Source organism: Jaculus jaculus, chromosome 19, assembly GCF_020740685.1.
Source record: "Jaculus jaculus isolate mJacJac1 chromosome 19, mJacJac1.mat.Y.cur, whole genome shotgun sequence".
In the NCBI taxonomy this organism is placed as follows: Eukaryota; Metazoa; Chordata; class Mammalia; order Rodentia; family Dipodidae; genus Jaculus; species Jaculus jaculus.
In genome coordinates this window covers 53,535,379-53,674,577 of record NC_059120.1, presented here as the reverse complement: position 1 = coordinate 53,674,577, position 139,199 = coordinate 53,535,379, and the positions used below count along the sequence as shown (strand labels likewise).

Below are 139,199 nucleotides of genomic sequence, written 5' to 3'. Positions count from 1 at the left end.
AGAGTTTGCTGGGAGCGTCCTTGCCTCCCGCTTCTCTCGAGCTTAACTCAGCCCGAGTCATGGTGATGTTCAAGAAGATCAAGTCCTTCGAGGTGGTCTTCAACGACCCCGAAAAGGTGTATGGCAGTGGGGAGAAGGTGGCCGGCCGAGTGGTGGTGGAGGTGTGTGAAGTCACCCGGGTCAAAGCCGTCAGGATCCTGGCTTGCGGAGTGGCCAAGGTGCTGTGGATGCAAGGATCCCAGCAGTGCAAGCAGACCTTGGACTACCTGCGCCACGAGGACACGCTGCTCCTGGAAGACCAGCCGGCAGGTACTTGACTCAGTGGTTCATGGCTGCAGCTGCGAGCTGACCGGAGGCTTGAATCAGTGGGACCTCTGTTAGACGTTCTGAGTGGTTGCATCTGAGTGGTGTGAACTCTTAGGTTATAGCTCTTTGTTTTAATTTGCAAACACTTCCCTGCAACCCGCGAAGGGTGACATACACATAATTAAATGGGTGCCAAATCCTAAAAGTGATCTTGGGGCATGTTTAAAGGCTTCTGCATGTGTAAGTTGCTTAGTCTTCACCTGGTTTCTAGGGTCACTACTGGGTGAGCCTTTCCAGTATTACGGGTCTGTGCAACTTTCTGCCTAAGAAAATACAACCGAATCTTTAGTTCAAGAACATAAGTGATGAAAACGGGAGGGCTAAATATCCGTGCATGCTGCCCGAGCATTCCTGTCACACCGATGGGTCTTAAGTGTTACGAGAAACCTAAGGGTTTCTAAGCAGGGCGTGGTGGCCGCTTGCCTTTAATCCCAGCACTCCCGAGTCAGAGGCAGGAGCATAGCTATGAGTTTGAGGCCACCCTGAGACTACAAAGCTCAGGTCACCCTGAGCTAAAAGCCAAAAATTAAAATTAAAATTAAAAAAAATTAAAAAAACAACTAATGGTTTCTTTCCCTTCTTTCTCCCTTTCAGGTGAGAATGACTTGGTGATCATGAGACCTGGGAACAAGTACGAATACAAATTCGGTTTCGAGCTCCCTGAAGGGTGGGTATCAACAACATGCACTTCTAGATTCTTCTCAAAACGTTCTCCACGCTTTCATCACTTACTGTTCTTTGAGAACGCTTTAAAAAAAATCTTTTTTCCCCCATTGTTTTGACACAGGCCTTTGGGAACATCTTTCAAAGGAAAATATGGTTGTGTTGACTACTATGTGAAAGCTTTTCTTGATCGCCCCAGCCAGCCAACTCAAGAGACAAAGAAAAACTTTGAAGTGATGGATCTAGTGGATGTCAATACCCCTGACCTAATGGTGAGGTTCATTTTAACATCCTACTTACTCTTCCTTGGACACAAGAAAGATAAATTTAAAATGTCTTGGGCATAAGGCTAAAGGATCTCAAAACACTGTTTCCTTCTGTAGGCACCAGTGTCTGCGAAAAAGGAAAAGAAAGTTTCCTGCATGTTCATTCCCGATGGGCGGGTGTCTGTCTCTGCTCGAATTGACCGGAAAGGATTCTGTGAAGGTGAGAACTAGTGTTTTTAAAATACTAGACCTGTGTGTAGGTTTGCGGGGAGGGTCATGGGATAGAGGCAAGAGTAGAAGTCGTTAACTGTACAAGACATCAGCTCACATCTTTTTTTTTTTTTTAAATCTTCCTCACCCTAGGTGATGACATTTCCATCCACGCTGACTTTGAGAACACCTGCTCCCGCATTGTGGTCCCCAAAGCAGCCATCGTGGCCCGGCACACTTACCTTGCCAATGGCCAAACCAAGGTGCTCACTCAGAAGCTGTCCTCAGTCAGAGGCAATCACATCATCTCCGGGACGTGTGCGTCATGGCGGGGCAAGAGTCTCCGGGTGCAGAAGATCAGGCCGTCTATCCTGGGCTGCAACATCCTTCGGGTTGAATATTCTTTGCTGGTGAGTGGGTGTGGGTGTGGGTGTGGGTGTGGCTGGGGGGGGCAGAAGGGAGTTGGGCTTCAGGAGAAAAACTATTCATCTGTTAAAAACAGTGGTTTATTTTTTTGTAAGCCACTCAGCTGACGACAAATCGATTATGTTCCTTTCTAGATCTATGTTAGCGTCCCTGGCTCCAAGAAAGTCATCCTTGACCTGCCCCTGGTAATCGGCAGCAGGTCAGGTCTGAGCAGCCGGACGTCCAGCATGGCCAGCCGAACCAGCTCCGAAATGAGCTGGATAGATCTAAACATCCCCGATACCCCGGAAGGTGAGCCAGGCCTTGATGTCTCTTGATCCCTGGGGTGGGGGAGCTGCTTGGGCTTGTGACATGTTGACTTAAGTTGGGCATTTCTTAGCTAGGCTTCTTACAGGGGACCCCACAATTTCTCGTTGCAGCCCCTCCATGCTACATGGATATCATTCCTGAAGATCACCGGCTGGAGAGCCCCACCACTCCTCTGCTCGATGAGGTGGACGGCCCTCAAGACAGCCCGATCTTCATGTACGCTCCCGAGTTCAAGTTCATGCCACCGCCCACTTACACTGAGGTAAGAACTGCTTTTGTTTTTGGTTAAATGTTACTGTTCGTCCTGGGTCTTCTGTAGGTTCTGGGAGGGGGGATCAGTGGTGGTTCTCCACCTCACCCACACTAACCTGGTGGCTTGTTCCCTCTCCTCCCTCGCAGGTGGATCCTTGCGTCCTTAACAACAACGTGCAGTGAGCCAGCGGCCCCCCAAGAAAGGAAGCGGCTGTCTTGACTCGTTTCTTTCTGCCTCTCTTCCTGGACTCTCACATTTTAGAGACTCAGTCGTCTCTGGGGGGAGGGGGGCTACAGGTCCACTCCAGCCTTGGGCTCCCCAGTGTGAGTGGTGATCAGCAGGCACTTGCTGGGCCTCAGATGGTGCCAGTTCGTCCTTAGCCAGTGACAACACTGTGGTATAGGAGTGTTTGTTGGGGGGGAAGGGTTTAAAAATACCCCAGAAAAATTCAGAACTGTTCCATTTTTCCCAGATCTTAGAAATCATGACCGTTGTAGTAGTCTTGAGTTGAGATAGTAATGACCTTCCGGCATGGTCTTTACAAGGTTTTTGTTGTTGTTGTTGAAGGGAATATTGTTATATAATGATACCACCCCTTGAACTGCTGTGCCATGTGGAACAGAGCTGATGAACATACTAGGAAAAGAAAACTCATGGCCAAAAAATCTGGAAAAGGAGGTTCTTTTTTCTTTTCTTCGTTTTTTTGATCGCCATATATGTACACTTAGAAAAGAAAGAAAAACCTCCCAAGGCCGATGTGGTTTGTACTGTGGCGAGCACGTCCCTGGGAGTTCTGGGAAAGCTGCTTTAAGGTCTCTGCTTAGAATGTCCTTTACCCCAGCGCAGATAGAGCACCGGTAACTGCGCCCCACCAAAGGTCTTAAAAGCCATGTTACAGCCTTTTGCACTGTGTTCTCCTATTGCAAATTCACTCACACGGGAGAATCTGCCTTTCTCCTCACGTGACTCCTTGGAGTTGATTCCAAGGTGATGTTCTTAGCACTTTAGTTCCTGTCAAAAAAAATTTTTTTTTTTTTGTAAGTTTCCTTCTGTCCATTACAAATGTAAGCTACTATGGATGTCTCTAGGGGTAAGTCCAATGACCAAAATAAAACTTCATTTTGAGGCTTTGTCCCAGTGTACAGAATTACCTAATTCTGACACTGACACTAATTCTATGAAGGATCTACCCTTAGCTTTGCACCCTGTGACTTCTCGAAACCCCAGAAGGGACTTGGGATTCAGATGTATCGACTCGTCTCCCAGGCTTCCTTCCTGTGCAGTGTTAGCAGAGGGGTAGTGGTGCCTCCCTGGCATCGCCCGCACCTTGGGCAGCCACTCCCAGCCATAGCACTTTGTTCCTGTCCGGGGTCAGCACTGAACTCCACCCTTCCCTAAAAACCATCACAGCCCGAAAGTACGTGGGCTGAAGTTTGTTTCGTTTTTGTTTTTGTTTTTGTTTTTTTGTATTTTAACTGTGTAACATTTTGTATGATACAAAACTATATTTTGTACTTAACCAAATATATTTTCACCCCAAAACGGGGGTACTCTTTGTAAAAAAAAAATGAATAAAGTTTTTATAATGACAAAAAATCTTTTTCTTATCTGTGAAGATGGCATTGGAGAAATGATTAGAATGTGGGTGTGCGTAGTTTTCCCTTCACACTTCATATTCCTGAAATCCCTGTGAAGAGTGTGGGTCTAGGGGAAAGAGAGCAGCGAACTCCTGAAGAGGTCAGGTGGGAGCTGGTGGGTGGAGCTGTCTCCCATCATAACTAGCCTTTACTGAATTCATTCTTGTGGGGTGTGGTAGTGCACACTTTTAGTCCCAGCACTCAGAGGCAGAGAGGAAGAAGGGCTGTGATTTCGAGGCCAACCTGAGACTACATAGTGACTTCCAGGTCAGGCTGCCCTAGAGCAACACTACCTTGAAAGAAAATCCAACAAGATTAATTTTTTAAAAAATCCTTAAAAGCCAGCCGTGGTGGCACACACCTTTAATCCCAGCATTCAGGAGGCAGAGGTAGGAGGGTTCCTTCAGTTTTAAAACTTCATGAGTTCTTTGTAGAATTTTTTTTTTTTTTTTTTTTTTGAGGTAGGGTCTTGCCAAGGCTAACTTGAAATTCACTGTGTAGTAGTCTCAGGGTGACCTCCTCAGACTCACAGCAATCCTATCCTCTGCCTCCCCACTGCTGGGATTAAAGGTGTGTCCCACCATGCCTGGCTAAAATTTTCTTTTTGAGTCTGACTAACCCAGGCTGACCTGGGATTCACTATGTAGTCTCAGGGTGGCCTCAAACTTAATGGCGATCCTCCCACCTTTGCCTCCTGACTGCTGAGATTAAAGGCATGCGCCACCACGCCCGGCTCAAATTTTCATTTTTGAGACAATCTTCTATATGCTAGGCTAACTAGGAACTCCCTGTGTAGTTGAGGGTGAGCTACGTGAGTTTGTGAACCTGCCTCCGTCTTTGGAGAGTTTAGCATTACAGATTTGAATTATCAGGCAGTTTTAGGAGTTTTTATTTTTATTTTATAATCTTTTTTTTTTTTGGTTATTTTGAGGTAGGGTCTCACCCTAGCCCAGGCTGACCTCGAACTCACGGTGATCCTCCCACCTCTGCCTCCCGAGTGCTGGGATTAAAGGTGTGTGCCACCACGCCTGGCTTAAATTTATATATTATTTGAAAGCAGGGAGACAGGTTGGGAGAGCGAGAGAGAATGGACACTCCAGGACCTCTTGCCACCGTAAACAAACTCCAGAGTCTGCACCACTTTTGTGTATGTGGCTACACATGGATACTCGGGGATTCAAACATGGGCCATCAGGCTTGCAAGCAAGTGTCTTAACAACTATCTTCATATCTTCAGGTCAGGAGTTCTTTTTATTTCATTTACTTATTTGCAAACAGAGACAGAAGAGAGACAAAATGGGCACACCAGCCACTGCCAATAGACTCCAGATGCATGTGCCACTTTGTGCATCTGGCTTTTATGTGAGCACTGGGGAATCGAACTCAGGTTGTTAGGCTTCACAGGCAAGCTATCTCTCCAGCCCTAGGAGTTCTTGAATAAAGGAAGGAACACAATTTTGTAAGATTTTTTTTTTCCTCTTTGAAACAGGGTCTCATGTAGCTCAGGCTAGCCTTGAATTTGGTACATAGCGAAGGGTGACCTTACTGATCCTCCTGCCTACACCTCCCAAGTGCTGAGATTACAGGTGTACCCCACCATACCTGGCTGATACTCCCTTTTGTATGGTTTGTTTTTTGTTATAGGAATTCTTCCCACCATAAGCTTTGTTTACATTTTCAGACTTTAGAGTTTTAAAGTATTTGGAGGTAGTGACCTTGCTTTTTTTTTTTTTTTTTTTTTTTGAGGTAGGGTCCCACTCTAGCTCAGGCTGACCTGGAATTCACTATGTAGTCTCAAGTCTGGCCTCAAACTCAGAGAGAGGGAGAGAATGGGTGCACCAGAGCCTCTAGCCAATGCAAATGGAACTCCAGATGCATATGCCATTTTATGCATCTGGCTTACCTGGGTACTGGGGAATCGAACCTGGGGCCTTAGGCTTTGCAGGCAAGAGGCCACTAAGCCATCTATCCAGCCCTAACATTGCTTTTTTGAAATTTTTGTTTATTTTTATTTATTTAGTGACAGAGAGAGAAAGAGGCAGAGAGAGAGAGAGCGAGAGAGAGAGAATGGGCACACCAGGGCCTCCAGCCACTGCAAACAAACTCCAGATGCATGCACCACCTTGTGCATCTGGCTTATGTGGGTACTGGGGAATCTAGCCTCGAACTGCAGTCCTTAGGCTTCACAAGAAAGCGCTTGACTGCTAAGCCATCTCTCAGCTCTTAGCACGCAATCAGAGCACAGCAAATGTTCCCCTGTATAGTAAGTCCACTCTTGTCCCCTAGGGTGTTACCTACAGAATATTGATGATTGACTGATAAACCATCTCACAACTAATTGGAATACTTTTTCAAAATTTATTTTATTTACTTGAAAAAAAGAGAGAGAGAGAATGGGCGCTCCAGGGCTTTCAGCCACTGCAAATGAACTCCAGATGCATGTGCCACCTTGTTCATCTGTCCTATGTGGTCCTGGGGAATCGAACCTGTGTCCTTTGGCTTTGCAGGGAAATGCCTTAACTGCTAAGCCATCCCTCCAGGCCTTCTTTTCCCCCCCCATCCCTCCCCCCACCTTTTTTTTTTTTTTTTTTTTTTTTTTGGTTTTTCAAGGTAGGGTCTCACTCTAGCCAAGGCTGATCTGGAATTCACTACGTAGTCTCAGGGTGGCTTTGAACTCACAGAGATCCTTCTACCTCTACCTCCTGAGTGCTGACATTAAAGGCATGCACCACCATGCCCAGCGTTAATTGGAATAATTTTATTTTTAAACAAGTCACATGAGAAGCCGAGATGGCAGAGGTTAATGCGCAGTCCTTTCTTATTTCCAGTTCATTTAAATTATTGAAGATAGGTCTATTTCTGCCTCTTACTTGGATGGGCTTTCTTTGGATCTCCAGAAGTTCTTTGTATCAGTGTGACGTTGTGCAGTTGTACAACCTGTAATCCCAGCACTTGAGTGGCAGATGCAGGAGAATTGCAGGAGTTCAGGGGCAGCCTGGGCTGTATTAGTAAGTGCCTGGTCTACATAGCAAGATCCTGTCTCAAAAGATCCAAATAAATAAGTACATAAATAAATAAATAAAATAAGCCGGGCATGGCGGTGCACACCTTTAATCCTAGCACTCAGGAGGCTGAAGTAGGAGGATCACTGTATGAGACCAGCCTGGGCTACAGAGTGAGTTCCAGATCAGCCTAGGTGAAATTAAGATTCTTCTTTAGCTTTTTTTTTTTTTTTTAACATTTGTTTTTACTACCTCAACAACAATTTGTTCTTCTTGTTTGTTAATTTTTATTTATTTGAAAGTGACAGACGGAGAGAAAAAGAGGCAGAGAGAGAGAGAGAGAGAGAGAGAGAATGGGCGCACCAGGGCCTCCAGCCTCTGCAAACGAACTCCCTTGTGCATCTGGCTAAAGTGGGTCCTGGAGAATCGAGCCTCAAACCGGGGTACTTAGGCTTCACAGGCAAGTGCTAAACCGCTAAGCCATCTCTCCATCCCAAGATTCTTCTTTAAAAGAATAATAAATAGGGGCTGAAGAGATGGCTTAGCAGATAAGGCACATGCCTGAAAAGCTTAAGGCCCCTTAGTTTCTATTCCCCAGGTCCCACAGGTTCCACTTCAGCCAGATGCACATGGTGGTGCATACATCTGCACTTCATTTGCAGTGGCTAGTGGCCCTGGCGCACCCATTCTCTCTCACTAATAAAAAAAAAAAATGTCTAAAAAAAAAAAAAGCATCCTAGGCCAATACTCTACCAACTGTGCCATGTTCCCAGCTCCTCCTGTTCCCTCTGCGTGTGTCTTGCCCATGTGCCAGTCTCTAGCTCACCTATGGACAATAGAGACTCACCTGAAACACTCTCTTATCACCTGTTCAAAATTGTAGCGGCCCCTCCCCTTTATAGTTATGAGCAATGAAGTAGGTCAGAGGGGTTGAGAAAAAAAAATTTTTTTTTTTTTTTCTGCAGCATGTTTTCCAGGGGCTGGAGGGGTGGAGCAGGAATAAGAGCAGGCCAGAGGGCAGCACGATGGGGCAGAGAGACGGGGAGGCCTGAGCCTGGGCGTTTGTGTACACAGTCTGGCTGCTCAAACAACGCAAGAGAAATGGGCAGCATGGACAGGACAGATAACCACATCGGAGATCTCTTAGAGATTTGATCTTGGAAAGGCCAGAGTATAAATGTTCATCTATTACCCTATCCCTCTAGCCCAGCGCTGTCCAAAAGAACGTTCTCTCTCCTTACTACCACCGTGCTTTTATTTTTTTCAAAATGTTTTTTTATTAACAACTTCCATGATTATAAAAAACATCCCATGGTAATACCTTCCCTCCCCCACCACGTTCCCCTTTGAAACCCCATCCTCCATGATATCCTTTCCCATCTCAATCAGTCCCTCTTTTATTTTGATGTCATGATCTCTTCCTCCTCTTTTGATGGTCTTGTGTAGGTAGTGTCAGGCGCTGTGAGGTCATGGATATCCAGGCCATTTTGTGTCTGGAGGAACACGTTGTAAGGAGTCCTACCCTTCCTTTGGCTCTTTCATTCTTTCCGCCACCTCTTCCACATTAGACCCCGTGCCTTGGAAGGTGTGATCGAGATATTGCAGTGCTGAGCACTCCCATTGAATTGCATGTAGAATGGCTTCTTCCTGCTTTCTGTCAGCTGGTCTACAGGCAGGAGGTTATCAGCTCAGTTCCAGCAGGATTTCTCAGTGGCCTTGCAGCCCAAGTATGTGGAGTCTTCAGCAATAGGGTCTTACCATCTATTCCTGGTGGGAAACCAAGGGTCTCAGCAATGTTGTTTTTTGTTTAAAAAAAAAAAAAAAGGTTTTATTTATTTATTTGAGAGAGGATGGGCGCGCCAGGGCCTCTAGCCACTGCAAAGGAGCTCCAGACGTGTATTCTACCTTGTGCATTTGGCTTATGTGGGTACTGGGGAATTGAACCTGGATCCTTAGGCTTTGCAGGCAAGCGCTTTAAGCACTAAGCCATCTCTCCAGCTCCCCTTTCTTTTTCTTCTTCTTTTTCTCCCCCCACCCCCACAAGGTAGGGTCTCACTGTAGCTCAGGCTGAACTGGAATTCACTCTGTAGTGTCAGGGTGGCCTTGAACTCACAGCGATCCTCCTACCTGTGCTTCCCTAGGGCTGGGATTAAAGGTGTGCGCCACCATGCCAGGCGCGTTTGTTGTTGTTGTTGTTTGTTTGTTATTTATTGAGACTCACATTCACTCTGTGGCCTAGTCTCTGGCCCAGGCTGGCCTGGAACTCAACACGAATTTTGCCTTAGCCTGACTGCTTGGATTACAAGAGTGAGCCATCACACCCAGCCAAAAGAACTTTCTACACTGGTGGGAAGCTTCCGCCCCTGGGCTGTCGAGGACGGTCGCTGCGAGCCACACACAGCTAGCGAACTCTGGATGTGGTAAATGTGACTGCAGCATTGTTCTTCAGTTTTTCAATTTAACTCCTTTTGAAATGGCATCATGGGACTTGTTTCTGACATACTGTGCAGCAGAGCTGATTTTGAGGAAGGAAGTAGCTATCGCTGTTCCCCCAAAGGAAGCCCATCCCTCTATAGGGCACAAAAGGCTCCACTTTACTTCCTTTGGCCTCTCGCACACAGTTTCTGCACAGACGCATTAAACACACGTCCCCCGCTGTGCGCCGGCCCAACTGTGCACCCACTAACTGGGTGGATATTTTGGGGTTTCTTTACCCATGCCTTTCTCACATGCCTTTTAATTTTTAAAGAGCTGTAACCTACATGCACAGACCTGAGAAGTGATCTAGTTCTGAGGATTACTTATTCATTATGTCCAACCTAGTACTGCAAGGTCTGAAAAAGCCAGAAAAAGGAAACTAAAGAGGCCGGGCGTGGTGCGCACGCCTCTAATCCCAGCCCTTGGGAGGCGGAGGCCGTGAGTTCGAGGCCACTCTGACACTACATAGCAAATTCCAGGTCAGCCTGGGCTAGAGTGAAACCCTGCCTTGAAAAACAAACAAAAGAGAGAGAGAGAGCCGGGCGTAGTAGCACACGTCTTTAATCCCAGCACTCAGGAGGCAGAGGTAAGAGGATCACTGTGAGTTCGAGGCCACCCTGAGACTCCATAGTGAATTCCAGGTCAGCCTGTGCTAGAGCGAGACCCTACCTCGAAAAACCAAAAAAGAGAGAGAGAGAGATAAAAGTTAAGGAAAGGGGCAGGGAGGGAATTACCATGGGACATTGTTTACAATTATGGAAGTTGTCAATGAAAACAAATAAGGGCTGGAGAGATGGCTTAGAGGTTAAGTCACTTGCCTGCAAAGCCAAAGGATCTCGGTTCGAAACCCCAGAACCCACGTAAGCCAGATGCACAGGGTGGCGCATGCATCTGGAGTTTGTTGGCAGTGGCTGGAGACTATGCTCTCTCCCCCTATGTCTTTCTGTCTCAAATAAATAAATAAAAATAAAAATATTTTAAAATATAATAAAAACAGGGCTGGAGAGATGGCTTAGTGGTTAAGCGCTTGCCTGTGAAGCCTAAGGATCCCGGTTCGAGGCTCGGTTCCCCAGGTCCCACGTTAGCCGGATGCACAAGGGGGCACACGCATCTGGAGTTCATTTGCAGAGGCTGGAAGCCCTGGCGCGCCCATTCTCTCTCTCCCTCTATCTGTCTTTCTCTCTGTGTCTGTTGCTCTCAAATAAATAAATAAATAATATAATAATAATAATAAAAACAATTAAAAAAAGAAAATGTCAAAAGTGGTAGCAGGCACCTGATATTCGTGTGCAGCAGCAAGAGGCCCTGGCATGCCCCCCACCCACAGTGCAAATAAATAAATATAAAAGAATTTTAAAAAACTAAACCAGAAAAGCTAAGGAAAAGAGACTGTCTAAACAGGCAGGGTAGCACACGCCATTACACACTTGGAAAGCTGGAGAGATGGCTTAGCGGTTAAGGCGCTTGCAAGCCAGATGCACATGGTGGAGCAGGCCCCTGGCCTTTGTTAACAGCAGCTGAAGACCTCGGTGCTCCCATTCTCTCTCTCATTCTCTCCTTGCAAATAAAATATTTAAAAGATCCTCTGCTAAAGAAGAGAAAGTAAGGCTGGAGAGATGGCTTAGTGGTTAAGCACTTGCCTGTGAAGCCTAAGGACCCAAGTTCAAGGTTCAAGTCCCCAGGACCTATGTTAGCCAGGGGTGCACGCGTCTGGAGTTTGTTTGCAGTGGCTGGAGGCCCTGGCATGGCCATTCTCTCTCCCTCTCTATCTGCCTCTTTCTCTCTCTATCTGTAGCTCAAATAAATAAATGAATGAAAACAAAAAAAGAAGATAAAGGGCTGGAGAGATGGCTTAGCGGTTAAGCGCTTACCTGTGAAACCTAAGGACCCCAGTTCAAGGCTCGATTCCCCAGGACCCACGTTAGCCAGATGCACAAGGGGGCGCACGCATCTGGAGTTCGTTTGCAGTGGCTGGAAGCCCTGGCACGCCCATTCTCTCTCCCTCTCTCTCTCCCTCTTTCTCTCTCTGTCACTCTCAAATAAATAAATAAAAATAATTTAAAAAAAAAAGAAGATAAAGTAACCCTATTATCCTTTGATTTCCATGAGTATTGTGACATGTGCACCCCCCCCCACATTGCTCAGTCAATACCCTTCATTAAATAAACTGGGCCTGGTGGCACACACACCTGGAACTCCAGCAGTTGAGAAGTAGCAGCAGGAGGAGCTGAAGCAGCTACATAAGAATCCGGAGGCCAGCGTAAGGACCCAGGTTCAATTCCCCAGTACCCACTTAACCCAGATGCCCATGGTGGCACATGTGTCTATAGTTTGTTCACAGTGGCTGTAGGCCTTGGCACGCCCATTCTCTCTCTCCCTAATAAATAGTTAAACCAAATAAACAGGACTGGAGGATACCTTAGTGATTAAGGTGCTTGCCTGTGAAGCCTAAGGACCCAGGTTCGATTTCCCAATACCCATGTAAGCCAGATGCACAAGGTGGCACATGCGTCTGGAGTTTGTTTGCAGTTTGTTTGCAGTGGCTAGAGGTTCTGGTGTGTCCGTTCTCTATTTACCCCCCAACTCGCTATTTCAAATACAGAAATAAATAAAAATATTTTTTAAAAAACAATCAACCAAGCTGGGCGTGGTGGCGCACGCCTTTAATCCCAGCACTCGGGAGGCAGAGGTAGGAGGATTGCTGTGAGTTCGAGGCCAGCCTGAGGCTACATAGTGAATTCCAGGTCAGCCTGGACTAGACTGAGATCTTATCTTGGGAAAAAAAAAAAAAAGGAAACACCAGCCACCACTTTTTTTTTTTTTTTTTTTTTTTTGGCAGTTACTTCAAAAACCAGGGCCCTAGGCTACATTTAATATCTCTGAATATAGGGGAAATGCAGGGATCCAACTTGATTTGGGACACTGAGAGAAAAAAGTCTAGAGAGGATGTGACCAGGCGTCTAGGCATATGGTCAGCAAAAAGCATAAAGATTTGTGACTAATTTTTTCAATTATCTACATCCTGCTGAAAGAGTTCTTTCTTTGTATCACTTCGGGTGATAGAATGCATAAAATAGATAAGAAAATATATAACCAACCCTACTGTTTTAAGTACCCTGGCTGGATAAAATATTTTATTTTAGATTTTTGAGGTAGGATTCTGCTCTAGCCCAGGCTGACCTGAAATTCAATGTGTAGTCTTAGGCTGGCCTCGAACTCACAATGATCCTCCTACCTCTGTCTCCAGAGTGCTGGGAGTAATGGTGTGCACTGCCAAACCCAACTTTTTTTTGTTTTTTGTTTTGTCGAGGTAGAGTCTCACTCTAGCCCAAGCTGACCTGGAATTCACTATGTAGTCTCACGGTGACCTTGAACTCACAGCGATCCTTCTACCTCTGCCTCTTGAATGATGGGATTAAAGACATATACTACCATGCCCAGCAACCCCCAAGCCCAACCCTTATTTTTTTAATTGACAATTGCCATAATTATAAACAATAACCCATGGTAATTCCCTCCCTCCCCCCACTTTCCACTTTGAAACTCCATTCTCCATTATATCCCCTGCCCCTCTTAATAAGTCTCTCTTTTATTTTGATGTCATGATCTTTTCCTATTATGCTGGTCTTGTGTAGGTAGAGTCAGGCACTTTGAGGTCATGGATAGCAAGGCCATTTTGTGTCCGGAGGAGCACGTTGTAAGGAGCCCTACCCTTCCTTTGACTGTTACATTCTTTCCACCACCTCTTCCGCAATGGACCCTGAGCCTTGGAAGGTGTGATAGAGATGTTTCAGTGCTGAGCACTCCTCTGTCACTTCTCCCCAGTACCATGATGCCTTCTGAGTCATCCCAAGGCCACTGCCATCTGGAAAGAGAAGCTTCTCTACCAAAAGTGAGAGTAGCATTAATATATGGGTATGAACATTAAGAGAAGTGCTTACTGGGAAGTTTGGTGAGCATAGCATATACATTTAGCCAGACAGCTGCAGATGTTACACCCCTAGGGCACATGACCAACTTTTTTGTTTGTTTGTTTGTTTACAAATGCATGACCAACTTTTTAAGGTAGATTTTGTCTCTCCTCTGTTCTGACCTTCTGTTCACATCCATTTTCTAAGAAGAAAACTCGCTTTCAGAGGATACGCTCAGGGCAAGCCTGGGGCGCTGTGCGCTGTGCTGGGCCCATGGCGGACGAGTTTCCCTCGATGCCCGATGCCCGGGAGCTCCTAGGGAAGCCTGGAGCGCGCTGGGCAGCGGGGCATCACCGCCAGGGACATCCAGCCCAGCAGCCTGGCAGGGCTCAGCCAGAAGCTGAACTTCAGAGCTGAGGGCTTGCAGGATATCGCTAAATGCAGAAAGCAGCTTGGCGACATCACCGTGCCTCTGGAAGCTTTTGAAGATATAGGTCAAGGTTGGAGCCTCCAGCTCTACAAAAGAGTGCCTGGAGAGGGCTCTAGCCCAAAATAAGCAAGTCAAGTGTAAGACTGACACAATGAAGAAAAATTTTTAAAAATATATATTTACTTTTGGGCTGGATTAGCGATTAAAGCACTTGCCTGCAAAGCCAAGCTCAACTTCCCAGGACTCTCTTTCTCCTTTTTTTTTTTTTTTTTTGGTTTGTTCGTTTTTTGAGGTAGGGTTTCACTCTAGCCCAGGCTGACCTGGAATTCACTATGTAGTCTCAGGGTGGCCTCAAACTTGCAACGATCCTCCTACCTCTGCCTCCTGAGTGCTGGGATTAAAGGCGTGCGCCACCACACCCGGCTTCTCTCTTTCTCCCTCCCTACCTCTGTTTCTTAAATAAATAAATATAAATATATATATATATAACCTTTACTTATTTATTTATTTGACAGAGAGAAAGAGGAGAGAGCGAGAGAGAGAGTGTGTGTGTGCCAGGGCCTCCAGCCTCTGCAAACTCCAGACATGTATGTGGGCCCTGGGAAATAGAACCTGGGTCCTTTGGCTTTGCAGGCAAGTGCCTTAACCGCTAAGCCATCCCTCCAGCCCACAACGAAGGAAAATTAAAAACCTGTTGATTCAAGTGAGCGAAGAACCCCTTTTCCTGTGTGAACCCCTTTTCCTGTGTGAACCCCTTTTCCTGTGTGAACCCCTTTTCCTGTGTGAACCCCTTTTCCTGTGTGAACCCCTTTTCCTGTGTGAACAGTGGTGACTGGAACAGCAGGAAGCTGTGTGTGGGTGCCAATGCTGCCTTCCAGCAGAGACGCACTGGCCCTGTCCTCTACCTTGTGTCCCCATCGTTTGACCTCAAGGGACTCTGGGGCTGGAGGGTCCAGCTGTGTCCCTTGTGTGCCGTTAGCCCCCTGGTCCCACATCCCTCATGTGTTTTCCTTCTCCTTTGGGAGCTGGGGCAGGAAGACAGTCTTGGAAATACTGAATGTGGAAGACTTTGTGTGTGTGCGTGTGTGCATGTGTGTGTGTGTGCGTGTGTGTGTGTGTCCGAGGTAGGAAGAGTCTTTAGCTCAGGCTGACCTAGAACTCACTCTGTAGTCCCAGGCTGGCCTTGATCACAGTGATCCTCCTACCTCTGCCTCCCAATGTGCTGGGATTGAAAGTGTACACCTGGTCTTTCTCCTTTTCATATAGTCCAGGATCCCCAGCCTATCGACTGGTGGTTCTACATTTAGGGTGGTATTTATTTATTTGCCGAGAGAGAGGGAGAGAGAGAGAGGGAGAGAACGGGCACACCAGGACCTCTAGCCACTGCAAACAAACTCCAGATGCATGCACCACTTGGTTTTACATGGCTTTACATGGGTACTGGGGAATTAGACTCGGGTTGTTAGGTTTTGCAGGCAAATGCCTTAACCATTGAACCATCTCTCCAGTCCTAGGGATCTTCACACCTCTATTAACCTAATCTAGAAAATCTAATGGTTTGTTTCCATGTTGACTCTAGATCCTTTTAATTTGACAACCAGAGATTAATCATGACCTGTCCTATACTATTAAGGAGAAATAGTAGTTAAGCATTTGGATCCTAACTAAAGTCAATACTATATTGTAGATATTATTTATTAATTTTTTCCAGTCTCACTATGTAGCTTCAAACTCACTTTGATTTCTCTTGTCTCTGCTTCTTTTTTAAATATCTTATTTATTTCCAAGGAGAGAAAGAGAGAGAATATGGGCACACCAGAGCCTCCAGTGCGGCAAATGAACTCCAGATGCATGCACCACTTTGTGCATCTGTTCTTTATGAGGGTAGTGGGGAATCAAACCCAGGTCATAAGGCTTTGCAGGCAAGTGCCTTAACCACTGAGCCATCTCTCCAGTCCACCTCAGTTTTTTTTCTTTTTATAAAAAATATTTTCTTTCTTTTTTTAAATTTTTATTTATTTATTTGAGAGTGACAGACAGAGAGAAAGAGGCAGATTGAGAGAGAGAGAGAGAGAATGGGTACCCCAGGCCCTCCAATCACTGCAAACAAACTCCAGACACATGTGTCCCCTTGTGCATCTGGCTAACGTAGGCCCCAGGGAATCGAGCCTTGAACTGGGGTCCTTAGGCTTCACAGGCAAGTGCTTAATTGCTAAGCCATCTTTCCAGCCTCGTGGTGTTTTTTTGTTTTGTTTTGTTTTGTTTTGTTTTGTTTTTTGGCTTTTCAAGATACGGTCTCACTCTGGCCCAGGCTGACCTGGAATTCAATTCACTATGTAGTCTCAGGATGGCCTCAAACTCATGGCGATCTTCCTATCTATGCCTTCTGTGTGCTAAGACTAAAGGTGTGCACCCCCACGCCTGGGTCACTTCAGTTTTTTAAGTATAGTGATTGCAGGTGTGAGATACAGGCCCAGCCAGGGTCTCTCGTGATGCACATGCCACCTTGTACATGTGGCTTACATGGGTACTGGGGAACAGAACCTGGGTCTTTAGGCTTGACAGGCAAGCACCTTAACCACTGAGCCACCCCAGTTAGGTTTATTTGGATTGTTCCTATCCTGCCTTGCCCTTTCCTGGGGCTTGACTCTTCCCTACTCTTTGCTGGGTCTGTTATGTAAGGAGAAAAGAATGAACAGGCTCGGAACCCTGGAATCCTTCTGTGTGATTTTTCCAGCGGACTGGCCATCTCTAAGCAACACAATCATGGCAGAGGGAAGAAGACAGAGAGAACCTGTGGGCAGGACTGTGAATTCCACATGACCTGCGTTGTTGGATGTCAAACAAGGTCCATTCTCAGTCTGTTTTGGGTGATGGAGCTGCTGACTAGATCTTTCCAAGGTATTTGAGTGGTCAGTAAACAGGTTCTTGGAAAATGCCTCGCTAGGTGCTCAGCAGAGATATTTTTAACTTCCTGGACAGATGGAGAGAGGAGGGATTTCAGTTGTTGTTGGGAGAACGGGAAGATGGGGGGGGGCTTGAGAACTGTGCTTCCGTCATATCGCTCTATGAATGAAGACCCCTGCACCTCTACTTCACCTAACTTCCTTTGTCATCCATGCACATTCAAGTCTGATCATTTGTTTACTGTCCTCTTTATCTGTCTGTCTGTCTGTCTGTCTGTCTGTCTGTGGTCTTCCAAGCTTGCTTCACCTTCCAGCTACAGAAACTTTGCTTTCTGTTGCAGTCTGTGATTTTTTTTTTTTTTTTTTTTCAGTGTAGGGTCTCACTCTAGCCCAGGCTGACCTGGAATTGACTATGTAGTCTCAGAGTGGCCTCAAACTCATGGTGATCCTCCTAGCTCTGAATGCTGGGCTTAATGGCATGTGCTACCATGTCTGGCCTTTTATCATTTTTTAAAAATATGTTATTTATTTATTTGAGAGAGAAAGAGGCAGAGAGAGAAAGAGAAAGAGAGAGAATATGGGTGTGCCAGGGCCTCTAGCCTCTTCAAATGACCTCCAGAGGTATGGAATCGAACCTGGGTCCTTATGTTTTGCAGGCAAGCACCTTAACCTCTAAGACATCTCTCCAGCCCTCTCATTTTATTTATTTTTGCTTGTTTGTTTGTTTTTGTTTTTCAAGGTAGGGTCTCACTCTAGCTCAGGCTGACCTGGAATTCTCTATGTAGTCTCAGGGTGACCTTGAACTCATGGCAATCCTCCTGCCTCTACCTCTCCAGTGCTGGGATTAAAGGCATGTGCCACCTCGCCCAGTTTAGCCCCCTCATTTTAATAAAAAAATTTTAAATTTATATGAGAAAGAGAGAAAGAGGCAGATAGAGAGGGAGGGCACAGCAGGGCCTCCAGCCACTGCAAAGGAACTCCAGATACATGTATCACCTTCTGCATCTGGCTTTACATGGTACTGGGAAATTGAACCTGGTCCTTTGGCTTTACCAGAAAGTGACTTAACCATTAGGCAATTTCTTTAGCTCTCCCCCACCCCGCCTGTTTTTATTAACAACTTCCATGATTGTAAACAATATCCCATGGTAATGCCCTCCCTGCCCCCACTTTCCCCTTTGAAACTCTATTCTCCATCATATCTCCTCCCCATCTCACTCAGTCTTTCTTTTATTTTGATGTCATGATCTTTTCCTCCTATTATTATGGTCTTGTGTAGGTAGTATCAGGCACTGTGAGGTCATGGATATCCAGGCCATTTTGTGTCTGGGGGAGCACTTTGTAAGGAGTCCTACTCTTCCTTTGGCTCTTAAATTCTTGCCTCCAGCTCTTCCGCAATAGACCCTGAGCCTTGGAAGGTGTGATAGAGATATTGCAGTACTGAGCACTCCTGTCACTTATTTCCAGCACTATAATGCCTTCTGAGTCATCCCAAGGTCACTGGCATCTGAAAAGAGAAGGTTCTCTACCAAAAGTGAGAATAGCATTGATATAAGGGTATGAACATTAAGAGACGTGCTTACTGGGCAGTTTGATAAGCATAGTATATACATTTAGCCAGACAACAGCAGACGTTACACCCCTAGGGCTCATGACTACCCCTGTTTTAAGTTTTCAGTATTGGGATGTATTCCCTCCCATGGAGCGGGCCTCCAGTCCAATTAGAGGTTTCCACCATGACAGACATGCCACCATTGCACCCATTTGGTCTGGTTGGCAAAATTTAAGGCTTGCAGTGTCCACTGTTGAGTATCTTCACTGGTAATTTCTCTCTCTCCCATTGAACTGCATGCAGCATGGCTTCTTCCAGCTTCCTGTCAGCTGGTCTACATGGAGGAGGTTTTCAGCTCAGTTCCAGCAGGATTTCTCAGTGACCTTGCAGCCCAAGTATGTGGAGTCTTCAGCAATAGGGTCTTATCATCTATTCCTGGTGGGAAACCAAGGGCCTCGGCAATGGCCTGTAATGTTTTGGGGGCATCAGGGACCTCCCTGGCCAGCAACTCAGTGGAAGGTATCCCATCCCTGGCACTGAAAATTTTCTAGCAACAATCTACGGCTCCTGAGTGTTCCATTGTCAAAAAAAAAATAGGTTTCCATATGATTTATTTATATCTTCTTAGATTTTGATTAGCCCTCCCTCCACCTTTCCTTTACTCAATCTCTTCCCCTCACTTCACTTGTCCAGCCCTTTTTTAATTTGAAAAAAAAAAAAATTTATTTTTTGTTTAAGTCAGTCACGGTGACGCACGCCTTTAATGCAGCACTTGAGAGGCAGAGGTAGGAGGATTTTTGTGAGTTCAAGGCCACCCTAAGACTATATAGTGAATTCTAGGTCAGCCTGGGTACAGCGAGACCCAACTTAAAAAACCAAAATATATATGTTTACTTATCTGTTTATTTGAGAGAGTGTGTATGAACATGCAAGGCCTCTTGCTACTGCAAATAAACTCCAGACACATGCGTCACTTTGCACATCTGGTTTTACAGATATTGGGCTCCAGGCTTGCAGACTTTTCAAGCAAGAGCCTTTAACCACTGAGCAGGGTTTTTTTGTTTGTTTGCTTGTTTGTTTTGTTTTTTTTGGCTTTTCAAGGTAGGGTTTCGCTCTAATCCAGGCTGACCTGGAATTCACTACGTAGTCTCAGGGTGGTCTTGAACTCATGGGTGATCCACCAACCTCTGCCTTCCCAAGTGCTGGGATTAAAGGCATGTGCCACCAGGCCCAGCTGAGTTTTTTTTTTTTTTTAATAAATTTAAAAAATACATTTTATTTATTTGAGTGAGAAAGAGGTAGAGAGAGAGAATGGGCATGCCAGTGCCTTTGGCCACTGTGAATGAAGTCCAGACATGTGCGCCCCTTATTTGTATGTCAACATTGTTCACTTGTATGTCACTGTGCGTCTGGTTTATGTGGGACCTGGAGAGTCAAACATGAGTCCTTAGCCTTCACCAGCAAGCACCTTAACCACTAAGCCATCTCTCCAGCCCCTGAGTTCTTTTTTTTTTTTTTTTTAAACCTCTGAACTTTCATGGATCAGTGAAAGTGTGATGAGGCAGACAGTAATAGAGGCAGGTGGACCCCTCCCAGTGGGACTCTGGCTTCTCTGCAGCCCAACCCCCCAAGCTGATCTGCTCCAAATTCTCCCATGACCTCATGCACCCTGATGTCCCTAGCTCTTAGGGACAGAATTCGAGGCTTTGAAAACCCAAGTTTGGGCTTCATATACCTTTGAAAAGTAGAAGAGATGTTTGTGGCAGTCAGAGAGATGATAAATGGTGACGGGGCTGGAAATATGGCTTAATGGTTAAATGGCTTAATGGTTAAGGCACTTACCTGCAAAGCCAAAGGATCCAGGTTCAATTCCCAGGACCCCCCATAAGTCAGATGCACAATGTGGCACATGTGTCTGGAGTTTGTTTTCAGCAGCTGGAGGCTCCGGCATGCCCATTCTCTCTCCCTCTATCTGCCTCTTTCTCCCTCTCTCTCTCTCTCAAATAAATAAGAAATAAAATAGGAGGCATAGGTAGGAGGCTCACCATGAGTTCAAGGCTACCCTGAAACTACATAGTGAATTCCAGGTCAGCCTGAGCTACAGTGAAACCCTACCTTGAAAAACCTAAATAAATAAATAAAATAAAAATAAAAACTCTTTTAAAAATGGTGACAAGGGATGGAGAGATGGCTTAGTGGTTAAGGTGTTTGCCTGCAAAGCCAAAGGTCCCCAGTTCAATTCCCCAGGACCCACGTAAGCCAGATGCACAAGGAGGCACATGCACCTGGAATTCCTTTGCAGTGGCTGGAGGCCCTGGTGCTCCCATTCTCTCACTTACTCTCTTTCTCAAGTAAATGAATAATTTTAAAAAATGGTGACAATCTGGTTGAGGTGGCACACACCTTTAATCCCAGCATTTGGGAGGCAGAGGTAGGAGGATCACCATGAGTTCTAGACCTTCCTGAGACTACATAGGCTACATAGTGAATTCCAGTTCAGTCTTGGCTAGAATGAGAGCTTACCTTGCAAAACCAAAACAACATCAACAACAACAAGAAAAAAAAAAGTGACAAAGTCTGACATGGCAAGAATTGATATGCTGATTTTAGAAGAATAAACCACTGGGAATGGGAGGAGCTAGGAGAGAGGTGAAGATCCTTTTGGCTGGGGGTATAGGGGGAGTCTGGACATTAGGGATGGAGGTGAAAAAAAAAAGAGAAACGAGGGCTGGAGAGATGGCTTAGTGGTTAAGCGCTTGCCTGTGAAGCCTAAGGACCCTGGTTCGAGGCTCGGTTCCCCAGGTCCCACATTAGCCAGATGCACAAGGGGGCACAAGTTCGTTTGCAGAGGCTGGAAGCCCTGGCGCGCCCATTCCTCTATCTCCCTCTATCTGTTCTCTCTGTGTCTGTCGCTCTCAAATAAATAAATAAAAATTAAAAAAAAAAAAAAGAGAAATGAAAGGCTGGGTGTGGTGGTGCTTGCCTGAGACTATGTAGTGAATTCCAGGACAGCCTGCGCTATGGCAAGACCCTACTTCAAACAACAACAGCAACAAACAGGGCTGGAGAGATTGCTCAGTGGTTAAAGTGCTTGCCTGCAAAGCCTAAAGACCTTGGTTTGAATCCCCAGTACCCAGATGCAGAGAGTGGCTCATGCCTCTGTAGTTCGTTTGCAGGGGTGGGGGGGGGTTCCTGGTGCACCCATTTTCTCTGTCTGTATCTCTTCTATCTCTCTCAGCTTGTAAACAATTTTTTTTTTCTTTTTATTTATTTGAGAGCGACAGACACAGAGAGAAAGACAGATAGAGGGAGAGAGAGAGAATGGGCGCGCCAGGGCTTCCAGCCTCTGCAAACGAACTCCAGACGCGTGCGCCCCCTTGTGCATCTGGCTAACGTGGGACCTGGGGAACCGAGCCTCGAACCGGGGTCCTTAGGCTTCACAGGCAAGCGCTTAACCGCTAACAATTTTTTTTTAAGAGGTAGATTTCTGGAGCTAGAAATAGTGCTCAGTGGTAGAGCATTCACCTAGCATCATTAAACTCCTCCCAAGGGGAACGAAAACAAGAGTAAGGAAAAAGAAAGGCTGAGCATGGTGTCATATGCCTGTCACCCCAAGCGCTTAAGAGGCTGAGACAAGAAGATCATGAGTTCAAAGACAGACTCAGCCATAAAGCCAGGGGTAGGCCAGCCTGGGCTACACAAGACCCTGTCTGTCTCCAAACAACAACAATTAAAAAAAAAAAAAAACAACTAAAACTAGCTGGGTGTGGTGGCACATGCCTTTAATCCCAGCACTTGGGAGGCAGAGGTAGGAGAATTGCCGTGAGTTCGAGGCCACCCTGAGACTCCATAGTGAAAATAAAAACAAAAAAAAACAAAACAAAGAGGAAACCAGCTGGGCGTGGGGCACAAGCCTTTAATATCAGCACTGGGGAGGCAGAAGTAGGAGGATCGCCATGTGTTTGAGGCCACCCTGAAACTGCATAGTGAATTCCAGGTCAGCCTGGGCTAAAGGAAGACCCTACTTAGAAAAAAAAAAAAAAAACAACACGAAAACAACAACAACATAAAAGAGGAACCCAATCGGAGGGGCCACAAGAATAAGTCGGAGCAGTCCATCCATCCCCTGAGAAGTCTGCAGCCATCCCTCACTCTCCGGGCAGGTGTGAGGTGCTGGCTTGGAGCAGGGAGCAAGACGGGTGCAGGAGTCGGGCCAAGTAAGGGAAGGGTGAGGCGCTGCCCGCAGCCAGAGCCAAGTATGGTCAAGCGGGAGGATGATGTGGGTGTCGAGGAGGGCTGGGGGCAGGAAGTGAGAACTTGGAGCCAGGGCTGGTCAGCATTCGCCCTTCCTCTCACGGATCTCATCTTTGTTTTGCTTCCTTTCTGCCACAATGCCTGGTTAGAGCGTTAATTGACAGGAGGGGCTTTCCTCTGAGGATGGCTTCAGTTGTGGCCACAGCAGAGACAAAGGGGGACCCCCCCACCCCCGTCCTTTTCCCAGCAACGGGACCACCCCAGGCCTCTCCATAATAAAGACTTCCAATTTAGGTGACCTTCTTCCCATTGCTACTCCTTTTCTCTTTTTCTCTCTTTCTGTCTTTTGTTTTACTTTTTTTTTTTTCCTTTAAATTTATTTGACCAGGCGTGGTGGTGCACGCGTTTAACCCCAGCACTCCGGAGGCAGAGGTAGGAGGAACTCCATGAGTTCGAGGCCACCTCGAGACTTCACTGTGAATTCCAGGTCAGCCTGGGCTAGAGTGAGACCCTACCTCAAAAAACCAAAAAAAAAAAAATAAAAATTATTTATTTGAGAGAGAGAGACAGAGAGAATGGGGAGTGCCTGGGCCTCTAGCCACTGCAAAAGAACTCCAGATACACGTGCCACCTTGTGCATCTGGATCACGTGGGTACTGGGGAACCGAACCTGGGTTCTTAGCTTCATAGGCAAGTGCCTTAGCTACTAAGCTATCTCTCCCACCCCTCCCTCCCTCTCCTTCTTTCTTTCTTTTCTTTTCTTTTTCTTTTTTTGTTTTTTGTTTGTTTTTCACACTCTAGCTCAGGCTGACCTGGAATTCACTACATACTCTGTGGGTAGCCTTGAACTCACAGCAATCCACCTACCTCTGCCTCCCTAGCACTATGATTAAAGGCGTGTGCCACCACGTCCTGCCTTTTTCTTTTCTTTCTTTTCTTTCTGTCTTCCTTTTTCTCCTTCCTTCCCTCCCTCCCTTTTTCTTTCTTCTCTCTCTCTTTTTCTTTCTTCTCTCTCTCTTTTTCTTTCTTCTCTCTGGCAAGGCCTCATATAGTCCAGGCTAACCACTAACTCACTAGATAGCATAGGAACTGCCCTCTTGCTAAGATAAAGGTAGATGTTATTGACTGGTTTTGGAGGCACAAGCCTGTTATATTAATCCCGTCACTGGAGAGGCAGGAGGGTCTCAAATTTAAGGACTGTATAAAGAGACCCTTTCTCAAACACATGCCACCTAAACAAGAGACGGTAGGTTTAAACTAGGTGTACTGGCTTACACCTGTAATCTCAACACTTGGAGGTTGAAGCAGGAGAATTACTGCAAGTCTGAGGCCAGCCTGGGCTCTCTAGTGAGTTCGAGGCCAGCCTGGGTTACTTAAGACCCTGTCTCAAACAAAATGGAACACCAAAACTAACCAAATAAAACAATCCCCCCCCCCGAAAAAGATAGGTGTAACTAGCCCCTTTCTATCCTAATCCTGGTAGTTCTGCTGTCAGAGTACAAAAATGCTAGAAGCAGTGATCTCACAGCTTCCCCTTTCGACGGGAGTCACAGGATGGGGCTAGCGAAGGAGGGGCAGGGAGCCAAGCTCCAAGGAGCACAGCCCGCAGTTTGCTCATCCAGGGAGGAAGAGAGGTTTGAGAATGGAATCTGAGCCCAGACTCCGACACCGTGGGGACCTTGCTCTTAGGTTTGAGAAATCCCTGGATTCCTCCCCTTCCCTTTTGGGTTCCCAACAATACAGATAGCATTGAACCCCCGCAAGTAGGGTTCGATCGATGTCTGTCAACTGACATCCCAGCAACACCCGTTACACCAAGGCAAGTGTAGACCTGTTTTGTAAGGCAGGGCTTTCTCTGTGATAGCGGGACATTAGAATTCCACGCTGAACTATCGACTTTTCCAGATTGATGATTCAGAATGACCTTGGGGGAAATGTGGACCTCAGTAGGGGAAAAGTCAGTGGAGAAAAGGCCATGACTAGCCTGGCTAGGTTACCTAACTGAGCTATTCCTGTACCACTCAGTTTATCTCCGTCTGTCTCCTGGCCAGACATACTCAAGGCGAGAGAGATTTTGAGAGGGCCTGCCCCACCAGCCGCTTTTTCAGTCAGGAATCTTTAGGGATCTGCTTGATGTGAGTCTTGACTTTGCAGGTTGTGACCTTGAACTCAGCTGTAGTTTTGTTTTGGTTTTTTTTCTCAGCTGCAGTTTTATCCTTTCTTGCTATTGATGGAATTGGTGATCGTCCAGCTACTCTGGCTAAAAAGGTTCTTGGAAAGGACAGGCCTGGCTACAAGCCTGCAGTATCTTTAGCCTGCCTGGGCTGAAAATAAGGTGAGGAAAAAAATCTAGCGGATGGAATGAGTTCAGCAGATCCGGACACATCTTACCTTTACTCTCAGAGCCATCTGGACCCTTCCAGGTGGATCATGAGCCCTACTGTGGGAGAGTGAGTATCCACAAGACAGACTCCCATGTCAGGCATGAAGAAATACAGGAACAGAGATGACATGATTTTCCCAAGGACACAAGACTATGGAGCAGTGAAACAAAAGACAATAAGAACAGTGCTTTTGGGGGGCTGGGGAGATGGCTTAGCAGTTAAGTGCTTGCCTATAAAGCTCAAGGACCCCGGTTCAAGGCTCGATTCCCCAGGACCCACGTTAGCCAGATGCACAAGGGGGCGCATGCGTCTGGAGTTCATTTGTAGTGGCTGGATGCCCTGGCGCACCCATTCTGTCTCTCTCTCTCTCTCTCTCTAACTGCCTCTTTCTCTCTCTGTCACTCTCAAATAAATAAATAAAAATAAACAAAAAAAATAAAAAAAAAAGAATAGTGATTTTAGCTGGGATGGGGCCACCCTTGAGAGTACATAGTGAATTCCAGATCAGCCTGGGCTAGAGTGAGACCCTACCTTGAAAAATAAATAAATAAATAAAATATATATTAAAAAATAACAGTGTTTTGCCTGTCTGAAATGGCAAAGTCCTTCCTTTTGACTTAGTTTTTAAAATTTATATTCTATTATATTAATTATATTATAATATTATATTAATGTGGTGTACCACAGCACACATGTGGAGGTCTGAGGATAATCTTGGAGTGTTGGTCCTGTCTTTCCACCTTATCTGAGACAGGATCTCTCTTGTTGTTTTGCCACTGGGAAGGCCGGACTAGCTGGCTCACAAGCGGAGGGATTCTCCTAACTCTCTCTCCCATTGCCATAGGTGTGTTGGGATTACACACGTGCGTGCATCACTGCGTGTTACAGACAGCCTTGTGTCGCCAGGATGAACATCCAAACCAGGCACAGTAATGGAAGAAGGGATTTACTTCACACTTACAGATCCACAGGATGATCCATAGTTGGCAGAAGAGGCTGCTTCTACACATCCAGGCAGAGAGCAAGACCACCAGCAGCCAGCCAACACCAGAACCGCGGCAAGCACGACCCCCCGGAGCTCAAACTTCCCCGCTTACTAGGGGCTGCAATCCAGATCTGCCCCCATGTACACCTTTGCGCTGAACCCCAGAATCTGCCTCCAGGGAGACGTCCTCCAGTCAGGTGGCTGGAGTCCAACGTTACAAGCTTTGATAAAACATCTGAGTTGGGGCTGGAGAGATGGCTTAGTGGTTAAGCACTTGCCTGTGAAGTCTAAGGACCCCAGTTCGAGGCTCGGTTCCCCAGGACCCACGTTAGCCAGATGCACAAGGGGGCGCCCGTGTCTAGAGTTTGTTGGCAGTGGCTGGAGGCCCTGGTGCGCTCATTCTCTCATTGTCTCTCTATCTGCCTCTCTCTCTCGCTCTCTGTCACTCTCAAATAAATGAAAATGAACAAAAAATTAAAAAATAATCTGAGACTATGGGGGACACACATTCAAGCTGCTGCACTGTGCCTCTAGCTTTATGGGCAGTGCTAGGGAGCTCAACTCTGGTTGGCAGGTGTTGCAGTCAGCTGGTACAAATGTCTAACCAGACACAACTTATGGGAAGAAGAAGTTTATTTCAAGCTTGAAATAAATAAAAGATTTGGGGGCTGGAGATATGACTTAGCAGTTAAGGCACTTGCCTGCAAAGCCAAAGGACCCAGTTTCAATTCCCCAGCACTCATGTAAGCCAGATGCACATGGTGGATCATGGTCGGGAGTTCATTCACAGTGGCTAGAGGACCCGGTGAGCTCATTCTCATTCTTTCTGAATATCTGTCTCATTCTCTCTCAAGTAAATAAAAATAAGATACTTTTTAAAAGTCCAGGGGCAGGTAGAGAGATGGCTCAGCAGTTAAGGCGCTTGTCTGAGAAGCCTAAGGACTCATGTTCAACTCTCCAGATCCCACATAAACCAGATGCGCAAAGGTGAGGAAGTGCAAGTCCACACATGCCCACTAGGTGGCACAGTGTCTGGGTTTTTCAGTGGCTGAGGCCCTGGGGCCCCAATTCTCTCTCTCTCTCTCTCTTTCTGTCTCTCTCTAAAAATAAGGTCAAATAAAATAAATAGATCTTTAACCAATGAGCCATCTCTCCAGCTCCTGTTTTTAGTTTTTGAGGCAAGATTTTACTTTAGCCCAGGCTGACCTGGAACTTTCTCTGTAGCCCACATGGGCCTTGAACTTACATCAGTTCTCCTATTCCAATCTCGTTAGTGCTGAGAGTAAAGGCACGTGCCACCACATGTAGTCCGATTCTCTTTTTCCTTCCTCCTTCCCTGCCTCCCTCCCTTCTTTCTTTCTTCCTTCCTTTCTATAAAGAATGGGTGCACTAGGGCCTCCAGCCACTGCACACGAACTCCAGATGCATGTGCCACCCTGTGCATCTGGCTTTCACAGGCAAACACCTTAACCATTAAGCCATCTCTACAACCCTAGTCTGATTTTTTTTTTGCGACAGTCTCTCATAGCCTAGGAACTATGTAGCTGAGGATGACAAGATGGTCCTGAACTCTGATCCTCCTGCCTCTACCTCCTGAGTACCAGGATTAGAGATGCGCATCACCATATCCAGGTTATACAATCCCGGGGCTCGAGCCCAGGATTCACATATGCTAGACAAGTACTTTACCAACGGAGCTGTATCCCAAGCCTCCCACCCCAAAACCCTTAGTTCCTAAACTATCCACGCCTACAAGCTGCCCTTTCTGAGTTGCAAAGTCCAAACAGCCATAAAAGTGGATCATAGAAACCAACTTACCATTCCACATGTGCCCAATCACTCCATCCACCTGACTTGTGACTCTCCAATTTTGTTGTTTTGAGGTAGGGTCTCACTCTAGCCCAGGCTGACCTGGAATTCACTATGTAGTCTCAGGGTGGCCTCAAACTCACTGTGATCCTCCTACCTCTGCCGCCTGAGTGCTGGGATTAAAAGTGTGGATGAGCATGCCCGGCCTCCAGTTTTCTTTGGTCTTTACTCTTTGCCCCGTCTAGATCTCCCAGTCAGGTCTTGCTCTAACCACTTGAATCCCTGATCCAATGCATAGACTCCTTTCAAGCTGTCTGTCCAAAGTCAGACAGGTCCAGAGGTCTATGGGTGCAACATGTGTCTGAAAAGCCAAAGGACCCAGGTTTGGTTCCCTAGGACCCACGTAAGCCAGATGCACGAGGTGGCACATGTGTCTGGAGTCCATTTGCGGTGGCTGGAGTCCTTGGCGCTCCCATTCTACTTGCCTTGCTCGCTCTCAAATAATAAATTTTATATATATATACAACATACATACATACACATATATACATATGAATGATAAGCAGGCGTGATGTATAGACATGGCGAGCTCTGCACGGGCCTCCATGTTTATAAATATCTATAAGGAGAGCCTCAACCTCTAAGGTGACTCCCCCAAAAAGGAAGAATAGCCTTGACTCTGTCAACTGGGCCTGAGGCTCCAGCCTCTGCCTGCCTCAGAGTACTTAGGGTAAGTCGGGGAAAGGTCAATGGAAATAACTTAGCTCATGCCTGGAACTGCTTCGAAATCTGGGGAAGCTGCTGGGTCTCGTGTCGCCGACTTTGTCCAGCAAGGTCACCTGCCAGGAAGGGCAGGAGGCCAGGCAGGGCGACATCCAAGAATGGCCTGATCTTTATGACACTTTGTCTTTGAGGTAGTACAACCGATCCCAAGTGGCCATTCCAACCTTTGTCCTCCTTTCTCCCGTGTATGGGAAAAAGATGTGGGTGTGGAGACAGGGCGGTGGGGATGTGGTTCCCGCTCTCTTTTATTGCCTCTTGTCCATAATCCTTGTTCCCACTTTCTATTTATTTATTTATTTATTTATTTTGGTTTTTCAAGGCAGGGTTTCACTCTAGCTCAGGCTGACCTGGAATTCACTATGTAGTCTCAGGGTGGTCTCGAACTCACGGTGATCCTCCCACCGACTGCTGGGATTCAAGGTGTGCTCCATCACAGCCGGCAACCCACTTTTTTGTTTTGTTTTTCGAGGGAGGGGGTGTTTCTCACTTTAGCCCAGGCTGACCCAGAATTCACTATGTAGTCTCGGGGTGGCCTCGAACTCATGGTGATGATCCTCCTACCTCTACCTTCCAAGTGCTGGGATCAAAGGTGTGGGCTACCACGCCTGGCTTGTTCCCGCTCAAGAAGTTTCTAGGCTAACACTAGGTGGGCTTTCGGGGGAGGCTTTACTGCCAACATGGCCACAGGACACAGATATAATTGGTAACTGACCAGGTTAAGTCAGGTTAAGTCTCTTTCTCTCTCTCTCTTCTCATTGGTGGGGGTGGGGACAGTGGTTTAAAGGAGAAAGGCAAAAGGGAAATTTTTCAGGATCTTTCACCTTTGTTTTTGGCTGATCTCTCCCTAGCTACAACCACAGGCTGAAGTTCAGCTGTGGGAAACCCGGGTGGCAAGGCCGCTGGCCCCTTCACCCACAAAGCCCAGATGTCTAGGGAAGGAAACACATCAATCATATGCCCAGTTGCTCAATGACTCTGGCATGCTGTTCTATTCCTGTCCGCCTCTCTGCTTTCCTGGCCGCGTCCATCTCAGCACAACCACATTTAAACTAGGCTTGCTTTTTAAAGGTGGTTTTCCCTCGGGAGAGTCACAGCCGCTGCTTCGCCCTTTGACAGTGGGGTCAGAGGTATCTGGCCTTGGAACCAGACTCAGTCACTTGGTGGGTGCTGCTGCCCAAGCGAAATTGAGACATTTCTTGAAGGTTCTCCATCAAATGCTCATCAGACTCCCTTGCTATCTATCGCCAGCTATCTATCTATCTATGCCTGTCTCCTTACTCAATTCCTATTCTGGACATGCAGTTTTACCCTTGGCACTTGCATATCAACAGGCTACAACCAATCAGCTCTTCCATGGCTTTCTCAGAAGCCAATCAGAGTCAGTCAAGGAAGTGATCTCACCCAAGGGCGAGCTGGGGTGGCAAGGAAGAGAGCTCTCTCACAGCTGTGAGTGTCCCTAAGTCCGCCCTTCCTGTCCACCCCCCCCTTACTTCCTATAACACGACACCTCCTACCCTCTCCCCAAAGTTAGGATGAGAGAGGCTAATTAAATTCCACAGAGGGGGAGAACCAAAAGAGAAACTGTGAACTACACACTGACTCCGCAAGTGGAGAATAAAGTTATTTAGGGAGTTCCTTTAAATATGCCTTTCAAGAGTGAGGACTCCAGGACCCAGGAGAGAACTGCCTATGCTGAATAACACCCAGCACCTCCTCCCTCCTGGTCTCTTGCCTTATTGACTCTCCCTATAAAAATAGCTGCAATCATTCTTTGTAAACAAGGACACGATCAAGGTCAAGTGTGAGAAAGCAGGGACCCGTGCCCTTGTGAATATGTGTGAACATAGCTGATCATGTCCCTGTGGCTTGAGGCCAGAGCGTGGGGTGTCAGCCGTTGAGTGGGAAACATGGGCTGTTTTCCTCTGCCTTCGCTCAGACAGCCCAGCAGACAACTCCTGACTTTGCAGTCCCTGGTGGACAAGCTCACAGGTCCATGTCCCACTACAGGGGTCAGAGGAAAGGGTCAAAGATAAGAAGGCCACAGCCTCAAGTGCATCATCACACTAGACCAGAAAAGGTGAGGCCTTCATAGGCTTGTAACCCTAGCTACTTGGGAGGTTGAGGCAGGAGGATGGACAGTTCAACACTTGCCAGAGCTACAGTGTGAGTTCAAGGGCTAGCCTGGGCAATTTAATGAGACCACGCCTCAAAATAAATTTCAAAAGTAAGAGAAAGAGAGCCGGGCATGGTGGCGCACGCTTTAATCCCAGCACTCGGGAGGCAGAGGTAGGAGGATCATCGTGAGTTCAAGGCCACCCTGAGACTACATAGTGAATTCCACTATGCTAGAGTGAGACCCTACCTCGAAATAAAATAAATAAATAAATAAAAACAGAGAAAGAGAGCCGGGCGTGGTGATGCACACCTTTAATCCCAGCACTCAGGAAGCAGAGGTAGGAGAATCGCAGTGAGTTCGAGGCCACCCTGGGACTACATCGTGAATTCCAGGTCAGCCTGTGCTAGAGTGAGGCCCTACCTTGAAAAACAAACAAACAAAAATAACCCCCCCCCAAAATACAGAAAGAGTTTGGGATATTACTCAGTGGCATGTGTAAGGCCTTAAATTCAATCTCTAGTAACAAAGAAAAAGAAAAAAAATAGGAAAGGAAACTGAAAGTGGCTCATCTACTTCAGCCTTCTACAAGGCGACCTCACCCTGGTCATAGAGAGAAAAACACTTTATTTTCTGGGCGTGGTGGCTCACGCCTTTAATCCCAGCACTTGGGAAGCAGAGCTACGCAGATCACTGTTAGTTCGAGGCCACCTTGAGACTACATAGTGAATTCCAAGTCAGCATGGGCTAGGGCAAGACACTACCCCGAACCCCTCCACACCCCCAAAAGAAAAAGAATCCACTTTGTATATAAAACATGGGCTTGGAGAGATAGCTCAGCAGTTAAAGGCACTTGCTTATAAAACCTGATGGCCAGTAGCCACCTAAAGTCAGATGCACAAAGTAGTGCATTTGTCTGGACTTTGTTTGCAGTAGCAGAAGGCCCTGGCATGCCCATACTGTCTTTTTCTGCCTGCCTCTCTCTCTCTCTCTCAATATCTCACAATTAAATACATATATTTATTTTTTATTTTTATTTTTTCAAAATTTATTTTTTCTTTTTTTTTTTTTTTTAATTTGAGAGCAACAGACAGAGAGACAAAGAGGCAGAGAGAGAGAGAATGGGCGCGCCAGGGCCTCCAACCACTGCAAATGCACTGCAGACACGTGCGCCCCCTTGCGAACCTGGCTAACATGGGTCCTGGAGAACTAAGTCTCGAACCGGGTTCCTTAGGCTTCACAGGCATCTCTCCAGCCCATTATTATTATTTATCAGAGAGAGACAGACAGGAGAATGGGCATGCTAGGGCCTCTAGCCACTGCAAAGGAACTCCAGACATATGTACCATCTTGTGCATCTGGCTTTACGTGGATACTGGGGAATCAAACCTAGGTCCTTAGGTTTTGCAGGCAAGTGCCTTCACCACTAAAGTTCTTTCTCTACCCCGAGATACATACATACATAAATACATGCACACATACACTTACTACTCCTAACTGTTCCCACCTCAAATTACCTTCACAAAAGCTTGGCAAAATCATGTTGGGGGCGTAAGTGCTGCTGTCTCAGTTCGAATCCGGCTGTGCTTTCAATGCTTCTCCCTTCTTTCATCCTTGCCTCTTCCCCCAACATACCAGAGGTGCTACTGAGTAAGGCGGGAAGGGGAATGAGTAGAAAATAAAGCAGGGTCATCACTCTCCACTCCTAGCCCCGTGGACCAAACAGGTTATCTAGACTCTGACCAAACGGCTTTATTTTATTTTGTCACAAAACTAAGTTACAGGAAGCCAGGTGTGGCACATGCCTGTTGTGGTCCCAGCATACTTGGGAGCTGAAGGCAGGTGGACTAGCAGTTCAAGGCCAGCGTGGGCTCCATGAAAACTTGTTTAAAAAAAACAAACAAACACGATAAGAACAGACCCTGAATAATAGGGACAATTACTCTCTCTATCCCAAATCAGGAAAGATGATGGCCCAGGAAGTTCCTGAGCTCTTCAGTATATAGCTTCATCCATATTGTCATCACTGTCACCTCCAAAGTCCTCTCCGTTGTCAAAATACGACATGATGTAGTCAGTTTCCTGGAATAGAGAAAGTAAAACTAAGGCATGCGCCTTCCCTCCCAACATACTGGGTCCAGGCCTGGGATATCTCTCTATGGTTTTTTTTTCTTTTGTTTTGTTTTTTTGACTGGAGACATGGCTTAGTGGTTAAGGTGCTTGCCTGCGAAGCCTAAGGACCCAGATTCAATTCCCCAGTACCCACCTAAGCCAGAGGTACAGGGTGGCGCATGTGTCTGAAGTTCGTTTACAGTGGCTAGAGGCCCTGGCTCATTCTATCTACCTCTCTCTCTCTCTCTCTCTCAAATAAATAAATATAATAGTTTTTTTTTTTAATGGACCCTGTTGTTTATTAATAAAGAAGCACGGAGCATCCTTGCATTTCACTGATCAGCTGTACTGGAGCTATTTCACAGGACTCACAGGAGGTGGATAATTTGCCCTCAGCCAAGCTCTCCCACCCTCAGTTGGGGGGGGGGGTGCCTCAGCCAATGAACACTTGGTTCCTGGTAACTGGATGACAGCAGAGGACAGGAGGAGGGCGCTGCTGCTTAGGAGGGTGGTCCACACCCTTGCTTTCCCCCAACTAAGGGAATATTGCTCAACCAGGTATTTGTATTACGAATGATACCAGTGAATACAGAACCTGGCTTAAATAGCGGCCTGTCATGGTGGTGCGCGCCTAGAATCCCAGCGCCCAGGAGAGGGACACAGGAGAATGAAGGCTTCAAGGCCACCCGTGGCTACGAGCTGAGTTCAAGGGTAGCCTGGGATGCGACACCCTGTCACTTTTTCAGAATGCTGGGCATCGCTGATTCCTCATCCTACTACCTCTTTCCCGAGACTCTAGTTTCTTAATTCATTGATTGACTTTATTTTATTTTACTTTTGGTGGTGGGGAGGAGAGACAGGATCTTGTGTAGCCCAGGCTGATCCAAATCTAGCCAAAGATGACCCTGAACTTCTGGTCCTTTTACCCTCAACTCCCGAGTGCTGGGATTATAGGTGTGTGCACCAAACCTGGCGTATGTGGTCCTGGGTTGGAACCCAAGGCTTCATGCATGCTGGCAAGCACTTGGCCAACGAGCTAGATTCCTAGGCCCCTGATTCTGGTTTGTGAGAGCCGCCCGTGGGCAGACGTGGAAGGAGGTCCCTGCCCTTTGGTGGCACTATGTCTTTAACCCTGCAACCCTGTGAGGAGAACCTTGCCCATGCAGAGCTGAGAGCCCAGAGCTCACGAGGGGAAAGGGCCCCTTCACCTCCTCATGTTCTTCTTCATCGTACTCCTCCTCTTCCTCCTCCTCCTTTTCTTCTTCTTCCTCTTTCTCCTCGTCTTCCTCTGAAGTGACTTCCTCCTCCTTCTTCTCCAGAGTCTTACGTGAATAAGGAACAGGACGAGAAACACAAAGGGGGAAATTGAGGCAAAGTGGGCCAAGGGTTAGGGACTGAATCCCGAGTTCTTCACCATACCTCCTCACCTCCAGTTTCTGTATTGTTTCCTCCTTATCTTCCGTGGTCTTAGGAGGCCTCTTGGGGAGTAGAATGGTCGTCCCTGTATGGGAGCCATGAAAATGAAAAAGTGAACTATCAAGAACTATCTTGGCTGGGCGTGGTGGTGCGCCCCTTTAATCCCAGCACTCAGGAGTCAGAGATGGTCAGCCTGGGCCAAAGTGAGACCCTGCCTCAAAAAAACAAAACAAAGCCGGGTGTGGTGGCGCACGCCATTAATCCCAGCACTCGGGAGGCGGAGGTAGGAGGATCGCCGTGAGTTCAAGGCCACCCTGAGAGTGCATAGTGAATTCCAGGTCAGCCTGGGCTAGAGTGAGACCCTACCTCAAAAAACAAAAACAAAAAACAAAAAAAAGAGAGAGTATTATCTCCTGGACTGCAGAAATGGCTCAGTGGTTAAAGGCCCTTGCTTGGAAACCTGGGTTCCATTCCCCAGTACCTTAGAAAGCCAGATGCACAAAGTGGTGCATGCACCTTGAGTTCGTTTACAGTGGCAGGGGCCTTGGAGCGCTCATACTCACTCTTTCTCTGTCTGCCTCTCTCTCTCTCTCTCTATCAAATAAGTAAATAAGTTAAAAAAAAATTTTTTTTTTTTCAGATGGGCATGGTGGCGCATGCTTTTAATCCCAGCACTGGGGAGGCAGAGGTAGGATTGCCGTGAGTTTGAGGCCCCCCTTAGACTGCATAGTGAATTCGAGGTCAGCCTGAGCTAGAGTGAGACCCTACCACCAAACACCAGGAAAAAAAAAAAGGGGGGGGGTGCTGGAGAGACGGCTAAAGTGTTAAGGCATTTGCCTGCAAAGCCAAAGGACCCAGGTTCAATTCCCCAGTACCCACGTGAAGCCAGAAGCACAGGTTGGCACATGCATGTGGACTTTGTATGCAGTGGCTGGAGGCCCTGATGCACCCATTCCCTCTCTCTCCCTCTCTCTCTCTGCTTTTCTTTTTCTCAAATAAATAAATACATCTTTTTAAAATAGGTATTATCTCCTCACTGGCTTTCTACCCCACCCACCCGAGGCAAACGTGCCACTCTGCTGCCCTCACGTGGCCACTGAGGCACCCAGCACCAGTTCTGGGAAGTGGCAGAGGGAGGGAGGGAGGCCCGTGGGCACACGCACTTACGCTCTTTCTGCAGCTTCCGCACCCGGATCTTCAGCTCGCGGGGGAGCCGCCGCCAATCTGGGAACAGCGAGAGTGTCAGAGAGGCCCTGCCTGGCGTCTCCCTTAGCTGGTGCCTGGCACTGCAGGGGAGGCGAGGGATTTAAACACGCGGGAGGGGGCTGGAGCGTTTCAGGTAGACCCGTGGGGTGCTCTGGACCATCCCAGGCCTCTAGTTTCCAGACGCTACACAGAGGAAGGCAGGGCGCAGCTACTGGAGGAGGAAGAGGTGGTGTTGGAAGGATGTTCAGTGAAAAGGCCATTTACCTACCAGGGTTCCAATCGATGGCATTGTCAATAGGCCCCGACATCTGATATTTGTCTGAGTAACGTTCTACATCTGAGGGATCAGAGGCCAAGGGTCAGAGTTTGGTCCCTAGAACGAAGATACTTCTGAGGGTCCACCTCCGTTAATTCTAAAGAAATATGTGAACCCCACACACACACCAGGAAATGGCTCAGGGGTTAGACATACTTGAACAAGCCTGCTAGCCTGGGTTCAGTTCTCCGGCCACTCACATAAAACTGGACAGGAATTTATTTGTGGTGGCAAGAGACCCTGGTACCCCCCCCCACACACACACATGCACATACACACACGTGTAAATAATATTTTAAAAGGTAAGTATCTGGGCTGGAGAGATGGCTTAGTGGTTAAGCGCTTGCCTACGAAGCCTAAGGACCCCGGTTCAAGGCTTGATTCCCCAGGACCCACTTTAGCCAGATGCACCAGGGGGCGCACGCATCTGGAGTTCGTTTGCAGTGGCTGGAGGCCCTGGTGTGCCCATTCTCTCTCTCTCTCTCTCTATCTGCCTTTCTCTCTCTGTCTGTCACTCTCAAATAAATAAATAAAAATGAACAAAAATTAAAAAAAAAATACGGTAAGTATCTGTGCCCTTCGGCCACTCCAGATTATAACAGTTTTTCTTTCTCCCTTAGCTCAAAGGATTTGCTATACTGAGAAGCGTGTTGTACTGAAAAGGACAGGAGGAAGGACAAGAAACCACCACGGTTTCAGCCCGGTCTTTGCACCTTCCTGATGGCCCTAACTTGGTAGGTCTTTTGCCCCTCTGAACTCTCTCAGCTCCCAGGACTTCAGAGACCCAGCTGTCAATACACTGAAATACTGCACTCCTGCACCAGCTGCCAGGTTGGCACTAACCCACGCCTCTCAGGAGCCTCTCCTTCTCTAGTCCCTCCAGGTGTCCCTGACAGGGGTGAATTTTCTTGTTCGTTTTTCCAGGTAGAGCCTCACTCTAGCCCAGGCTGACCTGGACTTCGCTATGTAATCTCAGGGTGGTCTTGAACTCACAGCGATCCTCCTGCCTCAGCCTTCTGAGTGCTGGGATTAAAAATGTGCACCACCGGGCTGGAGAGATGGCTTAGTGGTTAAGCGCTTGCCTGTGAAGCCTAAGGACCCGGGTTCAAGGCTCAGTTCCCCAGGTCCCACGTTAGACAGATGCACAAGGGGGCGCACGCATCTGGAGTTCGTTTGCAGAGGCTGGAAGCCCTGGCGCGCCCATTCTCTCTCTCCCTCTATCTGTCTTTCTCTCTGTGTCTGTCGCTCTCAAATAAATAAATAAAAAAAATAAAAAAAAAAAAAGTGCACCACCATGCCCATGCCCAGCTTTTTTTTTTTTTTTTAAGAGAGAGAATTGGTATGCCTTAGCCACTGCAACTGAACACCAGGCACCTGCGCCACCTAGTGGGCATGTGCGTTTGCCTTGCCTTTGTGCATCTGGCTTATTTTGGATCTGAAGAGTTGAACATGGGTCCTTAGGCGTCACAGGCAAGCACCTTAACTGCTAAGCCATTTCTCCAGCCCATGCCCGACTTGTAAAAATATTTTTTTTATTTCGTGCGAGACAGGGAGAGAATGGGAACGTCAGGGCCTTCAGCTGCTGCAACTGAGCTCCAGACACATGGGCCCTCTTGTGGCACACGCATGACATTGCGTGTTTGCGTCACTGCATCTGGCTACCAAACATGAGTTCTTAGGCTTCCTAGGCCAGCACCTTAACCGCTAAGGCATCTCTCCAGCCCTGTTTATGTTATTTGCAAGCAGAGAAAAATACACAGAGAGAACAGGCACACCAGACCTCCAGCTGCTGCAGACGAGCTTCAGATGCATGTGCCACTTTGCGCATCCGGTTTTACGTGAGTACTGGGGAATCAAACTTGGGCCATTAGGTTTTGCAAGCAAGCACCTGAACTGCTAAGCCATCTCTCCATCTCCAAGTTGATATGTTACTGAGGTAGCTCACTCAGAGACCCAGCACCAGCACTTCTGATTGGTTAGAGCCTGCACAATTGTGGTAAACATCTTAAGACATCCTCTTATTTGTACATGTGAAACATGACATTGAAACTTAAACTTCCACTATCCCAGAATGATTGCACAACTCAAATCACCAATACTACAAAGCACTTCAGGTACATTACGATGTTTCCCCCTCATAGTTCTGTGCCTTTCCAGCCCCCAAGGGGGCTGAGCACGGGCAGGGCCTATGGAAGGCATTTGTTCCTGACCTGGTGTCGGCATTCTGACTGACCTCGCTTGGGGACAGCCGGCCGGATGAAGTAGGGGAGCTGTCTCATGGCCCCACGCAGCTCCTGTTTCAAGGCCAGAACATATTCCCCCTCTTCTCCTGAGGGCAAAGGCACGGGGCGGAACTCCAAGGGCTGAGGGAGGTAGGAGAATGGTCAGCTCAGTAGAAGCCCGAGGGCCTTTCCCCTCAAGTTAACTCAATGTCCCCAGTGGCCAGAGATGGAGGGAATGTGGGAGCGAAATAGTATTTTGAGAACTGGGTAGTTGGAAGGATGAGAAGCAAGGACACGCATTGCTTTTCTGGAAAATGACCCGGCAGGTTGGGGGCACAGAGTCTGAGAGGCTGCTCGATGCAGATGGCTTCATGAGGGCCCAGAATGGAGATGTGATCATACATTCAGTGAGGGGGACGTGGGAGTCTTGGGAAAAGAGGGGAGGCACTCACAGGGAAGAGTGGAGAAGGCTGTAGGGTGGGTGGCGGCAAAGCGTCACCCTTCCCAATGCCCACGGCCTCCATGTTGAAGGTCAACTGGCCCCGGCCACGACCCCGGCCACCACCCCGGCTGGCCATGGTGGAGAGGGCCGGGATATTCGGAGATCCTGAGAGATAAAGCTGAGGAAGACAGAAATCGATGAAGCTGTAAAACAGACAGGCAGGAAGCCGAGAAGACCCACGACCCCCAACCTTCTCCCTGTGATAATTTGATTATTTGTTCCTCGGTGCTAGGGATCAAAGTCAGGGCCTCACTCATGCTAGATGGGCACTCTGTTGTGAGTTATATCCCCAGACTTCTTCAAAACACTTGAAAACTCCTATGCCATTTCCACTGATAGGGCAGTCGGGATATTTGGATGCCAGGCAGCCTGGGTTCCATTTCCCAGCACTCATGTAGAGGCCGACACAAGAAGTGTCTTTAGCAACATGGTCTCAATGGGACAGACTGTAATATATCCTAACTGCAGCACATACAAGAAAGTGACTAGACCCTTGGATACAATATTCCTACATTAGGGCTGGAGGGATGGCTTAGCGGCTAAAGCATTTGCTTGCAAAGCCAAAGGACCCAGGTTTGATTCCCCAGGACCCACATTAGTCACATGCACAGGGGGTGCACGTGTCTGGAGTTCATTTGCAGTGGCTGGAGGCCCTGGCGTGCCCATTCTCTCTCCCTCTTTCTCTGCCAAATAAGTACATAAATATTCCTAAATTATTTTCTCTCTTTCTTTTTCAGGGTCTCACTCTAGCCAAGCTGACCTGGAACTCACTCTGTAGTCCAGGTTTGGCCTTGAACTCATTGATCCTCCTACCTCAGCCTCCCGAGTGCTGGTATTGAAGGCATGCGCCACCATGGCGGGTTCACAGTCCTAAATGATTAAGACAATTTGATGTTTATAACTATCTGTATTTATAATTATCTGCGTGTGTGTGTGTGGTGTATATATATGATGTTCATATCAATGTGTGTGTAACTTTCCAGAGGTGGAAATTGGATACCTTCCTCAACCACTCTCCACCCTCTTCTTTCTTAAAAAATATTAATAAATATTTTATTTATTTATTTTGAGAGAGAGAAAAGAAGCAGAGAGAGAGAGAGGGAAAGAATGGGTATGTCAGGGCCTCTAGCCACTGCAAACAAACTCCAGACACATGCACCACCATATATATAAATATGTATCTGGCTAACTTTCTTAAATTTTTTTTTTTCTGTTTGGTTTCATTTTTTATTTATTTATTTAATTTTTATTAACATTTTCCATTATTATAAAAAATATCCTATGGTAATACCCTCCCTCCCCCCTTAAAAATATTTTTATTGGGGCTGGGCGTGGTGGCACATGCCTTTAATACCAGCACTCGGGAGGCAGAGGCAGGAGGATCGCCGTGAGTTCGAGGGCACTCTGAGACTACATGGTGAAGTCCAGGTCAGACTGAGCTAGAGTGAGACCCTACCTTGGAAAACCAAAGAGAGAAAGAAAGAAAAATATTTTTATTGGGCTGGAGAGATTGCTTAGTGGTTAAGCACTTGCCTGTGAAGCCTAAAGATCCCAGTTCAAGGCTCGATTCCCCAGATCCCACGTAAGCCAGATGCACAAGGAGCACATGCAGTGACTAGAGGCCCTGGCGTGCCCATTCTCTATCTATCTGCCTTTTTCTCTGTCTGTCGCTCTCAAATAAATACAAATAAACAAAAGAAATTTTTAAGAAGCAAAAAGTTTTTAAAATATTTTTATTTATCTGTGTGTATGTGTGTGAATTTTTGCTATGTGTATGTGTGTGCCCAGGTTCCTTGCCTGCAAACAAATGCTTAACATATAGAGTACTTTTTGTGTCTGGCTTTACATGTGTGCTGGGAAAATGAACCCAGGTTGGCAGGCAAGCAAATGTCTTTAACTGCTAATCCACCTCCCCTCCTAGCTCTCGCTCTCTTTTTTGGTCTTTTGAGTGTGAGTTTGAGGCCAGCCTGACACTACACAGTGAATTCCAGGTCAGCCTGGGCTAGAATGAGACCCTACCTTGAAAAGCCAAAAAATGAAATGTAATATAAAAGCTTGTGATGTCTCATGGTTATAATCTTAGCACTCGGGAGACAGAGATAGGAGTATCATTGTGAGTTCAAGGCCAGCCTGGGCTACAAAGAGTTCCAGGTCAGCCTGGACTCTGTTTAAAAACAAACAAACCAACAAAGAGAATGAAACATAAAAAAAGGACACCCGGAGAGATGGCTCAGTGGCGAAGGCACTTGCCTCCAGAGCCTAAGGACCGAGGTTCAATTCTCCAGACCCATGTAAAGCCAGATGCACACCATTTGCAGTGGCTAGTGTCCCTGGTGTGCCCATTCTCTCTCACCTGCCTCTTTCTCTCCCTCTCTCTCATAAATAAATAAATGTATAAATTAATTAATTTTAGCCAGGCATGGCAGCTCACGCCTTTAATCCCAGTACTTGGGAGGCAGAAGTATAAGGATCATCATGAGTTCAAGGCCATCCTAAGACTACATAGTAAATTCCAGGTCAGCCTGGACTAGAGCAAGACCCTACCTCAGAAAAACAAACCAACAACAAAAATCCATTAAGAAGGTAATATGGCCAGGCTTGGTGATGATGCCTTTGACCCCAGCACTTGGGAGGCAAAGGTAGGAGGCTCGCTGTGAGTTTGAGGCCACCCTGAGACTACATAGTGAATTCCTGATCAGCCTGGGCTAGAAGTGAAACCATACCTTGAAAAAAAAAAAAAAAAAAAGTAATATGCCAGGCACTGTGGGGGCATAAGGATGACTGGCCAATCACACTGCCAGCTGAGGAAAAAGGGCATTACACTCAAACTGATCTTTTCCTGGATCACCTAAGCACTGGAAGGATGCCCCTTGGTCATCGAATCTACTTTCTCTCCCAGTGCAGGATTTCACTGTACAAATCGTCGTTCACGTTCTGGTGGCATTTTCCTCACGAAACTCTCCCCCAAAGCAGCCCCTTACCACTGTGGTTCACTCCGGTGAGTCAGAAATATCTTCAAGTGATTTCAGCTCTTGGCTTGTCATCAACCCTGAGGAGCCAGTTAGAGGTAGAATAAAATCATCAAATGAAAATAAAGCATGAGGGCTAGAGGGATGGCTTAGGGGCTAAGGCCTTTTCCTACAAAGCCAGAGGACCGAGGTTTGATTCCCCAGGACCCACATAAGCCAGGTGCACAAAGGGGTGCATGTATCTGGAGTTGGTTTGTAGCAGCTGAAGGTCCTGGCATACCCATTCTCTCTTTCCCTCTCAAATAAAATAAAATTAAATTAATAAGAAATGTTGTCCAGTATGGTTCTGTAAAATAGGAAGGTATGGGTGACTTTAGTTTCCTGGGTGGGATCCAGATACACAAAAAGAGTGCTATGGGGCTAGAGATGTAGCTCAGTGGCTAAGGCATTTGCCTCTAAAACCTAATGACCCAAGTTTGATTCCCCAGTACCCATGTAAAGTCAGATGCACAGTGACATATGCATCTGGAGTTCATTTGCAGTGGTTGGAGGCCCTAGCACCCCCATTCTCTCTTTCTCTTCTATTTCTCTCTCCTTGCAAATAAATAAATACAACTATTTTTTTTTTTAAAGAGTGTTATAGCCGGGCATGGTGGCACATGCCTTTAATCCCAGCACTCGGGAGGCAGAGGCAGGAAGGTTGCCATGAGTTTGAGGCCACCCTGAGACTACACAGTGAATTCCAGGTCAGCCTGGGCTAGAGTGAAACCCTACCTCAAAAAACAAAACCAAAAAAAAGTGTTATATCTGAATGAAGTATGAACCTTGGTCAATAATAATTTATCAGTATTTCATTAGTTGTGACAAATGAATTATACTAATATAATGCATTAATAATAGGGACACTATGTATCAGAGACAGATGGGAACTCTAGGGTAAATCTGATTTTTATTTTATTCATTCATTCCTTTATTTGAAAAGGAGAGAGAGCGAGAATGGGCACATTAGAGCCTCTACCCACTGCAAACAAACTCCAGACACATGCACAATCTTTGTGCATCTGACTTATGTGGGTCCTGAAGAATTAAACCTGGGTCCCTAGGGTTCACAAGCAAGCGCCTTAACCACTAAGCCATCTCTCCAGCCCTGATTTTTTACTTTTCATTTTAGATGGCCTTTAAAAAAATTTTTTTATTTGGGCTGGGCATGGTGGCGCACATCTTTAATTCCAGCCAGCACTCAGGAGGCAGAGGTAGGAGGATCACCATGAGTTTGAGGCCACCCTGAGACTACATAGTGAATTACAGGGCTGCCTGGGCCAGAGCGAGTCTACCTCAAAACACCCCCCCCCCCAAAATTATTCATTTATTTATGAGAGACAAAAGCAGGTAGAGAGAAAGAGAGAATGGGCGTGCTAGGACCTCTGGCCACTCCAAACACACTCCAGAGATAGGCAACACCTCATGCATCTGGCTTATGTGGATACTGGGGATTCAAACCTGGGTCCTTAGGCTTCCCAGGCAAGCCTTAACCACTAAGCCATTTCTCCAGCCCCAGATGGTCGTTGCCTTCTTCTCCTTCTCCTTCAACTTCTTCTTTTTTCAGGCTAGCCTAAATTTTACTATGTAGTTTTAGGGTATCCTTGAACTCATGGTGAGCCTCCTACTTCTACCTCCCAAATACTGGGATTAAAGGTGTGCACCACCATGCCCCACTGGCTTTTTTTTTTTAATTTAGAAAGATTTTATTAATAAGTATTATAGAGTTAAAGAGAAGAAAAGAAAACAGAGTTCCAGAGCAGGTAACCCCTGTATGTGGTCTTGGTAAATTGTCCAAGCTGACCTTGAATTTACTCTGTAGCTCAGGCAGGCCTTGAACTTTTCACACTTCTACCTCAGACTTCTAAGGAGCTGTATTACAGGCCTGTCATGTAACTAATTGTCCTAAATATGTATATATATAAAATCAATTCATTTAAAAAAAAAAAAACCACTGGGAGTGGTGGAGCAAGCCTTTCATCCCAGCACTCGGGAGGCAGAGGTAGGAGGATCACCATGAGTTCGAGGTCATCCTGGGATACAGAGTGAATTCTAGGTCAGCCTGGGCTAGAGTGAGACTCTACCTCAAAAAACCAAATAAGATTATAAAAAGGAAAAACAATAAGATAGAGGTGGAGAGGTTGCTCAGTGGTTATGGATCTTGCCTATGAAGCCTAAGGACCCAGGTTCAATTCCCCAGTACCCATGTAAAAGCACACAAGGTGGTACAAGCATCTGAAGTTCATTTGCAGTGGCTGGGAGGCCCTGGTGTGACCATTTTCTCTCTACCTGCCTCCCTCTCTCTCAAATAATTTTTTTTTTTTAATAAGGTATAGAGCTGGAGGGATGACTTAGCAGTTAAGGTGTTTGTGCAAAGCCAGAGGACCCAGGTGAGACCTTACCTCAAAAAACCAAAAAAAAAAAAAAAAAAAAAAGAAAAAGAAAAAGAAAGAAAGAAAACAGTAGCAAGAGAGTGAGCCTACCTCTGGCAAGGGGGAGCTGCCTATAACATCGCAAAGCCCACTCCAGCAACACACCTCCTCCAGCAAGCCTCCACCTCCCAAACTGCTACCAGCTGGGGACCAAGCATTCAGAAAACACAAGTTAATAACGCTAAGAGACATTTGATTCAAACCACTCTATTCTGCCACGTGGCCCACAAAGACTCAAGGCCATTTCAAGATGTAAAAATACATTCAGTCCACCACTGAAAAGTCTCCAGCACTGCTCAAATAGCCCCATAATCCAAAGTCTGTTACCTGTGAGCCAATAAAACCACAGCACAAGTTAAATACACAAATACACATAATGGCACAGACTATATACTTGTATTGTAAAAGATGACAGCAAGCAAAGGTGGAACCAAGGTAAGATCTAAAACAATCGGGGCAAATGCCAAATCCTAGGGCTCCATATGCTACATCTATGAGCAGTGATGAAGTCTCCAAGGTCCAATTCTGCTCCACCAGCTAGGCTATCCACAGCCCAGGGAAAACCCCGTCCCCAGCCTGCAGCTCTTCTTGTTCTATAATTCTGGCATCTCCAAAATCCCGGAGTCTCCACTGCAACCTACGGGTTTCATGTCACAGCCTTCCAGGGCCTCCACGCAGGCTCTTCAACAATCCTGCCTAACACTGCCCACTGGCTATTTCCAAAAAAAAAAACCCATGTTACGAATCCACTGACCTTTTCTTTCCTGCATTTGCTATACTCCCATAGTACCAGATGGCCTATCAAATTTGTTAATCTAGGGGGGAATAAAGCCAACCCTGAAGAAGAGGAAAACTCCTTCAGCACTCTGTCTCCTGTCCCAAGGCAGAACAGCTGGCCCAGTCTCTAAATGGTCGCCATCTCTCAAACAGCTGAGCTGAAGCAGGCTGCAGTCTCTGCCTGAGACTTTCATTTCTTTCGATGCCATATCCTTCTTCTCACACCCGTCCATTTCTTCTAACTGAACCCTGCTAAGATTCTTAGGACACAAGAACAACACAGTCAGCTCTTCATACAAACTATCTCTGGCCCCAGTGGCAATACAGCTTGCTTTTCCCCATCATATGTTAAGCCTTCAGTCTACAGTTCTTTCTGCATCTAGGTCTTTCAACTCTCACCAGAATGTTCTATCAAACTCTACTTACAGCATTGCAAGGTATATTTTAGTACAAGATTGCAAATCCTTCCATACTCTTCCCTCAAGTAAGTTCCAGAATATCAAAAGACACACAACCAGGCTATAGCAATAACGACCTCACTCCTCTGGTGCCAATTTTCTTTCTTTTTTGTTTGTTTATTTACTTATTTGTGTTTTTTAAATGTTTTTGGTTTTCTGAGGTAGGGTTTCACTCTAGCCCAGGCTGACCTGGAATGAATTCCTACCTCAGAAAAAAAAACAAATAAACAACTATGTAGTCTCAGGATGACCTCGAAATCACAACAATCCTCCTACCTCTGCCTCCCAAGTGCTGGGATTAAAGGTATGTGGCACCACACCCGGCTATATTTTGCTTTTCAGCATGTGAAAACTAGGTCTTCCTCTTTTACACTGGATGCTTCCTATTCAGAGTATTTGTTGGACATTAATTGAAGAATGGATAGCAAAAATTAGAATGACCTGAAAAGAGAGATAGGGAATTTTCTTATATCTGTGTTAACAGAGGGTAGGTATAATTCAGTGGTGGAGTAGCCTTTATGAGGCCTTGAGTTCAGCCTCACAAAACCTGAAAAGTTTATTTTGGATTTGTTGGTGTAAGCCTGTCATCCCAGGCAGTTGGAAAGCTGTCAGCTAGGGCTACATAGCAAGACTTAGAAAAAAAAAAATATATACATACATAGGAGAACAAAAACTTATTAAACAGGGCTTATCAGGGAAGGATGCTGCACAACCAATATAGTCACTGTAAGCCTCAGTGTCTAATACTGTGTCTGGCATAATAGGTGCTCAATAAATATACATTGAGGGCTGGAGAGATGGCTTAGTGGTTAAGGCACTTCCCTCGAAGCCCAAGGACCCATGTTTGAGTCTTCAGATAACACATAAGCCAGACTCAAAAGGTGACATAAGCATGCAAAGTTGTACATGTGCACAAGGTGGCGCACACATCTGGAATTCGATTACAGTGGCTGGAGGCCCTGGCATGCCAATTCTCTCTCTCTCTCTCTCTCTCTCTCTCTCTTTTTCTCTCTCTCTCTCTCGGTTGCTCATTCTCTCACGTTAAAAAAAAAAAAAAAGGCGGGCTGGAGAGATGGCTTAGCAGTTAAGCGCTTGCCTGTGAAGCCTAAGGACCCCAGTTCGAGGCTCGGTTCCCCAGGTCCCACGTTAGTCAGATGCACAAGGGGGCGCACGAGTCTGGAGTTCCTTTGCAGAGGCTGGAAGCCCTGGCGCGCCCATTCTCTCTCTCTCCCTCTATCTATCTTTCTCTCTGTGTCTGTCGCCCTCAAATAAATAAATAATTTTTTAAAAAAAGGCCAGTCTGTTGGGCTTGCCTAAAAAAAAAAAATGTTGAATGAATACACGATTTCTGTGGGCATTCCACACTTAAGACTTCCTCTTGCCCTCCAGTTCTCATTGCTTTTTCTTTCTCTGCACTGAGAGTAAATATGAGACACTAGTATTACAAACCACTAATTTAAGAGCCCTTCATTGTATACTATATTCTCTTTTATTAGTCCCTAATTATATTAGGTGTTTAAAATCCTAACAAGAGCGCTGATTTCCAGAAATCATATTCAGTTAGCACTTACTGGGCCCTACATATTAAATACCACAACCGATCCCACAAAAACCTTACATTTTAACATCAGAAACATTCAAATATATATATTGAAAATATATATATATATAGAATACATATATATATATATTCAAAACATATCATCCCAGCACTGGGAAGGCAGGCAAGTCCATCGGTCCTGGCATACGTAAAGTGCATCAGACTGGGGGATAAATCTTAAAAGAAAAAATAAAAAAGGCAGTCCAGGCAAGCTACAGGTAGGAGGTAATATTTCATGGGAACCTTGATCCAGGGGTTTGTCGGGCTCTTTGGGGCAGTGTGTGTGGGGGGGGAATGCTGTTAAGAGACTGGGCACAGCAGAGTCGGAGGCACCCGAGTAAGCTAGCATTCTCTGGTCTAGAACCAAACACAGCGCTGGGCGCCCAGGGGTGGGAAGGTCTGGGTCCAGGCAGGGGAGGGGAAGGGGGGGGCTGCTCCAACAGGCTGCCAGAAAGCGTGGTCGGTCCTGGGGTCCGCCCAAGGGGTGGGGGTGGGCCTGGCCCGGGAAGTGTGGGACCGGCCGAGGTCACAGTCGCCAGGTCGCGGTCTTACCTGCCGTCCCTCCCCTCGCGGGGCCCAGCCAGCCGCCAACTTGGGCTTTTGCTCTCTTCCTCCAGCGGGGCGCTCTAGGCCCGCCTCCCCGAGCTCGCCATTGGTGGGTTCTCCTGGCCAATCGGGGAGGACGCCCCGCCCACTGGCAGCAATGAGGAGGCGGGGCTGCCAGGCCCCCCGGAACTGAGGCTGGGAAGAGGGGCCCGGAGACCCCGCCGCACAATCTCCAGCCGGCAGGTTGTTTCTGACCTCCACCGTCTGGAAGAGTCGCCGAATGGCGAGCGTCCTCGCTGAGATGATCTGACACCCAAGAGGTCATCCAGGGACTTGGGTGAGGGGCCAAAAGAAGAGACCACTGATGAGAAATGCACCCCTAAGCAAGCTACTGAGGACCAGTTTCTTGGGGACCCTGGCTCCCGATGTGGCCTTTCCTCCATTATTCCAACTGTCCTCTCAATCCTACACCGTCTGGCTTAACTAGCCAAGCTGGCCTCGAACTCACCTCCTGAACGCTAGCCGTGTGTCACTAAGTTCAGTTGCGACCCCCAAAAGTTTTTTTTTTTTTTTCAGTGTGTTGCCGTTGTGTCTGAGAGAGGGGAAGAAGATTGGGGGATCAGAGAAGCAGAGGTGGGGAGGCCAGGGGCAGAAGCTCTGTGTTTCCGTGCATTCCCTTCCCCACTGCCCTCCAGCTCCTCCGAGCCCCTTGGTAAGGGACTGGAAGGAGGGGACCATACAGTCACAGAACAGAAATTGGGGGGAATTCTGCATGGAGGTAAACCCTGGGTGTGTCATTCAACAGGAACGCAGACGTTACAGAAAATGCCCTCTAGACTTACAGGCTGTATGTGGGTGATGTGGCAAGTGCCCACCTTTTTGGAATAGCTGTGAAACTGGAGAACTTACTTAATCTTATTATCATATTTACAAGACGATAGCTCCTATCTTATAGAGGTGTGAGGATTGGAGATAATGTATGCAAAGCGCTTGGCATGGGTAACTAGTAAAAACGTGCAGTTTCTCTGCAAATATTCTCCCACGCTCCCCAATAACACGATGTTAGTATCTTTTGTCTCGTGGCCTCCAGCCTCTGATTTATCTAAATTATCCAGGATCCTCGGTGAGCTTTCGAAACCCTCAGTATTCTTCCTGCACCCCCCCCCACTTCCGCTGGTGCCTTCCAGCTGGACACAAGCTCGTTCCTAAAATATGCAGATGGAAGCTGTGGTAACCATGGAGACAGGGCAGGTGGCACGGTGAGGCTGAGACAGTGAGAGAGACCCACAGCGACAGATCTAGAGGAGATAAGGAGCGACTCGGTCAGGGGACCTTGAAGTAAGAGAGGATGAGAGCGAAGAGATGCTATATAGAGGGTGTTACAAGGTTCACTCGTCTTCCTGTCCCTTCCTTATCTCCTGTCAACCCCGCCCCCCGCTCCAAATATGGGAAAGAGGAATCGGGGCATGTTCCCTGCCCTAAAAATGCCCCCGGGATGTCCAACTTCCTCACCCCGAAGAGAGCAGCTCAGTAAGGGAGCTGAGGTCTTGGTGGCGTGGGTTCCGTCTGGGGAGCGGGGCACTGGGTGGGGGGGGGGCTGTCTAGCTCCCAGGCTGGGCTCCCCGGTCCCTGAAACTTAAAGGACAAGAAGGCAGTCACATCTCTTGCCTCTTCCCTGCACATGGACGCCGATGCAGATCCCAGTCGCCTCCTCACACCCCTCTCTGCACAATGTTGCCACACGCCGCGTGCGGCAGTCAGGTCTGGCGCACAGGCGCGCATCCACACAGGCGCGGAGAATGGAGAGAGGGTTGAAGCTCAGCAAAGAACCTGGATGCCCCCCTGAATGGGTCTCGGAAGAGCCCCCTGAGGAACGCTTAGGTTTGTTGGGGCTGAGGGGAGGTCGGAAAGTCCGGATCGGAGCCTCTAGGATTTTGCCCCTCTTTGGGTTTATGTGTGTCTGTGCATGGGTGGGAGCTGCTTAGTGCCCAACGCCCCCACCCGCAGAGACTGGGCTATAAATAGCACAGCAGAGCTCCACCCCCCCTTCTCTCCTCCGGAGCCGGCGCTGTGCCCGAGGCGCACCGGGAGGAGGGACCAAGATCCAGCGCCCAAGCGCAGATACTGACACTAAGGGAATCCGGGTGCCCCCCCACACACGCCAAGTGGGCCCCCGGGCTCCTCCACCCAGGATGCTCCCATGGCCCCAGCTTCAATCCTGGCCATGCAGAGATTCTATGGACATTCAGGTATCTATTTGGGTGCATGGTCTGGGAGGGGAAAGACCAAAGAGTGATGGGGGAACATTGCGGGGGGGGGGCAAAAGAAACCCTCCAAATTATTTCTTCATCCTTTTTGGGTTCCCAAAAATGCTAGCTACTTCCTTCCCCTACTCAATTTTTTGGGGGCTGTGGCAATTTAAAAAAGGATAGGAATAGATGTGTGTGTGTGTCTGTACGGGTGCATGCGTGAGGGTGGGTGGCGCTCAGTACCCTAGAGAGGGGGATTCCAAGTGTGGTTAAGAAAAGGGGGGATGTTGGAAAGGTCTGATAAGCCGTTGGGTGAGAATGGGGGTGCGAATATCCCTGCGCGTGCATGTACGTATTTGCAAGCGCGCTCAGCCTCCAGTGCGGGTGCACCCTTCCCACCTCCTCAGACATGCGCTTGGGGGAGGGGGGTGGGGAAGGGGCGGCTTAAAGACAGGAGTTAAGGGGAAGATCGGAGCTCCCCCTCCCAATCACATGGCGGGTCCTCTATCCGTGCCTCAGTTTCCCTGCTGAGTCCGCCAATAAGCTCTCCCTCTCTCTCTCTCTTTTCTCACAGGGCTAGGCTTCACCGCCGAGATCTCGGCCTCTGCCAGCCACCACCCCCACACCCCTAAGTCCATCTTTGGCAGGCCCCAGTGCCAGTGCTGTCGCCCCAGCCGCAGCTATGCTGCACACCGAGGGCCACGCTCTTCTTCGCGCCGTGGGTCAGGGTAAGCTGCGCTTGGCCCGTTTGCTTCTGGAGGGAGGAGCCTACGTGAATGAGGGTGATGCCCAGGGGGAGACTGCGCTAATGGCGGCCTGCAGGGCCCGCTACGACGACCCCCAGAACAAGGCGCGCATGGTACGCTACCTCCTGGAGCAAGGCGCGGACCCCAACATCGCAGACCGCTTAGGGCGCACGGCCCTCATGCACGCTTGCGCCGGCGGTGGCGGAGCCGCAGTGGCCTCGCTGCTCCTGGCGCACGGCGCGGACCCCTCGGTCCGAGATCACGCGGGCGCCTCGGCGCTCGTCCACGCCCTGGACCGCGGGGACCGCGAGACCCTCGCCACGCTGCTGGATGCCTGCAAGGCCAAGGGTACGGAGGTCATCATCATCACCACCGACACGTCACCCTCGGGCACCAAGAAGACCAGGCAGTATCTCAATTCTCCACCGTCCCCAGGGGTGGAGGAGCCCGCCCCCGTCCCTCCGAGCCCGGGGGTGTGCACGTCGCCATCGGAAATCCAACTGCAGGCCGCAGGAGGAACCGGACGGGCGTTGTTGTCCCCTCGAGCCCAGGAAGAAGAGGAGAAGAGGGACATTTTTGAATTCCCTCTTCCCAAGCCCCCCGATGACCCGTCCCCTTCCGAGCCACTGTCCAAACCTCCTCGACATCCCCCAAAGCCACTCAAAAGGCTCAACTCCGAGCCTTGGGGCCTAGTGGCTCCTCCCCAACCAGTCCCTCCTGCAGAAGGGAGGCCGGGGTTGGAACGCTTGACCGGCGACTTCAACGGCATGACCCTGACCGGTCGACCCCGTCTGTCCCGGCGTCACAGCACCGAAGGCCCCGAGGATCCGCCCCCGTGGGCGGAGAAAGTGACGGGCGGGGGTCCTCTCTCGCGCCGCAACACCGCGCCCGAGGCTCAGGAGTTCGGTCCCCCTGCCGGGCTGAGACAGAAACTGAGCCGCATGGAGCCGGTGGAGCTCGACACCCCGGGACATTTCTGCCCGGACTCTCCCGAGTCCAGCCGCCCTGGAGCCCTGGAGCGTCGGCGGTACAGCGCCTCCCCGCTGACCCTCCCTCTAGCGGGCTCTGCGCCCTCGCCTCGCCAGTCCCAGGAAAGCCTGCCCGGGGCCGTGTCTCCGCTGAGCGGACGCAGGCGGAGCCCGGGGCTGCTGGAGCGGAGAGGCTCGGGGACTTTGCTCCTGGACCACATCTCGCAGACACGGCCGGGGTTCCTGCCCCCGCTTAACGTCAGCCCCCATCCTCCCATCCCAGACATCCGCCCCCAGCCCGGAGGGCGGGCGCCTTCACTGCCGGCCCCTCCTCCCGCCGGGCCTCCAGGCTCTCCTAGGACCAAGCGCAAGTTGGTGAGACGTCACTCCATGCAGACCGAACAGATCCGTCTGCTAGGGGGTTTTCAGAGTCTGGGCGGGCCAGGGGAACCGGGACGCTGAGAGAAATGAGGGGGAGCTCCCCTCCCTTCTCCTAAGCCTCCCAGACCCCTTGATGAGACAGGCGGGAGAACCGTGCACACAGGGATGGATCTCTTGCATGTGCTCACGGCGCTGTGCACGCACGCACACCGGTAAGCATGTGTCCACAAGCACCGCAGACTTGCCAGTAAGGTGAGGGCACAACGCTGTCTTTACTCGGTGGACGCATGCATCCGTGACCCGGGTCATTTTATAGGAATGTGGGATTACTCGGGTACTCACGGGGACAGCATACCCATAAACGCACAGGATCACTTGTGCAAGGGTCCCAGATGCATCTGCATTTGTTCAGAAGTGGGACGCCCCCCCCCTTACTTCTGGGTGGTCTCCGGCAGAAGCTGTCCACGGATGCCCTGCAACACAGCCAGCCTGCCATGATTTTGCACACTCTATTCTCTCTTCACGAATATCTCACTCCATCCTGCAAGTCTTGCTTCTTCTCTCCGTGCCTGGCTCCTAGTTCACACCCTGCTTCCATCCCATCCACTTTTCAGGACGTCTTCTTCACTTTCCTTGGGGTTCCTACAACTCCCAGACGCCGTTCTGCTCTCAACGTCACTTCTCAACTTTCTGCATTTGATTCCCACTCTGCCCTCCCCCAAAAACAAAAACAAAAACAAACAAAAACACAACACAGGTTGTCTTATTTTCCTAAGAGGTGGGTCATGGGCTCTAAGCTGCTCTTTTGTCTGTCTGAGCTTATGAACCCCCCCCCCACACACACACACAGGTCAAAGTGGGGAGTAACCCTAAATCACTCCTCTCTCCACTTGACATGTCAAATAAATGTGTTCAGAAGTCTCTGCTTTGTCACTTCTGCCTGAAGGTGTGGGACATGGGGAGAGGGGGGTGGGGAAGGTTGGTGATGCTAACTTACAACAATCCAGGGCTGTGCTTAGAGGTTACAGATACCCTTCTTTCCAGCTGACCTGCTTGTAGAGAAGAGGGCAATGTCCTGGAGGTTTTAAGGCACCTGACAGGCCTTCACTTCCCGGTCTCTTCTAGGCTCACCCTTAAAATACGTAAGATGGCCTCAATGAGTGCCTCCTTCCTTCCTCCTCCCTTCTCCACCAGTAGATATGGCCCCAGTAGATTAACTGTCCCTCTTTCAAGATTTCTTTAGTTGTTTTTGTTTTTTTGTTTGTTTTGTTTTGTTTTTCAAGGTAAGGCCTTGTTTTCTAGCCTAGGCTGCCTGGAATTCACTATGTTGTCTCAGGGTTCCCTCAAACTCACAGAGATAAGATTTCTTTCTTTCTTTCTTTCTTTCTTTCTTTCTTTCTCTCTCTCTCTCTCTCTCTCTCTCTTTCTTTCTTTCTTTTTTAGTTTGAGTGAGAGAGAAAGAGGCAGTTAGAGAGAGAGAGAGAATGGGCGCTGTACCAGGGCCTTCAGCCACTGCAAACAAACTCCAGACACGTGTCACCTTCTGCATCTGGCTTACATAGGACCTGGGGAATCGAACCTGGGTTCTTTGGCTTTGCGAGCAAAAAGTCACCTTAACTGCTAAGCCATATCTCCAGCCCACAGAGATAACATTTCTATTTCTGACCACTTACAGTTTTTACACAAGGTTTAAGTTTCATTTCACCTTTTTGTTTGTTTGTTTTCTTTTGTTTTTTGAGGTAGGGTCTCACTCTAGTTCAGGCTGACCTGGAATTCACTATGTAGTCTCAGGGTGGTCTTGAAACTCACAGCGCTGGGATTAAAGGCGTGCGCTACCACACTCAGCTTCATTTCACCATTTTCATTCGTTTTTAAAACTTCTACTCCTCAACTATATAACCCCATCTTTGGTTTATGAGCCACCTTGGGAGAGAAGGGGCGGGACCACTATGACTTCACCTGAGTGAAAATGGCATCGTAGTCAACTGACAAGGGTGTTGTAGTAGCATAGGTGTCCTTGTGTGGATAGCTGGAAGAACTCAGCTTGACAAATTCTATAAATAATCTGAAACCGCTCCCTGATTTCCTCAGTGTGCGGGTTTTCCACGTACACTGTAGCTCTTTCTTTGTAATGGTGTAAAGGGAGCCACACATTTCTACCCTCTCACTCCTTCACTAATTTAGAATACATGAAAGAGAAAACTACCAACAATTCAGCATAGTGAAAAGATGTTATATTGGGACTCAGAATAGCTAGGTCTGGAAACCGCCTCTATCATCTAGTTGTTTTATATTGGGCGCTTTATCTAGTCTCTCTGAGCATCGCTTTAATTATTCATAAAATAATAAAAACTGGTGTGTGCTTGTGATTATTAAGTGAAACTGCACTAAAAGCACATCGCATAGTATCAGCTCATTTAAATGGACCATACTTTGCCCTAGCTCTGACACCAATTATACATGCTCTCTGAAAGTGACATCCACTGTCTGGAACCACAATTCCACATGTCCACCTATAAAATTAAGTGGTTAGATAATGATCTCTTAAGAATCCTCTCACTCTAACTAGGATTCTCCCCAGCTTTACATCCAGGCCCTTTTAATTTTATGTTTTTAATTTATCTATTTCTCTATTTATTTATTTGTGTTTTTTCAAGGTAAGGTCTCACTCTGGCCCAGGCTGACCTGGAATTCCCTATGTAGTCTCAGCATGGCCTCGATCTCACAGCTCTGCCTCCCGAGAGCTAGGATTAAAGGCCAGCGCTACCAAGCTTTTTCGTTTGTTTGTTTTGATTTTTGAGGTAGGGTTTCAGTCTAGTCCATGCTGACCTGTGTGTAGTCTCTGGGTGGCCTCAAGCTCATGGCGATCCTCCTACCTCTGCCTCCCAAGTGCTGGGATTAAAGGCGGGCACCACCACACCCATCTTTTTTTTTATTGACAATTTCCATAATTGTAAACAATATCCCATGATGATTCCCTCCCTCCTCATTCCCTTTTGTAACACCATTCTCCATCATATTCCCCTCCCCCTCTCAATCAGTGTTTCTTTTATTTTGATGTCATGATCTTTTCCTCCAAATATGATGGTCTTGTGTAGGTAGTGCCAGGCACTGTGAAGTCACGGATATCCAGGCCATTTTGTGTCTGGAGGAGCACGGTTGTAAGGAGTCCTACCCTTCCTTTGGCTCTTACATTCTTTCCGCCAAGTCTTCCGCAATGGACCCTGCCAGCTCTTTTTAAAATTTTTCTGTCCTTTTTTTTTTTTTTTCCTTTCCCTTCAAGCCCCGCCCCAGGGGGTGGTGGTGGTGGTGGTGGGGATCTGGCCGGATTTCCAGCGTTTACCACAGGATTCACAAAGATGCAGCAAGCCTCTCTCCTTCTTGGAGGATACTCGCTTTTTTCCCACCGCAATTGGTCCTCAGACCCTCCACCTTCCTCTGTCATTTGCGTCTGGCGGCGCATGGGCCCGCCCCCTTCCTCACGTGATTGGCCTGGGAGCTGGCTCGGCTCCGCCCTCCCCATTTCTTGATTGACAGCTGGGGCACCGCCCACAGTCCCGGATGGTGGCGGCGGCGGCGGCGGCGGTGGAGACGCTCGGCTGACTGGAGCGTCTGGGACCGTTAGCTCTCGCCAGGCTGGCAGGCTGCGGGCCCGCCATGGAGACGATGCGAGCGCAGCGACTGCAGCCCGGAGTGGGCGCCGGCGGCAGGGGCACGCTCCGTGGTGCGGCTCTGCGGCCCGGGGTGACCGGGGCCGCGGCGGGGAGCGCCGCCACACCCCCGGCGGGCCCTCCGCCCGCGCCGCCGCCCCCCGCGCCGCCGCCGCCCGCGCCGCCGCTGCTCCTATCGGCGGCGGCGGCGGCGGCGGCGGCGCCCGCGCTCGCCCTGGCCCCGGGCGCCGCGGGCAGCCCCGCCGTGCTGCGCGAGGCCGTGGAGGCCGTGGTCCGGAGCTTCGCCAAGCACACGCAGGGCTACGGCCGCGGTGAGTGAGGGAGCGAGCGAGGGAGGGACCGGCGGCCCCGCGGCGGGACGGGACGGGAGGGGAGCCCCGGCGCCCGCCCTCGGGCATCTCCGCCGCGCGCCCCCTTCTCTCCCCCGCCCCCGCCCCCCCCCCCCGCCGGCACATGCATTTCCTTTTGGGGACTTTTCCTTCTGGACGACACACACACCCCCAATCCCGCCCCTCGGAGCCACGGAGACTCCTCCAGGGACCCCTCTTTGCTTCCCAACTTTTTCTTTTCTTTTTGCTTTTTTTCCTTTCTGTTTTTTCAAGCTAGCCCAGGCTGGCCTGGAATTCACTATGTAGTCTCAGGGTGGTCTTGAACTCACAGCGATCCTCCTACCTCTGCCTCCCTCGGCTTCCCCAGTGCTGTGTTTTTTTAAAAGGTTTTTATTTTTACTTTTTTTTTAAATTTATTACAGACAGAGAAAGGGAGAGAGAGAGAGACAGAGAGAGAGACAGAGAGAGAGACAGAGAGAGAGAGAACAGGCGAGCCAGGGCCTCCAGCCACTGCAAACGAATTCCAGATGCATGTGCCACCTTGTGCATCTGGCTTACGTGGGACCTGGAGAATCGAACCTGGGTTCTTAGGCTTCACAGACAAGCGCCTTAATCACTAAGCTATCTCTCCAGCCTCTTTCTTTTTCTTTTTCTTTTTTTTTTTTTTTTCCTTTTAGATAGGATTTCACTGCAGTCCAGGGTGACCTGGAATTCACTATGTAATATCTCAGGCTGGCCTTGAACGCACAGCGATCCTCCTACCTCTGCCTCCCCAGTGCTAGCCACCGCTCCAGGCTATTTTTTGCTTTTTTCCGAGGTAAGGTCTCGCTCTAACCCAGGCTGACCCTGGAATTTACTATGTCGTCTCAGGCTGGCCTTGAACTCACTGCTGTACTTCCGACCTCTTCCTCTCCAAGTGCTGGCCACTACACCCCACTTGCTTCCCAACTTTTTTTTTTCCCCTGAGAGAAATGGAACTCCTCCTGAAATCAAAGGCTTTTAGCATATTTTTTGTCCTTGAGAACTAGACTCCGTTGTGTGAGGGCCTGGCCTTTCTTTTCAGAAACAAGACATCTCACGTCCAAACCCTTCTCAGTCTTTCCTCTCTGAGCTAGCACTTCTAGACTCCCCTCTCCTTTTAACCTTCACCTCTGAATTCTTCCCTCCCTTCTCTTCACCCTGAAACGTCCAGAGCTACTTCACATTTGCTGGGGGATTTTGTGACTTCACAAGTCACTTTGTAACAACTGTTTGTGAATGGGAACCCCACGCCAGCTTCCTGTGACTTTGAACCTCAGCTTGGTGATTTTTTTTTTTTTTTTTTTTTAGTTTGGAGCCTCACAGCTCAGGGCCTCTGTCTGTCTGGCTCTGTTTTCCTGGCCCATGCCCAGGAACTGAGGAATAAATCTCAGGCCTTGGCTCTCTCCATGTTAAATTCTGTGGAAATGGGCCAGGCAGAAACCCTCTTTTGCTTAGAAGTCTAAAGATGCCTAATTTCTGGGAAAGAGGGATGTGAGGATTTTTCTTTGTTGTTTTTGTTTAACCAGTGTAGAATTTCCTGTCAGAGTTCTAGTTCCAGATTTATACTTTAAGTGACAAGGAATATATAGTGACGGGTGTGGGATTTGGAACTTGTGTCCGGAATTTCCAACGCATCACTTCTGTTTTGCTTTGGTCAGGACCTGCTTGATCTGGAAGTGTTAAGTTCCTAGTTTAATGCACAGAAAAGTTGCAGAGCTTCCTCCTCCTTCCCTTCTCTCCTCTCCCCTTCCCTTCCTTCCTTCCTTCCTTCTTTCTTCCCTCCATTCCTTTCTCCCTTCCTTCAGAAAGTGTAGTGACAAGAGTGCTTGAGACTTGGGGGATCTCTGCCACTTGCCAATTCTGCCTTGGGAAAGAGACTCCTTTTTTTTTTTTTTTAAATATTTTTTGTTCATTTTTTATTTATTTATTTGAAAGTGACAGAGAGAGAGGGAGAGACAGATAGAGAGAGAATGGGCGCGCCAGGGCTTCCAGCCACTGCAAACGAACTCCAGACGCGTGCGCCCCCTTGTGCATCTGGCTAACGTGGGACCTGGGGAACCGAGCCTCGAACCGGGGTCCTTAGGCTTCACAGGCAAGCGCTTAACCGCTAAGCTATCTCTCCAGCCCAAGACTCCTTTTTAAAAATATTTTATTTATTTAGTGTCTGTATGTGTGTGTGTGTGTGTGTGTGTGTGTGTGTGTGTGTGTGTGAGAGAGAGAGAGAGAGAGAGAGAGAGAGAGAGAGAGAGAGAGAGAATGAATGAATATATGAATGGGCATGCCAGGGCCTCTAGGCACTGCAAATGAAGTCCAAGTGCATGTATCTGGCTTTATGGGGGTACTGGGGAATAGAACTTGGGTCCTTTGATTTTGCAGGCAAGCACATTAACTGCTAAGCCATCTCTCTAGCCTGGAACTCCAATTTTTTTTAATTTAAAAAATATTTTTAAATTTTTCTTTCTTTGAGATAGAGAAATAGGGAGGGAAGGAGGGAGGGAGAGAGAGAGAGAATCTCTCCAGGCCTATTTTTAAATGTTTTAAATTGTGTGTGTATGTGAGTGTCAGGTCTCTTGCCACTGCACATGAATGCCCATCCATCTTCATGTGAGTGGCTGGGGTAGCACTCTGCAGGATTCTAAGACATAAATGGATAGAATTCCAAAATTCATCATGAGCACATTCGTGATTTCCCAGTTCAGTTCCTAGATTTAACAAGGCTATATGATGGAACTAACCCTCAGCTACTACCCTGTTGCCTCAAGTTTTTTTTTAAGTCAAGACCAAAAGAAACATTTTGCCTCTGGCTATAGTAGTAGCCAGCAGTCACCTTAAATCTGATGTCTTCCTCTTGGAGACTTACAGGCATTTATTAAAATTCTAGCAAAACGTTCCTTTTTGTCTTTCTGTTTCTGTGCCCTGGAGAGCCTCTGGTTTGGCTGCTAAACTGGGGTGTCTTGTAAAAACTTTTAACTTTCTTTAAAAAGGATGAGGGAACAAAGGCATTGTGCTGACAAGGAGGTACTAGTCAGGCTGCAGACTTTGTGGGGATTCTCTCCTCCAGCCTCCCCACCTCCCAACACAGTCTTATTCTCTGACTTCCCCCCTCCAGTCTGGGTGTCCAGCCAGTGCTTGAGGAGAATTTGGCAGATGGTTCAGCTTCCGGCTCTCTGCTGGTTTGGCTCCAAGTCCCTCACCACATGGAACCACTTATTCTGCTTCAGTTAATGGGCAAAGCTGCCATTGGCATGTACTCATGTACCCTGTGACTGATGGCATGGTATTTGGGGGATGGCTCTGTTCCCCTGAATGTAATTTACTTTGGTCTCTGTCCAGATCTCTCCTTCATCCAGCCAGCCATGTCTTCACTTCCTTCATCTTGTTCTGACTCTAAATCCACCATTTGTAGTCATTTTTGGATTTACCTTCACTCACACTGGATCCTGGCATTTACACAAAAACCTTTTCCATTATTCCTCCACAATCCCGCATTCTGCTGACTCCCCTTCTTGCCCAAGAGTGGCACATTATTACATAATTCTGTTTGATGTTGGGTGGTTTATTGAGACAGGGTATTGCCATATGGTTTAGACTGGCCTGGAACTCACTGTGTAGATTAGGCTGACTGAACTCATGATGATCCTCCTGCCTCAGTCTCTCAGCTGCTGGGATTGTATACATGTGCCATTGCCTTTGGCTTATTTTTTTAATGTATATGTCTATTTTATTTATTTATTTGAGAGAGAGAAGCAGATAGAGAGGGAGAGGCAGAGGAAGAGGATGGCTGCACCAGGGCCTCTAGCCATTGCAAATGAACTCCAAACACATGAGCCACCTTGTGCATCTGGCTTTATGTGGATACTGGGGAATCAAACCTGGGTCCTTTGGGTTTGCAGGCAAGTGCCTTAACCACTAAGCAATCTCTTCAGCCCTTGGCTTATTTTTTTTTTGAAATATTTAATCAATTTATTTATTTGAGAGAAAGAGAGAGGCACACCAGGGCCTCCAGCTACTGCAAATGAATTCCAGATGCATGCACCACCTTGTGCATTTGGTTTATGTGGTGGCTCCTGGGGAATTGAACCTGAGTCCTTAGGTTTCGCAGGCAAGTGCCTTAACTGCTAAGCCATCCCTCTAGCCCTGTTGGCTTATTTTTGACTCTTAGTTATAATGTGTAGAATTTGAACTAGGGGACCTGGCTCTATCAAATAGTAGTTATGTGATCTTGAAGATAGTGCCTCATCTGTTTCATTTATGTATTTATTTATTGTTTTTTCGAGGTAGGGTCTCACCTACCTCTGCCTCCCTGTGATTAAAGGCATGCGCCACCACACCCAGCCTGTTTCATTTATTTATTTAACAAATACTTTCTGATCACCAGACGCAGTGGTGAGCAAGGCACATATTTAGTAGCCATCCTGATGGAGCTCAGACTGTCTGCTGTAGAGCATGTGTGAAGATTAATGGTGCACTAAGCAGGACGGCACAGCAGAAAGAGGGGCTGGCTTCGGAGCCAGATGAATATTGCTTCTCCATCCTGGCTCTGCTACTGCTAATCTGTTCTTTGACTTGTTTACTTTTTGAAAACGGGATATCATAATATTTGTGTTGATATTTTTGTATGGATTAAGTAAGATCAAAAATATAAAGCATGAAGAATGTAGTATCCAAATGATGGCTGTTTTTATGCATTTGGAATGCTTTAAAAGCTGTACGTATAATAAGCGTTATTTTTTTGTTTTTCTGTCTTTTTTGTTTTTTGAGGTAAGGTCTCGCTCTAGTCCAGGCTGACCTGGAATTTACTATGGAGTCTCAGGGTGGCCTCAAACTCACGGTGGTCCTCCTACCTCTGCCTCCTGAGTGCTGGATTAAAGGTGTGCACCGCCCTGTCCGGCTATAATAAGCATTGTTAATACTCCTCTTCCTTTGCACTCCTTTTCCTCCCATGGCACACAGACTCGTCTCATGTTTGGAATCTAACAACTCTAAACTGGCGTGGTCAGCTTACTACTTTCCTTTGTAATGGTACATTTACATTGTCACCTGTTGTTCTGGAATCACTGGTCTCCCCTCCCTTTGTGTTGCAATATGGGGCTGTGTGATTGGAGATGAGAATTTTTTGTTTGTTTCCTGAGGTAGGATTTTTACTCTAGCCCAGGCTGACCTGGAATTAGTCTTAGGGTGGCCTCGAACTCATGGCGATCCTCCTACTTCTGCTCCCCAAGTGCTGGGATTAAAGGCGGGCGTGTGCCACGATGCCCGGCAAATTTTTTTTTTAATTTATTTATTTGAGAGTGACAGACACAGAGAGAAAGACAGATAGAGGGAGAGAGAGAGAATGGGCGAGCCAGGGCTTCCAGCCACTGCAAACGAAGTCCAGACGCGTGCACCCCCTTGTGCATCTGGCTAACGCGGGACCTGGGGAACCGAGCCTCGAACCGGGGTTCTTAGGCTTCACAGGCAAGCGCTTAACCGCTAAGCCATCTCTCCAGCCCTTTTTTTTTTTTTTTGAGGCAGTTTCTCACCATGGGCTGCAGGCTGGCCTGGCATGTGTGATCCTCCTGCTTCAGCCTTGTGAATGCTGGGATTACAGGTATGTGTCACAATGCTAGGCTGTGCTTGAAAACTTTTCTTGGCTACTCCACCAGATTGAATAACTGAATCTTGTATAATGATTTCTTTTTAGTTTTTGTTATTTTCCTTCACAATCACAGACAGACTATTTTCCTATAAGTGACTTGGGTTAAATTGATTAGTTTGAATAGTTCCAATATTTAGAAATGATGGATTTGTCCCATATTAGTTTCCTGGAGCTGTCATAACAAAGCATCACAAAACTTGGCACATGAAACATCAGAAATGAGCCCATGGTGTGTAGGCCTATAGTCCCAGTCCCAGGAGAAGTTCAGGGTCATCTTTGCCTACATAGAAGATTCAAGGCAAGCCTGGGGTACGTGAGACCCTGCAAGCAACAGCAAAACCAATATAAATGTATTCTCCAACAGTTCTGCAAGCCAGAAGTCAGAAATAAATGTCACTGGGTCAAAAACTAAGGTGTTGTCAAGTTCATACTCCCTCTAAAAGTTTTAAGGGAGAACACATTCTTTGCGTCTTGTAGCTTTGGTGACTCAAAGGCAGCCACATCACTGCAAAGCGCACCGCAGCACGGATGTGGACTCGGGGAAGCTGTGCCCTTGGAGCATACCGCACCGCTGCCGGCAGCTCCACCCCTCGGAGTCTGTCCTCTTCAGCTGCTCTGACTCTTTCGGTAACCTTGAGGAGGGGCCTTGGGGACCTTGTACATTTCAGGACCTTTCTGAGACTTATGAAGTAGTAATTCCTTTTTTATTTTATTTTATTGAGAGAAAGAGAGAATCGTTATGTCAGGGCCTCTAGCCACTGCAAATGAACTCCTGGTGCAAGTGCCACCATGTGCATCTGGCTTACATGGGTCCTGGGGAATCAAGCATGGGTCCTTAGGCTTTGCAAGCACGTGCTTTAAAATGCTAAGCCATCTCTCCAGCCTGAGGTACTATATCTTAAGCCTTGTTTACTTCCTGAACCTCAAGGGGCTTCAGACTTCATGAATGTTAACCAGCTTGCATTTCAACTAGGAAGAACTTGCTGTGTAGCATATATAACAGTATTAGGGGGTTTATGGACCATATGAAACACACACACAGACTCGGTCTTGGGCCCTAGGTTAGGGTTTCAGGCGAGCGCCTTTAAGCCCTGAGCCCTGTCTCCTACCCCTTCTAGCTAAGATTCCACAGGTTGGAAAGAACACTGACCTCAGGCTGTCTAGGTCCATGTCCCAGTTCTGTCACAGCTGTACGGCTTCCAGCAAGTCATTCACCCTTCCTTAGTCTAATCTGACTGTATGATTTCTAAGGTTCTCCCAGTTTTACCATATCACTCTTATGAGCTTTTTCAAGTGCAGATCACAATTAATTGCTTTTTTCCTAACCATGTTTCCCATTTCATTTTCTTTTATTTGTTTTTTTAAAGTATTTTTTATGTTTTGTTTATTTGAGAGAGAGAGCAAGAGCAAGAAAGAGGCAGCTAGAGAGAATGGGCACACCAGGGCCTCTAGCCATTGCAAACGAACTCCAGATGCATGCGCCACCTTGTGCGTCTGGCCTGTGTGGGTCCTGGGGAATTGAACCAAGGTCCTTAAGCTTCACTGGCAAACTCCTTAACTGCTAAGCCATTTCCCCAGCCCTTTCAGTTCATTTTATACTTACATTTTTGAAATAAGTTCCCCCTTTCCTTTAACTTTGAGTAACCATTAAAACTGTGTGCCAGGAGGGATTTCACTGGATACGAAATGGACATACGCTTTTAATCAGCCTTTCCCAGTTATGATGGTCTCCTCCCCTTCGCCTTTACCTCACTATTCTCCCTGTTCGCGGGTCAGGAGAGCTGTCACCCAGTGCATTGTGCTAAATTGTCTCCAAGTGGGAACTGGGAATGAAAGATTGCAATGGAAAGAACAAAGATGGCTAAGTTTTTGGGTAGCAGTGACCTTTGAAGAGCCCTCACCAAACCCGAGGGTGGGAAAGAGTTTTTCCTTTCTGTGTTGACTTTTAGTAGGTGAAAAGTCAGTTGTATATAGGGTATTAGAAAAGAGCCCATGATACTTATCACATTGGCTGTTAAGTTGAGTCCTACTTTCGGTTTAAAAAGCAGGTAAGATAACTTATCAGCCACTAGATTTTGATCCCCTGGCTGCCAGAGGCTGAGTGCTATTCTTTGCATCCCTGATGACTTGTCAAGCCATGTACCTAATAAGTGTTCAGTGAAAACATGTGGTTCACATGTAAGCCAGATGCACAAGGTGGCACACAAGTCTGGAATTTGTTTGTAGTGGCTGGAGGCCCTTGCTTGCCCATTTTTCTCTCTCTGCCTCTTTCTCTCTCTCAAATAAATAAATAAATAAATATATTTTTATTTTTATTAGCATTTTCCGTGATTATAAAAAAAATATCCTATGGTAATTCCCTCCCTCCCCCACCCACACTTTCCCCTTTGAAATTTCATTCTCCATCATATTACCTCCCCATTGTACTTACATATATACAATATCAACCTATTCAGTACCCTCCTCCCTTCCTTTCTCTTCCCTTTATATTTCCTTTTTAACTTACTGGCCTCTACTACTAAGTATTTTCCTTCTCACGCAGAAGCCCAATCATCTGTAGTTAAGATCCACATATGAGAGAGAACATGTGGTGCTGGGTTTTCTGGGCCTGGGTTACCTCACTTTCCGGGTGCATCCATTTTTCTGCAAATTTCATAGCTTCATTTTTCTTTACCGCTGAGTAGAACTCCATTGTATAAATGTGCCACATCTTCATTATCCACTCATCAGTTGAGGGACATCTAGGCTGGTTCCATTTCCCAGCTATTATAAATTGAGCAGCAATAAACATGGTTGAGCAATAAAGATATTTTTAAAAAAGAAAGTATGTGGACTATATCTGCTACAGGATGGATTGTAACTGGCTGACGGCCCCAGCTGTTGCCTTTCTAGGTCTATTGCCACATTTGTGCTCAGGCCGCCCTTTACTGTTGCTGCTCCTGGCCAGTGACTGAGCACAGCAGAAATACCGATGCAGGCACACTGAGTGCGACATGGAAGTCCTTTGGCAAGAGAACGTGTTGGCTTGGCCAAATCTTTCTTGGAATTACACTGCAGTCTCAGAGTCTCCAATCTAAGTCTCCTTCCTTCCCAACTTTACCCCCTTCTCTCGAGACAGGGTCTTGGGCAGCGCAGGCTGGCCTTGAACTCAGCTAACTGTGTAGCTGAGGCTGACTTGAACTTCTGATCCTCCTAACTCCATCGGAGATTACAGATGTGTTCCACCAGTTACACAAGGCTGGGGATCAAACCCAGGGCTTTGTGCATGCTCGGCAAGCATTCTGCTTACTAACTGAACTACTTCCCCAGCCCTGTGTCTCCCTCTTTTCTACAACTTCATTGTTATTTTTTTTTAAATTATCTATTTATTTATTTGAGAGCGACAGACACAGAGAGAAAGACAGATAGAGGGAGAGAGAGAGAATGGGCGCGCCAGGGCTTCCAGCCTCTGCACACGAACTCCAGATGCGTGCGCCCCCTTGTGCATCTGGCTAACGTGGGACCTGGGGAACCGAGCCTCGAACCGGGGTCCTTAGGCTTCACAGGCAAGCGCTTAACTGCTAAGCCATCTCTCCAGCCCTTCATTGTTATTTGAAAGACCTTCCTGCCTTCTTTTTCTTACCTTTCCAATAAACCTCTTGCATGCCTGTCCCATCTTGGTCTCTTCTTGGCAGACCAGAACTAATACCATGAGTTAGGTGGTAAAGAGTAGGAGAGTGATCATGTTGGAAAACATTGGAGAACATGTGTGATGATTTATTATGAGGCTTAGTTAAAGCTATTTAAAATGTGTGGACCTGAGTCAAAATGACCCTGTCCAAAGCAAACTGACTCTCACCCGTCCTTCCTTCCTTTGTAGGATCCTATAATGGTTCCACATCTTGCTCTAGATAAAGCCATACTGTAACATGGTATAAAAGGCTCTATTCAGTCTGCTCACTGCCTCCTTTTGCAGCCTCATCTTGCATTTCACACTCTCTCTCTTGTACCCAGCTTGGCCCTTTAAGTCCCTTCATTCACCATGTTCTCTGCTATCTCACATGAGGAACACTGAGCTTGGAACTGAACTTGCCACTTTATAATAAGTAGTAAGCAAGCATGCTATTTTATTTTATTTACTTATTTTGTGGGACAGGATCTCATGTGGTAGCCCAAGCTGGCCCTGAACTTGAGGAAATCCTCCTGTTTCAGCCTTTGAGTGCTGAAATTACAACTAGGAGCCTCCATGCCAGCAACCAGCTTGTGTATAAAGGGAGTATCACTTCATCCTTCAAGATTTCTTGTTGCAAACACAGTCCTGTGGAGCCCAAGGAAAGAGCAGTCAGGGCTGTGCAATGTTGACATACCCAGCAAGGTGTGAAGGGACCTAGGAATTACATGGAGGAGGTTTTCCCAGTAGAATAGCTCTTCCCCAAACCACTTATAGGCTGGGTGTGGTGACACATGCCTTTAATCCCAGCACTTGGGAGGCAGAGGTAGAGGATCATTGTGAGTTCAAGACCAGCCTGAGACTATAAAGGGAGTTTCAGGTCAGCCTGGGCTAGAGTAAGACACTGCCTCGAAAAACAAGAATAAAAATAAATCACTCATAACCAAGGAGACAATCAGTGTCCCCAGCACCCTCATAATGTGTACATTGTGTTCCAGGATGGAAAGGGCATCTGTACACTGGTTTGCTACTCAAAGGATAAGCTTGAAAATGGCTAACAGCAACAGATTTCTTTCATTCTTTATCTCTTTCTGTTGTTTTTTTAAAAAATATTTTTATTTTTATTTACTTATTTATTCGAGAGCGAGAGTGAGAATGGACACATAAGGGCCTCCAGCCACTGCAAATGAACTCGACTCATGCGCCACTATGTGCATCTGGCTTACATGGGACCTGGAGAACTGAACCTGGGTCCTTTGGCTTCGCAGGCATGCATCTTAACCATTAAGCCATCTCTCCAGCCCTATTGTTGTGTTTTGAGATAGGGTTTCACTCTAGCCCAAGCTGACCTGGGATTCACTATGTAGTCTTAGAATGTCCTCAAACTCAGGGCACTCCTACCTCTGCCTCCCGAGTGCAGGGATTAAACATGTGGGCTACCACGCCTGGTCTAATAATTCCACATTTCCTTGAATAGCAGTATTGCCTAATGATTTAAGAAGAGTGGTTAAGGTACTTGCTTGCAAGCCTGATGGCCCAAGTTTGATTCCTCAGTACTCACATAAAACCAGATGCACAAAGTGGCACATGTATCTGGCGTTTGTGTACAGTGACAAGAGGCCCTGGTCCAACCATTATCATTATCTCTTTCTCTCTGCTTTCTGTGTCTCTTTTTCCCTGCTTGTAAATGATAATACTTAATTTTTAAAAGAACATTGATTGTGTGCACATGCTTTCAGTCCTAGCACTTGGGAGGTGGAAGCATGAGTTTCATAAATTCTAGGCCAGCCAGAACTATGTAACAAGAACCTTTTCCCATAAATAAATAAATAAATAAGTAAAGCAGCAACAACAAAACCCCACAAAGGCTTGTGATGTGGCTCATCAGCGGACTGACTGCCCAGCATGTGTAAGGTCGGGAGTTTGGTCCCTCACACTGCAAAGCAAACCCAACACACTAAGCAAAATGATTGATTATGAAACCAAGACCATCCAAACCAGACTTGGCTATTTTTAAAAAAACTTTTTATTTACAGCTTTCATAAGTATAAACTGTGATAATTCCCTCCCCTCCCCCATTTTCTCCCCCCTCTCAAATCTACCCTACTTTGACTCTGTCTTCTTTCCAATTAGTCTCTTACCTTTTTTTTCGAGGTAGGGTTTCACTCTAGCCCAAGCTGACTTGGAATTCACTCTGTAGTCTCAGACTGGCCTTGAACTCTCAGTGATCCTCCTACCTCTGCTGGGATTAAAGGCATACATCACCACACCCAGCACTGTCTTCCATTTTGATGTCATCTGGTGTAGGTAGTGTCAGGCACTGTGAAGTCATGAATATTGAGGCCATTTTGTGTCTGGCAGATTGCATTGTAAGAAGTCCTACCCTTCCTTTGTTACTTACATTTTTTCTGTCATCTCTTCTGCAATGGACCCTCAGCCTTGGAGGGTGTGATAGTGATATCTCAGTGCTGAACACTCCCTTGTCACTACTTAGCACTATGATGACTTTTGGGCCGTCCCAGTGGTCACCACCATCTGAAAAGAGAAGTGTCTAACCAAAAGTGAGGGTAGCATTAATATGTGGGCATGAACATAAACAAGTGCTTAGAGAAAAAAAAAAAGTGCTTAGAGGGCAGTTTGATGAGTATAATGTATACATTTAGTCAGACAACAGCAAGCATTACTCCCCTAGGGCTTATGACCTCCCCTGCCATAGGCTTTTGACTAGGAATTCAGTTCCAGGCATGTATCTCCTCCCATGGAGTGGGCTTCCAGTTCAGTTAGAGAGCTGTTGGTTCCCCCTTAACAGACATGCCACTGTTGTACCAGTTGACTTGGCCTGGCTCACCAGCTGTAATACTTGAAGGGTCCACTGCTGCTCAACACTGCTGAATGAATTCTTTCCCCCAAAAGGCTGCACATAGCTCAGCTCCTTCCAGGAACCTTCTGGCAGCTAGTCAAAAGGTGTACAGCTCAGCTCCAGCCTGATTTCTTTGACCTGCAGCATAAGCATGTGGAATCTTTGGCAATAGAGTCTTACTTGCCATCTAGTTCTGGTGGGCAACCAAGAGCCTTGGCAATGGCCTGTAATGTTTTGGAGGCATCAGGGACCTCCCTGGCCAACAACTCACTGGAAGGTATCCCACCCCTAACATTAAAATTTTTTAGCCATAGTTTCTCTTTTTTGTTTTGTTTATTGAGGTAGGGTCTCACTCTAGCCCAGGCTGAACTGGCATTCACTATGTAGTCTCATGATGGCTTCAAACTCACAGTGATCTTCCTACCTTGGCCTCCAGAGTGCTGGGACTAAAGGGGTGCATCACCACTCCCAGCACACACACTTAAAATTTTTTTTCATAGTTTTATTTTTATTTATTTATTTGTGAATAAGAGAGAGATTGAGGGGGGGGGGCACACTAGAGCCTCCAGCCACTGTGAATGAACTCCTGATGCATGTGCACTGTACTTTGCTGTACAAAAGCTTTCTAATTTCATGAGGTCCAGTGGTTGACTAGCAGTTTTAGGTTTTACTTTCTGAGAAACTAGGGTGTATTTAGAAAGTCATTGCCTGTGCCAGTATATTGAAATGTTCCCCTACTTCTAGCACTTTCAGAGTTTGATCAACTTGGACTGGATTCTTGTGCATGGAGAGAGATAAGGATCTATTTCCATCCTTCTACATATAGACATCCATTTTCCCAGCACCATTTGTTAGAGGCTGTCTTTTTTTTCCAGTAGATACGATTTGGTAGTAGCTGCTGTTGTTAAGGGATGGCCTTGACCTCCTGACCCTTAGCCTCCTGATGACAGGTGTGTGCCAGTACACCCAGCTGAGTTTAGTTCTCATTCTGCAACTTCCTATTTTCCCGACTACTGTACATCTCCCTGTTGCTGGGATGAACGTCCAAACCAGGCACAGTTTCGGGGAGAAGGGTTCGTTCTAACATACATCCCCGGGGAGCTCCGTCAGTGGTGGAGGCAGCTGCTTCCGCACGTCACAGCAGAGAGACCAGCACACACGAATCCAGTGGCAAACAGCAGGGGCCCTCAGAGCTCAGGCTGCTCTGCACACCTTCGGGCTCTTTGTCTCTTTCTCAAATAAATAAATAAATAAAATATTTTTTAAAAGTACCTAAATGGTGACAGGGAGCTAAGGGACTCAGTGCTGGAACCGATCCCAGGTTCTGAGGTGCAGCTGCACTGGGCGGAGTTCTGGTGGGGTCTTATCTACCTGCTTCTCTCTGCAGTGAATGTGGTGGAGGCGCTTCAGGAGTTCTGGCAGATGAAGCAGTCCCGTGGAGCCGACTTAAAGAACGGGGCTCTGGTGGTTTACGAGATGGTGCCCTCCAACAGCCCTCCCTACGTCTGCTATGTCACCCTGCCGGGGGGAAGTTGCTTTGGGAGTTTCCAGGTAAGACTCATGAGGTGATAGTAGTAAGGACAAACACCGAAGTGCTACAAGGACGTTACCACTCTTGCCGTGAGCTCTGTCTGAAATCACATGTTCAAGTATTAACCAGTTCTGGGCAGATCCGTTCTGGAAAGTATGTGACGCTCAGGCCACTGCAGAAGAACCTCAGCAGCATACTTTTCCTTAAGCCTGCAAAAGCTCAGACCCATTTTGCTACGATGATGCCCTTTCTTAGTGCATCAGACCACTAGCACCCAGCCCTGTTCTAATCTGGCTTCTGTTGCTGAACCCCGACTTCCGCCATCCCTCTTGAAAACCTAGAATATTTCCTGCACCATCCCAGCCCTTCTTCTCTTTTCTTTCTGTTTTTCTTCAAGGTGAGGGTCTCACTCTGGCTCAAGCTGACCTGGTTTCTGTTGTGTGGTGGTTTTCACATTTGCCTCACAGATCAGTCTGGACTAGAGTAAGACCCTACCTCAGAAAAAAAACAAACAAAAAAAAAGAATTACTTTTTTTTTTAAGGCAGGAATGGTTGCTTATGCCTTTATTTATTTATTTATTGAAAGAGAGGTGCGGGGGAGGGGGAAGAGGCAGAGGGAACAAGGAATGGGTGTGCCTGGTCCTCCAGCCACTGCAAAAGAACTCCAGACGCATGCCCCCCTCCCCACGCATCTGTCTTACGTGGGTCCTGGGGAATTGAACCGAGGTCCTTAGGCTTCGCAGCCTTAACCACTAAGCCATTTCCCCAGCCCAAGAATTGACTTTTTATATCTCATTCTTCTGAAATGTCAAACTAGTGTCTGGGTAGGAATTTGAAAACGATAACAGACACTTGTATTCCATTTTTATATTGTTGTATAACCTTGAGACACTTAGAACTCTCACTATCTGTCAGCATAGCTCCCTGGGCTTCCCTGTTATATCACTTATCATAACATATCATGACTGATCATCCTTCTAAATGAACTAGAGGCTGTGTCTGTGTTCTTGCTTTATGTGCACTTGTGTGTCCATAGACATGCTGGACATTAAACTCAGGGGCCTCATACATACAGTCTTCTTTCTTGTTCTGTTAAGTACTTACCATTCATGCAGAGCCCAGCACACAGAAGACACTTAACTTATCTGATATGGATGACAGCCACTGCAACTTGGTTCTTGCCTCAAACAAAAAATCTCAAAGAGCTGAGTGTAGTGGTAAACCCTTTAATCCCAGCACCCTGGAGGCAGAGTTAGGAGGAATCACGATGAGTTCAATGCCAGTCTTGAACTACACAATGAGTTCCAGGTCAGCTTGGGCTATAGTGAGACCCAACCTCAATACAAATAAACAAAAAGTCTTAAGGAAGCTTTGTTTTAAATCAGATGGCTGCATTTCTTTTCACAGAATTTCAGCCATTTCAGAAAAATATATGCCCACGATTAATGATGCTTATATTCTTGCTTATTCAAGAATAAGATTGTTGGGCTGGGTGTGGTGGCACATACCTTTAATTCTAATGAGACCCTCAAAAAAAAAAACACCAAAAAAAATAAGATTGTTCTTTCTTCCCACCTCATCATAGTGTTGAATAGTGAGCTGATGTTTTGACGATAAAGATTGTAACTGAGCCCTTATTGTAATTTGATTTCTGTTATTTTCTGAAAGTAAAATTATGTCTTGGTACTCTTTAGCTTACATTTTATGACTACTTTGACAGGTGAAATTTTTCCTGGTGGTTTTCTTCACAGCTCACATTTTCCAAAAAAAAAAAAAAAAAAAAAGCACTCCAGGGTAAAGTGGATAACATCTGGTAATAGAGAAGTGGAGAAACAGGCTGGAAAGATGCTCAGCAGTTAAGGCACTTGCCTACAAAGCCTAACAACCCAGGTTCAATTTCCCCAGTACCCAGATGTACAAAGTGGCACATGCATTTACAATGGCTAGAGGCCCTGATAAGCCCATTCTGTATCTCTGTTTGTCTCTCTTCTCTCTATCTCTCTCTGCTTGCAAATAAATACATAAAAATATTTTTAAAGTAGTTTATTATTTATATGCAAGCAGAGAAAGAGGGAGGAGGAGAGAGAGGGGGAGTAAGAGAGAGATAGGGGCATGCGAGAGCCTCCTGCCACTACAAAGCCTAAGGATCCAGGTTCAATTCCCCAGTACCTATGTAAAGCCAGATGCCCAAAGTGGCACATGCATCTGGAGTTTGTTTGCAGTGCTTAGAGGCCCTAATGCACCCATATTCATTCCCCCCTCCCTCTCTCTCTCTCTCTCTCTCTCTCTCTCTCTCCAAATAAATGAATAAAAAGAATTAGAGGGCTGAAGAGATGGCTTAGCTGGTTAAGGCAACTTGCCTGAATAGCCCAAGGACCCATATTTGACTCTCCAGGTCCCACATAAGCCAGATGCACAAGGTGACGCATGCACAAGGTTGCACATATGCACAAGGTGATATATGTGTCTGGAGTTCGATTGCAGTGCCTGGAGGCCCTGGCATGACAATTCTGACTCTCCTCCCTGTCTCATTCATTAACCAAAAACAAAAAAGAAAGAAGAAAGGAAGGAAGGAAGGAAGGAAGGAAGGAAGGAAGGAAGGAAGGAAGGAAGGGAGAAAGAAATAGAGAAATGAAGTAGTAGAAAGACTTAGGGCTAATGTAAGCTGCATATGCTACCTCAGAGGGAACTGTCAATTGATGGAAATTAGGAATAATTGATAATCAGAATGGTTAAGTAGTGAAGGTATCCTGGCTCCATTTAAGAGCTGCGATATCAAGCAGGGAGTGGTGGTGCATGCCTTTAATCTCAGCACTCGAAAGGCAGAGGTAGGATAGCTGTGAGTTCAAGGCCATCCTGAGACTATATAATGAATTCCAGGTCAGCCTGAGGTAGAGTGAGACCCTACCTCAAAAAACAAAACAAAAAAGTAAATAAAATAAAAGCTGCAATATCACTTCCTTTTCTATAGGCTTAATACATGACAAAGGGCACAGAATGCTGTGGTGGCTAGGGTTCTGAAGTTGAATGATTTCAGAGTTCTGAAAATCAGACTTACCCAGTGATTCCCACAACCCTTGCTTTCTTCAGGTTAACTTTCCTACCCCTAGCTTCTACTATGAAATAAGAAGACATTTGTTTTTCTTTAAATATTTAATTTATGGGGTTGGAGACATGGCTCAGCAGTTAAAGTGCTTGCCTACAAAGCCTAACTACCCAGGTTCAATTCCCCAGTACCCCCATAAAGCCAGATGTACAATGTGGCACATGGATCTGGAGTTCATTTGCAGCAGCTGGAGGTCCTAATAACCCCATTCTTTGTCTCTCTTCGTTCTCTGCTTGTGAATAAATATATAAAAAATATTTTTAAAAGTAGTTTACTTATTACTTATTTGCAAGCAGAGAAAGAGGGAGGGGGAGAGAGAAGGAGTAAGGGAGAGGCAAGGGCCTCTCACCACTGCAGGTGAACTCTACATACAGGCGCCACTTTGTACACCTGGCTTTCCATGAGTGCTGTGCATTTGAACCTGGGCCATCTAACTTTGAAAGCAAGTACCTGTAACCACCAAGCCATCTGCCCAGTCTAGACTATACATTTCTTCTTCACACGTGAACCCTAAAGAGCTCCATAGGCTCACTGCATTATTGGAGGAATGCCTGTTTGTGCTTAAAAGTGAAGTCCAAGTATTCCTGGTGGGTGCTTCTAATAGATAAAAAAGGCCTCCAGTATGGACACAGCCTTATTCTAATCGTGGGCTCTCTAGAACTCATGCAACCTCACCTGTCTACTGAATAAGAGAGTAAAATGCTAGCCCAGCATGGTGGCATACACCTTTAATCTCAGCACTCGGGAGGCAGAGGTAGGAGGATGGCTGTGAGTTCGAGGCCACCCTGAGACTTCATAGTGAATACCAGGTCAGCCTGAGCTGATCATACCTTGAAAAACCAAAAAAAAAAAAAAAGAGAGAAAGAGAGAGAAACAGATTTTCAACAAGCTGACCACAATCCAGCTTTAAGTAATTAGTTCTGTTGACAGTTTAAACAGAGGTATTTTTCATGTCTGGTAGTAAATGCTGACTTCAGCAGCCTTCCTCATCCTGCATTCAATTTGCTGTGAGCTTCAGTCATCGCCAGTGCTCTTACTGACTTCAGGGTGTGAAATCACAATTATATTTCCAAATGTCATAGTCATTTTGTTCCAGAAACTTAGGAGAGGATTGAACACAGTGGATTCCTGCACGGTGTCCAGTGTCTTCTACCTCAAGTGTACTGCCTCCCACTGTCTCTTCTTCCTTCGATGCATATTCATACACGTTCTCTTCTCCTCTGTTTAGTTTTGCCCCACAAAAGCTGAGGCCCGGAGAAGTGCTGCAAAGATTGCATTAATGAACTCTGTGTTTAATGAACATCCTTCCCGAAGAATTACTGATGAGTTCATTGAGAAGAGTGTCTCTGAGGCTCTGGCATCTTTCAACGTAAGTATCTGGAGTTGAAGGAAGGAGGGTGGGGATGGGAGAGTGGGAAGCTGCATGTTTTCTTCTAGGTCCACATTACCGTTCTGTTTATTCCCTTTGATTTTTTGTGTGTCATGTGCTCCGTCGTTTCAGTCTTTAATTCTGCATCTATGTTTATATAATGTGTCTTTTTCGTTGTGTCTCTTTGGTATCTAAATACCTTCAATTCAACATCTAGGGGATTTTAGAGCTGTTCAGAAATGAAAATTGCTGGGTGTGGTGGCATAGGCCTTTAATGCCAGCACTTAAGAGGCAGAGGTAGAAGAATCACTGTGAGTTTGAGGCTAGCCTGAGACTACATAGTGAATTCTAGGTCAGTCCAGGCTCTAGAGAGACCCTCCGATGAAAAGAAAAGAAGAAAAAGAAAATCCTGCCTGAATTTTGCTTTTTTGTAAGTTTGTTTAAAAAAATTTAGTTCTGGGGCTTGGAGACATGGCTTAGCAGTTAAGACATTTGCCTGCAAGGCCAAAGGACCCAGGTTCAGTTCCCCATTACCCACGTAAGTAAGATTCACAATGTGGCACATGCATCTGGAGTTCTTTTGCAGTGGCTAGTCCACTGGGAAGTTCTATCTCATATCACATCCACACCTAACATGGCTAAACAACTCCCATTTATTCAACAGCTATCATTCTTTTTTTTAATTTATTTTTGTTTATTTTTGTTTATTTATTTGAGAGCAACAGACAGAGAGAGAGGCAGGCACATTGAGAATGGGCGCACCAGGGCCTCCTACCACTGCAAATGCTTTCCAGATGCATGCACCCCCTTGTGTATTTGGCTTACATGGGTCCTGGGGAATCAAGCCTCAAACCAGGGTCCTTAGGCTTCACAGGCAAGTGCTTAGCCACTAAACCATCTCTCCAGCCTGGAAAAAAATTATTTGAACACAATTGTAGGGGCCAGGGAGATGGCAAAGCCGGCCAGCCTAGGTTCAACTCACCAGTACCCACATCAAGCCAGACACTTCAAGTGGAGCATGCATCTGGAGTTTGCAGCAGCAACAGCCCCAGCACACCTATTCTTGATTTCTCTCTCTCTTGAATACATGCATGTCTTTTTCCTCTGTTACCAGGGCAACAGGGAGGAAGCTGACAACCCAAATACAGGGATCGGTGCCTTCCGATTCATGTTGGAATCCAACAAGGGCAAGTCAATGTTGGAGTTCCAGGTACTGTGCCACCTGCTTCCCTGGCCCCACTAATGTGGGTCAGCCTGCAAAGTGTATGTATTGCCTCTCACTAAGGTCTAATGAACTGGTTCTGAAAAGTAGAAAGAAGATTGTTAGGAGGTGTTTCATAATATAATTACCTTTCTTCTCTCAGGCACGTATCAGAGGTGGTGATTGGAGATGCTTTCACAGACACACTTCCTTTTGTTAAATTTACTTTTTTATTGACAACTTCCATAATTATAGACAATAACCTATGGTTATTCCCTATTCCCCCCCCACACTTTCCCCTTGGAAACTCCACTCTCCATCATGTCCCCTCCCCCTCTCAAACAGTCTTTTATTTTGATATCATGATCTTTTGCTCCTAGTATGATTGTCTTGTGTAGGTAGTGCCAGGCACTGTGAGGTCATGGATATCCAGGCCATTTTGTGTCCGGAGGAGCACGTTGTAAGGAGTCCTACCCTTCCTTTGTCTCTTAACATTCTTTCCACTGCCACTTCCGCAATGGACCCTGAGCCTCGGAAGGTGTGATAGAGATATTTCAGTGCTGAGCACTCCTGTCACTTCTCAGCACCGTGGTGCCTTCTGAGTCATCCCAAGGCCACTGCCATCTGAAAAGAAAAGCTCCTGTAACCAGAACTGAGAGTAGCAGTAACATTAATATGTGGGTATGAACATTAAGAGAAGTGCTTACTGGGCAGTTTGACAAGCATAGTGTACACATTTAGCCAGACAACAGTACACGTTATGCCCCTAGGGCACTCATGGTGATCCTCTACCAAGCGCTGGGATTAAAAGCGTGTGCCACCATGGCTGGTTCCTCATGTAATTCTGATGCAATCTCCTAATACACAATCACTGTCCTAGTATTTCATGTCTTCTTCTCCCAGGAGCTAATGACAGTTTTCCAACTGCTTCACTGGAATGGCAGCCTTAAGGCCATGAGGGAAAGACAGTGTTCTCGGCAGGTAAGAGCACTTGTGGTGAGAGGAAAGGGCAAGAAGGGCTATTTTGGGGGGGTTGTGTTAGAAATAAGCAGGTCTGTGGCTATAAAAAAAAAGCCCCCCATTTTTTGTTGTTATTGTTGTTGGTTTTTCAAGGTAGTTTTTCAAGGGAGGGTCTCACTCTAGCCCAGGCTGACCTGGAATTCACTATGGAGTCTCAGGGTGACCTCGAACTCTCAGTGATCCCCCTACCTCTGCCTCCCAAGTGCTGGGACTAAAGGCGAGTGCCACCACACCCAGCTTTTAAAACACTTATTTCAATATCCCCTTCACCCTTGTAATGCTTGCTGTGTAAATTCTCACCTGTGAACCTTTTGCATGCCTTGCCTTCCTACCAGGTTTCTCTTAAGAAATTCCTTGGGACTAGGAGCTGGGGAGATAAATCAGTTGGTAAAATGCTTGCAAACATAAGGACCTGAGTTCAGATTCCAACACCATATAAAAGCTGGACTTGCTGGCATGTGCTGCTAATTCCAGCACTGGGGAAGCAGAAACAGGAGGATTTCCACGACCTTGTCTTTAAAAAAATGGAGTAGAAGCTGGGGAGATGCCCGTTGAGTAAAGGGCTTGCTGTGCAAGCATGATGACCTGAGTTTGAATCCCAAGTGCCATGTAAAAGCTGGGCCGGGGGGGCATGCTGTTAGCCCCAGTGCTGGGGAAGTGGAAACAGGAAGATACTTGGGGCTCACCAGCTAGCCAGTCTAGCTGAATTGGTAAGCACACAAAAAAGGAACTCCTTGAGCTGGGCGTGGTGGCGCACACCTTTAATCTCAGCACTTGGGAGGCAGACGTGGGAGGATCACCATGAGTTTGAGGCTACCCTAAGACTACATCATGAATTCCAGGTCAGCCTGAGCTGGAATGAGAATGTACCTAAAAAAATTAAAAAAAAAAAAAAAAAGGTTGGAGAGATGGCTTAGTGGTAAAGTGCTTGCCTGCAAAGCCTAAGGACTCATGTTGCACTTTACAGGTCCCACATAAGCCAGATGCGCAGTGATATAAGCGCACAATGTCACACATGCGCACAAAGAGGTACACACATTTGGAGTTTGATTGCAGTGGCTGGAGGCTCTGGAACACCAATTCACTCTCTCTTTAAAAAATTTAAAAAAAAGCCGGGCATGGTGGTACACACCTTTAATCTCAGCACTCAGGAGGCAGAGGTAGGAGGATCGCCATGAGTTCAAGGCAGCCCTGAGACTATAAAATGAAAATTCCAGGTCATCCTGAGCTAGAGTGAGACCCTACCTTGAAAAACCAAAAAAAAAAAAAAAAATCCAGTCTGTTATGCTTACCTCAAAAAAAAAAAAAAAAATTCAAAGGCTGGAGAGAAGGCTTAATAATTAAGGCAGTTGCCTGCAAAGCCAAAGGACTGAAGTTCAATTCCCCAGGACCCACGTAAGCCAGATGTACAAGGTGGCACATGCATCTGGAGTTCGTTTGCAATGGCTGGAGGCCCTGGTGCCCCTATCCCCTCTCCCCCTCTCTCTCAAATAAATAAATAAATAAAGTTCAAAAAATTAAAAATTGTTCATTATCCCAGCACTCGGGAGGCAGTGGTAGGAGGATCACCATGAGTTCAAGGCCACCCTGAGACTACAAAGTGAATTCCACCCTACCTTGAAAAAAACAAACAAAAAAAAAAATTCCTCATCATTCTTTCATATGTCATGGAGTCCTTCGGTTTCTTTGGGAAGAAGGAGCTGGTTTAAGCAGAGCTGATGAGATAGTTGCTGTGTTTGTAACGAGTTTGTTGCCACTTGACCACGATTCCTATAAACCCTTGAGCGAATATGTTCATGGTAACTTGGGCCTTGTGCTGAGGTTTTCTCCCATCCTGGAGACCGAGTTTGTTTTAAAGCAATGAGCACATTTCCTGCCTGCGTGAGTCTTCTGCGTGGTTCTGAAGTAGGGAGGATGCAGCCTGTCCCCGGGCTCCGTGCTTCAGCTGCTCTGAACTCGCTGTTCCCCAGGACCCCAGCAGTTCAGCCATGCCTCCCCGGCCTGTGCATACGTCTGTCTCCCTCTCTCTCTCCTTTTCTGATTTACGGAGTAGACTCCTACAAGCCGGGAAAAACTGTCTGTGGAGGACTTGGGTATTCCCTTCAGTTAGGACCTGAAGGCAGCAAGTACCTAGTTGCAGTCAGGTCAGTGTAGCAAGAAACGTACCTTTCTGCCTTCTCGGTGACTTTCGCATTGCTCTCCCCGACCAGGAGGTACTGGCTCATTATTCACACCGGGCCCTGGATGATGATATTCGCCACCAAATGGCCTTGGACTGGGTGAGCCGGGAGCAGAGTGTGCCAGGGGCACTGTCTAGAGAGCTGGCCTCTACTGAGCGGGAGCTGGATGAAGCCCGGCTGGCAGGCAAGGAGCTGCGCTTCCACAAGGAGAAGAAGGATATCCTCATGCTGGCTGCCGGGCAGCTGGGCAGTATGCACTCTTCCAACTGCTAGGCTTCCGCCCAGCCCTTTAGACCCATTTTTGTATGTCTCCTTTCTAAGACTTAGAATGATTTCTGTACATACTTTCTCAATTTTATACTTTAAAATATAGATATATATGTATAAATTCTACACCTGAATTCCTATTTGCTAAGAGACTCCTTTTCTAACTTCAGTTTTTGGATGTAGATTCATGTGGCCTATTCCCATCCACTTTGGAGCTCTGTGGTTAAACGTCCAGATTAACTGTGAAAATTGTTTTAAGTGTATGGTATGATTGACTGAGTGTCATGTCGCTTTCTTTTACAAGAACATCCAGGTGTGATGGCTCAAAACTGTATCCAAAAGCCGGGTGTGGTGGCGTGTGCCTTTAATCCCAGCACTCAGGAGGCAGAGGTAGGAGTTGTGAGTTGGAGGCCACCCTGTGACTCCATAGTGAATTCCAGGTCAGCCTGAGCTAGAGTGAGACCCTACCTTGAAAAATTAAAAAAAAAAAAAAATCCTAGCACTCAAGAGACTAAGGCAAAGGGACTGCTATGAGTTTGAGGCTGGACTACGTTATTAGTTTCAGGCCCACATAGGCTATAGTGTAAGACCCTGTCTCAGACCCCTCTTTCCCCACGTATCCCCAATGCCCAAATTAAAACTGCAGGCTGAATAAGGACTGTATGCCCGGGCCTCGTTTACTGTTAGACTAGAACAAGGTGTGGCTATGAAGCTTTTGGCCTTGATGTATCTTGTGGTGGATCTACTTGACATGGCTCCCTCCACATCATCATCTTCAGTCTCAAAATGATCTTCTGTTTCATTGTTTCCTTATCTTAATTTTTGGAAGAAAGTGAAGATTGGATTTATTTTTGTTGTCTTTATTTGTTTTTGAGAGTTTCACAATGTGGCCCTGGCTGGCCTTGAAGCAGGCAATATTCCTAGGGTTACAGGCATGGCCTGGTTTCTTTTATTCTATTATTGTGTGTGTTTTTTGAGGTAGGGTCTCACTCTGGCCCCAGCTGACCTGGAATTCACTATGTAGTCTCAGGGTGGCCTTCAACTCACAGTGATCCTCCTGTCTCTGCCTCCCAAGTGCTGAGATTAAAGGAGTGTGCCAGCACCCTAGCTGGTTCCTTACTTGTAAATCACTCCTAAGAACAGGAATGAGAGAGGACTTTCAAACAGTTTTGGGATACTCCCTAAATTGCCTCTGGGCTCATGCACACCCCTCCAGCAATCCAGATTCCTGGATGTACTCTATAGCAAGAGGGTCAGGATTGAGGCTGTTTTGTTTTGAGACAGTCCAAGAGGGTATGGTTGAGGATGACTTTGAACTCCTGATCTTCCTGCCTCAACCTCCCAAGTGCTGAGATTGCAGTAAAGTATTACCTTGCCTGGCTTCAACCCTGAATTTAAACCTTCCTTCAGGGCTGGAGAGATGCCTTAGAGGTTAAGGCACTTGTCTGTAAAGCCTAAGGACCCAGGTTTGATACCCCAGTACCCATGTAAGCCAGATGCACAAGGTGGAATATGCATCTGAAGTTTGTTGCAATGGCTAGAGGCCCTGGTGCTCCCATTCTCTCTTTCTCTTATCTGCCTCTCTCTTTCTCCAATAAATAAACTCTACTTCAATAATTGGTAGAAGGTAAAACATATCCTCTCCTGTTCCTCATACACACACGTACCCTACACTTTTTTAGAGCAGTGTCTATTGTATTTAGTGAGGCTGCTTACTACCTTAAATGTGTGTACCTTAGACACTAGTGATGAGAGCATGCATGGATCCAGAAAATTAGATGAGAATATAGTCTTATAGTACTTCCTAAGTGGAACCTTGGGACACTGCAGAAGGGAAAGAGAATCAATGACCAGTAGTTTGTAGATGAAGTCAGAGAGATGATCTGGAGTACAGCCAGAGAATTTTCCTTTTGGATAACTTTTCTTCTGAGAATTACATGTAGTCAGATATATTTTTCTTGTTTTGTGATCGTCTTAATATCTAGTGCACTTTCAAAACTCAGTTTTGGAATTTTAATGCTACTGCAATTGGACTTCCCACCCCAGTTAACAAATACATTGATTTTAGAAGTACATTAAGAGCTGAGCTGATGATGTAGAACTGTAGTGCCAGCTCAGGAGTTTGAGGTAGGAAGACTGAAAGTTCAAGGTCTGCCTGGGTAACTTAGCAAGATCCTCTCAAACTTAAAGTTAAGAGAGTTGGACATAGAGGTCAGGAGTGGTGGTGCACACTTTAATTCCAGCACTCGGGAGGCAGAGGTATGAGGATCACAGAGTTAGAGGGTAGCCTGAACTACAGATTGAGTTCTAGATCAGTCTGGACTAGAATGAGACCTTACCTCAAAAAACATCAACAAATAATAAATAAAAGGGCTGGGCATGTAGCTCACTGGTAGAGTGATTTCCTGGCATGGGTGAGGCCCAAGGCTCAATCCCTAGTACTGGGGAAAGAGAGATTAGGAAACACACCACAGTTAGTTCTTTCAGATTAGATAGGAACAAGATGAAAGGCAACTTTTTATTTTGTTTTGGTTTTGAAGTCATCTTTAAGACCAGGACACATGGGTCAGTAGTAAGGAATCCATCTACCACCGTATTAGTGCTTAAAAGGGCCCTCCTTGAGGCTGGAGAGATGGCTTAGTGGTTAAGTCATTTGTTTGCAAAGCCAAAGGACCCAGGGTCAATTCCGCAGGACCCACGTAAGCCAGATGCACAAGGGGCACATGCATCTGAAGTTCATTTGCAGTGGCTAGAGGTCCTGGTATGCCCATTCTCTCTCTGTCTCTCTTCTATCTCTCTCTGCTTGCAAATAAATAAATAAAATTTTAAAAGGGGGGGTCTCCTTGATTCTCTAAGCCCCTGCTGTGTTATTACATGGAATATGTGTGGCTTGTATAAAGGCTCCTACATTATCCTACATTGAATATCTATTTGTAATCCAGAAATCGTGAAACCTCCAGGTTCCTTATGCTCATTTATTTGTAAAGAATGTTAAAAGTGTAAAGTAAGGGGATTGTCCTTGTACCTCCTAGATTTATTTTTCTTAAACACCCAACAGGATTCCAAAGAAATTGAGAAAAATTATTGTGTCCAGCTTTTTAAAAATATTTTATTTTTATTTATTTGACAGAGAAAGAGGGAGGGAGAGAGAGAATGAGTGGGCACACCAGGGCCTCCAGCCACTGCAAACGAACTCCAGACATGTGTGCCCCCTGTGCATCTGGCTAACATGGGTCCTGGGGAATCAAATCTTTGGCCTTATAGGCAAATGCCTTAACTGTTAAGCCATCCCTCCAGCCCCTGTACAGTTTTTGAAAAAATATTTTTTTAATTTATTTGAGAGAGAGAGAAGGGCAGAGACAAAGAGAGAGAATGGGCATGCCAGGGCCTTCAGGCACTGTGAACGAACTCCACACACATACACCACCTTGTGCATCTGGCTTATATGGGTCCTGGGGAATTGACCGAGGTCCTTTGGCTTTGCACACAAGCGCCTTAACACTAAGCCATCTCTCCAGCCTCAAGCTGTTTTTTGTTTTGTTTTGGTAGGGGAAGTTGGGAGGAGTGTTAAAACATAGTCTCATTTTAGCCCAGGCCTGTCTTTTTTTTTTTAATTTTTTTTTTGTTCATTTTTTATTTATTTATTTGAGAGCGACAGACATAGAAAGACAGATGGAGGGGGAGAGAGAGAGAATGGGCGTGCCAGGGCTTCCAGCCACTGCAGACGAACTCCAGACGCGTGCGCCCCCTTGTGCATCTGGCTAACGTGGGACCTGGGGAACCGAGCCTTGAACCGGGGTCCTTAGGCTTCACAGGCAAGCGCTTAACCGCTAAGCCATCTCTCCAGCCCCCAGGCCTGTCTTGAATGTATGATCCTCCTATCTCAGCACCTCCCCCCCAGCCGCCCCCGCCATGCCAGGTACTAGGATTATAGGTATGAGCCACTACACCCAGCTGTCTGTCCAGTTCTGATGTTTAAGATTTTAACTATCTTTTTAGTACTTTCTATGTATTTTTCTATGTATAATTTTAGATAATTAAAATGATTTTTTTCTAATAAGTCAAAATGGCTCTTTTGGTTTTTTTAGAAAAATATGTTTATTTGTTTACAAGCAAAGAGAGAGAAACACAGAGAGAGAGAGAATGAGTGTACCAGGGCCTTTAGCTGCTGCAGATGAACTCCCCACTTTGTTCATCTGACTTTACGTGTGTACTGGGGAATCGAACTTGGATCGTTAGGCTTTGTAGGCAAGCGCGTTAATCGCTGAACTATCTCTCCAGCCCTGTTGGTGGTGGTGGGTTTTTTTGTTGTTGTTTTATTTTTTGGCTTTTGGTTTTTTGAGATAAGATTTAATTCTAGCCCAGGCTGACCTGAAATTCACTATGTAGTCTCAGGGTGGCCTCGAACTCACAGTGATCCTCTTACCTCTGCCTCCCCAGTGTTGGGATTAAAGGCATATGCCACCATACCTGGCGTTTTTGTTTTTTTGCTTTGTTTTTATTGTTGTTTGTTTTTTGAGGCATAGTCTAATGGAACCAAGCTTGGCTTCCAACTTGTGGTATAACCGAAGCTGGCCTTGAACTCTACCTCTCATATTGGCATGTACTACCACACCTAGCTTTTTTTTTCCCCCCTGAGACACAGTTTTACTACGTATCCATGCGTGGCCTGAATGTGCCATGTAGATCAGGCTTAAATTTGTATTGATCCCTCTGCCTCTGCTTCCCAAGTCTGGAATTACAATCATGCAGTACCATACTAGGCCAGGACTCTTTCTTGGGACATATATAAAAGGAACTCTAAAGTGGCCTCCCTCCCTCACTCATACATACTCTAAAAGAGAATTGAGAGTGGTAGAAATATGACTGTACTGCCAGTTGGAGCCTGGGTTTATCCCTGGTTCTTTTTCCCACAAGTTCTGTTCAATCCCACTGCAGTAGTTATTTAAACACACGGTTCTCAAGTCTGTTTCTTCCACTTGCCCAGCCTTCTAACGCCCATATTTCCATATTATAGTCAGAAGCACTGTGAGCTTACACAGCTGCAGTGAGCCCCCTTGTCTGTCCATGCTTGCTCCTGTTTGACTTTCTGATCTGTTACCTGCCTGCTTATCTCAGCCAGAAAGCTCAGGCCCGTCTTTATCTCTTCCTTCTCTCCATCCAGCCACACAGTCACTTCTTCTTGAGTTGCCTTCTTTATGAACTCTCTCATCTGAGCCCCCCCCCCCCAAGGAAGGGTTTTGCTCTAGCGCAGCTGATCTAGAATTCACTACGTAGTCTCAGGGTGACCCCGAACTCACAGTGATCCTCCTACCTCTGCCTCCCAAGTGCTGGCATTAAAGGTGTGTGCCGTATCTATTTGTCCATATTTATTGCTTTATTCTTTGCCACATCTAGACGGGGGGGCTCACTGCTATAGCATCCTCATTTGTCTTTGTATTCATGAATCTCCTCTTCTCTGCTCCCCAAGATGGTCTTACAAGGCTTAAATTGTTATTGAGCTAACTTTGTCTTTAGAATAATTTCCCAATGTTTTACATGTGTTAGCCTTGACTTTACTTAAAATGACTTTAGATGGTGAATGGACACTTTTTTGAAACAGGTTCTTCTCCCCCCCCCCCCTGAGGTAGTGTCTCACTGTAGCCCAGGCTGACATGGAACTCACTCTGTAGTGTCAGGGTGGCCTCAAACTCACAGTGATTCTCCTACCTCTGCTTCCAGAGTGCTGGGATTAAAGGTGTGCCACCACGACCAGCCAGGACAGGGTTTTCTTTTGTTGTTGTTTTGTTTTTTTGGCTTTTCAAGTTAGGGTCTTGTTGCAGTCCGGTTCGCATTGCTGGTAGAAATCACCCAACCAAGAGCAGCTTCTGGGAAAAAGAGGTTTATTTTGGCTTACAGGCTCCAGGGGAAGTTCCACGATGGCAGGGGAAAACGATGGCATGAGCAGAGGGTGGACATCACCACCTGGCTAACATAAGGTGGGACACAGCAACAGGAGGGTGTGCCAAGCACTGGCATGGGGAAACTGGCTATAAAGCCCATAAGCCCGCCCCCAACAATACACTCCCTCCAGGAGGCATTAATTCCCAAATCTCCATCAGCTGGGAACCTAGCAGTCAGAACACCTAAGTTTATGGGGGACACCTGAATCAAACCACCACAGGTCTAGACCTGGAATTCACTACGTAGTCTCAGAGTGGCCTCTTAACTCACAATGCTCTTCCTACCTCTGTCTCCAGTGCTAGGTTTAAAGGCATGTGCCGCCTTGCCCAGCTTTGAGACAGGGTTTTATGTATCCAAGGCAAGTCTCAAACTCCCCCAACTTAAATTTTTTTTTTTTTTTTTTACTTTTAGTAGAGACAGAGAGGGAGAGAGAAAAAATGGGTGCACCAGGGCCTCTAACCACTGCAAACAAACTTTTGATGCCTGTGCCCCCTTGTGCATCTGGCTTATGTGGGACCTGGAGAACCAAACCGGGATCCTTTGGCTTTGCAGGCAAATGCCTTAACCACTAAACAATCTCTCCAGGCCTCCCACTTTTTTTTTTTTTTTTCAAGGTAGGGTCTCATTCTAGCCTAGGCTGACCTGTAATTTACTATGGAGTCTCAGGGTGGCCTCAAACTCACGGTGATCCTCCTACCTCTGCTCCCCAAGTGCTGGGATTAAAGGCGTGTGCCACCACACCTGGCTCCCCCCCGCTTCTTTAAAATAACTTGTGCTGAGAGAGAGCGTGAGCAAGAGCGAGCCAGGGCCTCTACCCAGCACCACCATGTGCATCTGGATTACATGGGACCTGGAGAATTGAACCTGGGTCCTAAGGCTTCTTAAGCAAGTGCCTTAACTGCTAAGTCATCTCTCCAGCCCCCAAACTCCCTTTCTATGGAAGGATGAACTTGAACTTTTATTCCTCCTGCCTTTACCACCATTACAGAATATGCCATCATGCCCAATTTTATGTGGTGCTAGGCATTGAGCCTAGAATTCCCTGCATGCCAGGCAAGCATTCTACCAACTACCCTATATTCTCTGCCCCAACATTAAAATTTTTTTTTTATTATTTATTTGAGAGAGAGAAAGACACAGGGAGAGAGAGAAAAAAAATGAGAATGTCAGGGTCTCCAGCCACGGCAAATGAACTCCAGACGCATGCACTACCTTGTGCATTTGGTTTATGTGGGTCCTGGGGAATCAAACTGAGGTCCTTTGGCTTTGCAGGCAAATGCGTTAACTGCTAAGCCATCTCTCCAGCCCTCTTTTTTTTTTTTTTTTTTGAGGTAGGGTCTCACTGTAGCCCAGGCTGACCTGGAATTCACTATGGAGTTTCAGGATGGCCTCGAACTCACGGCAATCCTCCTACCTCTGCCTCCCAAATGCTGGGATTAAAGGCGTGCGCCACCACGCCCGGCCCAGCCCTCTTTTTTTATTTAAAGTCTCACTCAATACCTCAGGCAGGCCTTGAATCCCTTGCTTCCTGAAATTACAAATATGAGCCCCCATACTCAACACTGAAGTAAGTTCTATTTCTTTTTTTCTTTTTTTTTTTTTTTTTTGGTTTTTCGAGGTAGGGTCTCACTCTGGTCCAGGCTGACCTGAAATTAACTCTGTAGTCTCTGGGTGGCCTTGAACTCACTGTGATCCTCCTATCTCTGCCTCCCCAGTGCTGGGATTAAAGGCGTGCGCCACCACGCCCGGCTTGATGTAAATTCTAAAAAGGAAATCAGGCTGGAGAGCTGGCTTCATGGGTAAGGTGCTTGCCTGTGAAGCCTAAGGACCCAGGTTCAATACTCTAGGTCCCACATAAGCCAGATAAATGTACATGGTGGCGTATGTGTCTGGAGTTCATTTGCCATGGCCAGAGGCCCTGGCACGCCCATTCTCTCTCTCTCTCCCTCTCTATGTCTCTAATAAATAAATAAATAAATAAAAATAAATCAGAAAGAAAAATAAAAAGGAAATCAAATGAAGGGAAGGAAGATAACAGATGGCTTCAGGAGACACTATTATTGAGACCTGAAGGATGAGGCTGAGTCAACCCTGTGAAGACCTGTAGGAACAGCATCAGGAACAGAAAGTTATTAGGCAAAAAAGTTGCAAAATCCCTGAGGTTAAGAAAGAACTCACCAAAGCCAGGCATGGTGGCACACACCTTTAATCCCAGCACTCGGGAGGCAGAGGTAGGATCGCCATGAGTTTGAGACCACCCTGAGACTCCATAGTATTAACCTGAGCTAGAGCGAGACCCTCACTCGAAAAAAAAAAAAAAATCATAGTTAAGGGGAAGTATAGGGAGGGAAGTATAGGAGGTGTGGGAAAATGGGGTTGAACAAGTTACAGACACAGGCAGAGCAGGCTTGAGCCTGAATTTCATTCTAACTGCAAAAAAAGTCAAGGTGTAGTTTTTAGTAGAGATGCACCAGTTTTGTTTTTTTGTTGTTGTTGTTGTTGTTTTTAAGAGAGTGCATTACAGGGCCTAGGGAGATGGCTTCTCTGGGTGTTTTTGTTTGTTTTCCTCCCCCCGCCCCCAGGTAGGGTCTCACTCTAGCCTAGGCTGACCTGGAATTCACTGTGTAGTCTCAGGCTAGCCTTGAACTCATGGCGATTTTCCTACCTCTCCCTCCCAAGTACTGGCAGGTAAGAGCCCTTTCATTGCAAGCATGAGGACTTGAATTCAAGACTCAGCACATACGTAAAAGGTGAAACATGGCTATGCGTGCCTGGTGTGGAGTGTGGCAGAGATGGAGACAGAAGACTGCTGAGGTTTCCTGCTTAGGGAGCTCCAGGTTCAATGAGACTGTCTCAGGAGAAAAAGCAGAAGGGCTTGAGTGATAGCTTAGCAGTTAAGCCGCTTGCCTGGGAAACCTTAAGGACCCAGTACCCGTAAGCCAGATGCAGTGGCTAGAAGCACTGGTGTGCCCATTTTCTCTTCATATCTCTCTTTCTCATAAATAAAATTATTTTCAATTTAAAAAAAGGACAATAACAAATGCTAACTTTAGCTTATGTATACTTAAATATTTAAGTCTAAAAAAAAAAACAAAGGAAAGTGGGGGCTGGAGAGATGGATTAGCGGTTAAGCACTTGCCTGTGAAGCCTAAGGACCCCGGTTCGAGGCTCGGTTCCCCAGGTCCCACGTTAGCCAGATGCACAAGGGGGCGCACGCGTCTGGAGTTCGTTTGCAGAGGCTGGAAGCCCTGGCGCGCCCATTCTCTCTCTCTCTCTCTCTCTATCTGTCTTTCTCTCTGTGTCTGTCGCTCTCAAATAAATAAATAAAAAATTAAAAAAAATTTTTTTTTGTTTGTTTTGTTTTTCAAGGTAGCATTTCACTGTAGCTCAGGCTGACCTGGAATTCATTATGTAGTCCCAGCGTGGCCTTGAACTCATGGTGATCCACCTACCTCTGTCTTCCAAGTGCTGAAAGTAAAGGCATGCACTACCACACCCAGCTAAAAAAATTTAATTTTTTAAAAAGTCCAGTTCAAATGCCAAGTCCTGCTAGTCCTTTCTTCATATTGTCATTGCATTTTTCTTGCATTTTTCTTTGTGTGGTGCCAGGGATCAAACTCAGGGTAAGTGAGCTGTACCACTGCCACTGAACTACATCTCCAGCCCATGCCATTGCTTCATGACCGCAATGATCACTTTCATGGTGCTTTGTTACACTAGCCCCATATGCATTCATAACCAGTCAAAGCCTAGGTTTTTAAACATAAAATACCTATAACATCTTCAAGTAAGTGCAAGCCACTTTCGTTTAAGACTGTGATGCTCCACTCTCCTTTTTATCTCCCCTGTCTTTTTAAAACATTTTATGGGGGCTGGAGAGATGGCTTAGTGGTCAAGCGCTTGCCTGTGAAGCCCAAGGACGCCGGTTCCAGGCTCGATTCCCCAGGTCCCACATAAGCCAGATGCACAAGGTGACGCCTGCATCTGGAGTTCGTTTGCAGTGGCTGGAGGCCCTGGCACGCCCATTCTTTCTCTGTCAGTCACCCTCAATAAATAAAAATAAAACATTTTTATCTATTTGAGAGAGAGGAGGGAGGGAGGGAGAAAATGGGCGCGCCAGGGCCTTCACTCACTGCAAACATATGCCACCTTATGCATCTGGCTTTACATGGGTCCTTTAGCTTTGCAGGCAGGTTCCTTAACCACTAAACCATCCCTCCAGACCCACTTTCTTCCTCTATCAATCAAATAAATAAACTCTGCTTAACTGCCACCATTTCTTTAGTCTGCACGAGGCAGAAGGGCAGCAAGTTTCGAGTATGGAGGCTTCCTTGTTAGAGCATCAAGTTAACCACTGTGGTTTCCGTGAAGGCACTCACTCCACCGACCCCTCCGGTCCTGGGGCACTCGGCTGACAACTTGCTCAACATGGCTACGCAGGCACTTCCGGTTCCCTCTTTAAAGCAGGCCGGCCTTTCCGTGCGAATTTTTCCCGCGCCGGGGGCGGGACTTAGGCGTCGCCTGTGATTGGCCAGCTCGACGGTGACGTTTTCCCTCCGCGACAGTCTCCCGAGGAGCCCGGATGCTGAGCGGCGCTGAGCGCGGAGGCAGGCAAGATGGCGGACGTGCTGGACCTTCACGAGGCGGGCGGCGAGGATTTCGCCATGGATGAGGATGGGGACGGTGAGAAGGCTGGAGGCGGCTGCGGGAAGAGGGGAAGGTGCGAGAGAAGAGTCTTGAGAAAGTATTTTCCCACGATGGGGGCCGGCGAGCTGGCTCTCGGCTAGAGACTCCGCCCCCTTGTGGAAGACCATAGGGGCGGGACTGGGTAGGGGCCGGCTGGTGGCTGTGGGACGCGCGGTGCCAGCGGTGTCTTTCGGAACGATAGGGACGCTGAGAATGACTCCTTTGTTTTTGCTGCGTATTCTCTTTCTCTCCTGGGCCTCCAGAGAGCATCCACAAGCTGAAAGAAAAAGCGAAGAAACGGAAAGGCCGCGGCTTTGGCTCCGGTGAGTGCTGGGAAAGGCAGAGCGGTGTGAGAGAGCGAGATCTCCCGAGTTTGTGGGGACTCACCTCCCCACCGCTGCACGATTCATGGGGCACCTTGGGAGGAGAGTTTTCGGTGATCTGGTATGTGTTCCTTATAGAAGAGGGGTCCCGAGCGCGGATGCGCGAGGATTATGACAGCGTGGAGCAGGATGGCGATGAGCCCGGACCACAACGCTGTGAGTAAAGTGGGACGTGTGGGGGACTCCGTGTGGACGGACAGACAGAAGCGAATGCAATCGGGGACCTCCATTCTGCTCAGTGTAATCCTATTGAAGTTTTTGTTTTTCAACTTTTTTCTTTTGTTGACAGCTTCCATAATTATAGACTATAAACCATGATAATTCCCTCCCCCCTCTCAATCAGTCTCTCTTATTTTGATGTCATGATCTTTTCCTCCTATTATGAGTCTTGTGTAGGTAATGTCAGGCACTGCGAGGTCATGGATATCCAGGCCATTTTGTGTCTGGAAGAGGACATTGTAAGCAGTCCTACCCTTCCTTTGGCTTTTATATCTTTTCTGCCACTTCTTCTGTAACGGACCCTGAGCCTTGGAAGGTGTGATAGAGATGTTTCAGTGCTGAGCATTCCTCTGTCACTTCTCAGCGCCGTGGTTGAAGTTTTTATTTTCTGTGCACATACATCCACCACCCTCCCTTTCCCAACAGCTGTTGAAGGCTGGATTCTCTTTGTCACTGGTGTCCATGAGGAAGCCACTGAAGAGGACATCCATGACAAGTTTGCTGAATATGGGGAAATAAAAAACATACACCTCAACTTGGACAGGCGTACAGGATACCTAAAGGTATAGGAGTGACACTGCATGGCTTCCCTCCTTCGTAACCCTCAGACGGCTTTGGTGGTGGTGCTTCTGCGTTTGCTGTCGTTGGCCAAGAACAAAGTTGAAATACCGAAGTTGATTTTGCACTGGGAATGTGACTCAGTTGATAGAGGGCCTGCCTAGCGTGCATGAAGGCCTGGGTTTGGTCCTCAGCACCTGCATAAATTGGGCATGGTGCTTCCAGCACCCAAGAGGAAAGTTTGAGACCAGCCTGAGTTACATGAGATCTTCTCAAAACAAAAAACAAAAAAAAAGAAGAAAAGAAAAATTGAGGGGGTTATTAGGAAAGAGATGAAAACAAAACAAGCATGTTGTGTGTACAGTAGGGAAATATGTGTATTTCATTGTGTAAAGCTTACAGGTTTTTCTGTTAAGGATGGAATTTGGACTTGAAGAGGGTACTTGATGCTTGCTAACGTAGAAGTTTGTGTGTGTGTGTTATCCTTAGTAATATTGTCCACTTCTCTTAGTCAGGGTCTCTTGGCTCTTGGCCCGTAACTCACCCATCAGTTAGCCAGTCAGCTTAGGGATCCTTCTGTCTCTGCTCCCCAGTTCTAGGCTTACAGTCTCACGCTGCCATGCTTGGCATTTTTACATGGGTACCCGGATAGGTAGAACTCAAGTCTTCATGCATGTGAGGTCAATACTTTGCACAGTAAGCCATCTCCCCTGGAGGATTTTTGGGGAAGGGGCTTCTCAAGGGAGAACTTCAGTTTGTTAAATGACTTTTTTTCGTCGTTTTTTGAGAACTTTTTTTTTTATTAACAACTTCCATGATTGTAAACAATATCCCATGGTAATACCCTCCCTCCATTTTTTTCTTTCTCAATTTTTATTAACATTTTCCATGATCATAAAAATTATCCCATGGTAATACCCTCTCTCTCCCCCCTCCAGCTTTCCCCTTTGAAATTCCGTTCTCCATCATATCCCCTCCCTACCTCAATCCCTCCCTCCCTCCATTTTTTGAGAACTTTAATATACAAACAAACTGCAATTTGATCATGCTCCCATCTCATCATTCTCTTTTGTCTACCCTTCCCTGAGTCCTTTTTTTGTCCCCCACCCACTGAGGACCCTCTTTCAAGGCAGTCCTTCCTGTGTTTTGTCGTCTCATTCCTTTTGTCCTCCTCCATTTTCCATGTCAAAATGTTGATGAGATCAAAACAGTGCGGATCTTGTGGAAGTATTGTTAACCACTGTGAGATTATGAATGCACCAGTTGGTTCATGTCTGGAGGTCAGTGCCCCAAAGTACAACTTTGCATTTGGCTTTTACATTCGGCTTCTCTTCGGCGGTATTCTCTGAGCCTTGCAGGGCATGACAGAAATCTCCTTTAGTGTTGAGCTCTCAACAGGCTGTTATTTTCTGCTTTGAGTTTTGAGTCTCCTCAGTGTGAAAGATAATTTATAAAGAGGTTTCATTTGGGGCTGGGGAGAAGGCTCAGCAGTTAAGGCACTTGCCTGTAAAGCCTAACAACTTGGGTTCAGTGGGTTCAGTACCCATCCACACATGCATTTAGAGTTCAGTTGCAGTGACTGGAGGCCCTATCCCCCCTCCCCGCATATATTTTTTTAAAGGTTTATTTGCATGTGTGTGCACACTAGGATCTCTTGCCACTGCTAAGGAACACCAGATGCTTGTGCCACTTTTTGTGTCTCCCTACACAAATGGCCTGGGAATTGAACCTGGGCTGGCAGGCTTTGCAAGTGAGTACTTTTAACTGCTGAGCCAAATTCCCAGCCCCAAAAGACTTTTGTTTATTTTTGGGTTTTCGAGGTAGGGTCTCACTCTAGCCCAGGCTGACCTGGAATAATTCTCTATGTAGTCTCAGGGTGGCCTCGAACTCACAGCAGTCCTCCTACCTCTGCCTCCCCAGTGCTAGGATAAAAGGCATGGGCCACCACTCCTGGCTCCTAAGATTTTTTGTTTGTTTTTGTTTATTTATTTGAAAGCAAGAGAGAGAGAAAGAGGCAGAGAGAGAGAGAATGGACACGACAGGGCCTGCAGCCACTGAAGACAAACTCCAGATCCATGTGTCACCTTGTGCATCTGGCTTACGTGGGTCCTGGGGAACTGAGCCTCGAACCGGGGTCCTTAGGCTTCACGGGCAAGCGCTTTAACCACTAAGCCATCTCTCCAGCCCGCAACTAAGATTTTATATTTATATGTATATGTATGTATGTATGGGGTTTTTTTTGCTTTGTTTTTCAAACTAGGGTCTCACTGTAGCCCAGGCTCACCTTGAACTCACAGTGATCCTACCTCTGCCTCCTGAGTGCTGGGATTAAAGGTGTGTGCTGTCACGCCCAGCCCAAAAGATTTATTTTTTTCTTTATTGGTTATGTACATACTCAGTGTGTAAACAGTACATGTTGGTATTACCCTCATCCCTGTTTTCCCCCCTTCAAAGGGATCCTCCTCAGTGGGAATGCTGGTTATCCCTCTAGGGATCCAAAACATTTTTTTTTTTTTTCATTTTTCGAAGTAGGGTTTTACTCTACAACAGGTTGATGTGGAATTCACTATGTAGTCTCAGGGTGGCCTCAAACTCATGGTGATCCTTCTACCTCTGCCAGGATTAAAAGCATGTGCCACCATGCCCGGCTCCCAAAAGATATTTATTTTTTATTTATTTATTTATTGGGGGGGAGGGGTTTGAGGTAGGGTCTCACTCTAGTCCATGCTGACCTGGAACTCTGTCCTCTGAAGGTGGCTTTGAACTCATGGCGATCCTCCTACCTCTGCCTCCCAAGTGCTGGGATTAAAGGCGTGTGCCACCACGCCCGGCTCCAAAAGATATTTTTAACATAGATTTTAAGCACAAGAATTAAAGGGGAAAAGACTCAAGAAATAGGAGAGCCAGGTGTGGTGGCGCATGCCTTTATTTATTTTTTGGTTTTTCAAGGTAGGGTCTCACTCTAGCCCAGGCTGACCTTGAATTCACTGTGTAATCTCAGGGTGGCCTCAACCTCACAGCGATCCTCCTACTTCTGCCTCCCGAGTGTTGGGATTAAAGGCATGTGCCACCACACCTAGCAATCTCTTTTTTTATTTTGATGTCATCATCTTTTCTCCTATTATGAGGGTCTTGTGAAGGTATTGCTAGGCACTGTGAGGTCATGGATATCCAGGCCAATTTCTGTCTGGACAGTTGTATTGTAAAGAGTGGTACCCTTCCATTGGCTCTTACATTCTTTCCTCTCTGCAATGGACCCTGAGCCTTGGAAGATGTGATAGAAATGTTTCAGTGCTGGATACTCCTCCATCACTTCTCAGCACTGTATTGACTTTTTGGTCATCTTGGAGGTCACCACCATCTGAAAAGAGAATCTTCTTTAACCAAAAGTGAGAGTAGCGTTAATATATAAATATGAACATTAGCTGGGCATGGTGGTTCACGCCTTTAATCCCAGCACTCAGGAGGCAGAAGTAGGTGGATCGCTGTGAGTTCGAGGCCAGCCTGAGACTGCATAGTGAGTTCCAAGTCAGCCTGGATTAGACTGAGATCCTACCTCGAAAAATCAAAAAAAAAAATTTTAATGAACATTAAGTGTAGTGTTTACAGGACAGTTTGGTGAGCATAATATATGACAAGAAAGAGCAGGTTTTATAGCCCTAAGGCTCGACCTCCCCTGCCATAGGCTTTTGATTAGGTTTTCAGTACCAGGCATGTATTCCCTGCCACAGAGTGGGCCTTCAGTCCAGTTAGCAGTTGGTTTCCCCTAAGACACACATGCCACTATTGTACCTGTTTAGTCATTTGGTCTGTCTGGCAAAACTTGAGGCTTCCAGTGTCCACTCTTTTCACCGCTGATGACTTCTGTCTCCCATGGGGCTGCATGCAGCACAGCTTTGTCCAACTTTCAGTCAGCTGGCCTACAGGGAGGTTTTCAGCTCAGCCCAGCTCGATTTCTCAGTGACCTTGCAGCCCAGGCATTTGGAGTCTTCAGCAGTAGGGTTTCTGTTTTTAGTGGGAAACCAAGGGCCTTGGCAACAGCCTGTAAATGTTTTGGAGGCAACAGGGAACTACCTGGCCAACAACTCACTGGAAGTTATCTCATCCCTGGCAGTGAAAATTTAATTTTAATACTGTATGGCTTCTGGATGTGACATTATCTGAAAAAGTAGGCTTTCATATTCTTACTCAGAATATCTTGAATTTTGGTTGACCCTCTCCCCGCCCTTTTACTCCATCTCTTCTCTTGGCCTCACTTAGGCCATTCCACTCCCTATAATCTGTTCTTCTACTTACATATATACAATACCATCCCCTTAAGTCCTTCCATCTCCTCCTTCCCTTATAGCCTTTTTCTAGCTTTCTGGCCTCTGCCACCAACTTTTGGTTCCAGCTCACACACCAGTCTAAACATTTTTATAGCTAGGATCCACATAGAAGAGAACATGTGACATTTGGCTTTCTGGTCCTGGGTTACCTCACTTAGTATAATATTTTCCAGACCCATCCATTTCCCTACAAATTTCATAATTTAATGTTTCTTTGCTACTGAATAGAACTCCATTATGTAGATGTACCATATCTTTATAATCCATTCTCCTTTTTTTGTTTGTTTTGTTTTTCAGGGTAGTTTCTCACTTTAGCTCAGGCTGACCTGGAATTCTCTATGTAGTCTCAGGGTGGCTTCGAACTTACAGTGATCCTCCTATCTCTGCCTCCCAAGTGCTGGGATTAAAGGTGTACGCCACCACACCCAGCAAATCCATTCATCTTTTCAGGGACATAGAGGCTGGTTTCATTTCCTAGCTATTGTGAATAGAGCAGCAATAAACATGGTTGCATACGTATCTCTAAGGTAGTGAGAAGAGTCCTTGGGATATATGCCTAGGAGTGCTATAGCTGAGTCATATGGTGAGTCTAGTTTTATCTTTCTCAAGAACCTCCACACTGATTTCCACCATGGCTGTACCAGACTACATTCTCACCAACAGTGTAGAAGGGTTCCCTTTTTACTACACCCTCACCAACATTGATTGTCATTTGTTTTCTTGATGACAGCCATTCTGACAGGAGTGAGATGGAATCTGAAAGTAGTTTTAGTTTGCATTTCCCTGATGGCTAAGGATGTAGGACAGTAATAGTGTTAGGGGCATCAGGGACCGCCGTGCCTAACAGCTCGCTGGAAGGTATCCCATCCCTGGCACTGAAAATTTTCCACTAACAATCTATGGCTCCTGTTTGTTCCATTGTCCAGAAAAGTAGGTTTCCATATGACTTATTTAAACATAGTTTATTTGTTTGAGAGAGAGAGGGAGGGAGAGAGAAAGAGAATGGGCATGCCAGGGCATCCAGCCACTGCAGACAAACTCCAGATGTATGTGCATCTGGATTACGTGGAGAGTCAATTCAGGATCTTGGCTTTGCAGGCAAACACCTTAAGTACTAAGCCATCTCTCCAACCCCTCCCCATGTGACTTATTTATATCCTCTTAGATTTTGATTAGCCCTTTCTCTACCTTTCTTTGTTTTTTTTTGTTTGTTTGTTTTTGTTTTTATTTTTTAGAGAGAGAGAGAATGGGCGTGCCAGGGCCTCCAGCCACTGCAAACTCCAGATGCATGTGCTTCCTTGTGCATCTGGCTTACGTGGGTCCTGGGGAATCAAACCTTGGTCTGTTGGCTTTGCAGGCAAGGGCTTTAACTGCTAAGCCATCTCACCAGCTCCCCAAATAGGAGAGTTTTGATACTTGTCTTTTTATTTGCCCCAGGGGTATACTCTAGTTGAATATGAAACCTACAAGGAGGCCCAAGCTGCCATGGAGGGACTCAATGGCCAAGATTTGATGGGACAGCCTATCAGCGTGGACTGGTGTTTTGTTCGGGGTCCACCCAAGGGCAAGAGGAGGTAAAGTGGAGAGGGCCAGCACTTGCCGTGGTGAAGGGAACATGAGCAAGATCAGGACGGTGTAGTGCCCCTCTGACGGCCTCCCCTTCTTCCTTTTCTTTTCCCTAGAGGTGGCCGAAGACGCAGCAGGAGTCCAGACCGGAGGCGGCGCTGACCAGTCCGCTGTTGCCCAAGCGGTCTTTTCAAGACTCCATTTTGTCACATAACCATGGAAGAGTAGGGCTGAAATGGAACTTGTGTTTCTATTTAATCTCTTCATATTTCTTTTGAGTTATGAATAAATGTTGTGTTTGTGTTTTCTACATTTAACATTACTTTTCTCTCTAAACACTTGGAAGAAGTGCTTACATCAGGGCATTGTGGGCTGCTGTGATGACACTTGAGGCTGCTCCACGTTTCTAGAGGTTTAAGTGAGGCTGTGCTCAACAGCTCTTTTTCTTGGGAGCCAAGAAAGCAGGGTTAGCAGTGAATTTTTCTTATGGTTTCAGAGAATACCTTCACATACTGTCTTGTGGACAAATGGATATTAAGGAATGGCTCTTGTTTCTCGTCTCTTGCCTCTGTCTTTGTGTCTCTGTCTCATGTAGACCAAGCTGGCCTTGAACTTGGTGTGTAGCCATAGGATCACGAACTTCTGGTTCTCCTTGCTGTTGTTACAGGCGTGAACCACCACACTTGGTTTGTGTGGGGCCCTGCATGGTCAGCAAGTCCTTGCCAGTTGAGCGACATCTCCAGCCCTTTCCTTCTCCTCACGTCACGTTTGCTTGTACTTCCAGCTTTGGGGGGCTTGAGTCACCTGAGGGGCACACATTCAGATGCTCCTCTCTTGAGATGATTTAGAGTTCTTAGTTCCCTCTTAGGCAAGCGAGAATAAAAGCTCCAAAGAGGAGGACATCAAAGCCGGGCGTGGTGGCTCACGCCTTTAATCCCAGTACTCAGGAGGCAGATGTAGGAGGCTCGACATGAGTTCGAGGCCACCCTGAAAATATAGAGTGAATTCCAGGTCAGCCTGAGCTAGAGTAAGACCCTATCTCGAAAAACCAAAATAAAATGAAAAGAGGAAAGCACCAGAGGAGATTCAGGGCTGGGGAGGTGCTCCATGGTTCAGAGCAGTTTGCAAAAACTGCTGGTCTGGGTTCAGTTCCTCCACCATCACATGAAGCCAGACAAGAGTCTTTGCGTGGCCAGAGACCCAGATGCCCACACACATGCCAATCAATAAATGAAAAGAACAAAAACTTAAAGGAAGCCTGGTGTGACAGTGCGTGCTTTTAATCCCAGCACCTGGGAGGCAGAGGTAGGAAGAACACCATGAGTTCAAGGCCAGCCTGGGACTACAGAGATCCAGGTCAGCCTGGACTACAGTGAAACCCTACCTTGAAAAGAACAAAAAAAAGGCAAAAACTTTAAAAGAACTTGAGGAGACAAAAGAAGAAAAGGATGTGGCAGAGTCTGGGAGGGACTTCAGCTAGCATGAGGGAAGAAAATCAGTACCCGCCACCAGGAGGTGAGGTGTGTAGCAGAGGACGAAGGCGGCAAGGTGCAGGAGTCGGGTAGCAGGAGTGGGGCAGAGCTAATTGGCAGGGACTGGAATTTAGGAAATACTCTGCCGAAGAATCACTCAGCGTCTGGACTGATAAGAGGAGCAGGGTGAGGGGACCTCACCCAGAACTGTAAACGCTTTCTCACTACTCTGAGAGTGACCCCTACCCCCAGTCCTTCAAGATGTGACAGATACAGGAGATACTGTGTTACATGAATCCATCTAGTCTTCAACACTGATGCCATTTAAGAATAAATGATACCAGCTGGGCGTAGTGGGGGTGCATCTTTAATCCCAGCACTTGAGTCAGAGGTAGGAGGATCACCATGAGTCCAAGGCCACACAAAGACTACATGGTGAATTCCAGGTCAGCCTGGACTAGAGAGAGCCTACCTCAAAAATGCAAAAAGAAACCAACCAAACAAACAAACAAAAACGCTCAGGAGGCAGAGGTAGGAGGATCGCTGTGAGTTTGAGGCCATCCTGAGATTACATAGTAAATTCCAGGTCAGCCTGAGCTAGAAACCCTACCTTGAAAGGCCAAAAAAAAAAAAAAGAAAAAAAGTGAAGAATAAGAACTTGAGCTGGGGAGATGGCTTAGTGGTTAAAGATGCTTGCAAAGTAGGCCAGCCCTAGTTTGGTTCCCCGGCACCCACTTAAAGCTGGGGGCAAGGTGGCACGTGTTTCTGTGATGCCAGCATGCCTGTGATAATGGGAGGCAGAGCCAGAAGAATCCAAAGTTCACAGACAGACTGGCTAGTCTGTTTGCAGTGGCAAGAGACCCCTGTCTCAAGAAGAAACAGACACCTCAAAGTTGTCCATTTGACCTCCATAGGCATGCACACGCCGCATATTTTTTTTGGTTTTCCTGACGGAGGGTCTCAGTGTAGCCCAGGCTGACCTCACATCACAGTGATCCTCCTACCTCTGCCTCTTGAGTGCTGGGATTAAAGGTGTTTGGCACCACACCCAGCTTCAAATAATTTTTTTTTTTCAAGGTAGGGTCTCACTCTAACCCAGGCTGACCTTGAACTTATTCTGTAGTCCCAGGGTGGCCTAGAATTCACTGCAGTCCTCTTGCTTTTGTCTCCTGAGGGTTGGGATTAAAGGCAGGTGCCACCATGCCCAGCTTTCAATTTTTTTTTTTAAATTATTTATTTGAGAGCGACAGACACAGAGAGAAAGACAGATAGAAGGAGAGAGAATGGGCGCGCCAGGGCTTCCAGCCTCTGCAAACGAACTCCAGACGTGTGCGCCCCCTTGGACATCTGGCTAACGTGGGACCTGGGGAACCGAGCCTCGAACCGGGGTCCTTAGGCTTCACAGGCAAGTGCTTAACCGCTAAGCCATCTCTCCAGCCCTCAATTTATTTTTTAAGCAAGTACTGATCGCCTTTGTTCCTAATCTTTGCCTAGTCTCCTCAATTTAGCTGCAGGCAATTTAAAATTAAAGGCATTCTGTAATATTATCTCCAGCATCCAGTGCCAAACATGTAGCTAGCATGCCACTTTTTCTGCTGCTTGATGGCCGTGTTAGATGGTAAAGGGTTATAGTCCTGGAAATTGAGTCTTAACCGTGGCGCTCATTCTGGGGACTGGACATAACATGGCTACGACAGGTGGCCAGTGACAGAATATGGAGCAGCTGCAAGGGAGTCGAGGCTGGCTACCTTTGGTGACACCGTGAAGAAGCCAAGCTAGCTAGACAGGCAGTGTGGGACAGGAAGTAGTCCACCAATGTCACTGCACCCTCCCAATCTATCCTCAGTCCGTGTGGAGCACTGCAGTGTCGTGTCGAATTTCTTACACAGATCTGTAGATCCGTTTTTCCTTACCGTTAAATGTGGTGCCGACCATGGAGTTTAAGTCCAAGAACATGAAAGAACCCTACCAGGTCAAATACTGTTGTCACATGCACAGTAAAAGAACACTGCTGCCCATATTTATAGCTGAAATGATGTTTCTGGTAGGTCTGTAGTACCTTTTTTCTTTTCTTTTTCTGAAATTTTTTCTTTTTACTTACTTGAGAGACAGGGAGGGGGAAAGAATGGGTGCACCAGGGCCTTCAGCTGCTGCAAACGAACCCCAGACACATGTGCCACCTTGTGTATCTGGTTTACATGGGTCCTAGGGAACTGAACCTGGGTCCTGTGGCTTTGCAGGCAAGTGTCTTAACTGCTAAGCCATCTCTCCAGCCTTTTTTTTTTTAAGCAGGGTCTCACTGAAGCCCTAGAATTTTAGCCCAGGCTGGCCTTAAACTTACCTTCCTTCCTCTACGCAGTGTTTCAATAACAGGCATCTACCATTATGCCTAGCTGAAAAAAGCCCCGTTACCCAATAGCTGCTGCTGATGTGTTTCAGGCCATTGCGCAATCATTCTGAAGTGACCTTTAGTAATAGTCTTATGCACAGTAACTACAGTGGTGAATAATAAAACTTAACATTTTCCAAATGTGATTTGTTGGCTCTTTCTCCTCCCTCTTTTATTGGGTAAATTACTGGGATTTGGGATTGAGTCAGTTAATATTTTTTTTATGGTTGGAGAGATGACCTAGCGGTTAAGGCACTTGCCTATGAAGCCTAAGAACCCAGGTTCAATTCTCCAGGTCCCATGTATGCCAAATCACAAGGTAGCACATGTGTCTGGATGCCCTGGCACGCCTATTCTCTCCCTCTCTTTGTCTCTAATAAATAAATTTTAAAATAATACTTTTAGTTTAGAGTTCCAGGGCTAGTGTGCCTTGGTTTTGCTAACGGTGATGGAATCATATAGTTTAGTTTGAGCAAAGGTAAGCCCAGCAGCTGGAGAGACAGCTTGGAAGTTTAAAACAAGGCTTATCCATTGGGGTTTGATTCCCCAGTACCTATGTAAAGCCAGATGCACAATGTGACTGGAGTTTGTTTGCTGTGACAAGAGGCCCGGGCATGCCCATTTTCTCTCTCTCCTCATAAATATTTATTTGAGAGAGAAAGAGAGACACAGAGGCAGATAGAATGGGTGTGCCAGGGCCTTCAGCCACACCAAATGAATTCCAGATGCATGAGCCACCTTGTACCCCTGGCTTATGTGGGTCCTGGAGAGTTGAACCTGGGTCCTTTGACTTTTCAGATAATGACCTTAACCATCTCTCCAGCCTCAAAAACGTTGTTTTTAATTCGTCTTTAAACCAGGTGTGGTAGTACATGCCTTTAATCCAGCACTCAGGAGGCTTCACTGTGAATATGAGGCCACCTGAGACTATATAGTGAATTCCAGGTCAACCTGGGCTAGAGTGAGACTCTACCTCGAAAAAAAAACAGAAAAGAGAGTGAGTGCAGGTATCGGTGTTTCCTGGCAGGCGTATTAGGGCAAGGAGTTAAGCAAGCCTGAGGGGTGTTAGGCAAGTGCATAGTGCACTTGGAGATGGGATCAGGCTACTCTGGGTTAGCTGGCAAGTGGCCATTCCTCTTCCCCTATAGATTTCTGGGTGTTCTTTTTGTTTCGTTTAAGAAGTATAAAATTAGATCATGGAGGGGAAAAGATGACTTAGCTGTTAAGGCTCTTGCCTGCAAAAGGGTTCGATTCCCTAGTTAGTACCCAATGTAAAGCCAGGTGCGCGAAATAGTACATGCATTTGGAATTCGTTTGCTAGAGGTCCTGGTGCACCCATTCTCTTTTGTGTTTTTTCTCTCCACCTCTCTATGCTTGCAAATTAATTATTTAAAAAGAAGCCGGGCGTGGTGGCACTCGGGAGGCAGAGGTGGGAGGGTCGCCGTGAATTCGAGGCCACCCTGAGACTACAGAGTGAATTCCAGGTCAGCCTGAGCTAGAGTGAAACTCTCCCTCGAAAAACTAAAAACTAACTCAATAAAAAGATAAAGGCGGCGGTGGTGGCGCACGCCTTTAATCTCAGCACCCCGGAGACGTAACCGCCACAAAAGTGACAGCTCAGTAGGAGACTCGGGTCCGGTTCTGGGTGGAGGGTGTGTCGCTGACCACGGCACAGCCAGATTTCTGTGCAGGCGAAGACTCAAAGAGCATGGTGGTCACTCCCACTCGGACCCTGGCTGCAGCCGAGGCGGGTAGCTCTGAGCCGTCCACCGTCGCTCGCGATCCCGCCCAGACCTCTAGCCGTGCAGGGCAGGCGAAGAGAGAGTGGGCCGGGGTGAAGAGCGAGTACGGGGCGGAGGGCTTGGGGCAGCATGTCCTGTACTGTCCTTTGCACGAGCTGAATTCGGCCGGACGGGCAACTCCTCGGGCGGACTAGCGTGGACTCCAGGCCTCCATCGCCCACGACCTCCGGCCTCGCCCCGCCCCGCAGGCCCCACCCTGGCCCCGGCTATTTCAAGCACAATGTGTCACCGGAGACGAGCTTGAGGGCTTGAGACCGACTTAGAAAGGGGGGTGATCGACCCCCGGAATCAGCCGCTCAGCCACATGCAAGCGTAGACCTCCAGGACACGCGCTTGGCATTCCGAAATTCCTCGTCTAGGAGCGCGTCTTCTGTGGTTTGTCCCTCGCGAGGCTCCGTCGGCCGCGTCGGGGGCGTGGCTAGGGGGCGGGCGGCCGCGGGGCGCTAGCGCCGCTGTCATGGACGCCTGGGTCCGCTACAGCGCCCAGAGCCAGGCTCGCGAGCGGCTGTGTAGGTACGGCCGAAAGAGGAACCGGGGAGCGGGGGGAGGGGGAGGGGGGATAAGAGCGGGCGGAGGAGGGGCAGCCAAGCTACGGGGGTCCAAAGGGGTCAACTCCGGCTACGGGGGCCCGCACGGACCTTGGAGGCGCAGATTTCAGCCGGCTCATGAACTGATGATTTCTTTTCTGGCCCCCCGGGGAAAGATGGGGAAACTGAGGCATGAGTGCAGCCGCGGGGAGGCCGCTCGGGGTTTGCTGTGTCCACACCAGATCGGCAGTTTTCCTCTCTGGGCGGTGGTGGGATGAGGAGCGGGCGCCCCGCAGTGAACGGCGACCCGGACTGAGCTTGGTCCAGCGCTGGGGAGACCCCCCCCCCATGTCTGTGTCCTCGCTTGCTGCCCTCACCCAGGAGCAGCGCCGTCCTTGCTCTCTCCGTTTCCATTCAGTTCAGACCACCACCGATCCCGAGGAATGATCTGCCCTCCGGCTATCCCACTGCCCCTTCTATTTCTCGTGTATTCATACTTAACGCGTGGACTGCTTGTGATGGACCCCTGCTGACCCCCGTTAGGCCTCACTGTCGTCCTGTCTCATTTTTCTTACCTCCAATTCGTGCCCCCCCCCCGCCCCAATAGGGTCTTTCCTTGTGGCTTTTCTTGCCCTGGCCTGGAGGGGAAACGATGTGATAGCGGTGGGAGGAGGAAATTTATTTTTTACTCATTCCTGTTTCTTTCTTTCTTTCCTTCCTTTTTTGTTGTTGTTTGTTTTTGTTTTTCGAGGTAAGGTTTCATTCTAGTCCAGGCTGACCTGGAATTCACTCTGTAGTCTCAGGGTGGCCTCAAACTCAGAGCGATCCTGCTACCTCTGCCGCCCGAATGCTTGGATTAAAGACATGCGCCACCATGCCAGGCGACATTTTTTTAAAATATTTTATTTATTTGAGAGGGAGAGAGAGAATGGGCACACCAGGATCTCCAGCCACTGCAAACAAACTCCAGATGTATGCACCACCTTGTGCATCTGGGGAATTGAACCTGGGCCCTTAGGTTTCATAGGCTAGGGCTTAAGTGCTAAGCCATCTCTCCAGCCCTACACTTTACTGTTTTGCCTGTCCTTTCCCCCAGGGCCGCCCAGTATGCTTGCTCCCTTCTTGGCCATGCTTTGCAGAAACACGGGGCCAGTCCTGAGTTACAGAGACAGATTCAACAGCTGGAGGGTCACTTGAGCCTTGGAAGAAAGTGTAAGTAAACTGTACCTTTTTGTCATCCCAACCTTTCACGCCAGCCCTTCTTCCTGGTTTTCTTTTTCACCCATCTCTGCCAGTTCATCATTGGGCTCCACACATATCTTCTGCTTGGTTCCAGTTGAAATAAATGAACAAGTAAAGGGAAGTTAGAAGTGATTGGAGAAAATGGGGCAGGTTAGAGAAAACTAAACTAGGCTAAAAGCTAAAATTCGTAGTAAAAGAATGATTTTTTTGTCCAGTGTGATGTTGCATGCCTTTAATCCCAGCACTTGGAAGGCAGAGGTAGGTGGATCGCCACGAGTTCGAGGCCACCCAGAAATGATTACATAGTGAATTCCAGGTCAGCCTGGGTTAGAGTAAGAGCATACCCCGAAAAAGAAAAGAAAAAAAAAACCAAACTTTTGTTTCTGCTCTTTTTTTTTTATTGCTACTATCACTTGCCTGGCTTTCATTTTCTTTCTCCCTCTCTCCCATCCCCCTTCTACTTCCGATTCCTTGCTTTCCCTCGTCAATCTTCGCCAGTGCTCCGCCTGGGTAACTCGGCAGATGCCCTTGAGTCAGCCAAGAGAGCTGTGCACCTGTCAGATGTTGTCCTGCGATTCTGCATCACGGTCAGTCACCTCAACCGAGCCTTGTACTTCGCCTGTGACAATGTCCTCTGGGCTGGCAAGTCTGGACTGGCTCCTCGTGTGGATCAGGAGAAGTGGACACAGCGTTCATTCCGGTTAGTTACTTTCTCCCATAAGACCTTTTGTATCTTCCACATTTCATAGCTTGCCTCATATGAGAAAGCTATCTCACGATGTTCCCAGAGTATACAGTTAGCCTTTCCTATCTATTTGTCCCTTATCTGTTGATTCAATCAACCGTAGGTTGAAAATGTAAAAAAAAAAAAAAAAAAAAAAAACTCGAGCCTGGCATGGTGTCACATACCTCGAATCCTAGCACTTGGGAGGCAGAAGTAGGAGGATTGCTAAGAATTTAAGGCTACTGTGAGAGTACAGAGTGAATTCCAGCTCAGCCTGTGTTAAAGTGAGATTCTACCTTGAAAAACCAAAAAGAAAAAAAAAAATGTAATACATTTGCTGGGCTTGGTGGCACATGCTATTAATCCCAGCGCTTGGGAGGAAGGGGTAGAAGGATTGCTGTGAGTTCAAGGCCTGCCTGAAACTACAAAGTGCCAGGTCAACTTGGGCTAGAATGAGAGCCTACCTCAAAAAAAAAAAAAAAAATTATGTTGGCCGGGCATGGGTGGCACATGCCATTGATCCCAGCCCTTGGAAGGCAGAGGTAGGAGGATCACTGTGAGCTTGAGGCCAGCTTGGAACTACAGAAGGAGTTCCAAGTCATCCTGGGCTTGAGTGAGATCCTACCTCAAAAAAATAAAATAAAGCTGAGCATGGTGGTGCATGCCTTTAGTCTCAGCACTCGGGAGGCAGAGGTAGGAGGATCGCCATGAGTTCAAGGCCATCCTGACACTACATAGTGAATTCCAGGTCAGCCTGGACCAGAGTGAGACCCTACCTCAAAAATTAAAAAAAAAAACAAAACTAAAATAAGGAGCTGGAGAGATGGCTTAATGGTTAAGGCACTTGCCTTCAAAACCAAAGGACCTCCGTTTGATTCCCCAGGACCCACGTTAGCCAGATGCACAAGGGGGCGCACGCATCTGGAGTTCGTTTGCAGTGGCTGGAGGCCCTGGCGCGCCGATTCTCTCTCTCTCTCTCTCTCTCTCTTTCACTCACACACACACACACACACTGCCTCTTTCCCTCTCTCAAATAAATAAGCAAAAATAAAATATTTAAAATAAACAAACTAAACTAAGTAAATATGCCTGTGCGTATGTATAATGTTGAGTTTGTTCAGTAGCTACCCATGTGCTTCTAACCCTTCTTCCCTGTGTCTCAGGTACTACCTGTTTTCCCTCATCATGAATCTGAGCCGTGATGCTTATGAGATTCGCTTACTGATGGAACAAGAGACGTCATCTTACAGCAGGCGACTGAAGGGCTCCGGAGTGGGAGTCCCAGGAGGCATTGACACCAGGGGACCTGGGGCGGCAGGGGTGCCAGGCGGACGTCTGCCACAACTGGCTCTGAAGTTTCGGCTTCGAGTCCTGCTGCTGGTTCGGGTCCTTCGAGGCCATCCCCCTCTTCTGCTGGATGTGGTCAGAAATGCCTGCGATCTCTTCATTCCACTGGACAAACTCGGCCTCTGGCGCTGTGGGCCCGGGATTGTGGGGCTTTGTGGCCTCCTGTCCTCCGTCCTCTCTATTCTCACCCTCATCTGCCCCTGGCTACGACTCAAGCCCTGACACGTGGCACAGGATGAGATGAGACCCGAGGTGATGAGATGGGATCTTGGGCCATCTTCCACGTGCCAGCCCCATTCTACTTCTTGATTAACCAACACTCCAGAGATGCCAGGGTAAGGGGCAGATCTTGAAGAGGAGGTCAGGCACGATCACTGTCACCATATGCCTCCAATGCGCCTGACCTGCCGTTCTTTCCCTCTGTCACTGCTGAGTCTCTCTTCACTCTGTGTCTTGATTGTCGTTAACAGTCCGATTCTGCGTCTTCCCTTTCTTCCTTCTTAGTCCCCTGTCCAGGAATTTAAGATGAATTACGGTCTGGTAGGAGAAGGGCCAGCTCGGAGCTGTGAACTTGAAATTGTCTTTCTTTTGTCTCACCAAGATGCTTGAGCTGCATTTTTTTTCTCCTTCAAAGTCTGTGTTATAATTTTCCAGACTTGACGTCCTATCCCAGTACACTCTGCCTCCCGTCTCCGCCTCAGGGCTGCTTGCTGTTCCCTTTTCTCCCGTCACAGCTACCTCGCCACTTCCCTCCTGACTGAGCCGGCACCCTTCTCTGTGCTCCACGCGCTCCTGTTTCTCCCTGCACTTTGCTTTCAGGGCTCTGTTGGTTCCCCAGCTCTTCCCCTTCTCTGCCTCTCCGCACTGATGCTGTGGCTGGCATCTTGCTGTAAATACCATACAACGGTTCTTTGCGCGTAGCTGTGGCCCATGCCCACCGCGCAAAGCAAGACTTCCAAGTCAGCAAAGTAAAGATTGGTTCACTCACTGACTGACTGACTTTAGTTTATTCTGTTTTACTTTCATGTTGTTGTGGTGGTTTTGTTTTTCAAGGTAGGGTCTCACTCTAGCCCAGGCTGACCTGGAATTCACTATGGAGTCTCAGGATGGTCTCGAACTCACAGTGATCCTCCTACCTCTGCCTCCAGAGTGCTGGGGTTAAAGGCGTGCGCCACCACGCCCAGCTCACACACAGATTTTCAAGGTAGGTAGTAGACATGCCAAAGAGTTAAGAAGTCCAGTTCTTTGGTTTATAGCCTTGTTGATGTGGGCGAGGGGTGGTCTAAGCTAAAGCAATTATAGTGAGCACAAAACAAGCCACATACAGTTCATAGATAGGTACTCTGCAGAAACCATGGAGACGGGCAGCATGGGCTAAGGAGTGGGGCTGATAAGACTGGGTGTGGTTCTTCTTCACCCATTAGAATTCCCCTGGGTAGGCAGGAAAATAAATCCATGATTATCAGCTTTATGTTTTTTTTTTAATTTTTAAAAATTTATTTACAGGAGAGAGAGAATGGGTGTGCCAGGGCCTTCAGCTTCTGCAGGCAAACTCCAAATGTATGCACCATCTCTCCAGCCCACTATCTGTTTTCATTTTGCATATCCCTGGCTGAGAAAAATAAGGGTGGGAAGAATCTATTTCCCACTCCTACTTGCTGTTCTAAGTCTGGAGAAACCATTACTGACCTGGAAACCAATAAAGGGTAGAAAAAAAGCAGCAGCAGAAACCATCAAAACTTGTGTTCTTGGGGCTGGAGAGATGGCTTAGCAGTTAAGGTGCTTGCCTGTGAAGCTTAAGGACCTGGGTTGAATTCCCCAGTACCCATGTAAGTCAGATGTACTAGGTGGTACATGTGTCTGGAGTTCATTTGCAGTGGTTGGAGGCCCTGGTATGCCCAGTCTCTCTCTTTGTCTGTCTCTCAAATAAATAAGCAAATAACATATTAAAAAAAAAAAAAAAACTTTTGAGCCAGGTGTGGTGGCACATACCTTTAATCCCAGCACTTGGGAGGCAGAGGTAGGAGGATCTCTGTGAGTTCGAGGTCACCCTGAGACTACATAGTGAATTCCAGGTCAGCCTGGACTACAGTGAGACTCTACCTCAAAAATAAAGAAGGTCCTGGAGAGATGCCTTAGCATAAGCACTTGCCTGTGAAGCCTAAGGACCCCAATTCGAGGCTCAATTCCCCAGGACCCACGTTAGCCAGATACACAAGGGGGTGCACGCTCTGGAGTTCCTTTGCAGTGGCTGGAGGCCCTGGCACGCTTATTCTCTCTCTCTCTGCCTCTTTCTCTGTCACTCTCAAATAAATAAATAAAATAAAATAAAATAAAAAGTTGTGTTCTTGGGTTGGAGAGATGGCTTAGTGGTTAAAGCATTTGCCTGCAAAGCCAAAGGATCCTGGTTCAGTTTTCCAGGACCCACATAAGCTAGATGCACAAGGGGGTACACATGTCTGGAGTTTGTTTGCATTGGCTTGAAGCCATGGCACACCCATTCTCTCTCTCCCCCATCTTTCAAATATAATACATACATACATACATACATATATATATATAGTTGTTGTTGTTGTTGTTTTAGGGTAGGGTCTCACTCTGGTCCAGGCTGACCTGAAATTCACTATGTAGTCTCCGGGTGGCCTCAAACTCGTGTCGATCCTCCTACCTCTGCCTCCCCAGTGCTGGGATTAAAGGCGTGCACCACCACGCCCGGCTAATAAATATTTTAAAAGTGTTTTGGGGCTGGAGAGATGGCTTAGAGGTTAAGGCGCTTGCCTATGAAGCCTAAGGACCCAAGTTTGATTCCCCAGCACCCACCAGATGGACGTGCCAGATAGATGGGCAAGGTGGCGCATGCATCTGGAGTTCGTTTGCAGTGGCTAGAGGCTCTGGTGTGCCCATTCATTCTCTCTCTCTCTCTTGGTGTTTTTGTATCCATCTGTAAACCATCTACCTATCTTTTGGTCTCTCTCTCAATGAATAAATTTTTAAAAATAAATAAAAAGCTGCAGCAGAAAGCATCAAAAATCGTGTTCTCGTTGACTCTTGAGGATGACGCCTGCAGGGGGCAGCACCACGGCAGGGAAGTAGGCTGATCCCTCAGTCCCGGTCTCCTTGGTCCCGACTCCCTGCAGTTCGCCACCATCCCTCCTCCCATTCCTTGCAACTTTATTTTTAGCTGGAAGCAGGAGGGGGCAGGATAGGAGGGAAGGTAGCGAAAACAGAAAAGGAGAGGACCAGAGAGACACAGCGACTACTCACACGGGACAGAGCCCCCGAGCATGGCTCCCCTCCTGTTCCCTAACGGGTTGGTGGCCCTGCTGCTCCTGGCAGGTGAGAGACGGTGACTTTCTTGGTTCGCGTCGGGAACAGAAGACATGGGGTGCTTAGCATGGGGGCCATTGGGGTTCAAGAGAGGGGGTTAGGGTAGGAAGTCAATAGGGACTGTGCATTCACGTCCGTGGCCATGTCCTTATGCGTCCACGGTCAAGGGCCACTACTGCCCTAGGGTGTCTCATACGATTTGTACCTAATTATCTAAAACCTTTGCCCCAAGCCCTGTAGGAGTGCGAGACAGAAAAGACACTGTATGGCCTTCCACGTGGCCTCCCTGATTCCCACTACCCCTCTCCCCTTGCTAGTCCCTGGGGCGTGAGGCTCCTATGCGGGTCAGGGCTCTGTCAATTAGCAAGTGGTCGTTCATCCTGCTGGCACAGGCTGCCAGTTTCCTGGACATACAAAACACCTTTCTGAAAGTGAGCGCGGTTTAAGTTAGCTTGGTAGTGGGGTGTGTGTGTGTGGTTGGGGGGGGGTGACCTGAGAGAGTACTTGAAAGGAAGGGCACAGTTGGGAAGAGAACCATGGGAGGAACAAGAGGCGTGGAATTTTCCCTTACCGCTGCCCTATAATCTTTGTTTCCTAAAATACCAGCTCCGATTTTAAGGGAATTGGGGTCAGAAGGGAAGAATTAGCAGGACCCAATTGAGGGGGGGGGGGCGCGCTGAAGAATGGGCTAGAAACCATGGAAGGGACACGAGGCAGCAGCCTGGTGGGGGACTTTGGGGAGACAGGACCTTTGTCAAAGATAGACGGCAAGCTATGTGTGTGGGCGAGCGGGTAGTCCGCCCAGTTAATTACCACTGAGGTTGCCAGAAGCAACTAGAGACCAACACTTTAAAGAGTGAAAGTGTGACAATGTCACTAGGAGTCCAGTTGAGTCAGAAAGTGGACACACAAACACAGTGTGTTTGTCCCTCTCTCTGTTCTCCCTATGTCCTGGCTTTGGGGGGGAAATAGTTCCTCAGTCCCTGCAGACAGGCCCCTTCTCTCATTGGACCCTCATGGCTGGCAGAGGAAGATGCGTAGGAGGAATGATGTGGAAAGAGTAACTTCACTTTTCCAGACATATCTGCAAATGAGATTTCTTCTTTTTAAAAAAAATATATATATATTTTAGTTATTTATTTGAGAGAGAAAGAGAGAACGGGCACGCCACAGCCTCTATCCACTGCAAACGAGCTCCAGATGCATGTGTCCCCTTGTGCATCTGGCTTACCTGTGTACTGGGGAATCAAACCTGGATCCTTAGGCCTCACAAGCAAATGCTTTGACCACTAAGCCATCTCTCCAGCACCTGCAAATGAGATTTCTTGTATTTATTTATTTATTTGAGAGCAACAGACAGACAGAGAAAGAGGCAGATAGATAGAGAAATGGGCACGCCAGGGCCTCCAGCCACTGCAAACGAACTCCAGATGCATGCGCCCCCTTGTGCATCTGGCTTACGCGGGTCCTGAGGAATCAAGCCTCGAACCGGGGTCCTTAGGTTTCCCAGGCAAGCGCTTAACCACTAAGCCATCTCTCCAGCCTGCAAATGAGATTTCTGTGTGGGAATGGAAACGCAGCTGTGCATCCACATGGCACAGAGGACACAGGACCCCAACACAGGGAGTCACCCCGTTAATGACATTGAGTGCTTGGCATTGACTGAGGCCAGGAGAGCGTATGAAAAATACGCAGGCCGAAGCGCTGAGGTTAAGGTGTCGTGTCGGTGGTTGTCCGTGGACTGACTCATTCATGCTCACTCTGTGATTGTGTCCCCCCCCCCCCCGCTCCACCCATAGGTCTCTGCTTCCCCTTTAATCTGGATGTGCGTCACCCACGCCTATTCACGGGGCCACCAGAGGCTGAGTTTGGATATAGTGTCTTACAGCATGTTGGAGGTGGACAGCGATGGTGAGGAGGAAGCCCGCATGTCATGGGGTCAGGACTGAGACCGTGCTTAAAGAGGAGAGGGAGGGCTGGGCACACGGCGCACGCCTTTGATCACAGCACTCGGGAGCAGAGGTAGGAAGATGGCTGTGAGTTCAAAGCCAGCCTGAGACTCCATAGTTAGTTCCAGGTCAGCCTGGGCTAGAGTGAGACCCCGCTTCGAAAACACACACACACACACAAAGGGAGGAGAGGGAGGCAGGGTAGATGGGTCTCTAAGCGTATCTGGTCTTTTGAAAGCGACGTGGGCTCTAAACTTGATCCCTTCATGCACTTTCTCCCTACCTATATCAAGGGTCATGGCCACCTGATGTTTATATTCACATCTTCCTCTCAGGATGCTGGTGGGAGCCCCCTGGGATGGGCCTTCAGGCGACCGGAGGGGGGACGTTTATCGCTGCTCTATAGGGGGAGGCCACAATGCCTCATGTGCCAAGGGCCACTTGGGTAAGAAGATGCCTAACTTTGAAACCCTAGTAACTTTGACTCCTTATCCACCAGCTTTTTTGCCCCCATAACCTGTGTATTCCCTGTCTCCAACTTGGTACTGACCCCTTTTCATTTCTCTTTCAAACCACCCCAACCTCAAGCACCCTGTCTATGTATGACTTACGATGACTTCTCCACTCCCTGCTCCCCACCACCAGGTGATTTTCAACTGGGAAATTCATCTCATCCTGCTGTGAATATGCACCTGGGAATGTCTCTACTCGAGACAAATGGTGATGGGGGATTCATGGTGAGCTAAAGGAGGGGTGGCGGGAGGGTCTCTGAAGGTTCGTGGTAGGGAAGAGGGTATTGTGTGGTAAGCAGAACTGATCTGCACGGAGCGGCAAAGAACTCATGACCCCGGAGAGCAAAGTGGACAGCCGCCTGGGGAGCTGTGCGCGTGTGCTTACGCTGCCAGCCTCTTCTGAGGGCGCCCTTCCCCCGCAGGCCTGTGCCCCCCTGTGGTCTCGTGCTTGTGGCAGCTCTGTCTTCAGTTCTGGAATTTGTGCCCGCGTGGATGCTTCCTTCCGGCCTCAGGGAAGCCTGGCACCCACTGCCCAACGTGAGCCAGAGGACGGGCTTGAGGGCTCCGTTCCCAGAAGGGGTGCTGGGTGGGGAAAATGGAGCAAAGGGATAGGGTCCATGACAGAGGGTCTACATGGATGTCTTGTTATTATCTACGTATCTGCGTGGACATCTCATTACTATCTAATTATCTAAGGGTCTGCATGGATGTCTCTTTATTATCTAAGGGTCTGTGTGGGTATCTCTATTATCTAAGGGTCTGCATGGGTGTCTCTTTATTATCTAAGGGTCTGCATGGATGTCTTTTTATCATCTAAGGGTCTACATGGACGTGTCATTGTTACCTAAACTGTATGCAATAGCACTCCATGTTTCCTAATGTTAGGATCTGGACTCCTTACCAAGGGATCAAGACTGCACGATGTGGTCTAACCAATTAAAAAGCCTCAGCGTGTCCCTTCACACCCCTGTGCTTTGGGGTGTGACATTGACTTTGGGGTGTGACACATTCCCCCATGCATCATCTGTTTTCATTCCTCTATTTTCCCATCTAGCCTGTACTCTGCCCAAATGTATCTCCTTAGATTATTTGTTTGTTTGTTTGTTTGTTTTGTTTTGTTTTTCAAGGTAGAGTCTCATTGTAGCCCAGACTGACCTAGAATTCATTATGGAGTCTCAGAGTAGCCTCAAACTTATGGCGATCCTCCTACCTCTGCCTCTAAGTGCTGGCTAAATACCTGGCCCCTTAGATTCGTCGTTGTCTTAATTTTTTGCTTTTGTTTTTTGAGGTAGGATCTTGCTGTAGCTCAAGATGACCTGGAATTCATTTTGTGGTCTCAGGCTGGCTTCAATCTCACAGCCACCCTCTCACCTCTGCCTCCTGAGTGCTGGGATTAAAGCCATGAACTTGACTTCATTCATCTCTGTGTGTGTGCGCGTGCGCGTGTGTGTGTATGTATTAGTTGTGTATATGTCCATATCTTTGCCCACATCTTCTTTTATTCATTTCTATATTTATATGGGCTGGTACGGCACTTTCCTAGCATAAAAGAAGTGCCTGGGCTGGAGATATGGCTCAGTGGTGAATGCCCTTGCCTCCAGAGCCTAATGGCCTAATGAGCCTGGTTCAATTCTTTAGTACTCACACACCTGGAGTTTGTTTGCAGAGATCCTGGCGCACCCATACACACTCTCTTTCCCTCTCCTTCTCTTTCTCTCTCCTTGCAAATAAATGAAATATTAAAAAAGGAAAGAAGGGCTGGAGAGATGGCTTAGCAGTTAGGCACTTGCCTGTGAAGCCTAAAGACCCCAGTTCGAGGCTCAATTCCCCAGGACCCATGTTAGCCAGATGCACAAGGGGGCGCACGCATCTGGAGTTCATTTGCAGTGGTTGGAGGCCCTGGTGCGCCCATTCTCTCTCTATCTATCTGCCTCTTTTTCTCTCTGTCTGTTGCTCTCAAATAACTAAAAATTAAAAATTTTTTTTTTAAAAAAAGGGGGTCCTGGTTGACACCACACAACTATCCTCCTATGTCTTTGTTTCCCATCACTGGCCCCTTCCCCCTAGGCTGCCCCACATACATGGATGTGGTCATTGTCTTGGATGGCTCCAACAGCATCTATCCGTGGTCTGAGGTGCAGACCTTCCTCCGGAGGCTGGTAGGGAGACTTTTTATTGATCCGGAGCAGATACAGGTAAGACAGAGGTAGTAGGAACGGGCTTGGGGGAGGGAGGTGAATGTAGGTGGCCTCCTCAGTGGCATGTCTGCATTGGTCTGTCCCATCCCCTCCTCCCTTCGCCGTCCATCCTCCCCATCCGGGGGCACGCTTTATTCCCAGGTGGGGCTGGTCCAGTACGGGGAGCGCCCTGTACATGAGTGGTCCCTGGGAGACTTCCGCACCAAGGAAGAGGTGGTGAGAGCCGCGAGGAGCCTCAGGCGGCGGGAGGGACGAGAAACAAGGACCGCCCAAGCGATCATGGTGGCCTGGTGAGGCGCTGTGAGGGGAAGGGGGCGCCTAGAGAGATGAAGTCCTGGCTAAGGGGTGGGCTTGCAGCGCCGTGCATACGTCCAAAGACACTTTGTCCATGCTTAACTTTCTAGTTACCCCACGAGTGCATGCAGGGAAAGCTAAATTGGCTGACCTGGAATTCACTATGCAGTCTCAGGGTGGCCTCGAACTCGCGGAGATCCTCCTACCTCTGCTTCCCAAGTGCTGGGATTAAAGGCGTGCGCCACCACGCCCGGCTCTGTTTTGTTTTGTTTTTTGAGGAAGGGTCTCGCTCTACCCCAGGCTGACCTGAAACTCACTCTGTAGTCCCAAACCGGCCTCAAACTCACGGTGATCCTCCTACCTCTGCCTCCCCAGTGCTGGGATTAAAGGTGTGTGCACTGCAATCGACATAGGCCATGTCTCTTTCTGTCTCTGTGTTGTTTATCTCTGTAGACAGACAGAACTCTCTCCACTCCACCTTTGATCCTGGCCCTTCAACCTCTCCATCACTCATGACTTTCCCAACATGACCCAAAACTCACCTCTGGAAAGATTTGACCTGACCATTCCCCTTTGTTCCACGTTCCCTTAATAGTTGTCTTGAGCCCGGCATGGTGGCGCACGCCTTTAATCCCAGCACTTGGGAGGCAGAGGTAGGAGGATCGCCGTGAGTTTGAGGCCACCCTGAGACTCCATAGTGAATTCCAGGTCAGCCTGGGCCAGAGTGAGACCCTACCTCAGGAAAAAAAAAAAAAAAAAGGTGCCGTAAGTGGAATGTTTGTTCAATGAATCTATGAATGAGTGAATTTTGTACTTGTTCACACTGATGATAAGCTATTCAGTGTGTCCTATGGTGTTCAAATAGTTCACCTATTACTCTGTGCTACTCTCCACGTTAGACATTCTTGGGAAATGACCTAAAAGGCAAGACTCCTCAGTACTGAAGACTCTATGTATGTGTGTGCGTGCACATATGGTGCATGCATCACACACCCGCACATGCGTGCACCCATACCTCATTGTACCCTTTCTCTTCTCAGTACAGAAGGATTCAGTCAGGCCCGGGGGGGCAGACCCGAGGCCGCCAGGCTCCTGGTGGTCGTCACAGATGGCGAATCACATGATGGAGAGGAGTTGCCAGCAGCGCTCAAGGCCTGCGAGGCCGGGAGCATCACACGCTATGGGATTGCGGTGAGCACTGACTTTGGATCTGGAAGGGTGAATGGGGAAGGCGTGGGGGACGGGCGACTTAGAGAACACCCACGGCATTGACCACTCCCAGGGCTCGGGCCACGATTTCCGTCCCTTTGCTTGAGCTGGCCATGTCGTATATCAGCTCTAGCCGGGCGTGGTGGTGCACACCTTTAATCCCAGCACTCAGGAAGCAGACACAGGAGGATCGTTGTAAGTTCGAGGCCAGCCTGGCACTACAGAGTGAGTTCCAGGTCAGCTTGGGCTAGAGCGAGACTATACCTCAAGGAAAAAAAAAAAATGGCTGAAGGAATCGCTTAGCAGTTAAGGCTCTTGCCTGCAAAGCCAAAAGACCCAGGTTCGATTCTCCAGGTCCCACATAAGCCAGATGCACAGGTGGCGCATGCATCTGGAGTTCGTTTGCAGTGGCTAGAGGCCCTGGCATACCATTCTCTCTCTCTTTCTCTCATAAATAAATAAAACTTTCTTCTTTTTTTTTTTTTTCAACTATATCAGCTCTTAACATCTTACTTTACACGACTGATGGATCTGATCTTAAACTCAGGTCCTTGGCCACTACCTCCGGCGGCAGCGAGACCCCAGCTCTTTCCTTCGGGAAATCAGAGCTCTTGCTAGTGACCCAGACGAGCGATACTTCTTCAATGTCACTGATGAGGCCGCCTTGACGGACATCGTGGATGCCCTGGGCGACCGGATATTTGGCCTTGAGGGTAATAATTCCCCTGGAGAAATGGGGGACCTGGTTGTGGTGGCGTTCTGGCACACAGGTGGGCTGCTAGAAGGTGAGTTCAGTAGAGTGAGTTCTCCTGACAGAGCCTTCCTGTGTTCTCGTGCCCAAGGGTCCCATGGAGAAAATGAAAGCGCCTTTGGGCTAGAAATGTCTGAGATTGGTTTCTCCATTCATCAGCTAAAGGTTGGCCAGACTCTGATTCTCCTGACACCCCATCGCCAAGCCTCTGATCTCTTCACAATGCTCCCCAGCCTCCGGACTCAGATAACTTTAACCCCCAACAATGCCCTCCCTGATTCTTCATTTAACCAACCTTCTTCCTCACCCGCTATGCTTTTATGTGCGCGGAATACCCTTAGCAATTGGCTGACGCCTGGACGGGTGTCTCTTTTTTTGTTTGTTTGTTTTCCTTCTTATTCCTCGCTGGCTTCTCAATGACTGCATCTTGGTTCTGCCCTTCAGGACGGGGTTCTCTTTGGGATGGTAGGGGCCTACGACTGGGGGGGCTCAGTGCTGTGGCTTGAAGAAGGTCGCCGCCTTTTCCCCCCACGAACGGCCCTGGAAGATGAGTTTCCCTCTGCGTTGCAGAACCATGCGGCTTACCTGGGTAAGTAGCAGAGGGTTGCACAGGCCTAGGGGAGGAGGAGGAGGAGGCAAGCCCGAGTGGGAATATGAGCCTTTTTTTTTTAATATTTATTATTATTTAATAGTAATAACTGTTAGTAATTTTTTTTGGTCTTTTTCATTTTAAACAATGTTCAAGTTTATTAAACAAATTTTAAAAGTCCATAAAGGGCTGGAGGGAGGGCTTAGCTATTAAGGCGCTTGCCTGCAAAGCCAAAGGACCCAGGTTCGACTCCCCAGGACCCACATAAACCAGATGCACAAGGGGGGCGCACGCGGCTGAAGTTCGTTTGCAGTGGCCGGAAGCCCTGGCGCTCCCATTCTCTCTCTCTCTCTCTCTCCCTCTTTCCCTCTCTTCCTGACTGTAATAAATAAATAAAAAATTTTAAAAATTTGGGGAGGGGGTATGATGGAGAATGGAGTTTGAAAGGGGAAAGTGGGGGGAGGGAGGATATTACCATGGGGTATTTTTTATAATCATGGAAGTTGTTAATAAAAATTTGGAAGAAAAAAATTTTTAATTTTAACAAAAAGTCTTGTAAAACTCATCAGCTTCAAGGCTTATTTTGTTGCCAACTTTTGCATGTAACTTTCACATCTGCTAAGACTCACTGAACTGATGTCACCCTGGATTCTAAGCATCAATTTCTTCTTGCAAGGTTTTCTTTGCTCCTTCTAACATTTCTTGGGTTTCTTCCTGGAGTTGCTTTTTTTTTTTTTTAACTTCTTTTTTTTTTTTTTTTTTTTGGTATTTTGAGCCAAGACTGACCTGGAATTCATTATGTAGTCTCAGGCTGGCCTGGAACTCACAGCAATCCTACCTCTACCTCCCAAGTGCGGGAATTAAAGGTGTGCACCACCACACCCGGCTTTTTACTTCTATTTTTTCCTTCAGCTCCATGATTCCTCTCGTGTTTCCTGCAAAGTTGTTCGTTTTCTGTCAATCTTCCAAAGTAACATTGGCGTCCTCTGCCACTGCCTTTCTCGTGGTGGCTGCCATCTTGGACTCTAATTTTTTTGTTTTTTCAAGGTAGGGATCTCACTGTAGCCCAGGCTGACCTGGAACTCACTCTGTAGTCTCAGGGTGGCCTCGAACTCATGGTGATCCTCCTGCCTCTGCCTCCCGAGTGCTGGGATGAAAGGCGTGTGTCGTTCCCTCTTAACTGATGCCGTTTCTCACGGGTCTCTTGCTACTGCCCTCGAAACCTCTTCCTCCTGGGCCTGAAGTCAGCCCTCCACTCTGGCCCCACCTTCTTTCCCTGTGACATCTCCTGCCTTCCTCTTCCCCAGGCTACTCCGTCTCCTCCATGCTTTTGCGAGGTGGACACCGCCTCTTTCTCTCGGGGGCTCCTAGGTTTAGACATCGAGGAAAAGTCATCGCCTTCCAGCTGAAGAAAGATGGGGCTGTGAAGGTCGCCCAGAGCCTCCAGGGGGATCAGGTATGGCATCAGGGGAGGGTGGGACCCTTGGATTCCCCAGGGGCTTCCAGACTGAGGGAGAAGGGTAAGGGAGAGGCTGAAAAGTCTATGCTGCATTCTGGTTGGCAGAGTCGGTCAGGGGTTTAAGGACCATATTGGGGGCTGGAGAGATGGCTTGACAGTTAAGGCGCTTGCCTGCAGAGCCTAAGGACTCATGTGCGACTCTCCAGATCCCGCCTAAGTCAGAGGCACAAAGGTGAGGCAAGTGCAAGGTCCAACATGCCCACTAGGAGGCGCAAGCATCTGGAGTTTGATTTCAGTGGCTGAGGCCTTCGCCCTCCAATTCTCTCTCCCATTCTCTCTCTCTCTCTGTCTCTAAAATAAAAAAAAGTTAAGAACTTATTTATTTTTATTTATTTATTAGAAAGAGAGAGCCAGGTGTGGTGGCATGCCTTTAATCCCAGCATAGGAGGATCCCCATGAGTTCAAGGCCATCCTGAGACTACATAGTGAATTCCAGGTCAGCCTGAGCTAGAATGAAACCCTACCTTAAAAAAGAAAGAAAGAAAAGAGAAGAGAGAGAGAGAAGTGGGTATGCCAGGGCCTCTAGCCACTACAAACTCCAGACACACATGCTACCTTGGGTATCTGGCTTACATGGGACGTGGAGAATCAAACCTGGATCCTTAGGCTTCTCAGGCAAGTGCCTTAACCACTAAGCCATTTCTCCAGCCTTCTCCCACCCCACCAAAAAAAAAAAAAAAAAAAAAAATTAAAAAAGGATCACACTGGCTGGTGAGTGTTTCCCACTAAGTCCACCTATCTACGCTCACCTTTTCTTTTCTCTGGGGGTCTTCACCACCCCACCCCTCCCCAGATTGGCTCATACTTTGGCAGCGAGCTCTGCCCATTGGATACAGATAGGGATGGAACAACCGACGTGTTACTTGTGGCTGCTCCCATGTTCCTGGGACCCCACAACAAGGAGACGGGACGTGTTTACGTGTATGTGGTGGGCCAGGTGAGAACTGCCGGAACCCTCTAGGGCACGTAGAGGGGCGGAAGGGAGGGAGGAGACATATCTGAAGGTCTGAGGGCCCCTGGCCACCAGATTAACGTCTTCTTTCTGTCCCTCTTGTCTCCCCCCAGCAGCAGTCTTTGTTGATGCTCCAAGGAACACTTCAGCCGGAACTCCCGCAGGATGCCCGGTTTGGTTTTGCCATGGCTGCTCTTCCTGATCTGAACCAGGATGGTTTCGCTGACGTGGCTGTGGGGGCACCCCTGGAGGACGGGCACCAGGGAGCACTGTACCTGTACCACGGAACCCAGAGTGGAGTCAGGCCTCACCCTGCCCAGGTCAGTGATGCCAAGACAAAGGGGACACGGTGGCAGGGAGGGGAATGGGGGGCTGTGCTTATAGCCCCCTTGGCTTTTATGCACAGGCGAGAAAGGGAGGTGGTGAGATAGGGTGCAAGTTTGCTGAACTAGGGACTCCTAAACACAGGCAAGTTCTGCTTATTCCCTTGCCCGATGGGAATAAGAGAAGTCTGGCTGCAGACCCGAGATGCCAGGTCCGTGAGTCCTTCAGCTTCCCCTCTCTTCCTCCCAGCGGATTGCTGCTGCGTCCATGCCGCAGGCCCTCAGCTACTTTGGCCGAAGTGTGGACGGCCGGTTAGATCTGGATGGAGATGACCTTGTAGATGTGGCTGTGGGAGCCCATGGGGCAGCTATCCTGCTCAGGTGAGGAGCCCCACCTTCGGCAGGTGTGGACGGCGCAGCATGGCCGTTAAGCAGACTCGCAGGGGCTGGAGAGACGGCTTAGTGGTTAAGGCCTATGAAGCCTAAGGACAAAGGTTCGACTCCCCAGAACCCATGGAAGCCAGAAGCACAAGGAGGCACATGCATCTGGAGTTCATTTGCAGTGGCTGGAGGCCTGGACACTCCCATTCTCTCTCAAATAAATAAATTAAAAGCAAAAGAGAAAAAAGAAAAAAAGGGCTGGAGGGATTGCTTAGTGGTTAAGGCGTTTGCCTGCAAAGGACCCAGGTGCGATTCCCCAGGACCCACGTTAGCCAGATGCACAAAGGAGTTAGTTTGCAGTGTCTGGAGCCCTGGCATGCTCCCCCCCCCAACCTTTCTCTGTCAAATAAATAAATAGGAATAAAATATTTTAAAAAGTAAAAAAAAAAAAGCCAGGTGTGGTGGTGCAGGCCTTTAATCCCAGCACTTGGGAGGCTGAGGTAGAAGGATCACTGTGAGTTTGAGGCCACCCTGAGACTACATAGTGAATTGCAGCTGAGCCTGGACTAGAGTGAGACATTACCTCAAAAAAAAAGGGCTCAGATTTGGGTTTCTTGGTTAATTTATGCCTAAATTCCTAGTTTATAGAATGATTATAATAATTTCCCCTACCTTATCAGTTTACTGTGAAAATCTAACAAGATAATCCATGTAAAGATTTTTAGCAATTAGCACTTTTTTGTCTGTGTGGTTTTTCAAGGTAGGGTCTCACTGTAGCCCAGGCTGACCTAGAATTCACTATGTAGTCTCAAGGTGGCCTTGAACTCACAATGATCCTCCTACCTCTGCCTCCTAAGTGCTGGCATTAAAGGAGTGTGCCACCAGACCCGGCTAATTAGCACTTATTGATTATACTGAGTGTCACAGCGTTCTGGGAAGGGTGATAAGAGTTCACCCCCCCCTCCAGAAAAAGAGTTCATCCAACACTCAGGTTTTGTTTTGACTGCTGGAAGACAAACACTGAAATTGTACTTTTTGCCTTGTTTTTTCTTTGCTTCTTGTGGTTCTAAGAATCAAACCCAGGTCCTCAAGGGCTCTACCTGTTAGCTACAATCCCCAGCCTGGGGTTCTATTTCTCAAAGGACTTAACCACGGACTGCTGGAATTTCTTTCCCACCCTGTCCCCAGCTCCCAGCCCATTGTCCGTGTGGCCCCCTCACTGGATGTGAAGCCACCCCATGTTAGTGTGGTTCAGAGAGACTGTAGGCGGAGAGGCCAGGAGGCAGCGTGTCTGACTGCAACCCTTTGCTTCCACGTCACCTCCCACACTCCAGGCCGCTGGGATCGCCGGTTCTGTGAGTGTCCTGGACAGTGGTCACCCTTTACCTGCCTTGATATCTGCACCTCTCCTCTCTCCACCCTCACACCTGCCTCTCTCGTTCAGCTATCCGGTTCTCAGCAGCACTGGATGAGTGGATGTCGGGCGCACGCGCGGCGTTCGACGGCTCTGGCCAGCGGCTGTCCCCTCGGCAGCTCCAGCTCAGTGTGGGGACCGTCACTTGCGAGCGGCTGTTCTTTCATGTGCTGGTGAGGACCAGGAGGAAGCGCTTGGACTGGACCTAAGAGGGAGGAGACAGCGGGGTCAGAGAGGAGGCTCAACTGGTTCAGCAGTAAACTGAATCTGAGAAAAGTGAGACCCTTCACTTTGTGGTCAGGCTGATATGGACTTGAAACCTAGCTGTACCATTTACCATCATGTACTCTGGCAAGGCAGTTAACCTCCAAATTTGTTTCCTTTGTCTGTATCAAAGGAGTCAACATCAAAGGAGTTGTGTTAGAATTAAGTTTAATAGCATTGAGTTTAAAACTTCAGGACAGGAGCGGGGTGTGGTGGCTCACCCCATTAGACCTCGAAAAATCAAAACAAACAAACAAACAAAAACCCCACCTTAGGGTAAGCGGGGTGTGGTGGCGCATGCCTTTTATCCCAGCACTTGTGGGGATGGGGGGTTAGAGAGGCAGAGGTAGGAGGATCACCATGAGTTCAAGGCCACTCTGAAACTACATAGTGAATTTCAAGTCAGCCCGGCTAGAGTTAGACCCTGCCTCAACAACGAAACAAACTAACAAAACTTCACGACAATGCCCAGGACATAGAAAGCACTCCATAAATGGCCGCTACAATGACCCCACTCTTCCAGGGGCCTGGGTTGGACTCTTACCTCTGGCCCCCATGGTCCATCTTTGACTCTGGTTTCCCCAGGATACATCAGATTACCTCCGCCCAGTGGCCTTGACCGTGACCTTTGCCTTAGACAACACCACAAAGCCAGGACCTGTACTGGAGGAGGGTTCACCGACCTCCTTACAAAAGCTGGTTAGCAGTTCCCAAGCCCCTGCCCTGCCCCGGGTCCCAATGCTGCCCACCCCCCAAAGGAATTCAAGAGAAAGGGGACGAGGGTGAATGAATGGTAAAATCTGACTTGGCCCCGGGATCAAAGCGGATCCGCCCTTGTCCCTTCATCCCCCCCCCCCACTTCTTTCTCTCAGCCCTCAGAACCTCTCTTCCAGGTCCCCTTCTCAAAAGACTGTGGTCCTGACAACGAATGTGTCACAGACCTGGTGCTTCAAGCCAGTATGGACATCAGAGGCTCCAGGTTAGATGAATAAGAAAGAGCTGGCATGGGCTGGAGAGATGGCTTAGCGGTTAAGCGCTTGCCTGTGAAGCCTAAGGACCCCGGTTCGAGGCTCAGTTCCCCAGGTCCCACGTTAGCCAGATGCACAAGGGGGCGCACGCGTCTGGAGTTCGTTTGCAGTGGCTGGAGGCCCTGGCGCGCCCATTCTCTCTCTCTCCCTCTATCTGTCTTTCTCTCTGTGTCTGTCGCTCTCAAATAAATAAGTAAAAAAAAAAAAAAAAAGAAAAAAAGAAAGAGCTGGCACGCCAGGGTGGCCTGAGACAGACTGGAAGGGACTCGAAGAAGCTACAGGGCTGATTCTTACCCCCCCAAAAAAAATAACAAAAGTGAGACTTGGTTGTCCTTTATCGCCTGGTGTGTCCTTTCCCTGCCACTCTTAGGAAGTCCCCATTTGTGGTTCGAGGTGGCCGGCGGAAAGTGCTGGTGTCCGCAACTCTGGAAAACAGGAGGGAAAATGCCTACCACACGAACGTGAGCCTCAGTTTCTCCAGGAACCTCCACTTGGCCAGTCTCATTACTCAGGTGCCTTTGGAAGAAGGGGCTGCAGGGAGGGGGAAGAACCGGGATCTGGCTTTGACTGTGAGCTGCTCTGGAGAAACCCTCCATATATATATTTATTCTTTTTTGTTTGGTTTTGGTTTTTCGAGGCAGAGGATTTCACGCTAGCCCAGGCTGACCTGTAATTCACTATGTAGTCTCAGGGTGGCTGTTTGTTTTCCGAGGCAGGGTCTCACTCTAGCCCAAGGCTGAGCTGGAATTCACTATGGAGTCTCAGGGTGGCCTTGAACTCATGGCAATCTTCCTACCTCTGCCTCCTGAGTGCTGGGATTAAAGGCGTGCGCCACCACACCCGGCCATATCTTTTATAAATGTATTATTTATTTATTTGAGAGAGAAAGAGAAAGAGAGAATGGGCATGTCAGGGCCTCCAGCCACTGCAAACAAACTACAGATGCATGCACCTCCTTGTGCATCTGGCTTACATGGGTCCTGGGAATCAAACCATGGTCCTTAGGCTTCACAGGCAAATACCTTAACCATTAAGCCATTTCCCCAGCCTGAAACCTTCCATATTTAAAGACCGTGGGAGAGCCAGGTGTGGTGGCACACCCCTTTAATCCCAGCACTTGGGAAACTGAGGTAGGAGGATGGCTGTGAGTTCGAGCCTAGCCTGAGACTACGTAGTGAATTCCACCTACAGTGAGACCCTACTTAAAAAAAAAAAACATAATAAATAAGTAAAATGAAGGCTGTGGGTAGGGGAGCAGTCACAGCTCCTGCTGTAGCGCCCACTGCCGCTCCTGTGTCTTCAGAGGGACGGCGCAGTGAAGGTGGAGTGTTCGCTCCCTTCCCTCCATGCCCGGCTCTGCAGCGTGGGGCATCCAGTCTTCCAGGCTGGAGCCAAGGTGAGCCCGGGGAAGAGGCCTGGCTCTGGGAGAACAGGAGTTGGAAGCTTGGGTCCGGGCAGCTCGGGCGAGGAGGCACACAGGGGCTCTGTCCCCTGTGGTTTTCTACAAGGGGGAACCTGCCGTGCCCATTGCTCCCAGGTGACCTTTCTGCTAGAATTTGAGTTTAGCTGTGCCGTGCTGCTGAGCCAGGTCCTGGTGAGGTTGGCTGCCACTAGGTGAGAGCAAAGGAGTTCCCTCCCAGTCCTCTCCTATTGGGTCTTGGATGGGATTTGGGGGAGCAGAGGGGGTGTCTGAGGAAGGGCTGGAATGTGAAGCTTTCTACCCTGACCCTACAGCAGTAGTCTGGAGAGAAGTAGGACCCTTCAAGATAACACAGTCCAGACCTCTGCCTACGTCCAATATGAGCCTCACCTCCTCTTCTCTAGGTATGACTCGGATCTGATCCCGGACTCATGATGCCCTTCTATATATCTTCCCTCTGCTTCCATGTGCTTCAGAGTTCCCAGAAGCAAAAATCTTTGCTGCTTTGTCTTATTTTCTCATATATATATATATAGTCCCATACATATATATAGTCCCAGGGTGGTCTTGAACTCAGTGACCCTCCTACCTCTGTTTCCCAAGTGCTGGGAGGAAAGGGGTGTGTCACCACGCCCGGCTAATTTTCTTCACTCTCCGTCATGGTGAGCCTTTCATGGCTGAGATAAGGAGACATGGGCTGTGGCCATAAAGTTGGTGTCAAGTCTGTGCTATATTCCATTTAAAAAAAAAAAAAAAGATTTGTTTTAGCTGGGCGTGGTGGCGCACGCCTTTCCTCCCAGCACTTGGGAGGCAGAGGCAGGAGGATCGCCATGAGCTTGAGGCCACCCTGAGACTACATAGTGAATCTTAGGTCAGCCTGGGCTAGAGTGAGACCCTACCTCAAAAAATTGAAAAAACATTAAAAAGTCATTTTTATTTATTTATTAGAGAGAGAGAGAAAAAATGGGCATGCAGGACTTCGAGTCACTGCAAGTGAACTCCAGACGAATGTGCCAACAGGTTTATGTGGCGTATGTGGGATCCGGAGAATCGAACCTGGGTCCTTAGGCTTCGTAGGCATGAGCCTTACCCGCTAAGCCGTCTCTCCAGCCCTATTCCGTTTCGTTCTTCTCCATACACCCGCCTGTCTGTCCCCACACTGAACTACCTTCCCTCAGTCCTTGTCTCTGTGCGTTGATCATGAGCCCCCGTGTCTCTGACTCCTGACTTGGTGTCCACACAGTGAGTCCACTCTGCATCGCTATGAGGTTCACCCCTATAGGACCCTCCCAGTGGGTCCTGGCCCTGAGTTCAAAACCACTCTCAGGGTGAGAAGCTGGAGGAGGTCTTGCCTTGATAGCAGGGTGGGGCTGGGAGGGAGGGCCAGGCGCTGGGGCCGGGGGAAGTGTGTGGAAGGAGTCTCCCTGGATCTGGTGGTCTCTAAGGGCGAAAGGGAATAAGGTGAGGAAGGGGCTTCTGTTTCCCGCTGATCAGCCCTTTTAACTGCTGCTCTTAGGTTCAGAACCTCGGCTGCTACGTGGTCAGTGGTCTCACCATCTCAGCCCTCCTTCCAGCTGTGGCCCAGGGGGGCCACTACTTCCTGTCACTGTCTCAGATCATCACCCGCAACGTGAGTTTTTGAGAAGCCCTGTCCTCTGCGCTGGTGGGCTCGCCGAGGCTGGGTGCCAGCCGGGTCAGGAGTCAGGCCCCCGGGGGGGGGGGACCTTTCTCTCACAGGTGTGATTCTATCTTTGGGAGGCAGGAAAGGGTGCGGGTGGTCTGTTTCCACTCTGCCTGGAGTGGCTGGTCTCCCGTGGGAGGCTTTTCAGGGCGGCTCTTCTCTAGGCGAGCTGCACGGTGCACAACCTCACCGAGCCCCCGGGGACCCCCGTGCAACCCGAGGAGCTTCGGTACACCGGCAGACTGGTACGAATCCCCAGAGGGCGAGGGGCGTGGAGGCGGGAAACGGTGTTCCCGTGCCCTCATCTGTCTCTCGCTTCCCATAGAATCAGAGTAATAGTCGGTGCCAGGTCGTGAAATGCCACCTTGGACAGCTGGCAAAGGGGTCTGAGGTCTCTGTCGGACTGCTGAGGCTGCTTCACAATGAATTTTTTCGGAGGGTAAACTTTTTCTTTTCTACTATTCCCCTTTTTCGCTTCTTTCTTTCTTTTTATTTTTTTTTAAACTTTTATTTATTTATTTGAGAGCGACAGACACAGAGAGAAAGACAGATAGAGGGAGAGAGAGAGAATGGGCGCGCCAGGGCTTCCAGCCTCTGCAAACGAACTCCAGACGCGTGCGCCCCCTTGTGCATCTGGCTAACGTGGGACCTGGGGAACCGAGCCTCGAACCGGGGTCCTTAGGCTTCACAGGCAAGCGCTTAACCGCTAAGCCATCTCTCCAGCCCTCTTTCTTTCTTTCTTTTTTTCTTTCTTTCTTTCTTTCTTTCTTTCTTTCTTTCTTTCTTTCTTTCTTTCTTTCTTTCTTTCTTTTTGTTTTTTTCCAGGGAGGGTCTCAGTCTAGCCCAGACTGACTTGGAACTCACTCTCTAGTCCCAGGCTGGCCTCGAACTCACAGCAATCCTCCTACTTCAGCCTCCGTAGTGCTGGGATTAAAGGTGTGCGCCACCACACCCAGCCCAGCTCCTCTTTTGATTCTATCTTGAAATATTGATGAAGGTTTTGGAGGTAGACAGACGCATGTTCAAGTTTCAGTTTTGCCTCTTACTATTTGAACATGAGCGGTTCATTTCATCCCAATAACATTCTCTTCTTCCTGATCTTTAAAATGGGAAAGATAATACATATCTCTTGAAGCTTATGCGAAGAAATAATGAGATGGGGCTGGAAAGATGGCTTAGCAGCTACGGTGCTTGCCTGCAAAGCCAAAGGACCCAGGTTTGATTCCCCAGGACCCACGTAAGCCAGATGCACAAGATGGCACATGCATCTGGAGTTTGTTTGCAGAGTCTGTAGTCCCTGGAGCACCCATTCTCTCTCACTTTCTCTCAATTAGAAAAAACAAAACAAACAAAAAAAAAAAGGGCTGGAGGGATGGCTTAGCAGTTGGGGCATTTGCCTGCAAAGCCAAAGGACTCAGGTTCAGTTCCCCAGGACCCACATAAGCCAGATGCACAAGGAAGTGCACACGTCTGGACTTTGCAGTAGCTGAAAGCCCTGACACACCCACTCTTTCTTTCTGTCTGTCTCTGTCTCTTTCCCTCTGACTTTCTCAAATAAATAAATAAAACTTAAAAATTAAAAGAAAAGAGATAATAAGAGGGGCATGTGATAATTGCTCATTAACACCTAGTAATTGTCTTGTCATTTTCTTCTATTTATCATCCCTTAGTACTGTATTAGTAATGAGTTGACATTTACAGGTACTTGAATCAGTTAATCAAGCGCCTATTATAGGAAAGGTTCTGTGTTAGGTTGATGCTGAGGAGATGAGTATCAAAATTTAGGATCATAGGATCATAGCGGGGCCTGGTGGCTCACACCTTTAATCCCAGCACTCGGGAAGCAGAGGTAGGAGCATGAGTTCGAGGCCACCCTGAGACTACATAGTGAATTCCAGGTCAGCCTGAGCCAGAGTGAAACCCTACCTCGAAAAACCAAACAAACAAACAAAACAAAGGGCTGTGATAACCCTTAGCTATGCTGAAGCCAACATCATGCCCTTAAACCTAACATACCTGGTAGTTTTTAGTTTTTATTTATTTACTTATTTTCAAGCACAGAGAGGTGGGGGGGGGGCACATCGGGGCCTCCAGCCATTGCAAAGGAACTCCGGAAGCATCTGGCCTCACATGGGTACCAGGGAACTGAACCCTGTTAGGTTTTTCAGACAAGCACCTTAGTGGTTAAGGCACTTGCCTGTAAAACCAAAAGACCCAGGTTCAGTTCCCTAGTACCCACATAAAGCCAGATGTACAAGGTGGCGCATGCATCTGGAGTTGGTTTGCAGTGGCTGAGAGCCCCGATGCGCCCATTCTCTATATATCTGCCTCTTTCTATCTCTCTCACGATCTCTCAAAGAAATGAATTAAATAAATAAATAAAAATTAAAAAGAAAACTTAGGATCGTGCCTAGCCCACTGTAGGTGCTAAATACAATTTTGTAACATGAGTTAACATAGTGAGAATGAGATTGCATAGCCGAGAAGGATCTAGATTATGGAAAGTCTTGGGAGCTGGGGAGATGAAATTGAATCAGATATGACAGGCACTGTGAAGTCAGTGTGAGTTCTTGAGTGCACAGATGGCATAAATGGCTACTCAGCAGTAGGAGTTCATACTGTATGTGTCCATTCAATGCATACCTTGAATAACACAAGGTCCCTGGGATGTAGGCATGTGTTTTAGAAAAGTCAAATCTGACAAACCAAAACCGCACTTTCTCCCTTCTCGTGTTTCCACTTTTGACGTGTGTGCACACTTGTACGCATTGCCGAGCATTGAACCCAGGACCTCTGGGATGCTAGACACGTATTCCATCACTGGGTATCCCTAGCCATTTATTATTTATTTATTTGGTTTTTCGAGGTAGGGAATTCACTCTGTAGTCTCAGGGTGGCCTTGAACTCACAGCAATCCTCCTACCTCTGCCTCCCAAGTGCTGGGATAAAGGCGTGAGCCGCCACGCCCAGCTATTTATTTATTTATTTCTATTAGAGAGAAGAGAGAGAGAGAATTGACCTGCCAGGGCCTCAGCCACTGAAATCAAACTCCAGATACTTGCTCTACCTGGTGGGCATGTGCGACCTTGTGCATCTGGTTTACATGGGATTTGGAGAATCCAACCTGTGTCCTTAGGCTTTGCAGGCAAGTGCCTTAACTGCTAAACAATCTTTTTCAGCCCTCTCTAGCCATTTTTATTTGTGGGTTTTTGTTTTTTATTTTTTCTCGAGCCAGGGTCTCACTCTAGCTCAGGCGTACCTGGAATTCACTATGTAGTCTCAGGGTGGCCTGGAAATTGTGATGATCCTCCTACCTCTGCCTCCTGAGTGCTGGGATTAAAGGCGTGCGCCCAGCTGTATTTTTTTTTTATTAATTTATTATTACTTTGGTCTGCAGCTCAATTTTTTAAAATTATTTATTTATTTATTTATTTGAGAGTGACAGACACAGAGAGAAAGAGAGGGAGAGAGAGAGAATGGGCGCGCCAGGGCTTCCAGCCTCTGCAAACAAACTCCAGACGCGTGCGCCCTCTAGTGCATCTGGCTAACGTGGGACCTGGGGAACCGAGCCTCGAACCGGGGTCCTTAGGCTTCACAGGCAAGCGCTTAACTGCTAAGCCATCTCTCCAGCCCCCCAGCTGTATTTTTTAATTTGATAGGGTGTTGGTGAGTTGCTTAGGCTGTCCTTGAACTCACTCTCCTCCTGACTTACTTTCCTGGGGGCTGGGATGCCAGGCGTGCACTGCCATGCTCAGTTTACTCATTCACGTAGTGAAACATGTAAAGGAACCAGTACACATGTGATGCAGACGCTGGGGACACAAAGGCTAATAAGACGCAGTCCTTGTATCGGGCGTGGTGGCGCGCGCCTTTAATCCCAGCACTTGGGAGGCAGAGTAATAGGATCACCATGAGTTCAAGGCCAGCCTGAGACTACTGAGTGAGTTTCAGGTCAGCCTGAAACCCCCCCCCCCAAAAAAAAAAAAAAAAGATAATAATAAAATAAAGACACAGTCCTTAACCTCAAGAGCCCCATAGGTCAATGGCAAAAGAGACAATTAAGAAAATACCAGGAGAGCCAGGCATGGTGGCGCACGCCTTTAATCCCAGCACTCGGGAGGCAGAGGTAGGAGGATCGTCGTGAGTTCGAGGCCACCCTGAGACAACATAGTGAATTCCACATCAGCCTGAGCCAGAGTGAGACCCTACCTCGAAAAACCAAACAAACAAAACAAAAATCCAGGGGCTGGAGAGAGGGTTCAGCAGTTAAGGCGCTTGTCTGAAAAACCTAACAGGGTTCAGTTCCCCGGTAACCATGTGAGGCCAGATGCACAAGGTTATGTGTGCATCCCGAGTTCCTTTGCAATGGCTGGAGGCCCTGATGTGCCTCCCCACACCTCTCTGTGCTTGAAAATAAATTAATAAAAACTAAAAACTACCAGCTATGTTAGGTTTAAGGGCATGATGTTGGCTTTAGCATAGCTAAGGCTTGTCACAGGCCTGTCTCATGGCGGGAGTGTGAGTTTGTGTGTGTATGTGTGTGTGTGTGTGTGTGTGTGTGAGTGTTTTCTCACTTGATATCCTCACAAAGACAATAGGATTCACTCATGGGGCTTCTACTCAAAGGCCCCACTTCTTTCTTGTGTGTGTGTGTGCGTGTGAATTTTTTAATTTATTTTTTGTTTCTAATAAGATTAAGATTTATTGGTTATTTTTTCTTTTTTTTTTCAAATTTTTATTAACAACTTCCATGATTATAAAAAATATCCCATGGTAATGTCCTCCCTCCCCCCACTTTCCCCTTTGAAACTCCACTCTCCATCATATCCCCTCCCCCTCTCAATCAGTCTCTCTGTTATTTTGATGTCATGATCTTTTCCTCCTATTATGACGGATTTATGTAGGTAGTGTCAGGCACTGTGAGGTCATGGATATCCAGGCCATTTTGTGTCTGGAGGAGCACGTTGTAAGGAGTCCTACCCTTCCTTTGGCTCTTAAATTCTTTCCACCATCTCTTACGCAATGGACCCTGAGCCTTGGAAGGTGTGATAGAAATATTTCAGTGCTGAGCACTCCTCTGTCACTTCTTCTCAACACCATGGTGCCTTCTGAGTCATCCCAAGGCCACTGCCATCTGCAAAAAGAAGGTTCTCTAATCAAAAGTGAGAGTAGCATTAATATGAGGGTATGAACATTAAGAGAAGTACTTACTGGGCAGTTTGGTGAGCATAGTATATACATTTAGCCAGATAGCAGCAGAGATTACACCCCTAAGGCTCATGACTACCCTTGTAGATTTTCAGTATCAGGGATGTATTCCTTCCCATGGAGTGGGCTTCCAGTCAAATTAGAGGGCAGTTGGTTTCCACCATGATAGCCGTGACACTATTGCACCCGTTGGCTCATTTTGCCTGGCTGGCCAAATATAAGGCTTGCAGTGTCCACTGTGGAGTATCTTCACTGGTAATTTCTCTCTCTCCCACTGAACTGCATGCAGAATGGCTTCTTCCAGCTTTCTGTCAGCTGGTCTACATGGAGGAGGTTTTCAGCTCAGTTCCAGCAGGATTTCTCAGTGACCTTGCAGCCCAAGTATGTGGAGTCTTCAGCAATAGGGTCTTACCATCTATTCCTGGTGGGAAACCAAGGGCCTCGGCAATGGCCTGTAATGTTTTGGGGGCATCAGGGACCTCCCTGGCCAACAACTCACTGGATGGTATCCCATCCCTGGCACTGAAAATTTTCTAGCAACAATCTATGGCTCCTGAGTGTTTCATTGTCCAAAAAAGTAGGTTTCCATACGATTTATTTATATCCTCTTAGATTTTTATTAGCCCTCCCTCCACCTTTCCTTTACCCAATCACTTCCCCTGACCTCACTTGGGAAAGGCCCCATTTCTAAAGGCCAGAGTTAAATAAAGAGTCTGCTCCCAACATGTCACAGTGGATACTGAATTTCAACACACTGAGGCTCACAGACAGTTGAACTAGATCTAAACTGTAGTATCAGAGTTGGTGGAGTTCAGAAGAAACATTTCTGTGGTCTCAGGGAGGTTCACCTCAACCTGAAGGAAGGGCAGGGGTTACCCAAGGGAAAGAGAGATGGAATACATTCCAGGCAAACAGTTTATTTCTAGGACCAGAGGCCCATTGGTTTCCTACCTTTTTGTTTGTTTGTTTGTTCGAGGTAGGGTCTCACTCTAGCTCAGGCTGACCTGGAATTTACTATGTAGTCTCAGGGTGGCCTGGAACTCATGGCGATCCTCCTACCTCTGCCTCCCAAGTGCTGGGATTAAAAGTGTGTACCGTGTGAAATACTGTAGTTTCATATAAAAAAAAAAAATCTTAAGATTAATATGCTAGCTTTGCCTACTGTGAATGTATTTTATTCAGAGACTATGTATAAATACTCAAAAGTGGAAGTCATGGTCAGTGTTGTAAAGAATTTTATTCTGATAAATGAGAAACTGGATATGATGGCAAAACAACTATTTTCTCAATAAAATTTTAAATTGCCAAAAAAAAAGTGTGCACCATCACACCTTGCTTTTCTACATTTTTTTAAAATTTTATTTCTTTATTTATTTTAGAGAGAGGTAGATAGAAGGGGCATGTCAGGACCTCTAGCCACTGGGAACGAACTCTAGATGCATGTGCCACCTTGTGCATCTGGCTGATCTGAGTACTGGGGAATCGAACCTGGGTCCTTATACTTCACAGGCAAGCACCTTAACCACTAAGCAATCTCTCCAGCCTGGTTTTCTACTTTGTGTGTGTGTGGTCTTGAGAGCCCTGACAACTGTGCCACGCAGGCTCAACTTTGTTCTTGGGGCTCCAAAGAGCCCCACCACCTGATGATGACTCACTTTAAGCGTTTCCCACCCACTTGTTCCGCAGGCCAAGTTCAAGTCTGTTACAGTGGTCAGCACCTTCGAGCTAGGAACTGAGGAGGGCAGCGTCCTACAGCTGACTGAAGCCGCCCGTTGGAGTGAGGTGGGCCCGGAGACTGATTTGCGAGCTATGAAAAGAAGGCTTTTATGGGATGAAGTAAAGGATGAAAGGATGGGCTTTCTTTTTTCTTTCTTTTTTTGAGCAAAAGTATCACTATTAGAGAGCAACCAGTCAGTCAGAAGTGATCACTGATGGGCTGGAGGGATCGCTCAGTGGTTAAGGCACTTGCCTGCAATGCCCGGGACCCTGGCTCCATTTCCTAGTACTCACGTGAAGCTAGGCACACAAAGCGGTGCCCGCATCTGGAGTTCGTTTGCAGTGGCTAGAGGCCTTGTGCACCTATTTTTTTCTCTCTCTCCTTGCAAATAAATTATTTATTTATTTATTCGAGAGAGTGAAAGAGGCAGACAGACAGAGAGAGAGAATGGGCATACCAGGGCCTCCAGCCACTGCAAACAAACCCCAGACGCATGCGCCACCTTGTGTGTCTGATTTACATGGGTCCTGGAGAAGTGAACAGAGGTCCTTTGGCTTTGCAGGCAAACACCTTAACCACTAAGCCATCTCTCCAACCCTAAATTATTATTATTTTTAAGTTTTTTTGTTTATTTTTATTTATTTATTTGAGAACAACAGACAGAGAAAAAGAGGCAGAGAGAGAGAGAGACAGAGAGAATGGGCACACCAGCGCCTCCAGCCACTGCAAATGAACTCCAGATGCATGCGCCCCCTTGTGCTTCTGGCTTACTTGGGTCCTGGGGAATAGACCATTGAACCAGGGTCCTTAGGCTTCACAGGCAAGCGCTTAACTGCCAAGCCATCTCTCCAGCCCTTATTATTATTATTTTTTATTATTATTTTTAAAAGCGATCAATAAGGATGCTAGGGCTCCGCAGCTACCGCTTCTGCTTGGGTTCCTTTGCTTTGATTAAAACGATGTCCTTTATTCTATTTGAGGGCTGCCTTTCCTATAATGTGTGGTGGGGCTAGTTTCCTTGAAGGACATGGTGCCTCACGCCTGAATCCCAGCACTCAGGGTGCTGAGACAAGAGGGTTGTGAGTTCAAGGCTAGCCTGAGATGCTTGTCTCAAAAACAAACACACACACACACAAGAACAAAACAAAACTCCCTTCTCCTCACACAGAGCCTCTTGGAGGTGACCCAGTCCCGCCCCGCCCTTGTCTCCCTGTGGGTCCTCACTGGCAGTGTCCTGGGGGGACTCCTTCTGCTGGCTCTCCTTGTCTTCGCCCTGTGGAAGGTGAGCACTGATTTCGTGGGGTGTGGGGTGATGGTGCCCGCAGGCTGAGGGTAATCTTTGATTCTACCAAGAAAAAAAAAAAACAAAAAACGGGATTGGTGCTGGGCAGCCGGGCAGGCTGTGGGTGTCACTCCCAGACCTCCACAGGACTTCACAAATGCTGGCTGAACTCATCTAAGCCAAAGAAAATAAATCTGAATCCCATCTTTGGAAGCTGAACAAAAGTGAAGACCTCAGATAAATCTGAGGGTTACTGGCAAGGTCCCTTATTTGGCAATGCCTCATTATCTTCTTTTTCCTCCTACAGCTTGGCTTTTTTGCCCGCAAGAAAGTCCCCAAGGACGAAAAGAGAGATGACAGGCCGCAGCAGTGAATGTACAAAGAGGCGCAGAAGGTTCCCCTTGGCAGCTTTTTCAAGAGACGTGTGTCGTAAAGATGCCTGCAGGCTGGAAGGGGACGAGCAGCTTCGGGACGGTCTCTCCTGACCTGACTTTTGAGTCGCGGGGATGCTGCTGGCGTCACCTGGGACGGGAAGGGCTGGCACCCACCGAGGCCGGCAATGCCCCCCACCCTGCGCTGGCCTCCTCTTCACGATCCCAACACTGGGCTCATTGGGGCCCCTGTTTTCCCCATTTCCAGGAATCAAAAATTATTATTATTATTATTATTATTATCATTACCCAGGTCCCTGATTCCTTTCAGAGTCCCTCGTCCTCCCTCGCAATTTGGCAAGGATGCCAGTCATCGGTGGTCCCTCCCCCCTCCCCAACACACACCCCAAACTCTCACCTTCCTGCCTGCTGCTTCCCCGCTCCACAGGAGGGAGCTGACGTTGGCTTTCGAGAAGTTAAGTCAACATGTGCTGCTCTCCCGTGGCCTCCAGTGATTCATAGGGCCGGATGGGGAGAGGGTGGAGAAAAAGCCACAAGAGACATTCCGTATAAATGCAAGGAACAGAGATCCCTTTAGACAGGCAACAGCCATCTCCCTCCCCACCCCACCCCCCCGAAACCTGAGACTTGGCAGTGCACTCGCCCGCCCTCAGGTGCTGGAGAAATCGAGCTGCCCCCCTCCCTCCCCACCCAGGCCTTTTTTTCTGGGGGGGGGGGTCGGTGTTCCAACCCTCCGCTTACTCCCCCCCCCCCAGAAAAGCCGGGGGCTGGTGGTGGGTTTTCTGGAGCCAGGCGCCCCCAAGTGGTCGGAGATGGAATAGCAGCGAAGACTCCCCGAGGCGGTGTTTTTTCCACTTCTCTCAAAACCCTGGGTTTGTTTGTTGTTGTTTTTTTCCACTTTTCTTGAGCCCCAGTTGGGGCCTCCTTGTAGATAGCAGAGAAAAGGGTGGAAATCCTCTCACATCACCAGCTTTGGGACACGGCAGCCCCAGAGGCTCTGCATTAAGAAGCCGGAGTGGGGCTGGAGAGATGGCTTGCCTGCAAAGCCAAAGGACCCAGGTTCGATTCCCCAGGACCCACGTAAGCTACATGCCCAAGGTGGCGTTCTGGAGTTCGTCTGCAGCGATTGGAGGCCCTTGCGTGCCGATTCTCTCTCTCTTATGTAAATAAATAAAATAAAAATATTCTTAAAAAAAAAAAAAAACCCGAAGTGGGGGAGGCCCTACTGGCAAAGAAGTCTTGACTTGTCCTGTACTGGTTGCGAGGCACAAATAACTCCTAGTTCTATGTTGAAGGCTTTCCTCTGTTGGAATGAGTTTGCAACATTACTTGATGTTTACTGGGAATCCCCAGGTTAATTTCTATATTTTGGTCACGGATAATAAAGGCAACCGGATTCTCACAGACATTGGGAAACTTGTTTCTTTGTTAATAGAGACTCTGAACGCCAAAGTAAGCTTTTGCTCAGCACCCACTTAGCGCTGAGGGAGATCAGCCAGAGAACCTGTCCTCCCGCCGGATTTTCAAGGCCTGGCTGCAATGTTTGGTTCCCTACCCTGCAGAGGTCACCCTTGGGGACAGTCACTATTTCCCAGCATGGTGGTCAGAGCGAATATGGTATCAAACAGCTTTTGGCTCTGTGTGTCTCCTAGGATATAGGCTGCGAAGGAATGGCCAAAGGCAAATTCCTAGTTTGCCTGCAAGGTACACTTATGAAGTGTTTTTGAATGTTTTCTACTTCATAACTGTACCTTCCAGGCATTAGCTTTTTCATGTTTAAAATTTGTTAGGAAGCTGGGCAGAGTGATGGCACACGCCTTTTAATCCCAACCCTCGGGAGGCAGAGGTAGAAGGATCACTGTGAGTTCGAGGCCACCCTGAGACTACATAGTGAATTCCAGGTCAGCCTGGACTAGAGTGAGACCCTACCTCAAAAAACAAAACAAAACAAAAAAACTTGTTAGGATTGCAATCACTCAATGGGATAATCCAAGTAAAGTGAGCATATTGTAAGAACTTAATAAATCATAAACTATAAGATGTTTTTGTTATGAAATGGCCTAGCTTTCCATGTGCTGTGTAAGGAGTAAGTAGAGGTATCAAATGGTGCTTCTTATTTTTATTTATTTATTTATTTATTTATTTATTTATTTATTTTAGAGCGAGCGAGCGAGCGAGCGAGAGAGAGAGAGAGAATTGGTGTGTCAGGGCTTCAGCCACTGTAATTAAACTCCAGGACACTTGCGCCACCTAGTGGCAAAGTGTGACCTTGCGCTTGCCTCATCTTTGTGCATCTGGCTTAGGTGGGATCTGAGAATCAAATATGGGTCCTTAGGCTTCACAGGCAAGTACTTTAACCACTAAGCCATCTCTCCAGCCCTCAACTGGTGTTTCTGTTCTTACACTTTGATGGTTTGTTTCTTCTATGTGCAGCTATTAGGCAAATGCCTTAACCACTAAGCCATCCCTCCAGCACTCTGTGTGTGTGTGTGTGTGTTTTGGATGTTACTGGGTGGTACTCAGGCCTCACATATGCCAGGCAGGCACTCTACCACTGAGTTACATCCTATATATAGCCCCAGACCTTCCTTCCACTAAATCTGATCCTGTATTTCTTTTCCTTTGAAATAAGCTCTTGAGCCTCTAAGGAGATAATTAACCAGTTGATAACTTAAGGTTCTAATGGTAGAAGCTTGGTCTGTTTGACTTCTTTAGATACGAAGGTGTGTTCTGGTTGCTGCGTTGTGGTCTGTTTTTATTTCTGTCTCCATGTGTGTGCGTGTGCATGTGCACTCACACCAGGGTCTCTGGCTGCTGCAAATCAAGAACCGATGCATTCTGCTTCTACTTCCTGTCCTAGGCTCCATGTGTCTGTCATTGCCACTGGGAAGGCTTACAGAGCAAGCACTGGAAACAAATGCTGTTTACAAATGATTCCATTTGAAAAAAAAATGGAGATCATTATTTTATTAATTTCATCTATGGGATGAAAAAATATACATATATGTATATAGTATCCTTGGCGCTTTTTTCCCTAGATGCACAAATAACTGTGAACCACTTGAAATGACTTAAAACCAAACAGTGCAACCTGCTACAAGGGTCACGCACGCATCGGGAGTTTCAGAAATTAGTAAAGCTTTAGCTTCAAGCTTATGTTAAGAATTACTGGATCCTGGGCTGGAGAGATGGCTTAGCGGTTAAGTGCTTGCCTGTGAAGCCTAAGGACCCCGGTTCGAGGCTTGGTTCCCCAGGTCCCACGTTAGCCAGATGCACAAGGGGGCGCACGCGTCTGGAGTTCGTTTGCAGAGGCTGGAAGCCCTGGCGTGCCCATTCTCTCTTTATCCCCTTCTATCCGTCTTTCTCTCTGTGTCTGTTGCTCTCAAATAAATAAATAAAAATTAAAAAAAAAAAAAAAAGAATTACTGGATCCTGCCAGGCGTGGTGGCACACGCCTTTAGTCCAGCACTTGGGAGGCAGAGGTAGGAGGATCACTGTGAATTCAAGGCCACCCTGAGAACACAGAGTGAACTCCAGGTCAGTGAATTCCTGGGCTAGAGTGAGACCCTACCTTGAAAAAAAAAAAAATTATTACTGGATCCTTAATATATGAATGCAATTATTATAACTTTTCAAGAGACTTCTGACCAAAAACCATCTTATATTAACTGGCTTTTAGGAAATAGGCATATTACATGTTAGTTGTTTTAAAAGGCATCAGAAGCAACTTCAAAAATAGATAGATACATTTGCCGGGTGTGGTGGCGCACACCTTTAATCCTAGCACTTGGGAGGCAGCGGTAGGTGGATCACCGTGAGTTCGAGGCCATCCTGAGACTACATAGTGAATTCCAGGTCAGCCTGGGCTACAGTAAGACTCTACCTCCAAAACCCAAAACAAAACAACAAAAAAAAAGATAAAGAAAAGAGCACATTTATCATTTGTGTCCACCGACTGCTGCTGCCTCCATCCATCCTTAGTTCCAGAGCTGGGCTTCTTCGAACACCAACCTGCTCTTCAGTAAGTTTGCTATCCCAGTCCTCTGGAGTAACACCAGTTTGAGAAGCAAATATAGAAACAAGAGGCTTTCCCAGTGTACTGGAAGTGTTTCTTTCTTGTTGCTTTACTCATTCAATCAGCGGACGTTAAACGCCTAAAATGTTCCAAGCAACGGGAATAATATAAAACCCAACTGATACCACCACAGAGCCCATGGTACTGGGTAAAGCAATCGCATCAACACCCAGTGCGAAGTGCTGTTGGTAAATAGTACCCGATACTAGGACTATGTCACACACAAGAGGCATATTTTGTTGGGCAAGGTTACAAGATTTTTTTGGGGGGGGAAATTCCAGAAACAACAACAAAACCTTACATGGACCCCACCAAGAGAGCACCAGCAGTAGATTCCAGTAGATTAAGATTACAGCCCTGGGCTGGAGAGATGGCTTAGCGGTTAAGGCGCTTGCCTTCAAAGCCAAAGAAACTCGGTTCGATTTCCCAGGGCCCACGTAAACCAGATGCACAAGGGGGTGTCCACATCTGGAGTTCATTTGCAGTGGCTGGAAGCCCTGGCGTGCCCATTCTCTCTCTCTCTCTCTCTGTCTCTCTCTCTCCCTCTTTCCCTCTCTCAAATAAACAAATTAATTAAAATATTTGAAAAAAAAAAAAGATTACAGCCCTTTGAACTTGGGCTTTTGTGTGAAAATGAGACTGAGCACAAAAGGATCCTGCTTCAGAAGAGCCTTGTCAGCCACTTAAGTACTTCAGGTTTGTTTTTTAAATTTTATTTATTTATTCATTAGAGACAGAGAGGGAGGGGGAGAGGTGAAGAGGTGAGAGTGGACACGCCAGGGTCTCCAGCCACTGCAAACAAACTCCAGATGTTTACGTGTCACTTTGTGTACCTGGCTTTACATGGGCACTGGGGAATCGAACCTGGGTCCTGAGACTTTGCAGGCAAAGTACTTCAGTCTTTATCTCATAGGTTCTCCTGTGCATCTTAGTGGGGTTTCCAGGGCCTCAAAGAGGAGGAAAGAGGTAGGAGGACCAGGTGCCTGTGACTAACTGATAGAGGATGGAGA

At 47.5% G+C, this 139,199-nt stretch overlaps 7 protein-coding genes and 1 pseudogene across 14 annotated transcripts in view; 6 read left to right on the top strand and 2 right to left on the bottom strand.

The window, feature by feature from the left end:
- LOC101601326 (thioredoxin interacting protein) overlaps positions 1–4,074 on the top strand; it is a 4,410-nt gene extending 336 nt beyond the window's left edge. The window contains exons 1-8 of the mRNA XM_004659103.2: positions 1–309; positions 961–1,033; positions 1,154–1,301; positions 1,413–1,515; positions 1,659–1,915; positions 2,066–2,222; positions 2,351–2,502; positions 2,640–4,074. The exon at positions 1–309 is cut by the window's left edge and continues 336 nt beyond it. Coding sequence (XP_004659160.1) covers positions 60–309; positions 961–1,033; positions 1,154–1,301; positions 1,413–1,515; positions 1,659–1,915; positions 2,066–2,222; positions 2,351–2,502; positions 2,640–2,675 — 1,176 coding nt within the window. The 5' untranslated portion in view covers positions 1–59 and the 3' untranslated portion in view covers positions 2,676–4,074. The remainder of the gene's footprint in view (positions 310–960; positions 1,034–1,153; positions 1,302–1,412; positions 1,516–1,658; positions 1,916–2,065; positions 2,223–2,350; positions 2,503–2,639) is intronic.
- A 28,395-nt stretch (positions 4,075–32,469) lies between these two features.
- Polr3gl (RNA polymerase III subunit GL) lies at positions 32,470–47,437 on the bottom strand. The gene is made up of 9 exons (XM_045138855.1): positions 47,339–47,437; positions 41,493–41,560; positions 38,462–38,629; positions 38,021–38,150; positions 35,740–35,808; positions 35,433–35,489; positions 34,277–34,350; positions 34,058–34,171; positions 32,470–32,819 (listed from the first exon to the last, which is right to left on the bottom strand). The coding sequence occupies exons 3-9, from the start codon at positions 38,585–38,587 to the stop codon at positions 32,733–32,735; spliced, it is 657 nt and encodes a 218-aa protein (XP_044994790.1). The 5' UTR covers positions 38,588–38,629; positions 41,493–41,560; positions 47,339–47,437; the 3' UTR covers positions 32,470–32,732.
- A 1,010-nt stretch (positions 47,438–48,447) lies between these two features.
- On the top strand, positions 48,448–52,597 carry Ankrd34a (ankyrin repeat domain 34A). Of its 4 annotated transcripts, XM_045138853.1 has the most exons (4): positions 48,646–48,670; positions 49,030–49,213; positions 49,340–49,581; positions 50,156–52,597. In XM_045138853.1, exon 4 carries the CDS (start codon positions 50,264–50,266, stop codon positions 51,755–51,757), a length of 1,494 nt encoding a protein of 497 aa, XP_044994788.1. In that variant the 5' UTR covers positions 48,646–48,670; positions 49,030–49,213; positions 49,340–49,581; positions 50,156–50,263; the 3' UTR covers positions 51,758–52,597. The 4 variants fall into 4 exon arrangements, with proteins under 4 accessions (XP_044994789.1, XP_044994787.1, XP_044994786.1 ...); XM_045138852.1 differs by having other exon boundaries at positions 48,450–49,213; positions 49,395–49,581; XM_045138851.1 differs by having other exon boundaries at positions 48,450–49,213.
- A 2,678-nt stretch (positions 52,598–55,275) lies between these two features.
- On the top strand, positions 55,276–78,793 carry Lix1l (limb and CNS expressed 1 like). The gene is made up of 6 exons (XM_045138370.1): positions 55,276–55,658; positions 69,232–69,395; positions 73,710–73,850; positions 74,965–75,060; positions 75,955–76,032; positions 78,282–78,793. Exons 1-6 carry the CDS (start codon positions 55,334–55,336, stop codon positions 78,522–78,524), a joined length of 1,047 nt encoding a protein of 348 aa, XP_044994305.1. The 5' UTR covers positions 55,276–55,333; the 3' UTR covers positions 78,525–78,793.
- A 10,227-nt stretch (positions 78,794–89,020) lies between these two features.
- Rbm8a (RNA binding motif protein 8A) lies at positions 89,021–96,511 on the top strand. Of its 2 annotated transcripts, none has more exons than XM_004659100.2 (6): positions 89,021–89,144; positions 89,411–89,470; positions 89,612–89,686; positions 90,176–90,312; positions 96,073–96,209; positions 96,318–96,511. In XM_004659100.2, the coding sequence occupies exons 1-6, from the start codon at positions 89,078–89,080 to the stop codon at positions 96,361–96,363; spliced, it is 522 nt and encodes a 173-aa protein (XP_004659157.1). In that variant the 5' UTR covers positions 89,021–89,077; the 3' UTR covers positions 96,364–96,511. The 2 variants fall into 2 exon arrangements, with proteins under 2 accessions (XP_004659157.1, XP_004659156.1); XM_004659099.2 differs by having other exon boundaries at positions 89,609–89,686.
- A 5,770-nt stretch (positions 96,512–102,281) lies between these two features.
- On the top strand, positions 102,282–106,692 carry Pex11b (peroxisomal biogenesis factor 11 beta). The gene is made up of 4 exons (XM_004659097.2): positions 102,282–102,377; positions 103,488–103,603; positions 104,132–104,333; positions 105,521–106,692. Exons 1-4 carry the CDS (start codon positions 102,322–102,324, stop codon positions 105,924–105,926), a joined length of 780 nt encoding a protein of 259 aa, XP_004659154.1. The 5' UTR covers positions 102,282–102,321; the 3' UTR covers positions 105,927–106,692.
- A 2,200-nt stretch (positions 106,693–108,892) lies between these two features.
- Itga10 (integrin subunit alpha 10) lies at positions 108,893–135,520 on the top strand. Of its 4 annotated transcripts, none has more exons than XM_045138306.1 (30): positions 108,893–109,040; positions 110,831–110,942; positions 111,316–111,425; positions 111,626–111,717; positions 111,915–112,029; positions 113,560–113,687; positions 113,832–113,980; positions 115,025–115,175; positions 115,741–115,906; positions 116,036–116,109; positions 116,389–116,533; positions 117,841–117,989; positions 118,846–118,989; positions 119,121–119,324; positions 119,578–119,708; positions 120,897–121,063; positions 121,153–121,295; positions 121,972–122,085; positions 122,280–122,365; positions 122,785–122,926; positions 123,718–123,810; positions 123,952–124,028; positions 124,149–124,238; positions 125,078–125,162; positions 125,351–125,464; positions 125,680–125,760; positions 125,841–125,954; positions 132,410–132,505; positions 133,609–133,722; positions 134,030–135,520. In XM_045138306.1, exons 1-30 carry the CDS (start codon positions 108,989–108,991, stop codon positions 134,093–134,095), a joined length of 3,504 nt encoding a protein of 1,167 aa, XP_044994241.1. In that variant the 5' UTR covers positions 108,893–108,988; the 3' UTR covers positions 134,096–135,520. The 4 variants fall into 4 exon arrangements, with proteins under 4 accessions (XP_044994241.1, XP_044994242.1, XP_044994239.1 ...); XM_045138307.1 differs by having other exon boundaries at positions 119,118–119,324; positions 124,152–124,238; XM_045138304.1 differs by having other exon boundaries at positions 119,118–119,324.
- On the bottom strand, positions 117,074–117,550 carry LOC123456059 (annotated as a pseudogene).
- Positions 135,521–139,199: the final 3,679 nt, after the last annotated feature.

Coding starts and splice junctions, on each gene's coding strand:
- Ankrd34a (XM_045138854.1), top strand. CDS start 50,264: ATGCTGCACACCGAGGGCCACGCTCTTCTTCGCGCCGTGGGTCAGGGT.
- Polr3gl (XM_045138855.1), bottom strand. CDS start 38,587: ATGGCCAGCCGGGGTGGTGGCCGGGGTCGTGGCCGGGGCCAGTTGACC. Junction 38,151..38,461: donor AGCCTTCTCCACTCTTCCCT/GTGAGTGCCTCC, acceptor TACCTCCCTCAG/CCCTTGGAGTTCCGCCCCGT. Junction 35,809..38,020: donor GCCGGCTGTCCCCAAGCGAG/GTCAGTCAGAAT, acceptor CTGATCCCTCAG/ATGTAGAACGTTACTCAGAC.
- Rbm8a (XM_004659099.2), top strand. CDS start 89,078: ATGGCGGACGTGCTGGACCTTCACGAGGCGGGCGGCGAGGATTTCGCC. Junction 89,471..89,608: donor AGGCCGCGGCTTTGGCTCCG/GTGAGTGCTGGG, acceptor TGTTCCTTATAG/AAGAGGGGTCCCGAGCGCGG. Junction 96,210..96,317: donor CCACCCAAGGGCAAGAGGAG/GTAAAGTGGAGA, acceptor TCTTTTCCCTAG/AGGTGGCCGAAGACGCAGCA.
- Lix1l (XM_045138370.1), top strand. CDS start 55,334: ATGGAGACGATGCGAGCGCAGCGACTGCAGCCCGGAGTGGGCGCCGGC. Junction 55,659..69,231: donor CACGCAGGGCTACGGCCGCG/GTGAGTGAGGGA, acceptor TTCTCTCTGCAG/TGAATGTGGTGGAGGCGCTT. Junction 76,033..78,281: donor AAAGACAGTGTTCTCGGCAG/GTAAGAGCACTT, acceptor CTCCCCGACCAG/GAGGTACTGGCTCATTATTC.
- Itga10 (XM_045138304.1), top strand. CDS start 108,989: ATGGCTCCCCTCCTGTTCCCTAACGGGTTGGTGGCCCTGCTGCTCCTG. Junction 122,086..122,279: donor CGACCTCCTTACAAAAGCTG/GTTAGCAGTTCC, acceptor CCTCTCTTCCAG/GTCCCCTTCTCAAAAGACTG. Junction 125,955..132,409: donor ACAATGAATTTTTTCGGAGG/GTAAACTTTTTC, acceptor CTTGTTCCGCAG/GCCAAGTTCAAGTCTGTTAC.
- Pex11b (XM_004659097.2), top strand. CDS start 102,322: ATGGACGCCTGGGTCCGCTACAGCGCCCAGAGCCAGGCTCGCGAGCGG. Junction 102,378..103,487: donor GCTCGCGAGCGGCTGTGTAG/GTACGGCCGAAA, acceptor CCTTTCCCCCAG/GGCCGCCCAGTATGCTTGCT. Junction 103,604..104,131: donor CTTGAGCCTTGGAAGAAAGT/GTAAGTAAACTG, acceptor AATCTTCGCCAG/TGCTCCGCCTGGGTAACTCG.